The sequence below is a fragment of the Pelophylax lessonae genome (genome assembly GCF_965119305.1).
Source record: "Pelophylax lessonae genome assembly, chromosome: 1".
NCBI lineage: Eukaryota > Metazoa > Chordata > Amphibia > Anura > Ranidae > Pelophylax > Pelophylax lessonae.
Genome location: NC_138768.1, coordinates 594,583,314 through 594,705,209, shown reverse-complemented (window position 1 = coordinate 594,705,209; position 121,896 = coordinate 594,583,314). Strand labels below are relative to the sequence as shown.

The 121,896-nt window shown below is 45.0% G+C and overlaps 1 protein-coding gene across 3 annotated transcripts; it reads right to left on the bottom strand.

The window, feature by feature from the left end:
* Nucleotides 1–2,788: 2,788 nt before the first annotated feature.
* METAP1 (methionyl aminopeptidase 1) lies at nt 2,789–93,090 on the bottom strand. 3 transcript variants are annotated; one of them, XM_082243177.1, is made up of 11 exons: nt 92,942–93,090; nt 67,480–67,535; nt 58,748–58,857; nt 57,440–57,500; nt 47,602–47,693; nt 45,760–45,843; nt 44,203–44,341; nt 43,960–44,091; nt 34,642–34,785; nt 23,826–23,891; nt 2,789–3,752 (listed from the first exon to the last, which is right to left on the bottom strand). In XM_082243177.1, the coding sequence occupies exons 1-11, from the start codon at nt 92,962–92,964 to the stop codon at nt 3,592–3,594; spliced, it is 1,068 nt and encodes a 355-aa protein (XP_082099303.1). In that variant the 5' UTR covers nt 92,965–93,090; the 3' UTR covers nt 2,789–3,591. The 3 variants fall into 3 exon arrangements, with proteins under 3 accessions (XP_082099303.1, XP_082099301.1, XP_082099302.1); XM_082243175.1 differs by having other exon boundaries at nt 58,748–58,860; nt 67,484–67,535; XM_082243176.1 differs by having other exon boundaries at nt 67,484–67,535.
* Between the last annotated feature and the right edge of the window lie 28,806 nt (nt 93,091–121,896).

Sequence of the window (121,896 nt, the reverse complement as noted above, 5' to 3'; positions counted from 1 at the left end):
GCTCTAAAACTTCCACAAAATTGAGGACAGCCAACATCGTCATTCACTGTCTGTTGATACATAATGCCATTCTGTCCGCCAGCATACAGCTTTTTCATTGCCTTATATTTGGTTTTGGAGATCTTATCTGACCGCCAGCATCCTTTGTCCATCTCCTTTTGGATTTCTGCAAGGGAACTGAATTTTGAAAATCTGGGAAGCAGAGATGGATGTTGCTTTTATTTAACAAGCATAGAACATATTATGGTTATAAATGAGTAACTGGGCTTGGGGGTCTTATCCTACTTTAAGCCTGCTCTCAGACATCAATATTACAGTGTATGTTAAAAATACAAACTTCTGAAGAAGCAGAATAGATCCGCCAAACATGTCAAGTTGAAATGGATGGGCACGGACCATGTGTCTACACAGCTGCAAGTGAATCCGGTCTGGCAGCTTTTTTGAATCTTCTACCAGTCTGTAGCCTAATTTATACTGTTATTGGTGGTTGATGTGCATATACGCATGCAATAAATTTATTATGTACAATAACAGCTACCTTTTAAAATGTTGTTTTTTGTAATAAAATTCATGTTTTAAAGCTACTGGTTTAGTTTGCATTTCTCACAGTGGAGAGAAGATGTCTGCGCTATAATAGCAAAAAAACTGAGGCATGCTTGGGGTTGAGAGTTATTCTGGGATGTCCTTGTATCTTTCTACTCCACCCAATCTCTGAAAAGCAACAGCCTAACCCAATGTTCTGGAATACTCTTCCTGTAATGCAGAATTAACATATTTTATTTTCACAGATAAGTGCTTATTGGCTCAGGGTAAAGGTGCCCTTTAATTATATACCCACATTAAAAGGAAACCTGTACTAAGAAATAGGGAGGCTGCTAATGTGCTCCATAGAAGAAGTTACCTGGTTTCAATATTTTGATCTGGAACAAACATGCAGATGAGAAAAGTCAGAATGAATAAAGAGCTCCCAATCTGCATACTTGTTTCAGGTGTGGGACTTAAAAACTACTGAAGATGCTGGATAACCATGACAGCCTGAGAAGTAATGCTTTCAAAAATGAAAAGGTCTGCTATAGCAGCTTTCACACGCCTAAACGTTTTTGTTACATACACAATTCGAATGCAGATAGCATTAATTTACAGTTAAAAAAAAAAATCCAAAAAAAGGAAAAGCACAAAATTATCTGCAGCAATGGTGTTTCAGTACATTTTAATTTAACAAATATTTGGTTGAAAAGCATATCAAAACTTTGGAACAGGCAGACCTTAATGCAATATGTGATGAAAACAGGTGAATATTTACCTGATTTCTGAATATTTTAATGAATGAAATTCTAACAAGTTCTTCTGTAGATGTTCGCGTACATTTGATGCATTCCAAGAGAAACAAGGACCTTGCAAGGTATACAACAGGCCCCAGACACCCAGATAAAACAAAAATGGGTAAACACAACAAAAAGCCAAACATACACTGAAGAAAGGACATACATCATTTCAACAGACTCACTGAGCTGATAAATATCACTCACAGAAACATTCCTGTTGGATTAACGAGAACCTGGCAAACAGTTGTCAAAGATCTTGTATGTATAATTTTGAAATGATGTTGGTGTTGCACATCTTCCTACTTTTGCAGTAAAAAGCAATTAAACAAGGAAAAAAAAAAAAAAAAAAAAACTCCTTTTACAATTTTTAGAGGTTGGTACATACACATAGGTGCTGCAAGAAAAAAGGCATTAAACATGTGTGTGTGAAAATGTCCAAGGTGAAAAAAGTGCCATGTGTGCTCATACCTGCAAGCATCAGGCTAATCAAATACAACCCAGCACAGTCTCTACAAATTTCTAAAACGGTGCAGTGCACCAAAAAAAGCCAATATTTCAGGAGGCACACGTTATGTGAGCAGAGGGCTCCTTTTTATTTACTGTGCTTAAATGCCCTAAAAGTATATAGATTAAGCACAAATGTGTTAATAGCCCGGTCATACACTGTGCAAATTTCTTTCCTGCAAACATGGCTTGCAGGAAAGATGATTGCACGAGTCCCTCCCCCCTCATTAACACAGGCAGTGTTGCCTGGGGAATGAACATTTTTTCTCCCGGTGGGGGCAGAGGAGAGCATCCCCGCCGGGAGAAGGCAGTGTATCCCTAGCGGCTATAGCAGCCACTAGCGATAATCGAAAAAAAATTCCGACAAGCGGTTGTACCCAAGTTGATCGATCAACTTGCTTCATTCAGCCTGCCCATTGACGGTTCGAATCTCAGCCTGTTCCTGCTGAATCGGCCGAGATTCGAACTGTGTAGAGCCAGCCATACAGTGCAAAAGGCAATGATTTAGAAAATAAAAGCATCCAAAAAGATTAGTATCCAGCTGTTTAATGTAATCAGACTGACTGTTTGCAATTAGTTATACAGTGCTGTTTGCCAAATAAACAACCATGTTTCACTTGCCGCAAAGAATCGAAATTGAGTAGTCAAGATGATCACAAGTTTAAACTACAGTAGGTTAGCCAAGTTTCACTACAAAAGGCACCAATTTTACACAAAACATATTGAAACAGAACTCCAAAAAAAAAAAAAAAACCCAAGCTTGATACATAAACACATATATGCATTTTTTTTTTTAATGTTCAAGGGATCTGTAATTCTGTTTAGCCCATCTTGCAATTCACACCGTACCGCCAGGAAGACGGCATCACTGTTTCCTATTTTACATTTGAAGCTTTTGGCATATTCAGCATATTGTGATGCTTCCGATTTACTGCTTATTGAGCAAGCCAGATAATAGAAAGCTGCAAAACAGACAATAAATGTACCTGCCTAGCTATGAAATGTGAAAATAGTGTGTTAATCAAAAAGGTAAGCTGAACAGAGTTACAAATCCCTTGGCAGTTACACATTTCACATAGGTATTTCAACTTTTTGCAAGGAGTTCCACTTATCTGCATGACATACAGTTTTTCACGTATGTCTGTCTTATAGCAATGATGAGCTGTTTCAATTAATATTTTCTTCAGCACCATTATGAATGAAGCGGTAAACTACCAATATAGATATAAAATCAAGCAACGATCATGGGTGTGTTCCCAACTATGTGACTCTTGCAGCCTAATGACAGCTCGATTTAAAAATCAAGTCATTGTCTTAAATAGAAATGCATAGCTAGTTATATATAGTGAAGAAAAAAAATAGCAGCACCCCAAAAAAAAAAAAAGCCATTCTGTAGGATACAACCATTTTCAGTAGAGTCTGGTATGGAGGCATCATGTGTTTCCTGTCTGAATGAGACAAAAATAAGAAGGCAGTGTGGAGAAATTTGACACATCAAGGGGAAAATGGTAAAACCTAAATTAAATGGCATGTGCCGATATTTAAAAAAGGAGAGAAGAAAAGCCATCTTAAGTTTGGTTTCCTTCTGGTTTTCAAAACATCATTAAGTTCTTTAAACACATTTACTGTTTCAACCGGTACTGTGTTTTTGCTCTGTATTAACAGGCATAGACACCTTATGTGATAAAATCCCACATCTCCTTCAGGTACCTTTCATGTAAAAATGCCATTTACATCAACTAGCAAAGACATTAGGTGTATGCTAAGACAGAAAATAAGGACGTCCATTGTCTTCCAATCTCCTTGTAAGTATCTCACAACCGGTCTCTGTCACTAAAAGGGTGTGCTCGAACTGTGCTGACCGTTTTCCATCTCTTGTCACAGCAGTCCAACCATCAGGCCAGGTCTCATCTTGCCATCCACCTGTCAAATGCATTAAAACAAGCAATTTCAGAAAGGGTGCATGAAACTGTTTCTTGGTATTCGGCTCCATTCACACCTAATGGAACGGCAGCGACACCTGCTGCACCATGTTTTTTTTTTTTTTGCCTCTTTGTGTGACCCCTGTTTTGCCGCGAGTCTGCCTGCTATTCCAGTACTTTCAAGTGTGAATTGAGACTTATTTTCTGGCCTAACCTTTTTACCTGGTAATCCTGCAAAAAAACACTTCCCATTTAACTGTGGCTATACTTGCTGCTCTACTGTAAAGAATCTATAATTGTCACACAGGCTGGAGTTCAAACAAATCGTCACCATTATATCATGGATTGATGCAATTTGTAGATTACAATGAAAAGATATGTATATGGGGTTGTTCAGATACTGTGGTCTAGATGGGTATTGCCGGCATCTTTAATAACGTACATGCAATAAATTGAGGTTCCTCTGGAAGCGGAACTTTAAAGGCAATTAGCCATCATAAAAAAGTACACAAGTTTATAAACAGTATGAATTTATTCAAAACATAAATCATAACATAAGACAAAAATTGTGATAGAAATATAATTAAACACAACCAATTGTATAAATGCAGCTATGAAGTTGCAACACTGGAAGAGCAAGTGGAGGGCATGAAATATACCATACATTGACCTTGAGCTGACACATTTCTGACATAGCCTTTTTTTAAAGGTCAATATCAGTGTATCCCATTCCCTATGCTCAAGAGGATGCATATAGCCTCCTTTAAAAAGTTGTCGCACATCCAGAGATAAGGAAAGTGCCAAAATCGTTATAAAAACAATTGTCGGGATCAAGAGGGAAGGACTCCTCAAGACTGATGGAATTCTGTCGATGTTTGCATAGGATTCGTGTATGAAGTGACACAAATTCCTAATGGGGGTATGCGTCTCCCAGTGGTTCCCTCGAGGATCCCTGAAAGTCCCTGGGGGGGGAGAGATGGCGCCGTAGTCACAAATTCAGCAGTATTCTCAGTTAGAGGAGGTTGTCTTCTATAGGTATTTGAAAAGTATCTCTCAAGGATACCCGTTTGAGAGAGGTGTATCGTCTTCCACCAGAACAGCAGGCTCATAGCCGCATGTATACAATTGGGTTGTTTTTAATTATATATTTCTATCACAATTTTTGTCTTAGGTTACGATTATGTTTTGAATAAATTCATACTGTTTATAAACTTGTGTACTTTTTATGATGGGTAATTGCCTTTAAAGTCCCACTTCCAGGGGGACCTCAATTTTTTGCACAATGAAAAGATAAGGTCCTGTTTTTTTCAGCTCACAGTGACGTGGTCACCGCATTTTTGGTAGGATCAACTGGTTTTTGTCGTTGCTGAAAATGTTCTTAGCCTGAAAAGTGAAAACCAATGCAGCCACCACATCCAAGGACTAGTAAGCTGCAATGTGTTCTATTTTTGCTTTTTAGTTTAAAAAGGCTTTTAGATTGTTCTGTAAAATAAATTGTTGTACACTTTGCAAGGTAAAAATATGGCTTTTACATCTCTGTACTAAACATTTGCATTTTTACTAATAGTTATCCTCATAAAACCGTAAGGAATATGCAACTGTCTTTAAAAAAAACAAAGCTTTTTTTAACTTCTAAAAGCCAAGCATCTAAAGCAGCCTCTCAACCATGGTTCCGTAGGACCACAGAGCAGTGTTTCTTGATTCACAATCTTGATGAACCCCATTCTAAAATGTAAAAAGCTAAACAGTTTAACCGGTTGCCGACCGCCGCACGACTATATACTGCGGCGGTCAGCCCCGGCCAGGCAGTGACGTAGCGGTACGTCACTAGCCTTCGCCGCTCTGGCGCGCGCGCGCGCGCACCCGCGGTCCCGCCGATGACTCGATTGGGTTCAGAACCGATCAGTCATCAGGTCCAGGCCAATCATTTTTGGTCTGGACCTGTTGATCGGTCCTGCCCAATCAGATCTCCCTCTAAGCCTGTGAAATGTAAACACAGGCTTAGAGGAGATGTGCCCTCCCCTCCCAACGGTCTTTTTGGATCCAGCGTGAGAGGAGAGCACATCTAATTGTAAGTACAGCACCAAGCACGTACATACACAGTTAGATAGGCACATTTCACCCCCGATCGCCCCCCCAATTAACCCCTACAGCACCTGACACAACACACACTATATACAGCATATAGCATATACCTATATACCTGTATAAGTGTGATTTGTGAACAGGTGTAGCCCTTGCGACCCCCCCTTTTCCACTCAAATTACCCCCCACCCCCCCCTAATAAAGATTTAACCCACTGATCCCCCCTGAACCCCCCCTGATCACCGCCGTTAACCCCTACACCCTCTGTCACATCAGCACTAATACAAACGCAATATACGGTGTTATTGTATTTTTGTATTAGTGTCATTGTGATCAGAATTAGCGCAGGCGACTAAGTTTCTGTCCCAAGAAGGTTTAGGGTCCCCGCCACCCGCCCAATAAAGATTTAAGCCCCTGACCCCCCCCTGATCACCCCTACACCCCCTGCCATAACACACACCGTATACAGTATATAGCATTTTGCTATATACCCGTATAAGTGTGATTTGTGGTCAGGTCTAGCGCTTGCGACCCCCCTTTTTCCACTTGAATTACCCGCCACCCCCCCCTAATAAAGATTTAAGCCCCTGATCCCACCTGATCCCCCCCTGATCACCGCTAGTTAACCCCTACACCCTCTGTCACATCAGCACTAATACAAACGTAATATACTGTGTTTTTGTATTTTTGTATTAGTGTCATTGTGATCAGAATTAGCGCAGGCGACTAAGTTTGTGTCCCAAGCAGGTTTAGGGTCCCCCCCACCCGCCCAATAAAGATTTAATCCCCTGATCCCCTCCTGATCACCCCTACACCCCCTGCCACAACGCACACTGTATACAGTATATAGCATTTTCTATATACCCGTATAAGTGTGACTTGTGACCAGGTTTAGCGCTTGCCACCGTTCCTTTTATCCTTAGGATACCCGCCAGCCCCTTCCAATAAAGATTTAAACCCCTGATCCCCCCCTGATCACATCCCGTTAACCCCTACACCCTCTGTCACATTAGCACTAATACACACATAATATACTGTTTTTACTGTATTTTTGTATTGGTGTCATTGTGACTTGAGGTTGCTCTAGCTAGCTAGTTTCTTTCCCAAAGGAGGTTTAGGGTCCCCGCCACCCCCCCCCAGATCCCCGGCGCATAGTTTAGAAGTAACCCCTTGATCACCACACACGCACGCACGCACCTACACTTCCATTTCTAGTATAGTGTTTGAACAGATCAATATCTGATCTGATCAGAGCTATACTAGCGCCCCCATAGTTTAGGGTTCCCAAAACGCGGTGTTTGCACGATCAGCACTGATTCCGGCCAGCACCTGCGTTTAACCCTTTCACCCAGGTAAGTGTAGTAATCAATAGATTACTGTCACTTACAAAAAACACAAGACACAAAACCGCTGTGTTAGCAGAGTCAGGCCTGATCCCTGCTAGCATTAGCAGTTTTTTTGGTAGCGCTTGAAATAGTCTTCGACAACCAGGTGCTTTTATTACCTGTGAGTCGCATCACTGTACGGGTAAATTTAGTTACCAAAATGTCTAAACGTTCGTACAGTGATGAAGCTATTTACAGTATGATGACCATGTCAGGTGAGAGCGATGGGGAAGCCTCACCGGCAGAATCAGGGTCATTATACGAACCAGATGACGGCAGCGGCTCCCTGACAGACAGCTCCGACGACAGATGGGTCCCTGTTAGACCCAGGCGTACCCGACCCCATTCTGGTGTTGTTGAAATGCAGGAATCGCAGGGTGCTCGTATGGAGCAGAGTGTGGGTACTAGTGCCGCTCATCCTTCTGGCGACCTGGCAAGCGCCAGCGGCCTAGTACAACCTGGACCTAGTACAACCAGCACTGCAGTAAGACCTGGTGACGTGGCGAGTCCCCTAAGTGCAGTTGAAGCTGGTGCGGTGGCTAGCACAAGTAGTGGCCCGCAGCCACCGCGTATTCGAAGACAGGCCCGTAGAGCCCATAGTGCCCTCCCTGATGCGCTGGCATATCCCAATTGGCAACCCACTGATTCTACAGCGCCAGTACTTCCCCCATTCACCGCCCAACCTGGAATCCACGTGGAGACAGCTGGTTTTACGCCCCTGAACTTTTTTGAGCTGTTCTTCACGGAAGATCTTTTCAGATCTATTGTGGATCAATCAAATTTATATGCTCAACAATTTATCGCCGCCAACCCAAATTCGCACCTTGCCAGACGATTCGGCTGGAATCCTATAACGGTTTCCGAATTTAAGATCTTTCTGGGCCTTTCCCTCCACATGGGCATAACTAAACAAAGTGAATTGCGGCTATATTGGTCCACTAGCCCAGCTCACCATATGCGCATGTACTCTGCCTCCATGTCCAGGGGGAGATACGAGCAAATTCTGCGATTTATGCATTTCAGCGACAATGAAATCTGTCGTCCTCGGGGAGACCCTGCATACGATCGGCTCCACAAAATTCGGCCCCTCATAGACCACTTCAATCAGCGGTTTGCAGCCTTGTTTACCCCCGAACAAGTTGTCTGCATTGACGAGTCCCTGATTAAATTTACTGGCCGTCTTGCTATCAAACAGTACCTCCCCAGCAAGCGTGCCAGATACGGGGTCAAGTTGTATAAGCTCTGTGACAGGGCCACAGGCTATACAGTTAATTTCCGTGTCTATGAGGGAAAAGATAGCACTGTGGAGCCCCCGAACTGCCCAGACTACATAGGGAGCAGCGGTAAGATTGTTTGGGACTTGGTGTCACCCTTATCCGGAAAGGGGTACCATTTGTACGTGGACAATTTTTACACAAGCGTGCCACTATTTAGTCACCTGCTTGATTTACAAATTGGCGCATGTGGCACCGTGCGACCTAATCGCCGGGGCTTCCCCCAACGGCTTGTTAATTCCCGTCTTAGTCGGGGGGCGAGAGCCTGCTTGAAAACGGACAAATTACTTGCGGTGAAGTGGAAGGATACACGGGATGTTTATGTTCTGTCCTCCCTTCACGCAGACACGACAGTCCAAATCCCTACGGCAACTGGCGTTATGGAGAAACCCCTCTGTGTCCACGAATATAACCTTAACATGGGAGGGGTGGACCTTAACGACCAGCTTTTGGCGCCGTATTTAGTTGCCCGTAAAGCCAGACGCTGGTACAAAAAAGTGTCTGTTTACCTTTTCCAATTGGCTATGCTGAACGCCTTTGTCCTATACAAGGCGTCAGGACGAACTGGACCCTTCCGGGAATTCCAGGAAGCGGTCATCCTTGCCTACCTGTACCCAGGAGGCATGCCTGCCCAACTTCCCCTTCCAGATGCAGTGAGCCGGCTGCATGAGAGGCATTTTCCTTATGCCCTCCCGAGTACCCCTACCCAAATACGACCCCAAAGACGATGTCGTGTCTGTAGCAAGCGCGGATTTAGGCGTGACACCCGTTATTATTGTCCCAAATGTCCTGACCATCCTGGTCTCTGCATCGGGGAATGTTTTGAGCGCTACCATACACTAGTGGAGTATTAGTGTAGGGTACAGCACGACACAGTGTAGGGCACATAAACACAGGGTCTCGAAGGATGTTGGATGTCCATCGACATTTTGAGAGACCCAAGCTGGAAGAGAAGATCGCAGAAGATCGCACTCCCTCCCAAATCAAGAAATAAAGGAACAGTTAGAAAGTAAAATAAAAGGATCCAAAAACTGTTGTGGTGTCAGTAATTTTATATGTCCTTCTACTCCTTCCTACTATACTTTTTTCAATGTCCTTTGTTTGTTTTTTCATTCTTTTGTGACCTGTTTCTCTTGCAGGTAATTGTCGGCTACCACGCATTGATTTTATATATTCTGACACAAACAGCGTTTGCGCTCAGCATATATGGATACCTTTGCTGATAGCAGCTGTGGTGATTTTCTGATTTCAGCACTGCAGTTAAAATCTTATTTTGGTATACGTGGATAGCGCCGTGTATACCCATCATTAAATTCAGTGGGTGGTTGTTTGGGCGGTTAATGATGAGAATCCAAAAACTTTTGTTGTGTCAGTCATTTTATATGTCCTACTCTTCCTAATGTACTTTTTTTTAATGTACTTTGTTTGTTTTTTCATTCTTTTGTGACCTGTTTCTCTTGCAGGTAATTGTCGGCTACCACGCATTGATTTTATATATTCTGACACAAACAGCGTTTGCGCTCAGCATATATGGATACCTTTGCTGATAGCAGCTGTGGTGATTTTCTGATTTCAGCACTGCAGTTAAAATCTTATTTTGGTATACGTGGATAGCGCCGTGTATACCCATCATTAAATTCAGTGGGTGGTTGTTTGGGCGGTTAATGATGAGAATCCAAAAACTTTTGTTGTGTCAGTCATTTTATATGTCCTACTCTTCCTAATGTACTTTTTTTAATGTACTTTGTTTGTTTTTTCATTCTTTTGTGACCTGTTTCTCTTGCAGGTCCCTCGTCGGCTACCACGCATTGATTTTATATATTCTGACACAAACAGTGTTTGCGCTCAGCATATATGGATACCTTTGCTGATAGCAGCTGTGGTGATTTTCTGATTTCAGCACTGCAGTTAAAATCCTATTTTGGTATACGTGGATAGTGTCGTGTATACCCATCATTAAATTCAGTGGGTGGTTGTTTGGGCGGTTAATGATGAGTAATACTACGCATTATTCCTGTGCTGATTTCTGATAGGTTCTCTTTTTTTCCGTTCAGCCCACAGGCTGCATGAAAAAAAAAAAACCTATATGCCAAACAAGGACCAGCAATGTACTGGTACGTTGCTGGACTTTGAGTGGTTGTACCAGGATGATGCCTGCAGATTTAGGCATCATCTTGGTATCGTTTTTTACAGCCAGCGGTCGGCTAACATGTAAAAGCAATCCTAGCAGGTAATTGGCCGCTAGACTGCTTTTACATGCAGTGGGAGGGGTCTCCCCCCCCCCCACCGTCGCCTTCCGAAGCCTTCCGTGGTTTTTCTCGGGCTCTCCTGTCCCACCGGTTAACCCGAGAGTGCAGCCGGTGGTTCAGTTATCTAACCATAGAGCTAATTGAAGATTAGAATGGCTCCAATCATCTCTATGGCCTAAGATGCCGGAGGCTACGAGCATTTCATGACTTCTTTTTCGCCAGAAATAAACAGGGCCATTGGGAAATTGGGAAAGTATTTTATCACACCAATTTTGGCGTGGTCAGATACATTAAGGTCAGAGGAGAGATCTAGAGTATAAAAGACCCCAATTTTTTTAAAAAAGAGTACCTGTCACTACCGATTGCTATCATAGGGGATATCTAAATTCACTGTGATAACAATAAAAATGATTTAAAAAAAAAAAATTAAAGGAAAGGTGTCAAAATAACATAAAAAAGCAAAAAAAAAAAAAAAAAAAAAAAAAAAAAAATTGAGCCCCCCCCCTTTCCCCCCGTGCTTGCACGCAATGGCACACGCAAGCGTTGGTCTAGTGTCATATGTAAACCGCAATTTCAGCATGCATGTGAGGTATCGCCGCGATCGCCAGATCGAGTGCAGTAATTTTTGCAGTAGACCTCCTCTGTAAGTCTAAAGTGGTAACCTGTAGAGACTTTTAAAGTTTTTAAAAATGTACGTACGTTGTTGCCGCTGCGCAGGCGTGCGCAATTTTTAAAGCATGTCATGTCAGGTGTCTATGAACTCGGCATAAGATCATCTTTTAAATTTTACCAAAAAAATTGGAATTATATAGTGTATTTGTGAAATAAATTAAAAAAAAATGTATTTTTTTCGCAAAAATTGCGTTTGGAAAATCTGTGCGCAAATACCGTGTGACAAAAAAATTTGCAACATCCCCCATTTTATTCTATAGGGCCTCTGCTTTAAAGAAATATATAATGTTTGGGGGTTCAAAGTAATTTTCTAGTAAAAAAAAAATATTTTTTCATGTAAACAAAAAGGCACAGAAAAGGCTTGGTTTTCAAGTGGTTAGAAGAGTGGGTGATGTGTGGATAAGATTGAGCATAAAATGCCGGGACAGTTCAAACACCCCCCAAATGACCCCTTTTTGAAAAGTAGACACCCAAAGCTATTTGCTGAGAGGCATGGTGAGTCCATGGAATATTTTATATTTTGCTACAAGTGTCGGGAAAATTATTATTTCTTTTTTTTTTGTTGTTTTTTTACAGAAAGTTGTCACTAAATGATATATTGCTCACACATGCCATGTGTATATGTGAAATGACACCCCAAAATACATTCTGCTGCTTCTCCTGAGTACAGGGATACCCCATGTGTGAGACTTTTTGGCAGCGTAGCTGTGTACGCGCCCCCGAAAACCAATCCACATCTTCAGGTTTTCTAATGGCGTAAATTGCTGATTTTACCCCTGACTACCTGTCACAGTTTCAGAGGCCCTGAAATTTCAAGATAGCACAAAACCCCCCCAAATGACCCCATTTTGCAAAGTAGACACTCCAAGCTATTGGCTGAGAAGCATGGTGAGTCCATGGAATAGTTTATATTTTGCCACAAGTTTCGGGAAAATAATTTTTTTTTTTTTTTTAACACAAAGTTGTCAGTAAATGATATAATGCTCACGCATGCCATGGGTATATGTGAAATGACACCCCAAAATACATTCTGCTGCTTCTCCTGAGTACAGGGATACCCCATGTGTGAGACTTTTTTGCAGTCTAGCCGAGTACAGGACCCCGAAAACCAACCTCCACTTTCAGGCTTTCCAAGGGCGTAAATTGTTGATTTCACTCCTGACTACCTATCACAGTTTCGGAGGCCCTAAAATTCCAAGATAGCACAAAACCCCCCCAAATGACCCAATTTTGCAAAGTAGACACTCCAATCTATTTGCTGAGAGGCATGGTGAGTATTTTGCAGCTCTCATTTTTTTTGGAAAATGAAGAAAAAACAGGAAAATGCATTTTTTTTCCTCTTTTTTCAATTTCCAAAACTTTGTGACAAAAAGTGAGATCTGCAAAACACTCAACATGCCTCTCTGCAAATAGCTCAGGGTGTCTACTTTCCAAAATGGGGTCATTTGGGGGGGTTTTGTGCTATCTTGGAATTTTAGGGCCTCCGAAACTGTGATAGGTAGTCAGGAGTGAAATCAACAATTTACGCCCTTGGAAAGCCTGAAAGTGGAGGTTGGTTTTCGGGGTCCTGTACTCGGCTAGACTGCAAAAAAGTCTCACACATGGGGTATCCCTGTACTCAGGAGAAGCAGCAGAATGTATTTTGGGGTGTCATTTCACATATACCCATGGCATGTGTGAGCAATATATCATTTACTGACAGCTTTGTGTAAAAAAAAAAAAAAAATATATATATATATATATTTCCCGGAACTTGTGGCAAAATATAAAATATTCCATGGACTCACCATGCCTCTCAGCAAACAGCTTGGGGTATCTACTTTCCAAAATGGGGTCATTTGGGGGGGTTTTGTGCTATCTTGGAATTTTAGGGCCTCCGAAACTGTGATAGGTAGTCAGGAGTGAAATCAACAATTTACGCCTTTGGAAAGCCTGAAAGTGGAGGTTGGTTTTCGGGGTCCTGTACTCGGCTAGACTGCAAAAAAGTCTCACACATGGGGTATCCCTGTACTCAGGAGAAGCAGCAGAATGTATTTTGGGGTGTCATTTCACATATACCCATGGCATGTGTGAGCAATATATCATTTACTGACAGCTTTGTGTAAAAAAAAAAAAAAAATATATATATATATATATTTCCCGGAACTTGTGGCAAAATATAAAATATTCCATGGACTCACCATGCCTCTCAGCAAACAGCTTGGGGTGTCTACTTTCCAAAATGGGGTCATTTGGGGGGGTTTTGTGCTATCTTGGAATTTTAGGGCCTCCGAAACTGTGATAGGTAGTCAGGAGTGAAATCAACAATTTACGCCTTTGGAAAGCCTGAAAGTGGAGGTTGGTTTTCGGGGTCCTGTACTCGGCTAGACTGCAAAAAAGTCTCACACATGGGGTATCCCTGTACTCAGGAGAAGCAGCAGAATGTATTTTGGGGTGTCATTTCACATATACCCATGGCATGTGTGAGCAATATATCATTTACTGACAGCTTTGTGTAAAAAAAAAAAAAATATATATATATATATATATATATTTCCCGGAACTTGTGGCAAAATATAAAATATTCCATGGACTCACCATGCCTCTCAGCAAATAGCTTGGGGTGTCTACTTTCCAAAATGGGGTCATTTGGGGGGGTTTTGTGCTATCTTGGAATTTTAGGGCCTCCGAAACTGCGACAGGTAGTGCAGAGGTGACATGAACAATTTACGCCATTAGAAAACCTGAGAGTGTTGATTGGTTTTCGCGGTCCTGTACACAGCTAGGCTCCCAAAAAGTCTCACACATGGGGCATCCCCATACTCAGGAGAAGCGGCAGAATGTATTTTGGGGTGTCATTCCACATATATATCCATGTCATGTGTGAGAAATTTATCTTTTAGTGACAACGTTGTGTAAAAAAAAAAAATTAAAAAAAAAAATTGTAATTTTCCCGAAACTTGTGGCAAAATATAAAATATTCCATGGACTCACCATGCCTCTCAGCAAACAGCTTGGGGTGTCTACTTTCCAAAATGGGGTCATTTGGGGGGGTTTTGTGGCATCTTGACATTTCAGGGCCTCCTAAACCGTTATAGGTAGTGAGAAAATGCAATGAAAAATGTACGCCCTTTGAAATTCTGATGGTGGTGATTTGTTTTCCGGCTCCCGTACACAGCTACGCTCCCAAAAAGTCTCACATATGTGGTATCCCTGTACTCAGGAGAAGCAGCAGAATATATTTTGGGGTGTAATTACACATATACCCATGGCATGTGTGAGCAATATATCATTTCAATGACAACTTTGTGTAAAAAAAAAAAAAAAAATTTTTTTAGTCATTTTTCAAACACCTGTGACAAAAAAATAAAATATTCAATGAGCTCAACATGCCTCTCAGAACATTCCTTAGGATGTCTACTTTCCAAAAAGTGGTAGTTTGGGGGGGTTTTGTACTGCCCCGCCATTTTAGCACTTCATGAAATGAGATAGGCAGTCAGAAATTAAAGCTTCGTAAATTTCAGTATTTACACCATAGTTTGTAGACGCTATAACTTTTGCGCAAACCAATAAAAATACGCTCATTGATTTTTTTTTTGTCAAAGACATGTAGCTAAATATATTTTGGCCAAAAAAAATGACATAAATTGAGTATATTGGATATTTTTTAAAAGACAAAGTTGAAAATGTCATTTTTTTGCAAAATTTTCGCTCTTTTTTTATTAATATCGCAAAAAATAAAAAGCGCAGAGGTGATCAAATGCCACCAAAAGAAAGCTCTGTTTGTGGGAAAAAAAGGACGTAAATTTCGTTTAGGTACAGCATTGCATGACCGAGCAATTATCAGTTAAAGTCACGAAGTGCCAAGTTGAAAAAAGGGGTCTGGTCCTTTAGCAGCCAAATCCTCCGGGGCTTAAGTGGTTAAACACTGCAACATCCACACACGTAGGACCATCCAACATTGGAGGGGATTTATTCTGACAAATCAAATACACACTGGTATTAACTAGTAATTTTAACTCTTCCTCAGTTTCTCTTCCTCAGGCTAGGGTCACACTGCTGCAATCTAATTTTCAGTGCAATTATGTGATGCAATTTAGATGTGGTTTGCAATATTCTATGGGGTCAAATTTGTGCTGGAATCACACCAAAGTAGTACAGGAACCTTTTCCAAAATCGCTCTGTGCCAAGTCACATTGACATGAATGGGCACCACTGAAAACAATGTGATTTCCATTGGTGATTCAAGTCACATCTGAAATCTCACTACTGTGAATGGAACCTCACTCTGCTAAAGTAATTCCAGTGATAAGGAAAGGGGCAAACAAGGAAGCTGTGCAAACGTGATCTGACTTCATCAGTCCTTAGGACACTCGTGGCTGGCATGCATGGTGGTCAAGGTTGTAATGTTGCACAATAAAACCCTGTGGTTGTGTAGCAAAAAGTCAGGCTTGATCCACCCCCTAGCATATTCACAATTTTTGGACAACTTGGGGCATTTTTCTAGGCCAAAGGCACCCCTAAAGAGCTCAGAAGGCACCCCAGGACATGGGGGCACCCTGGTTGAAAGGCTGACCTAAAGGGTTGCTATGGGTTCCTTGAACAGTAGGCAATGAGGAATTAATCTTCTACATATGCTAACCACCAATGCAAGGGGGTACTTTCGTACTGATCAATTTTAGGGGGCACCACAACTTTTACTGTCTGTGTATCCTTTCTATAAATTAATTTCAAGATTAAAAAAAACTGGATTTTTGACTTACCGTAAAATCCTTTTCTCTTAAGCTCATTGACAGACGCAGACTTCTTGATTAATATCAGTAGGGTTATACTGACCCCTACAGGAGTAGGACACCAGGCAGGAAAAAAGTTCTGGCCACACCTTTGGGCAGTCCCAGGGGGTATATCCTCTCTCTACCTGCAATAGGATGTCAGTTATGTAACAAAGCAGTGACAGAGAATTAAACCCAACTCAAAATAGAGGGGCGGGTACTGCGTCTGTCAATGAGCTTAAGAGAAAAGGATTTTACAGTAAGTCAAAAATCCAGTTTTCTCTGACGCTCATTGACAGACGCAGACTTCTTGATTAATATCAGTAGGGACGTCCCAAAGCAGTGCCACAAATGAGGGGTGGGATAACAAATAAAAATCCAATCCAGAAGGCCCAACCGGAGCCAACCAGAAGCATCAAGGACTCATCGAACAAAAGGATGAGACCCAACTGAAAAAAAAAAAAAAAAAACAGAGGTAGACCAATGGTCCCCCTCAAACAGCGGCCTGCAAAACCTTGCGGCCAAAAGAGGCATGCGCCGATGCCAGCACTTTATAAAATTTTGTAAAGGTATGAACCGATGACCAGATAGCCGCCTTGCAAACCTGAAGCACCGACGCCTGATGGCGGAAGGCCCAGGAAGCACTAAGAGCCCGACTGGAGTGTGCCTTAACAGGGAACGGAGGAACCCGACCCTTAATAGAATAAGCCTGCACCACTGTCTGTCTGATCCATCTGGAGATAGTCGCGGCAGACGCAGGCAACCCCTTTCTAGGGCCATCCGTGATCACAAAAAGTGAATCAGCCTTACGAAAAGAGTCAGTAGTAGCCAAGTACACCCTGATCACCCGAACCACATCCAAGGAGTGTAACGCAAACTCCCGAGGATGACTTGGCTTAGGACACAGGGAATATACAATATAATCATTCAAATGAAACTCTGAAACCACCTTAAGAAGGAAGGATGGATTCGGACGAAGAACCACCTTATCCCTATGAACCACCAGATATGGGGAACGACAGGACAATGCGGCCAGTTCCGACACCCTGCGTGCAGAAGTGATAGCCACCAAAAAGGCCACCTTCTGTGATAAGGTAAGCAAGGGAATCTCCCTAATATTTTCAAAGGGAGGTTTCTGGAGAACCGACAACACCAAATTAAGATCCCATGGCGGCAAGGGCGCGCGCACCGGAGGAGCCAGGTGCCGCACCCCACTGGATGAAATTCCTCCCCAAAGAATGAGTAGCCAGTGGCCTCTGGAAGAAGATTGCCAATGCAGAGACCTGACCCTTGATAGTGCTCAAGGCCAGCTTCTGCTCAACCCCCCGTTGCAGAAAGGCCAATATCCGAGCCACCGAGTAAGAACGTGGAGGAAACCCAAGGGATTCACACCACGCGATATAAGACTTCCATGTGCGATGATAGACCTTTCTGGAAGTCGCTTTCCTTGCTTTAATCAGAGTAGGGATAACTGAAGCAGACAAGCCCCTGTTCTTCAGCACCTGGCTCTCAACAGCCAAGCCGTCAAAGCCAGTGATCGTAAAGCAGGATGGACGATCGGTCCCTGAGACAGCGGCTCTTCCCTGAGAGGAAGTCGCCAAGGAGCGTCTGCGACCAGCCTGACCAAGACGGCATATTAGGCCCGATGAGGTCAATCCGGAGTCACAAGGATGACTGGAATTCCCTCCGCCTCTATCCTGCGAAGAAGTTTCGGTGACAACTTGAGAGGAGGAAGGTCATACAGCAGCTGGTACTGCCCCCACAGAGTATTCAGTGCGTCTGCGGCGTCCGCCAGAGGATCACGGGCGACAACCCTCTGCACCTTTCTGTTGAGCCGAGATGCCAACAGATCCACGTCCGGGGTGCCCCAATGAAGGCACAACTGGTGAAACACCTCTGTCTGAAGAGGCCATTCCTCTTGATTCAAGGTCTGACAGCTGAGAAAGTCCGCTTGCCAATTTTCCACACCCAGAACGTGAACTGCAGACAGAGCCAGAACAAACTGTTCCGCCCAAAACATGCCGGCCACTTCCACGGCCGCTAGAACACTCTTGATGTCCCCTTGATGGTTGACATAGGCCACGGCCGTGGCATTGTCCGACTGAATCCGAACCGAGCAGCCCTGAAGATGCTCGGTCCGGTGAACCAGGCAAAACCTGATCGCTTTCAGTTCCAACACATTTATCGATAACCTGGATACTTTCGGAAAGGGCTTCCCCTGACTGAGCATCGGAGACCGAGGCCCCCAAACCAGAAACTACCTGGTCCGCTCGCTCAGGCGGATCCGATTGTCCAGGAAATCGGAATTCCAGTTCCATTTGAGAAGAATCTCCTTTTGGAGAGTCCGCGTATGACACTGATCCTGCGGAGACTCCGCACAGAAGAGGAGGTCATCCAGGTAGCCCAGGACCGATATGCCCCGCTGCCGTAACAACGCCAGGACTGGGGCCCAAACTTTTGTGAAGACCGGGAAAGCAGAGGCGAGACCAAAGGGTAACGCCACAAACTGATAATGGTCCGCTCCCACCACAAAGCGCAGATACCGCTGGTGTATTGCGTAAATGGGAACGTGAAGATAGGCACCCTCTATGGGCGCCATTTGCATCCAGTGCTGCACTGCCTCCAACAGAGCCATTAGGCGATTCGGGGACAGTCGCATATTGGAAGGGAAGAACCGCACCAGTAGAAGCAAATCGCAACTCGATCTTGTGTTCCGACCGTATGACCTCGTGAACCCATTTGTCTTGAATACTGTAGAGCCACGGGTCCGGGAACCGGCGAAGACAACCCCCCCACCCTTGATCTGGGTGGGGGCGCACCTTCAGTCTGAAGCGGTCTTATCCTCAGGTCTGGAAGGACTGGATTTTTGCTTACCAGACCAGGGTCTCCTAAAACCCCCCCGGGGGGGCTTTGGAGGACTTTGCCTTATCGCCCGCCCCGGAGGAGAGAAAAAACTTCTTGTGAGCTGTAAAGGAAGGTCCCCGTCTGCGACGAGGTTCCTTACCCTTATTAGCCTGTGGTAGAAAGGTGCTCTTGCCCCCAGTGAGATCCTTAATAATCTCATCCAAGGTAGCACCAAACAGGCGATCCCCCTGAAAAGGGAGATCAGTCAATGCTTTTTTGGAAGCCTGATCCGCCGACCAGCACTTTAACCATAGCATGTGCCGGAGGACCACCGCCGAGATCGACACACGCCCCAGCAATGGGGCAGCATCCAGTGCGGCGTCACAAACTTTAGCCCCTGCACTATTTGCTCCAGCAACTCCGGGACAGCAGGAGGGAGACTTCTCCCCGCCAGGTCATGGCGTAATAGCTTGGCCCATTCCGTCAATGTCTGTGAAACCAGAGCAATGGTAAACACTGGCCTTAAGGCCGACCCTGGCAGGGAGAATATGGAACGGGACACAGATTCCGCTCTACGGTCAACTGGATCCCGAAAGGACGGGGAATCCTCCACCGGGATAACCGTGGCCTTATTTAGTCTGGAAACCGGCGGATCCACCACAGGTGGCACCGTCCATTTTTTAAGGAGGGACTCTTCAAACGGGTAGCGCCTAGCAATCCGTTTAGGCATCCCAGGGGGTCGTTTTGGATGGGCCCACTCATCTTTAATAATATCAAAGCATTTGGGAAAGGGAAACACCTTTTCCACCTTGGAGGGCTTGCGAGTGCCAAAGGCAACTTCCGTCTGAACTGCCTCCACTGGTGCAAATTCCAGTTTTAGGGTCTCCCGGACTGACATAATCAGTGCGTCCACCAGTGCCTTGTCCTGTGCTATGGCAGAGGCAGGAAGATCATCCTCACTGTCAGAGGAGCGCGGGACATCAATCCTAAAGGAGGAACCCGCAGCAGCAGCGACCGGCTCAGGATCAGAGTCTGAGGCATCAGAAAAGACAGGGGTAGGCGGGGGTCGTTTTTTAGCCCCCCGTCCCTGACAGGCCACTTCCACCCGGGACACAAATGACTCCAGGACCGCCGAAAGCGCATCAATGGTGAGTGGAGAATCGGAGGGCCCTGCGGCCACCTCGAGGGGATCAGATGGGGACTCATGTGCAGCAGGGTCCATGGCAACGCCAGGGGAACCAGTCAGCCAAAAATGACAAAAATTGCAAAAAAGAAAAAAAAAAAAACTTTTTTTTTTTTTTAAAAGAATCCCCCAGCGCTCCTCAGTGGTCACGTGCTCGAGACCCCCGCAGAGAGAGAAGAGAGACCCCCAAAAGGCTCACCACCTGATGCACCAGAGTTCAAAACAGGACTGCTCTCAGCGCTGTCTGACAGGAAGTCTTTATGGAGTGATTTTCCCGGGTCTAGGGAGGGGCTCCGCCCCCTTACACGCCCTCAGTAACTCCTACAGCTGCTCAGCTCTCAAGCCTGACGAGCTGGGTGTACCAAGATGGCCGCCGCCTATGCAGAGGACATGAAGGCTACAACAAAATGGTGGCCCTGCGCGGCCCGCGGAAAAATGGCGGCCTCGTGCGGTCCGCAGTGCCAACAGGAGACCCCCGTGTGCCTACCCTACGGATCGATCGGTAGATGGGCCTGAAAGCACAGGTATTTAACCCCCCCCCGCACGATCGTTTTTAGGGCAACACCGGCGGCGCCCCCCCCCCGCCCCCATATGTGGCCTGTAACCCACTAGTGAGGGGGGCAGATAGGTGTGGGTGCGTAACAGGAGGGGAACCCGGAATCATGAGGGTCCGACCATCCCGGGGAGGGGCCCGCGTCCACCCCAAAACCCATCAGGGGGAGAGGGGGAACATTCTACTCACCATACCGGAACAGGCGGGCGCCAACTCCTGACAGAACTCCTCTCCACTGAGGTGGTGGGGCTGTCAGCCAACACGGACGTCGCGACTCAGGCTCAGACTGGTCGTAGGCGACCTGGCGAGACATTTAACTCGCGGGGCCAGTCCCCGTCTCCAACGCGGAGCTAGGGCCTGCACGCGCTCGTAGGCCAGCTGGGGTGACCACTGGATCTCAACATCCAGCCTGTCGCCCAGATCCAGCATAATTGCTTGAAGATCTCACAAGAACAACTGGAGAAAAAAAGCTAACTAAAAAAAAGATTTATCTAAAAAAGCTTGCCAGGACCAGAGATCCCAGCAAGGAACTTAGGTCCTTACTCCTGACTAGGCAGAAAAAAAACTGACATCCTATAGCAGGGAGAGAGAGGATATACCCCCTGGGACTGCCCAAAGGTGTGGCCAGAACTTTTTTCCTGCCTAGTGTCCTACTCCTGTAGGGGGCAGTATAACCCTACTGATATTAATCAAGAAGTCTGCGTCTGTCAATGAGCGACAGAGAAAAAAGTCTGCCCACAGTGCTAAATATACTAGGTATTCCAAATTATTTATTCAAGTGTTCCCCTGGAGCAAAAAGGTTGAGAAAGGCTGAGGTAGAGAGGAAAAAAAAAAAAAGGAGGAGGAGTACTCATTGCTCTGTGATGGCCTGTGCTGATTGGGCAATGCTTCAGCAGTTCCTTGTAGCGATTTTGTTTTCATTGGCCACAGGTGTCAGAACTATGCCCCATCATTATGCCCCACCAAAAAAAAAAGGCAATGAAATCTACTGCAAAAACATAAAAAACCTCCCAAAGCTAGTGGAGATAGATATAGATATATATATAGATATATATATATATATATATATATATATATATATATATATATATATATATATATATATATATATATACACATACATATATATATATATACACACACATACATATATATATATACACACACATACACACACATACATACATACATACATACATATATATAGGTAGATAGATAGATAGTCAAGAGTTTACATTGCAAAAACCTTGTGTATAGTTTTCAAGCAAGAAATATGTGGCTATGCTTCCTGTGCTGTACTGTTGCACATGAAATTATTGCGTTACTGCTCCCCATCTCACTGCAAGTCTTGCAGTGTGCTAAGGGTTACACAAAGCAATACACTCTGACCTTTATGTAATTTTTTCTATCAGCATTTGTTGAACAGGTATGAAATATGGGAAGTAAAAATAATGTCCATTTAAAAAAAAAAAAAAAAGACAAAGTGGCCCATTAATAGGAAGGACAGTAGCTGTTAAGGACAAGCCAAGCCACCGGACCTGCTGAGATCTTTCCAAATTTGGCTGAAATAATGCAAAACTGCACTGGTGAAACCTCCATACTTAAGGCCTCATGCACAATGGACGTTTTTCCAGCTGCGGTTTTTAGCATAAGACGTTTTTTCCTACAGCCAGTAAACTCCCCAGCATGTTATCCCACGTGTTCATGCACACAGGCTGTTATCAGCAGTTTTTGGCAGGGGCAGTTTCTGGCTGTTAAAAAAAAAAAAACTAGTGGGTTTTGAGTGGCGTTTTTCAGCTATAAAAACGCATTAACGTCAATAAACGCTGCTAACTGGTGTTTGACGTATTATTATTCCATTGCCGTTTTTAAGCCTGGGTTCTGTTTCAAGGTGTCGTTCATGGAACATAGCCTGGGTTTACACTGGTGCATGCTGAACACCGCATGTGATTTGCACCAAATACACACCACATTCGATGTCTGTGCGATATTTTTTATGGCTCAAATTGCATCACATTTGCACCAAAATGTTGTAGGACTCTTTTTCTCCACACCTAATCGTATTGCATGGGTGTGAACACTCATACAATGCGATTCTGGCAAGCGCACTGCATTTTGCAATCTGTTTCGGGGTATCATTCATGGAACATGAAGCCCTGTTAACATTGTGCCGATTTGGAATGCGATTTGTCATGTTGAATCTCATGACAAATGCCTACTGCCAGCAATGGCACCGATTCACACAGAGGGCGGGTTTGAAAATCGATCAGCTGAACGAACACGATTTCAAACTCGCATGTCAGTGCGACTTCAAGGACGGGTTCATGCACAGATGTCTATTGAAATAACCCTGTAGTCGCCAAAAGTAGTGCAGAAACTACTTTTGGAAATCAGTGCGGCACCACAAAGTCAGGGTTGCACCAATTCGGACAGTGACGCTGCTGGCAATAGGCTCTGATTTGGCATGCGATTTGACATGTCAAATCTGCCCGATGTGAACGGGGGCTTAATGTTACATGAACGGCACTCCAAAACATTTTGCAAAATGCAGTGAACTTAAAATTGCATCGCATGGGTGTTCACACCAATGCAATGCGATTTTGAGGCAGGGAAAAAAGTGTCTACAATTTCACCAAAATGTTGTAGGACCCTTTTTTCCCTGCATCTAAATCTTATCGCATGTGTGTTCACACCCACGCGATGCAACTCTGGCAAGCATTGCATTGTGGGAAAGTCTGAGTTACTAAAATAGAGGCGATTTGTAGCTAAAAACGCTAAAAAACGCCAATGCAAAAAAGCTAAAAAACGCTGAAATGCTAACTACAAAACTACTGGTGTTTTTATAATGTCCAGTGTTCAAGAGGCCTTATAGGGAACTATTCACTATAAGGAATCGCTCTTGTTCCTGTCCCTCTACATAACATGACACTACTTTCTTTACAATAGTTGTATACGGGTCACTCCAATGCTTGTAAATAAGGTCAGTACAGTTCCGGTTTGAGGCATTCATGACACCAAGCATATATCAGAGAAGAAGAGGAGAAATGTTAGACAATCTTGACAGGATTTCTGGCTTACCTTCACAGATCATTGGTTCAATTGTAAATACATGACCTGGTTTTATCACACCAACTGCTTTGTTTTCTACAAAAAAAGAAATAAGACATAACTTTGTTTCCAAACACTAAGCCACAAGACAGAATAGCGAATTACAAAAAAGGTATATTATTTTATATATATATATATATATATATATATATATATATATATATATATATATATATATATATATATATATATATATATATATATATATATATATATATATATATATATATATATATATATATATATAATATCTATCTATTTTTAACTGAATGAGACCATGTCCCTCCCAGATGAGGGGCTTTAACCACTTGACCTCCGTTTATGTGTTTATGTGTAACCATCTATTTGCTAGAAAACTTTAGAACCCCCCCCCCTTTTTTTAATTATATATATATATATATATATATATATATATATATATATATATATATATATATATATATATATATATATATAGCCAAGGCCCTAGAGAATTGGTGGGTTTTGCCATTTTTTTTGTCACAGTATTTGTACAGCGGTTGTTCAAACTAAATTTTTTGCCAAAAAAATGCAGATTAAATTTTAATGCAAAAAAAAAAAAAGTATATTGTATGTATGTATGTATATATATATATATATATATATATATATATATATATATATATATATATATATATATATATAATAAAAAGCCTACAGGTTACCACTTTAGATTTACACAGTCAGTGTGGTGCTATGTCTGATGATAAAACAGGACACTGGTGAGCTTTGCTCAGCCTTTGTCACTGTAGCTTTTTAACCATTTTCAATATAAAGAAAAATTGTGGTCTTTGCTAGGAGGCTGGGTAAATACCCCCTTAGGATTCCACAGGATTTACTGTAGTTCATACAATCTCCTTCTGAAAATATATAGTGGAAAAATTCTCTGGTAAAGGTTACATTTAGAACTTAATGTGCACTCCCTGAAAAGGCATTGTAGCCCACCAACTATATAAACACTTTAGAATTTGACAGATTCAGATTATGAACAGGACATATACAGTAGCTCACCAAAGTGAGTACACCCCTCACATTTTTGTAAATATTTTATAATATCTTTTCATTTGACAACACTAAAGAAAATACACTTTGCTACAATGTAAAGTAGTGAGGGTATAGTTTGTATAACAGTGTAAATTTGCTCAACACAGACAATGTCTAAACCGCTAGCAACAAAAATGAGTACATCCTCAAGTGAAAATGTCCAAATTGGGCCCAAAGTGTCAATATTTTGTGTGGCCGCCATTATTTTCCAGCACTGCCTCAACCCTCTTGGGCATGGAGTTCACCAGAGCTTCACAGGTTGCCACTGGAGTCCTCTTCCACTCCTCCATGATATCACGGAGCTGGTGGATGTTAGAGACCTTGCGCTCCTCCACCTTCTGTTTGAGGATGCCCCACAGATGCTCCATAGGGTATAGGTCTGGGGACATGCTTGACCTGTCCATCACCTTTACTCTCAAGCTTCTATAGCACAGCAGTCTTCTTGGAGGTGTGTTTGGAGTCGTTGTGTTGAAATACTGCCCTGCGGCCCAGTCTCCGAAGAGAGGGGATCATGCTCTGCTTCAGTATGTCACAGTACATGTCATTCATGGTTCCCTCAATGAACTGTAGCTCCCCAGTGCCGGGAGCACTCATGCAGCCCCAGACTATGACACTTCCACCACCATGCTTAACTGTAGGCAAGACACACTTGTCTTTGTGCTCCTCTCCTGGTTGCCGCCACACACGCTTGACACCATCTGAACCAAATACGTTTGTCTTGGTCTCAGACCGCAGGACATGGTTCCAGTAATTCATGTCCTTAGTCGGCTTGTCTTCAGTCAACTGTTTGCGGGCTCTCTTGTGCATCATTTTTAGAAGCTTCCTCCTGGAATGACAGCCATGCAGACCAATTTGATGCAGTGTGCTACGTATGGTCTGAGCACTGACAGGCTGAGCCCCCCCCCCCTAGCCTTTCAACCTCTGCAGCAATGCTGGCAGCACTCATACATCTATTCCCCAAAGACAACCTCTAGATAAGACACTGAGTACGTGCACTCCGCTTCTTTGGTCAACCATGGCGAGGCCTGTTCAGAGTGGAACCTGTCCTGTTAAACTGCTGTATGGTCTTGGCAACCATGCTGCAGCTCAGTGTCAAGGTTTTGGCAATCCTATTACAGCCTAGGCCATCTTTATGTAGAGCAATAATTCTTTTTTTCAGATCCTCAGTGAGTTCTTTGCCTTGAGGGGCCATGTTGAACTTCTAGTGACCAGTATGAGAGAGTGAGAGCAATAACACCAAATTTAACATACCTGCTCGCCATTCACACCTGAGACCTTGTAACACCGAGTCACATGACACTGGGAAGGGAAAATGGCTAATTGGGCCCAATTTGGACATTTTCACTTAGGGGTGTACTCCCTTTTGTTGCCAGGGGTTTAGACATTAATGTGTGGAGTTATTTTGAGGGGACAGAAAATTTACACTGTTATACTGTACACTCACTTTACATTGTAGCAAAGCGTGATTCCTTCAGTGAGGTGTGTACGCACTTGTGAGATACTGTAGGTCTGTCTTTTGTCCACATTTTCTGCTCAATTTTCCTTCACAACCCAGCTGTGCTTTGCTTAAAGAGAGCAGGGGATTTCCAATAAAAAAGTAAATAAATACCAGGCGAAACAAGGAGAACAGACTAACATTGAAGGTCCATGTCTAGAAGGTTTTTACCATTTGGTTTTAAGTGCTTGCTACAAATTTCTACAAATTTGTTGTTTTAGGTAGAACAAATACAGGAAAATGAAAATGCATCTCTAGCTAACCCCCCCCTACACACACACCCCAACATTTTGAAGTGTGTTTTGAGAGGTGGGCCGAATGGAAATTTTGGTGCCGAAACCGAAAATGCAGGATGCACTTGGCCGAAAACTACAGTTTTTAAAGAAATATTAAAATTTTTAAATATAGTATATTGACTTTTCAATTAATATGAATTTAAATTAAATTTGTCAGCCATTATTGGCACCTTTAGCGCAAGAAAAGCTAAAAAAAAAATGTATCCCTTTAAAAATTCTTTTGTAGGTCTTCACACTGGTCCGTTGTGCTTAGTTGTGTGGTTAAAAATCCTGCTTGCTGCATTTTTTGTCAGAGGGGAAAAAAAAAAAAAACACACCATTAAAAACGCAGCAAGAAAGCACCCGTAGTAGTTTTTGAGTCATGTGACCTACGAAATACAAACCATAAGCCTGGCAAAATCACATGCATTTTCGGTGCCATTATTGGCAAAATGCCAATAACCCCATTTTCGGGCCGATCTGTTTTGGTGGCCGAAATTTCGGTGCATATTTAACAGTGTTAACGGATTAAAACCCTTTCTTTCGCTTTATACTGCTGTCTGTGTCCCTTATGGGTACATTAACCCTCTATTTGTCTTGTGATCATCCTGTGCTTAAATAAGGGAATTTCAAGGTTTACAGCTGTCAATTGAACAGGTGAAATCCAGGTTCAGGTGAAATTTTACAATGGGAACACCTGTCTAAATAGGCAATTTCCCCAGTTCAGAAAGAATTAGTCTTTCCATTTTCACTCTCTGATTAAATCTGTTAAATCCCTCCCAACTGTACCAAAAACAGGGTAAAGGCTTGACAAGCATTCCAATCATTACCTTCTAGAAATATATACTGTATATTATAGGGGTTTTCCTACCTTCAGGCCCCTTTCACACATTCCGGTCCGTCGGCGGACTCCGTTTAGCTCAGCGCCGATCCCCCGCTGAGCAGGCAGATGGCAGCTTTGTCACCCCGCTGTGTGCGGAGACAGAGCTGTCAGGTCCTGCTGTTCTCTATGGGGGAATTGGATGGGAACGGACCGTCTGTCCGTTCTCATCTGATCCGATCCGCTGGACGGATGGAAAATAGGGTTTCTATCTGTCCAGATTTGACGGATCGGATGTCAGAGGACAGGTCTCCACTGACATCCAATGCCCTATAGAGATGCATGGAGCGTCCGTTCAGATCCGCCAAAAAAAAAAAAAAAAAAATGAACAGGCAGATCCGAACGGGCCTGTGTGAAAGGGGCCTTAGGCTACTTATACATTATACCGTTACTTTGTAAAACAATCCATTCAGTTTAAAATAGAAATGCAAGGCAAAACATTTGCAAATTTAATCCCCCAAATTCTAAAAAAATAAATAAATAAAATATTTAAAAAAAAAAAAAAAAAAAAAAAAAAAAACACACAAAGCTTTAGACACTGCATTCTGGTTTTATGTAGATTTTACAATGATTTACAAATCTGATAAACCCATATTTTATTCACAAATCGAAAACAGAAAACATAGCAAATGTTTAAACTGAGAAAATGTACCATTTTATGAACCAAAAAAAAGGTAATTTTGAAATAGATTGCAGCAACATGTCTCAAAAGTTGGGACAGGGCAAAAAAAAAAAAAGCAGGCAAAGTAAGTGGCACTAACAAGGAAGAACTGGAAGAACATTTTGCAACCAATTAGGTTAATTGGCAATAGGTCAGTAACATATTTGGGTTTAAAAACAGGCATCTTAGGGTCCTTTCACACGGGCTTTCTGCCCAATGGACCCAATTTTGCTCAGTGAGGAATTGATCTGCCGATCCCCAGTGAGCCGATAGATGACAGCTCCATCTCTGCTTACTTTGCAGAGACAGACCTGTCAGATCCACGCTCTCCTATATGGGAGATCGGATGAAAATGGACCGCCTGTCCGTTTTCATCCGATCCTCCAGACGGATGGAAAATAGGGTTTGGATTTCACGGACAGGTTCGGATCGAATAGCAGCAGGTGTCAGCAGAGATGTCACTGCTGACATCCGCTACTCCATAGGGCTGCATTGAGCATCCGATCAGGTCCGCCTGAAAAACTGACAAGCGGACCAGATCGGAAAGCCCGAGTGAAAGGGGCCTTAGAGAATCAGAGTGTCTCAGAAGTTAAGATGGGCAGAGGTTCACCAATCTGTGAAAAACTGCGCCTAAAAATTGTTGAAGTCTAGAATATTCCTCCATGTAAAATTGCAAAAGGACGTTAAAATGGTATAAACCCAAAAGAAAAACATTATATTGCAGCCTACCAACCATTAGCTGAGATGGCTGCATTAGTTTATTTTTAGGCTTAATTTTCCCTTCGTGATCTGGTCAGTACACCTGTTGATTTTCAACAGAACAAGCAAGCTCTCCTGCAAAATGTATCAGTTAAGTAAGAGTGTTGAGACAAAACATTTTCAGGGGTGCTTGCAATAATTAGCTTATATGTAAAACCTTTTTTTTTTTTCTCCTTTTGGAATAACAGTTGTAACAGATTATAAAATGTGAGCTGGAGTTCGGTTTCAATATGTTAAAGAGTATCTAAATCTGCTAGTACATCTAACACTTCCCTCCCCCCAGACTGACAATGCTTCTTCCTGCTGCGCCTCCTGTGCTTCTCCATCCAGAATTGGGGCACTGGTCTAATACAGTAGTCCATGGCCAGATTACTAATGGCGCTTTTGCACTGCATGGAACCGAACGGTACGGCTCGCTTTTTTGCTTTTCCACTGCTTGTACCGCATGGTACGGTGTAGGAACGGTTCGGTACGGTACGGCGGCGCTTTTCCACTGCATGGAACCGAACGGTACGGCACTGAAAAACAGTACCTACTCGATTGTGGTTTCAAGCGAACCATACCGGTACTAAATTCCACAACCCCTCCCATGCAGCCTGATTGGTCCTCACTACAAGGCAGTGATTGGTCAATAATCATCACTGTCATTGTTTATGCGGCAGTAGAGGCGGTGCAACCACAGAGTAATCCTGCCCACTACTTATCAGTACTATAAACAGTGGAAAAGCAAACCATACCGTACCGTACCGAACCGTTCCAAAACCGTACCATGCGGTACCAGCAGTGGAAAAGCAAACCGGGCCAAGCAGGGCCGAGTAGAGCCGAGCCGGTACTTGCAGTGGAAAAGTGCCATAGGTGAAAGAGGGGAAAAAAAAAAAAAAGTCTCCAAAGCAAACAAATGTAGCAACCACATCAAATGGTTGGTAAACTGGAATATATTACATTTTTGGTTTTGGGTTTAAGATCACTTTAAATCTTTTGATATGTACCGTAGATATATTTAGAGAATCTGGAGAAATCTCTGCACAAGGGACAAGGCTAAAATGCAATTTAATTTTTAATGCTGTGATCTGTGGGTACTCAGGTGGCACTGCAATAAAAAGCGACAGGATTCTGTAATGGACATGACTGCATGGGCTCAGGAATACTTAAAGCACTGAGAAGTTTGCCGTGCCATCCAAAAATGCAAGGTAAAGCTCGATCATGCAAAGAAGAAGCCATATTGGAACATGATGCAGAAATACCGCCATCTTTGGGCCAAAAAAAAAAAAAACTTATTTAAAAATGGTCTGTTGCAAAGTGGAAAACTGTTCTGTAGTCAGACAAAATTAAATTTTACATTTTTGGAAACCATAGGCACTGTCTTCCAGGATAAAGAGGAGAGGGACCTTCTGGCTTATCAGCATTCAGTTCAAAAGCCTGCATCTCTGATGGTATGGTGGTGCTTTACTGCGTAAGGAATGGACAGTTTGCACATCTGGAAAGGCGCCATCAATGTTGGAAGATATCAAGGTTTTAGAGCAGCATAAAGGAAAGGCCTTGCGTATTTCAGCAGGACAATGCTAAACCTCATACTGCAGCTATAACAGCATGCCTCTGTAGTGGAAGTATTTGGGTGTTTAAATGGCCTGCTTGCGGTCCAGACTCTTCCAAAACTGAAAATACTGGTCTCATCTTGAAACGAAAAAATTGACAAAAGACCACCCAGGGCTGTTAAGCAGTTTGAACACAAAGATCAGGCAAGAATGGGACAACTTCCCTTTCCAAAACACCAGCAACTGTTTTCCTCCGTTCCCAGGCATTTATAGAGTATTGTTAGAAGAGGGGATGCTACATTGTGGTAAACATGGCCCTGCCCCACCTTTTTTTTCCCCAGACATGTTGCCGATATCAAATACAAATTAGGTTATATTTTTTCTGAAAATGGTACATTTTCTCAGTTTAAACATTCGATAGGTTTTTATTGTGAATAAAATAGGAGTTTGAGATTTGCATATTGCAGTCTGTTTTTAACCACTTGCCGACCGCCGCATGACTATCTACGTCGGCGGTCAGCCCTTCACAGGCAAACTGACGTAGGTCTACGTCGCTTGCTTGTGAGGGTCTAGGGAGCGAGCGCGCGCCCCCGGAGGATTGTGAATCAAGAAGACTACGTCTGTCAATGAGCGACAGAGAAAACTGGAATTCCTTCCACCTCTATCCTGCGAAGAAGCTTCAGCAGTAACTTGAGAGGAGGGAAGACATACAGTAGCTGATACTGTCCCCACGGGGCGACCAGCGCGTCTGCTGTGTTCGTTCGCGGACCTCGGGAGCGGGTTACAAAACTCTGCGCCTTCCTGTTGAGCCGAGCTGCCAACAGATCCACCTCCAGGGTGCCCCAATGAAGGCACCACTGGTGAAATATCTCTGGATGAAAATCCAGAATCTAACGGCTGACCTAATCTGTCTGCCGATTTTCCACCCCCGGAGTGCATACTGCGGGGAGAGCCGGAACAAACCGTTCCGCCCAATGAAAAATGCCCTGAAGCTACTTGGTCCAGAGAATCAGACAAAGTCTGATCGCTCTCAGTTCCAATACATTTATCGGTAACCTGGATTCTGTCGGAAGAAATGACTTCCCCTGGCTGAGCATCGGAGACCGAAGCTACCAGACCAGAGACTTTCTGGTCCGCTCGCTCAATCGGATCCGATTGTCCAGAGAATCGGGATTCTGATTTCACCTGAAAAGAATCTCCTTTTGTGATCTTCTGCAAAAGTGAAGAAAACGTTCTGCTCAAGGAGTGGGAACTGCCGCTCCCTGTAGCATCAAGTCTATTATTGCTCCCCGCAAAGCTTTTAAGCGATCCGGGGATAGTCGAATGTTGGAAGGGAAGAATCGCACCAGTAGAAGTGATCGAAGCTTGATTTTGTATCTCGACCGCATGACCTCGCAAACCCCTTTGTCTGGGATTCTGGAAAGCCATGGATCCGGAAACCGGTGAAGACGTCCCCCCACCCCAGAGATGGGTGGGGGCGCACCTTCAGGCTGTCTTATCTTCAGGTTTGGCTGAGTCAGGCTTTTGTTTTCCCGACCAGCACCCTCTGAAACCCCCTGAAGGGGCTTTGGAGGACTTCCCCTTATCACCCGCCCCAGCAGAGCGAACAAACTTTTTATGAGCGGAAAAGGAAGGTCCTCGCCTGTTACGAGGTCCTTTACCTTTAGCTGTTTGTGGCACCTCCCAATTGCTCCTCGAGGTGTTTGGTCATCTCAAACATGGCCGCCCCCATACTGGAGACACGAGGCTACGCCAAAATGGCAGCCCCGCGCGACCTGCGGGAAAATGGCGGCGGCCTGTGGAGGATGGCAGCGATCTGTGCAAAATAGCAGCGGCCTGCGGGAGGTGTACGGCCTGTGGGAGGATGGCGGTAATCCAGGCACAGGCATCAGCCTGTATCTGCACCTTATGCATCAGGTAAGCCCTCTTACATGGCCATCCTAATAGTAATGCCAGCCATTGACTAATAGTCATGATCCCTTACAGTGCCCCTCATACAGTGACCAATTGTCAGCTCCCAAACCAAGCTTCTGGTTCCTATTCACTAAATCACCCTCAAGAGGGGGATATGTGACACCTGTTATAGGATAGAGGGGGGATCCAGGATTCCGGTCATCCCAGGGAGGGGCCCGTGTCCACCCACAAACCCGACAGGGGGGAGAGGGGGAACATTTTACTCACCATACCAGAACAGGCGGGCGCCAACACCTGACAGAACCCCTCTCCACCGAGGTGGGGGGGCTGTCGACTAATACGGACGCCGTGACTCAGTTTCCAACCGGTCGTCGGCGTTTAACTCGAGGGGTCAGTCCACGTCCAGTGGGACTATGTCGCGGCCGACCCAGCGCGGAGCTAGGGCCTTCACGCGCTCGTAGGCTGACTGGGGTGACCACTGGATCCTAAGATCCAGCCCGTCGCCCAGTCTCAGCATACTTGCTTGAAGATCTCACAGGAACAACTGGAGAAAAAAAGCTGCCTAAAAAAATTTTTCTAAAAAAAAAAAAAAAAATCTTGCCAGGACCAAGATCCCAGCAAGGAACTTAGGTCCTTACTCCTAACTAGACAGAAAAAAACTAACATCCTGTAGCAGGGAGAGAGAGGATATACCCTCTGGGACTGCCCCTAAGGTGTGGCCAGAACGTTTTCCTTCTGCCTAGTGTCCTACTCCTGTAGAGGGCAGTATAACCCGATTTGATATTAATCAAGAGGACTGCGTCTGTCAATGAGCGACAGAGAAAAGGACTTTTCCAAAACTGCCTTTTGTCTATTTTTTTTGTACACGTTTTTGGTGAATGGGTAGGTGGTACGATGTACCAGATATCCATACACATGGGGGGGCCTGGGATCTGGAGCCCCTCCTTGTTAAAGGGGGCTTCCAGATTCCAATAAGCCTCCCCCCGCAGACCCCCACAACCACAGCCCACGGTTGTCGGGAAGAGACCCCTGTCCCCAGCAACATGGGCAAGAGCCCCCCTTGCCCCAAAGCACCACCCCCCCCCCATCTTTAGGGCATGTGGCCTGGTGTGGTTCACTAGGGGGGGGGCACTCGCTCGCCCCCACCCCCATCCTGGCCAGCCAGGCTGTGTGCTCGGATAAGGGTCTGGTATGGATTTTAGGGGGAACCCCACGCTCTTTTTATTAAAAAAAAATTGGTGTGGGGTTCCCCTTTAAAATCCATACCAGACGTGAGGGGCTTGGCATGGAGGGGGGGGAACCCACGCCGTTTTTAAAAAAAAATTTTATCTGCATTGCCCGGAGCCAACAATACATTACAGCCGCAAGTTTAAATTCAAATTTTTCCTTTAGAAATGTCTGTATTGCTGCAGCAAGCTACATACAATGCGCAAATGCATCACTTTACAAGCACATTAAGGGGGCCCCCTAGGCACGATATTTAAATACAAATTTCATTTTTATTGTTTCACTTTAAGAAGTATTAAAATAACTGCTACAGTAAAAAAACTATTGTTTTGATTCCTGTCCATTAGGCAGTACCCAGGTCCCCATACACTTTTTTGGGCCAATAACTTGCATTTAAGACTTTAAAATTAGGACTTGATTTTTCCCGTTTGTGTCCCATAGACTTTAATGGAGTTTGCCTGTTCGCTAGACCATTTCCCCTGTTCGAGATGTTCTGGTGCGAACTGAACAGGGGGGGTGTTCAGCTCATCACTATTTAAATGTAGTAAGAAATCTAAATGTAGCAAATTGTGACAGATATGTGCAATTGCATAACAGAAAATATATCAATTACTTCCTTAGATAAACCTAGCATGGCAACAAACATTAGAGTAGTCTAACACAGGACAGCTACACATATATTTGTTAGAAAATAAATAAATAATACACTGGACACTTGACTGGGTTCTACAGGTAACAACCATACATTCCCTTTGGTTACTTGTATGGTAACAATAAAAAGGTCTTTTTTTTTTTTTTTTTTTTAACTACAAAGCTGAACTACCATTTTGGAAAATACCCTATGTGGTGTGTAAAATAAAAAACATTTCACACATAACATGGGCCATGCCGTCTAATGGAGAAGAGAAAGAAAGAGGAGGGGATTGCCAGTCTGGATGACCCCACTTTATCCAAGTTTGAGGTATGGTAGAAACTTACTAGCATAGTGTGGCACATTGGGTGCTGTATGAAATAGCTTGTGAATGCCATGTCCACAGTAGCTTCGAACAACCGAAAATCCATTGGCTTGAGCATGTTTCTGTATTATATTGCCCAATTCTCTGTACCGAACACCAGGTTTCACTGTGAAAAACAAAATCTAGGATTATTCATTGGCTTATCACCCATCTCATCTACATAAAAAAATCTCTCTGTTGAATTCTCCTAGTTTGTCAGGTTGGGGTAGCACATGAAAAGGATCTATTACAAGATACAAACCCATGGCACCAGCAGTTGCACTGCCCTGAACTGGTGCTCTATCCTCTGTGACATAGGGTGGGTGCTTGTGATGGTCATGTATCAGAGCCAGCCTGTCCAATCACAAACCAAAGTTGATGTTGCAAGCACCTGTTCCTTAGCAAATCAGATAGCACCAGATGAAGGCATTGAGTACACTGGGCCACTGCCAAAGGGTAAAGAACAATTTTCCACGGGAATAGTGGTTAATTGTCCCAGACCCAACCCAACACTGGTTTTAAACAGCCCAAGGTCTCAGTTTCTGCAGCCCTGCTGGCATTATTGATACAGCTGCCCATGATAGATGGGAGTCCAATGCCCAGAACCTGAACCAATCAGCTACTGGGATTCTGATCTTGTTACACAGCCCTCCACAGGAGCACCTGGTAGCAGATCACTGAATACAAGGCTTCCTACAGGCTTAATATAGTCTCCACTGACCAAATCCAGCCCCCCTTCCCCCCCCCCCACACACACACACACACTTATGAGGGGGGAAAACCAAAACAGAAAAAACACACAAACTGGATCTTTGTATTACAGTAAAATCCCTTTATTCAAGGTTCACTGACAGACACAGCTTCAAGTCTTCAGACCATTGGGCCTTATTGCTCTCTCTCAGAGTAGAACTAGACGGAAACTTTTGGATTATGCCCCTGAGGCAGTCCAAGAGGGTATACCATCACTTCCTGCTGTTTTTAACAAGCAGTGTCAGAAGAACATACTCAACCCAACAGAGGAGTGGGTGCTGTGTCCGTCAGTGAACCTTTTTGTCTTACCATAAAATCCTTTTCTCTGATGTTCATTGACAAACAACTCCATATCTTCTTGACCCGTGGGTTATTCTGCTCTTCCTAGGAGTAGGACACTAGGTGGAAAAAGGGTTAACAAAAGTGAACAAAGCTTAACTACGCCTATGGGGCAGTCCCAGGAGGTATACTCCCGCGTCCTGCTCTTGGATCTCAGTTTTGTAACAAGCAGTGTCAGAAGCATACATAACCCAACTGCAAAGGAGTGGGTGCGGTGTCTGTTGATGAACAGAGAAAAGGATTTTACGGTAAGACAAAAATCCAGTTCTCTTTCGTCCATTGACAGACATAGCTCCATATCTTCTTGACATGTGGGACGTCCCAAAACTGTGTCAACATGAGGGGTGGGAAGAATATCTCAAATATACTTCCCAAAGGCTAAACCTAGCCAACCAGGTATAACAGGAGCCCAACCAGGCACTGGAACTCACCTGACAAAAAGAAAGAAAAAAAAAAGGAGTACACCCTCAAAGAGGACTAACCCTCTCCAGCAGCGGCCTGCAACCCTTGCAGGCAAAAGGAGGAATCCGCAAGATGCCAACAGATCAACCTTATAAAAATTATGAAAAAGTGCGCCGACGACCAGGTGGCTGCCTTGCAAACCTGCACCACTGACGTCTGATGACGAAAGTCCCAAGAGGCACTAAGCGCCCATTTAAAATGTGCCATAATAGGAAAGGAGGATCCTAACCCTTAACCACTTGCCGACCAGTCACGTTGACTGCCGCAACCACTTGCCGACCAGTCACGTTGACTGTACTGCGGCAAAGTGGTTTGTTATCGTCTGGCGACGTAGACCTACGTCAGACGATCCCCTCTCTCGGAGGCTCGCGTGCGCGCCGCCGGAGGCTTGCCCCCGCTGTATTCAGTTACAGCGGGAGTCGGGCATGGGAAGGAGCGGCAGTGATCACTGCCGCTCTTCCCCGATCGTCGGGGATCTAGTGTGAAAATCCGCCCGCTTGTGTAAACAAAGCGGGCGGATCTCCTAAGTGACAGGCAGGGTCAGATTGCAGGGTTCAGCATAGATTTCTGTGAAAGGCTGAAAATACCAATGGTGAACATTCCTGAATGGTCAGAATTAGAGAAGGGAGAAATGGAGGAAGAAGAAGAAGAGAGCCAGTGGCAAGAAATGTCCAAGAAGAAAACCGCTAAAGAAAAGCCAAGGAACTAATGTTATGGGGTTGGATGCAGGGGGTGGGGGGTTTGAAAAAGTGAAATAATAATCCAGATGGGACCCCAGGGACTCAAGCCGCTCTGAGCCCGTTCTTCGGAGGAGACGGGTGTGCTAGGCGAGCAAAGTCAGAGCCCGACCTCGGGGATAAAAGTCGAATTTAGATGGGAGGAAGATATTCGACTAATGGGCCCCATTAGGTTAGGGAATTATATCAAAGGGGGTAATACCACGGGAGACTGAGGGGGAGGGAGGGTGGGGAAATGGGAACAAGCTTTATAGAAAAGTGGTTGCCCCTGTTTTGCAGTGTTCTTTTCTGTGTCCTGTTAGGTGTGCCCCATGAACAAGGAACATGTCCCGGTACAGTGTGTCAGACTTATAGTGGAGAAGTAGGAGGAAGAGGAGATGGGATTGAGAGAGAGGAGGAGAGAAATACAGAGGAAAGTATAACAAAGAGATGACAGCAGTAACTTTGTTACATATGTTAGGGGCATGAACTCTCCGGAAAAGAGACATAAAATCTTAAGGGAAATTAAATACCTGGCTGCAGATATAGTTTTTCTCCAGGAAACCGATATAACCCATTCGCCGAATATTAGGTTATATTCTCGACACCCTATATGGTATTACGCGGATTCTGGAAGAGAGGATGACGAACCCAGATGGAAGATTCCTCTTTTTGAAGGGGAAGCTATTTAATGGAGGATGGCCATTTAGAGAAGGTATTGGGGAAATTAATGGATTTTAGGAAAGGGGGGGGGGGGTGATTATGGCCGAGGACCTTAACTTTTGTTTAGACCCAGAAATGGACAGTACTTTGCGTGTCCAGAGGAGCAGAAATGCCCAGCTAAGGATGATTAAGAAAAGATTATTTAAATGTCAATTTTCAGATTGTCATTTGTCAGACATCTGGAGAATATTACACCCGAAAGAACGTGATTTTACATTCAGCTCAGCTGTACACGGAACATACTCAAGGATTGACCATATAATGACTGAGCATAGATGGATAGAAAGGGTGAGCGGAGCGAGGGTGGAGGCAAGAACCTGGTCAGCTTATGCCCCTATCACAATGAGGATGAAAATATCAAGAGATCAACCTAAAATGGGCTTCTGGAGAATGGACGAGGAATTAATAAGGGACAGAGTGTGGGGAAAGGAAATAAGAGAAAAAGCTGGAACTATATTTCCAAATTAATGAGACAGAAGAAGCTACAAAAGATATTCTGTTGGAGAAACAAAAAGCATATAGCCGGGGAATCTTAACTTCTAAAAGGGGTACAAAGGAAAAAGGAAAGAGCTAAAAATAAAGATAGATTAATAAGAGATCTTTAAATTAGAACTAAGTTATAAGAGAGCACAGGAAGCGTAAACATTCCATACATTAGAGGTAAAAAGAGAGGAATTAAAAGATTTGTTGGATCAGGAAACTAGACAGACGTTTCATAAAATAGTCAAAGAAAGATACCAGGAGAGTAAAAAAATTGGAAAAAAATCTGGCTCCAAGGATCCAAAAAAAAAAAGAAGATAGTCAACTTCATAAAACAGGATAAAGTAAGAGCGGGGAGATAGTGCATTCGACTACCAAGATAGCGAGGGAATTCCAGAACCATTACGGCAGTCTATATGCAGTAAGAGAAGAGGACAAACAGGCAAAGGAGGTAAATAGAAGCGAGAAAATTAAGGAATATTTAAGAGAAGCAAGGATGTTTAAAGTGGACGAGGAAAAACTAGCAAAATTGGAAGCCCCGATTACCGAGGAGGAGATAGGAAGAGCCGTAAAAAAAAAAAAAAAAACACCATCTCAGGAAAGAGCCCAGGGCCAGATGGGTTTACAATTATAAAAAGGTTTAGAGAACTACTGGTATCTAAATTAAAGGGTTATTTGAATGGTCTAGGGTCGCAGTTTGAGATGAGCAAAGAAGCTCTCTTGGAATCCATTATGGTTATTTTGAAAGAGGAGAAAGACCCCACACACTGTTCGAGCTATAGACCCGTTTCACTCCTAAATGTGGATACAAAACTTTTTACAAAAATATTAGCAACAAGGATGAAGTAGTTAATGACAGAATGGGTACATAGTGATCAGGTTGGATTCATCCCAGGGAGACAGAGAAGGGACAATGGAGTAAGAACTATCCTTCTAATGCAACAGATAAGAAAAGGGCACTGGGGATTGATACTGTCGATAGATGCTGAAAAAGCATTCGACCCTGTAGGAGAAAAAAAAGTTACTCTCTTCCCCCCCCCCCCATGAGACCTTTAATGTCATCCACGGTAGCTCCAAGCAGGCGATCCCCTTGCAAGGAAATAGCAACCAAGGCCTTTTTAGAAGTCTGGTCCGCAGACCAGCACTTGAGCCAAAAGACACGCTGAAGGACTACCGCTGAAAGAGAGCCCAGGCACTAAGGGAGCCGCATCCAAAAAGGCATCACAGATCAACGGCAGCGCCTGGCCCAGCTGGTCCGCTAGCTCAGCAAAGGCAGGGGGGAGCGGTTCTCCCTCCAGGTCACAGCGTAAAAGCCTAGAACACTCGGTCAGAGTTTGCGACACCAGGGCAATGGTGAATATCCGTGCCGAACCAGCCAGAGTCTACATATTGGACCATAGCCTCCGCATTCATGTCAGTCGGATCCTTAAAGGCCAGGGACTCTAACCGGAATCATGGTTGATTGTTTACTCTAGAAACCGGAGGGTCCACCACCGGTGGAACAGTCTACTTCTTAAGAAGGGGCTCCTGATAGGGGTAACGCCTAGAAAATTCGCTTATGGACCCCAACGAACACTTAGATCGGCCCCACTCTTTAGCGACAATTCTGTCAAAACAGGTGGGGAAAGGAAACAACTTTGTCGCACTGCATGGCTTGTACGTGCCAAAGGGAACCGCGCCTCTATTGCAGCTGAGTCTTCCATCTTCAAAGTCTCATGTACAGATACAATCAGTGCTTCCACCAGCGCCTTTTCATGCACGGTTGCAGACTTGGAGGAATCATCCTCACTATCAGAGGATTCAGGGCACGTGGTTGCAGATGGAGCAGGGTGACCCATATCTGCGGCAGCCGAAGCAGATTCAAGATCCAGTGAGGCAGATGAGGCATGGGGAAGGTGGGGGGCGCTTTTTGCTAGCCCCTCACCCAAAACACAAAGGACTCCAGGACCGCCATCAGTGCACCTTTAAAGTGCGGTACTCCCCCCTGTTACATTTAGATGGATGGTTTGGACCGCAGCCTCAGAGATGGGATCAGGTGGGGAGATGTGCTCCAAAGACTCCATGAGTCACCAGGGGGACCCAACAAAAAAAGTTCAACACTGCAAAAGGACCCCCACTGCACTGGCAGCAACAACCGGTCACCAGGCACACAGCACCAAGTGATCCTCAGCAGAGAGGGAGAGGACCCCACCAGACTCACTACCCAGCAGAAACGGGCACCTGCAGCCACCAGGATAATCTACACTCCACAAGCGGCGATCAGGAAGTGAAAGGATCCAGGAGTCAGCACTAGGGGATTGGGAGGGGCTCCCGCCGCCGAAATGGCCACCCACAGGGCTCCACTATCATGGTCGCCACCATCGCAAAATGGCCGCCATACTACACAAACATGGCCGCCGTGCATAGGAACACACAGGCTAAAGCAAAATGGCGGCACCATGAGGCCTAGGGACCAAGGAGGGATCCCTAGGCCTCAAGGACAGAAGCCCCTGGCAGGAGTCCCCCACCAGGTATGGGAGAGGGGGCAGCTACTCACCATACCGGGAACCAGCCGGGCACTGCTCCAGACAGAACCCCTCACCATTGAAATGCTGCCACTAAATGAGGAATGCTGCCACTAAAAGAAATTTGCCAGGACCAGAGATACCAGCAAGAAACTAGGTCTCCTGACTAGGCAGAAAAAAAAAAAAACTGGGTACCTATAGCAGAGTTCATTGACAAACACAGGACCCACCCCTCTGTGGAGTTGTAATTCTTCTGACACTGCTTGTAACAAAACTGAGTACCTATAGCAGATAGGAAGTATACCCCCTTGGACTGCCCATACTGGATTTTTTTCTGCCTAGTGTCCTACTGCTGTAGAGGGCAGTATAACCCAATGGTAATGAAGATCAGGAGCTGTGTCCATCAATGAACAAAAGAAATATAATTTTCAAAACAGACAGCAAAACACTCTGGGACTTGAGGGGATTTAGTGAAAAAGGCCCGGGACCTAAGTGGTTAAAATAGGAAAAGTCTAACAAATCCCAAATTTGCTTAAAGGTCGGTTCACACCAGAGAAACAAACCCATTCACAAAAAAAATGCCTGTGTGCTCCCCCACAGTGCAATTTGGCAGCCAATTCATCTGAACAGGCTGCAAATCCCACTGGAACACACAAAAATGAGTGCATGCACTACTATTGAAAAATGCGCGGTACCATGCGATCAGGTGTCTTCAAAAACTCCCCTTACAACCTGCATTTGAGGTGTGCTATTTTGCACCAGTAGCAGATTGCAACGGTAGTGTTTTGAATGCAGTGCAGGAAACATGCACATAAGCCACCTTTCTGGTACGGCATTCTGGTGTGAGCCGGCCCTAAACCCCACCAGGCAAAAATCTATACTGTCTCTACAATTTCCACACCCCTTTAATCAGCTGTTAAATATTCCTTACTTGGTGAAGTCCATTAAACCCACCTGAGACTCCACCCCCCCCCATTCAGGTCCAGCACTGATTTAGTTTCCGTCTATGCGTCTATGGGAACCACTGATCCAGCTCTGCACGGTAAAGCAGCACTAAAGTCCTAAAATAAAAAACTGCCAGTAGACAGGCTCTTTATTGCTGAAGAGAGATGCAATGTTTTATCTGCAATAAAGTAAAAACGTACCTGCCTCCCCACAGTCTTCATTAGCATGTACACTGAGCTGCACATGTGCAGCTCAGTTTACATTCTGTCACAGATCCAGTGTGCCAGGATGAGTGAACACGTGCTTGCACTTTAAGCCTCATCTGGTCCCTTTCACTTCTCTCAGACTGACATCAGATCTTTTCTTGTTCCCAACAGGACCTCTCTGCTCACTGGCCAATAGAAATTGTCCCTGTCATTCAGACAGTGATGTGGACACCTGGAAGAAGGATCCTAGCAGGGGGTAAACCGACAGAAGGATTTGGCGCGGGATGATTTTGGGACCACAGCTTCCGTTAATTTAAAAAAGGGGGAGGGGGTTACATTAATCTCAGAATTCGGCTTTAGGCCCCATACAGTTTCTCAGCACAAAGATACTGACTGCATGCATGCTAATGCACACACTGGAGATTTACTTACACTGGTGTGTGCAAAAATCTGGTGCAGCTCTGCATAGAAAGTAATCAGCTTCAAGATTTTATGGTCAACCTTAAAGCGGAGTTCCACCCATTTATTAAAGCAGGGTTCCACCCTGGAATTTTTTTTTTTTTAAAAATACCCCCGGGACAGTCAGGGCTAGTGCATTCCACAATGGCTAGTCTCTGATCTGTCCCGGTTTGCACTTACCTGTTAGGACAAATACTTACCTTGAAAAAGTCTTGTCCAGCGCTGCCATCTCAGGTGTGGGCAGCTTGAAGCCAGTGCGATCCTCTTCTGCGTCCTCTTCCTTCTTGCTCAGTCCCACGATGCCCTGCGCCGGCCCCGCCGTCACTTCCGGGCGCGCGCGTCATCCCTCCACAGCTTCTGGGCGCGCGCCCCGGAACTGACGTCAGGGCCGGTGCAGGCGCAATGATTCCTGGGAGCGATGACGTTCAGCTCCCAGGAATCATTGCAAAGCCAGGAAGTGACGACGGGCTGCGGCCGAGGAAGGAGGAAGAAGGAAGTAAGGTAAGGAAGTAAGGTAAGTATATTTTCTTCTCTACGAGGTAAGTTAAAAAAAAAAAAAAAAAAAAAATGCGATTATCCATTTGTTTTTCAGGTGATCCGGAGCGAGAAGATGGAGGCAAGTATAAAATTAGGGTGGAACTCCACTTTAAGTTGAGATGTACGTAATCCCCTTTAAAAATTCTTTTACCAACGCAAACTTTTTTTTTTTCTTTTTTGTAAGGAAATATTTTTCTTCGTTATTTATTCGCACTTCCGGGTCCTTCCGCCTATAGGCGATTACGTCACTAGACAATTTGCAAGGGCTCCTGGGATAGCAGCGTCATGTATCCCAGCAGCCCTTGCGAATCGCCTAGTGATGAAATCTCGCGTTATTTCCAGATCGCCATCAGCTGTTCTCTCAGGGATGTATTGCATTCAGTCTGCACTCCGCCCGGCCCCCTCTATGTGAGCACGGACTGAAAGCATTACATCCTGTAGTGCTCACTGAGAGGAGGCGGGGCGGAGCGCGGACTGAATGCAATACATCCCTGAGAACAGCTGATGGCGATCTGGAAATAACGCAAGATTTCGTTACTAGGCAATTCACAAGGGCTGCTGGGATACACGACTCCGCTATCCCATCCGCCCTTGCGAATCGCCTAGTGACGTAATCGCCTCTAGGCAGCAGGACCCAGAAGTGCGGATGAAGAAAAAGGGCATTTCTTTACAAAAAAGAAAAAATAGTTTACATTGGTAAAAGCATATTTAAAGGGGATTACGTACATCTCAACTTAATAAATGGGTGGAACTCCGCTTTAATTGAACAAGCTGAACTTAAAAGCCGATTGGCTACTGTGCACAGCTGCATCAGATTCTGAGTGCTCCAGTTTTAGTAAATCTACTCTACTGTGTGGCACTGCACAGCAGCTTCTGAGAAGCCAACCTGTAAAGTGCTATCTTCCTGTGCAAATCCTATATTTAATAAAGTGTCATGCCAGGGTAAAACAAGCTTGGTGGTGCATCAGGATATGTTTGACATTCACACAGTGAAATCACAGATACAGACTTTGAGCTGTATTAATTAGGAGTCATTCAAAAACTTATTTGTATGTCAATAGATTGCACTGAACCTTCAAGTCAGTAATGCTTTCTTTTTTTTTAGCAACAGAAAAACCTTACTACTGTTTGTAGAAGTTAAATGTTCTTCTAAGGTACAAGTTCACAAATGAGCACTCACCCTCATCAATAGCCTGCATTAGGCACTCATACGTTGTCTGGACAAGCTTTCTGGCTCCCTCCTCAACATCTCCAACATAAAATGTCTCATTGAGATCACCGTGATAACCATTGCGATAAACCGTAATGTCCACTGGAAAATACCACATATGAAGGTTAAATTGCATGCATTTAGGAGATACTCAAAAATACCCATGGTAATCTACATTCTTTATTTTCTGTATTACGTATTGCTTAGAAATACCGTTTACAATGTCTCCATCCTGCAAAGGCCTCCTGTCTGGAATACCATGGCAGATCACTTCATTTACTGATGTGCAGCATGACTTCGGAAAATTATAATAATTCAGTGGAGAAGGGTAACAATTTCTTGAAATGCATGCCTATAGTGAATATGCAAGAAGCACATTAAGAAAAAAACGATGTCTCAATTAAATATTCTGTGCAAACATACAATGTATACATATCAATTATGTAATCACAATCACTGTACAACCTCCCACCTCCCTTAATGCTTTTCTCCACTCCCAACTCTCTAATGCCAAATTAGTCTTGCTAGATCAAAGACCTGTTCTGCTAACACATACAGTGAAGAATTTGAGTTTTGCCGGCAAAGTATACACAGATACAAATTTTCAATCATCTGTGGCTGGATAAAGAAAACCTTCAGGGCAACTCTACTTTTGCAGGGAAAAAAAAAATACAGCAAATAAAAAATATAGCAAAAAACAACTGCTATACAATTCATATTGTATCCCATTATGAAAAATGATCTTTTTTCACACTGCAGCCACTGTAATTTTTCTGTTAAATGGCAAACTAGAGGTGTTCTGTGCACACTGTTGTTCTATTCAGGAAAAAGTCTGACTATTAGGCTGGATTCACATATATGCGAATTGGATATGTTTTTTAACCGCATCCAATTCACATAACATGCAAGTGTGGCCGGCTTTTACTGAAGTCGGTTTACACATGTCCAGGGCATCTGCGGTGTGGTTTTGAAAAGAATCCTGTGCTTTTTTGGGTCCGGATCAGGTGTGAATTCAGGGAAAGATTTGCACCGGAACCGATGAACAGAAACGTACAGGACACCGGACTGCAAACCGCAGTCACAAATATGTGAACCCAGCCTTACAAAACATGACTATACAATTAGTGAGACTTTCCAGGAGCTGCCATAATGTATTAGTCGGATTTCATTTTAGTTTTGTAAATCGAATTCAATGATGAAGCAACCAGGCAATGTCTTCTAAAAACAGTCTCTAAACAAGCCAAATAAGAACAGATTATAAAAAGACCTAAGAGAATAAAGGAAACCTGTACATACAAACAGGTCTAATAAAGCACAGATCTTTGTTTAAGCTCTATAAAACTACCAGCTTCCTCTTTTTTCAGCACCTGAAGTACAGTAAATAAATCTGTTTCCCCCCCCTCACTTAGACCAAGGTGGCTCATCCATTCTCATAATATGTGGAACACTTACTATATTACTGTAAATTGAAAGTCCACAGATGCGATACATAAGCCATAATATCAACCTGCTTGCGCGGGGCGCACGCAAATATGCAGCTTGGCATTAAGCACTAAGCGGCCTATCTTGGCACTAAGCGGCCTCATATTTGCGTGAAATGGTGGCATACAGCTGTGCCGAGAACCCCTGACAGCCAAACACGGTGATCACATGATCATAAACCCCCGAGTCCTAAACCCCTTAAAAGGGTCAGGAGGCGTTGGCTCCAAAGTGTTAAAAACCATTGCCAAGCACGCTGCTGTTTAATACACAAGTGAAACTAGGTCTCACCAAATGGACAGCATGGTCTATCTCCTCAGTAGTGACTCCAGATCTAACCATCATGGCTGCGACTCCAAGTACTTCTCTCGCCAGCTTAAAAAAAAAAAAAAAGAAGAAGATTAGATGAGATAGATATACGCACAATCTCACAAGAGGGAGAACACTTCTCACATTTTTGTAAATATTTTATCTTTCCATTTGACAACTCTGAAAAAATGACACTTTGCTACAATGTAAAGTAGTGAATGCACAGCTTGTATAACAGTGTAAATTTGCTGTCCCCTCAAAATAACTCGACACAGCCATCGTTGTCTAAACTGCTGGCAACGAGTACCCCCCCCCCCCCCCAAGTGAAAATGTTCAAACTGGGCCCAAAGTGTCAATATTTTGTGTGGCCACCATTCTCCAGCACTGCCTTAATCCTCTAGGGCATGGAGTTCACCAGAGCTTCACGGGTTGCCACTAGAGTCCTCTTCCAGTCCTCCATGACAACATCACAGAGCTGGTGGATGTTAGAGGCCTTGTGCTCCTCCACCTTCTGTTTGAGGATGCTCCACAGATGCTCAATAGGGTTTAGGTCTGGAGACATGCTTGGTCAGTCCATCACCTTTACCCTCAGCTTCTATAGCAAGGCAGTGGCTGTCTTGAAGGTGTGTTTGGGGTCGTTATGTTGGAATACTGCCTTGTGGCCCAGTCTCCAAAGGGAAGGGATCATGCTCTGCTTCAGTATGTCACAGTACATGTTGGCATTCACGGTTCCCTCAATGAATTGTAGCTCCCCAGTGCTGGCAGCACTCATGCAGCTCCAGACCATGACACTCCCACCACCAAGCATGACTGTAGGCAAGACACAATTGTCTTTGTACTCCTTAACTGGTTGCCGCTTGATACCATCTGAACCAAATAGGTTTATCTTGGTCTCATCAGACCACAGGACATGGTTCCAACAATCTATGTCCTTAGTCTGCTTGTTTTCAGCAAACTGTTTGCGGGCTTTCTCGTGCATCATCTTTAGAAGAAGAGGCTTCCTTCTGGGATGACAGCCATGCAGACCAATTTTAAGCAGTGTGCGGCGTATGGTTAGAGCACTGACCGGCTGACCCCCCACCAATTAAACTTCTGCAGCAATCATACATCTGTTTCCCAAAGACAACCTCTGGATATGACGCTGAGTACGTCCACTCAACTTTTTTGGTCAACCATGGCGAAGCCTGTTCTGAGTGGAACTTGTCCTGTTAAACCGTTGTATGGTCTTGGCTACTGTGCTGTAGATCAGTTTGTGTCTTGGCAATCTTCTTATAGCCTAGGCCATCTTTAAGTAGAGCAGCAATTCTTTTTTTCAGATCCTCAGAGAGTTCTTTGCCATGAGTTGCCATGTTGAGCTTCCAGTGACCAGTATGAGAGAGAGAGAGCGATAACACCAAATACACCTGCTCCCCATTCACACCTGAGACCTTGTAACACTAACGAGTCACATGACACCAGGGAAGGGAAAATGGCTAATGGGGTCCAATTTAGACATTTTCACTTAGGGGTGTACTCACTTTTGTTGCCAGGGTTTTAGACATTACATTGCTGTGTGTTGTTATTTTGAGGGGGCAGCAAATTTACACTGTATTTACAAGCTGTACACTCACTACTTTACACATTGTAGCAAAGTGTCATTTCTTCAGTGTTGGTCACATGAAAAGATGTAAAAAAAAAAATGTGAGGGGTGTACTCACTTTTGTGAGATACTGTGTGTGTGCGTGCATGCGCGTGTGTATAAGAAAAAAAAAAAAAAAAATGTAATGTTGAATTAGTAGTTAGAGAATCAAGACCACTAATATCCCAAGATACACGCACACCTACCTTACACACTACACGCATTCCTTCTATATCTTCTGCACAAAGAACTTTGATTTGAGAGGTTCCTTTTAAGGCTTGCTCAGACTCTGACATTCCTAGTGGAAAAAAAGAAAATAAATACATGAATCACCATTGAAATGTTAAGTCCAACCAAAACCAATACAACAGTTCTGGATAGATCTTAACTAGCAGATTTAACTGCAAACCAGTCTCTTGGGTCTATAAAAAAAAAAAAAAAAAAAAAGAAGAATGCACCATTAAACTATACATCTCTTTTTATAGGTCTTTGAGACAATTAAGCACTGTCCGTGATACTTTTTCTTTTAGCTTGCACAAACATACAATTTTTCAGGACAAGCTTTCAGGGTATGTCCCCTTCATCAAGGTCCAAGCAGTACTGATTCACAAAAGATTGTGAATCAAACCCCCCCCCCCCCCAAAAAAAAAACCACAAAACAAACAAACAAACAATCTCCAAGTCAAAGGGGAAAAAAAAAAAAAAAGACCAAACAAACATGTAAACTGGCAATGGTAAGGGCTCTTTCACACGGTCCGCCTCCGTAGGCGGATCCGTGCTGCTCAGCGGGGATCGATCCACGATCCCCGCTGAGCCGGCGGATGACAGCTCCGTCTCCGCTTGCAGTGCGCAGAGGGAGGTGTCACAGCCCCCGCTGCTCTCTATGGGGAATGAGATGAGAGCCGACCGCCTGTACGCTCTCATCCGATCCCCAGGACGGATGGAAAATAGGGTTTCCATCCGTCCGGATTTCACGGACAGGATCGGATGCGGATGTCAGCGGACATGTCACCGCTGACATCTGCTGCTCCATAGGGCTGAATGGGGCATCCGATCAGATCCGCCTAAAAAACTGACAGGCGGATCTGATCGGACCGCCCGTGTGAAAGAGCCCTAAAAAAGCTAGCATAGTTAATGAGATGAGAGGGAGAGCTATAGACTAGGGGGGGTCGTAAAACTGTAGAATAATAATAAGTAAGGAAACCCATATCTAAATTTAGGCCGTTATTTTTTGTGTACAAAAAGAAGTATCATTCTTGATTCAAAAGTTTCTTTCCTCCTTTCCTGGATAGTTCTGAAATTCCATTTAAGAACTAAAACATTGAGGTCTTCTATTGTGTGGTCTGGTTGTGAGAAATGATGTCCAACAGGTCTTCAGAAACTATCTTCTTTATATTCCTTGGTGGTATGTATGTCTGTGCAAATGCATCCTCGCAACTTCTGTCCTGTTTCGCCTACATAAGATCCCTTGCTACAGCCTTTGCATTGGATGAGGTACACAACATTACTGGAGGTGCAGTTGTATGATCATGTTATTTTAGGTCCCATTTGTGTGACACTTTTAGACAGATTGATCTGGTTGCCGCATTTAATTGTAGGGTTTGCTCCCATTATTTGTGACTTCATAATCAGAATGAAGTTTCCTGCTGATTCGTTTATGGCTGAGGTTGGATGGTTGTCTGAAATCCAGTACTGGAGGTTGTTGAAATAGTCCTTTCAGAGTTTCATATCTTTGGATTATCTTTTTTATCCCTTCTAGTGCTGGATTGTACGTGGGGACTAGAGGTACACGGGTTTTTGTTTTTTTTCTCTTTGTATTGGAGAGGATTTTCTCTGGGTTTTCAAGGCCGTGTTTATGCTGATGTTGATTGGTTTGGTCTTTGTAACCTTTCATACAGGAGTCTGCTAGTGTTCGGAGATGTTTATCTCGGTCTTCTGGGCGTGGCTGTGTGTGATGACCCATTTAGTGTGTTGGGGGTGAAAACTAAACTGTGGAAATAGCTGCATCGGTCAGTCGGTTTCCTGTATATCGAAGTATAAAGCTGGTTATCCCTGATGTATACTGTGATGTCTAGGAAGTGGACATGCCTGTTAGAATAATCCATTTTTACTTTTATAGATGGGTGAAAGGTGTTGATCAATGAAGAAAACTGTTTTAGATTATTTAGGTCTTTGACATGATGGAGATTTCTAATACAAAATAACCCACGCTTGGTTAATTACTAAAGACACAATGAGCAGCTGCTTGTCACCCAATACGTGAAAAGACCGAACAAAAAAAATTATATAAAAACAGCGCTTGCAAAAAAAAAAAAAAAAAGAAAAAAACCTAACAAATAAAATGGAGAGTTTCTATATGTACCTCTGTGGTGGATGGTCGTGCACATGAGACATGGGTTACAGTATTAGCGCATCCCACTACGTACAGCCTACAGAATTTGCAGTTCGTTAGCCAGTAGCCAAATATATATTTGGCACTGTCCCCTACTCCAAGATCTTGCCACAATCCTTAAAGTGTAACTAAAGGCAAAACCTGGATTTATGACTTACCGTAAAATCCTTCTCTCTGAAGTTCATTGACAGACACAGCACCATATTCTTCTTAACCATTGAGTTAGGCTGCTCCCTACAGGAGTAGGACACTTTACCACGTCTATGGTGCAGTCCCTGAAAGCAGTATTAGAGGAAAAAAAAACAACCTACTCAGAAACAGAGGGGCAGGTGCTGCATCTGTCAAAACTCAAAGAAAAGGATTTTACGGTAAGTCAAAAATCCAGTTTTTTCTATCGTTCCTTGACAGACACAGCTCCATATTCTTAACCATTGGGACATCCCAAAGCAGTATTTGCTTGAGGAGTGGGAAAACGCAGAGAAAGAACGTAATCCCTCAAAGGCTAAACTTAGCCAACCAGGTAACATGGAGCTCACCTAGAAACAATATACACCCTCAAAGAGATGCCAACACATTTACTTTGTAGAATTTAGTGAAAGTGTGGACAACTAAGGTGCCGCCTTGCAAACTTGTATTACTGGCGCCTGATGGCGAAAGGCCCAAGAGACACTCAGCGCCCTAGCAGAATGCGCCTTCACAGGGAACGGTGGAACCTGACCCTTAAGTGAATACGCATGTACCACCTGATCAATCTGGATATAGTCGCAGCAGACGCAGCCAATCCCTTGCGAGGTCCTTACGTGAGGACAAAATCTGATTTCCTAAAAGTCTCAGTAACCGCCATGCAAACCCTATTTGCCCGAACTACAGCCAAGGAATGCAAGGCAGTTTCCTTGGGATGCTTGAGTGAAGGCAGCACAAGGTCTTCATTTAGTGGAAATCCGAAACCACCTTAGGAAGAAACTACTGATTAGGTCAAAGTACCACTTAATCTTTGTGGACCACCAGAGAAGGAGAATGTCAGGACAGCACTGCCAATTCAGGCACTCTGTGGCAGAGGTAATATCCGCCAAAAAGGCTACCTTCTGTGACAGTGTTAAGTAGAGAAATCTCCCTAAATTTTCAAACGGAGGTTTTTGAAGAACAGTTAAGTTAAGATCCCACGGAGGTAACGGGGACCGTATCAGAGGAGCCAGATGACAAGCTCCCTGGATAAAAGTGTGAACCAAAGAATGCGTAGCTAAAGAGCCTTGAAAAAAAAAAACACAGCCAAAGCGGACACCTGGCCTTTAATAGTACTCAAGGCCAACCGCTGCAGAACCCCTCTTTGGAGGAAAGCCAAGATCCTAGCCACTGAATAGGAACGTGGATGCACCTTAATCAATTCACACCATGAGATGTACGATTTCCACGTACGATGATAAATCTTCCTGGAGGTAGATTTTCAAGCCTTCAACAGTGTAGGAATCACTGATTCAGAAACACCTCTATCCTTCAACACCTGCCTTTCAACAGCCACGCCGTTAAAGCTAGCGACCCTAAAGCCAGATGGAAGATCAGGCAGAAGTTTCAGCGGAGGAAATGCATAGAGATCAGCCGATACTGACCCCAAGGAGCCACCAGTGCATCTGTGGCGTTGGCCAGAGGATCCAGAGACCTGGCTACAAACTTCTGTACCTTCACGTTGAGCCGAGAAACTAACAGGTCTACATAGGTGTCCTCCACCGGACACACAACAGGTGAAAGACCTCCGGGTGCAGGGACCATTCCCCCTGATCCAACACCTAACGAATCAAGTAATCCGCCTGCCAGTTCTCCACTCCGGGTATACAGTGCCTTGTAAAAGTATTCCGTGCCACAAACCTCTGCACCTTTCTGTTGAGACGAGAGGCCAACAGGTCCACCTCGGGAGTACCTCACCGGAGGCACAACTGATGAAACCCCTCCAGATAAAATGACTATTCCCTCTGGTTCAACACCTGTCAACTGAGGTAATCTGCCTACCAATTTTCCACCCCCGGAATGTGTACAGCGGAGATGGCTGGAACAAAACGTTCTGCCCACCTAAGAATGCCGGCTACTTCCCAAGCTGCCAGGACACTTCTTGTGCCCCCTTGGTGATTGACATAGGCCACAGCCGTAGCAATGTTGACTGAATTTGCACCGGACACCCCTTAAAATGATCCATCCAATGATCCAGACAATCTGATCGCTCGGAGCTCCAGTACATTGATCGGCAAGTCTGGACTCTTCCAGTGTCCAGACCCACTGAGCAGAATCTTCTCTGAGGACGCCTAGTACAGGGGGAGAAAGGATATGCCCTGGCAAAATGCCGGAGAACGAACCCAACAGATGGGGGACCCTCTTGTACTCTTGCTCAGCTGGATCAGATTGTCTATAGACTGTAAATTCTTGTCCTATTTGACCAGAATCTCTTTGCAGAGATCTCGTGTGGAACTGTGCAAATGGAACCGCCTCGAAGGCAGACACCATCAGGCCCAGCAGCCGCATGCAAGTCCGAAGGGATATAACAAAAAGCTATCAGCGCAACCAAAAACGTGACTACTAAAAAGGTGCATAAATATATTGTACAATAAATCAAAAGTGCAACATATAAATGAAGAGACAGGCAGCACACACTCAATGTGCCTACACCTCACAATACAAACTCAATAAAATAATAGTGATGGGCCAGTCAAAAAATTATGCACAAATAAGTGATTCACAAACTTATAAATCAATTTCCATAAGCAATGCAATCATCCCGAGTGTTCATATATAATGAATAAATCAATAAGTAAATCAACTCCCACGTGTCCAAAAAAGTGATCCTGTGTAAACTTAAATATATACTTCTGTGAGCTGTGCAATCCCACCACCAGGTGAATTGGTCTCTCACCTCCACTGAAGACCCAGTCACGGGTCAGTAACAGCGTTGTTGTAAACACAGGGATCCCCGGACCACATAGGCTATAGAAAGCCTTTCACCTCCAGAGCGATTAAAAGGGAGCCTTAGATGCTGCTGGGTGAGGATTTCCCTGACATCGTAGAGTACTTGCGAATCAAGGAGCGGATTCAGGAGGGTCCAGTGTTGTTACCAGCATTCCTAGCCGTATATTGTTGGCCTGGAACACACACACAGAAGGAGTCGATAAGGAGGGGCTCCCACCGCTGAAATCACGGCCCATTTATGCTTCACAGTCATGGCTGCCACTAGCAATGAGAAACAACTAGAAAATGGCTGCCGAATCTACAGCATACAGATTAAAAGAAAATGGTGGCCCCGCACGGCTCCTGGGGGGCGCAGGAGGAGTCCCAAGAGCCCTGAAAAAACAGAAGGGGGTCCCTGGCAGGAGCCCCCACCAGGTAAAGCCCCCTCCCAAAAGCAGATCGTCTGTTCGTCAGTGGCGTCCCCCTCACCAGCTCCGCACCCCAGACCGACCTGAAAAGGTGGTATGGCCAAACCATGGGGGAAGGGGGGGGTAGGCAGATGAGGGGCGAAGTGTCCACAGGGACCCCAGCGGGAGAGAGAGAGAGAGAGAAGCTGCATGGGAAGGAGGAGAACCCGGTGGTCCAACCATCTAAGGGAGGGGTCCATGTCCAGCCCAAAACTCTAGGAGGAGGGGACATCTACTCCCCATACCAGGAACAGGGTGGGCACCATTTCAGACAGAATCTCCTCTCCATCGAAATGGGGGAGGGGGCTGTCAGCTAGGAGGAATGCTGCGACTTAGCGCGGAGCTGAGGTCTGCAAACTGGCCAGACTGGGTTGACCACTGGATTTGAAAAAATATCCAGCCCAGCAGTTGATTGTAGATTCTCACAGGAAAAATAGAAAAATCCATCAAAAAGGAAAAACTGCCAGGACCGAAAATCCCAGCCAGAAACTAGGTCCTTACTACTGACTAAGCAGAAAAAAAAAAAAAATTAGTTCCTATAGCAGAGAGTGGGAGTATACCCCTTGGGACTGCCCATAAGCGTAGTCAAGTTTTTCTTCTGCCTAGTGTCCTACTCCTGTAGGAGGGCAGTATAACCCAATGGTTAAGAAGATCAGGAGCTGTGTCCGTCAATGAAAGATGGAGAAAAATCGGATTTTTGTAAGATCTTACCGTAAAATCCTTTTCTCTTAGCTCATTGACAGACGTAGTCTTCTTGATTCACAAGAACTGGGTTATGTTGACTCCGCAGGATTAGGACTAGGCAGAAAGAAAAAACGTTCTGGCTCCACCTTAGGGGCAGTCCCAGAGGGTATATCCTCCCTCTCTCTGCTACAAGGAATCAGTTCTGTCACAAAGCAGCAACAGAGAATTTAACCCAACCCAACTCAATGATAGAGGGGCGGGTACTACGTCTGTCAATGAGCTAAGAGAAAAGGATTTTACGGTAAGATCTTACAAAAATCCGATTTTCTCTGTCGCTCATTGACAGACGTAGTCTTCTTGATTCACAAGAACTGGGACATCCAGAAGCAGTGCCACAAATGAGGGGTGGGATTGACAGAAATCAAAATCCAATCTAGAAGGCCCAACCGGTGCCAACTAGAAGTTTTAAAGGCTCATTATAAACAAAGAATGAGACTCAAATAAAAATTTCCAACGGAAAAAAACCCTCGAGGTAGACCACTGGTCTCCTCAAATGGCGGCCTGCAAAACCTTGCGGCCAAACGAGGCATCAGACGATGCCATTACATCAACTTTATAATGTTTTGTAAAGGTATGCACTGACGACCAGGTAGCCGCCTTGCACACCTGGACCACTGACGCCTGATGGCGAAAGGCCCTGTTAATGCGTTTAGAAATAGCAGAAGTGCGTTTTGGCAGACTCCATTCTTCTTTGATTGGATTGCCAAAACATTTGGGCAATGGAAAAACCTTCGCCACTTTGATGCGTTTAGTCCCAAAGGGGATTTCAGTTTCAGTTATTTCCGACGGAGTACCCTGTAATCTTAAGGTTTATTGAACAGATACAATGAGTGCGTTTACCAACGCTTCCTCTCGGGCTATGGCGGATGCCGAAACATCCTCCTCACTGTCTGAAGAGACAGTACCCGAAACACCAATCCCAGATGAGGTACCTGCAGAAATAGGCTCAGATTCTGAATCCGAAGTTTCAGATAATATGGGGTTAGGCGGGGGTCGCTTTCTTGCGCCCTGTCCCTGACAAGCCACTTCCACCCGGGACACAAAAGCTTCCATAATAGCTGACAATGATTCAATCGTCAATGGGGTGCTGGAGGATCCTGCAGACCCCTCGAGGGGATCCGGTGGAGATACATGAGTGGCAGGGTCCATGTTAACCCAGGACACTTTTGTCAGAAAAGAAATTTTTTTTTTTTTTTTTTTATGTGTATCCCCCTAGCGCCCCTCAGAGGAAAGAGAAAAAAAAAGAGAAAGAGAAAAAAAAAAAAAGAGAAAGAGAAAAAAAAAAAAAAGAGAAAGAGAAAAAAAAAAAAAAGAGAAAGAGAAAAAAAAAAAAAAAGAGAAAGAGAAAGAGAAAAAAAAAAAAAAAGAGAAAGAGAAAGAGAAAAAAAAAAAAAAGAGAAAGAGAAAAAAAAAAAAAAAGAGAAAGAGAAAAAAAAAAAAAAAGAGAAAGAGAAAAAAAAAAAAAGAGAAAGAGAAAAAAAAAAAAAAGAGAAAGAGAAAAAAAAAAAAAGAGAAAGAGAAAAAAAAAGAGAAAAGAGAAAAAGAAAAAGAAAGAGAAAGAGAAAGAGAGAAAGAGAGAAAGAGAGAAAGAGAGAAAGAGAGAAAGAGAGAAAGAGAGAAAGAGAGAAAGAGAGAAAGAGAGAAAGAAAGAGAGAGAGAGACCCTCAAGGCTCACCACGCGATGCAGAGAAGTTTCCAACCCACTGCAGTCAGCGTTTGTCTTTTACAGACTGGAAAGGGCTGTGTTCGTTTTCCCGGGTAGAAAGGAAGTGGCTCCGCCCCCTGTGTACGCCTTCCGGCGTTCCCAGCTCTCCACGAGGTTAGCTGGGCTCATCAAACATGGCCGCCCCCATACGGGAGACAATAGACTCCAAAAACATGGCGGCCGGCGTGACCTGAGGACATTCATGCACCTGGTGTACAGAAAAATGGCGGCGGATTGCCGAAATCGTTTTCCCAGCACATCCACCTGCATTCTGCTAAATGGCGGTTTATCGATCTGCAGGAGGTCCACTACAATTAAGGTAGGATTATACCTCCTATGTCTGCTGCAATACTGCAGTCTGCTGGGTAGAGTGTTAGCTCTCAAACCAAGTCCACTTCCCACCAAACACATGCTGTATTTACAAGGGGGGACTTTTAGTGTCAGACAGATACTGACCATGTATGGAGGGGCCCATATTCCAAAACTGCCTCATAACGAGGGAAAAAAGGAAACATTTACTCACCATACCGAACCGACAGGCACCCTCTCTTCACAATACCCTCTCCACCGGGGTGGGGGGTTGTGGACCACTCCGGACGCCTCGACTCTCTGGTTCCTGGCGTCCAAGCGAGACTTTTAACTCGCAAGGTCAGTCCCTCCAATGGGACTCCGTCGCGGCCGACCCAGCGCGGAGCTCTGGTCTGCACGCGCTCGTAGGCAGAAACCGGGGTGACCACTGGATCTCAACATCCAGCCCGTCGCCTGGCCCCGCATACTTACTTGAATGTGTCGCGGCCGACCAAGCGCGATGCAATGGTCTGCGCGCGCTCGTAGGCCAGCTGGGGTGACCACTAGTGTCGCCCAGTCCGGCGTATTTGCTTGAAGATCTCACAGGAAAAAAAACACTGGAGAAAACTACCTAAAAAATATTTTTTTCTAAAAAAAAAAAAAAATCTTGCCAGGACCAGAGATCCCAGCAAGGAACTTAGGTCCTTACTCCTGACTAGACAGAAAAAAACTGATTCCTTGTAGCAGAGAGAGGGAGGATATACCCTCAGGGACTGCCCCTAAGGTGGAGCCAGAACGTTTTTTCTTTCTGCCTAGTCCTACTCCTGCGGAGACAACATAACCCAGTTCTTGTGAATCAAGAAGACTACGTCTGTCAATGAGCGACAGAGAAAAAAACTTTTTTTTTTTCATTTTGGATAGCGTAAGGGAGGGTTATTACAACTTTTTTTTTTTTTCTTCATTATTTGTCCGATTGGGGAGATTTCCCTTCACTTGCTGTCCCATAGCCAAAACAGGAAGCTATAATAAATCCCTCCAAAGTAAGGAAACCCTGGTGTGTCACCAGAACTAGTGTTCCCACTGGACGATTTCCCATCCATCTATTAGGATTCTGATGTCAACCCAAAATTTGGAATTTCCTTTTAAATAATGGTAAACCGGACAAATAAGAGGGTGAATCTCCCTAATGGGGTCACAGACAGCAATAAAAACAGACAGATGTTCTGATCCCTCTCCACGCCATCTAAAAAAAAAAAAAAAAAAAAAAAACAAGTTTTGCCTTTAGCTATTAACCGTAGCCATATTACTTTTGTTTGGTTCCAGATTTCGCCCAGCTCTTTGTAGATATTCACTGGCAATCAATAGAGCCCAGGGGAAGTACAAGCGCAAAGAACAAAGCATACTGCCAAGGCAAACTCTTACTGTGCAAAAGAGGCGGAGTCATACACTGTGTGATATTTGGATCCCCTTTAGCGTCTACATAAAATAGATGTTAAAAATGTATATATAAAAATTACCTAATGGATGATCTGCATAATCTGGCCTCTGTATATAACTTGGGACAGGTCGCATGGGCGTCTGTAAATCAAATAAAGTGAAAAACAGAAGTGATAGTGCAGACTTATGGACAAGAAATCTGTGTTCCTTATAAAATCTGTACAGTAGTTCAGTTCTATTAGTGCAATAAAAACATTTTTTTCTTTTTTAAACTTACTGTATAAAACCCAGGGATGCAATTTCTGTAAACAGGGAGATTCTCCAATGACCAGGCACTTTTGAGGCGGCATCTCAGAAATGTCACTTTCTATTACTGTTCCCCACTTACTGAGACTACAACTTCCATGATACACAGATAATTTGTATACACAACAGGTGTGCATGTGAGTGGAACACTGAGCATTTTGGTGGCGGAGTCAGAAGTGTGCCACTAAATCGCAGCATACACTGTACGACATGGTCTTTTCAGCTACCTGTATTTTTCATAAAAAAAAAAGGCCTTATTTTGCAAATAAGGTGCTAAATGCTTACAGTAAACTGAGTAATGAGTGAAGTATAATAGGACGGCCTTTTAAAGCGAAACATAATACTCTTTTGCATAGCCTGTAAACTGCAGGTGTGGGTGGGTATAACCAGGCGTCTCCTGGCCTGTCGCTCAAATGAAGCAAGGTGAGCTGGTAGGTCATAATGGGAGTCCAAGAAAACTAGGTGCACCCACCACAGCAAACAGCATGAAATTACGTTGCCGTTCACGGTAATCCTACAGAGGATAAGTTACAAGACCAGAGGCCGCTGGAGGGACATAGCAGCTACCGTTCTTGTGCTAGGTACACAAGCCGAAAATCATCCGAAACTGTCCATTTGGCAGTTACTGGCCAACTTTCAGCCCATGTATATAGCTCTTTGACTGGCTTCTGTCAAATAAGCATGCTGGAAAACCAACAGTTGATCGGTATCCAATCAGCTCTCACAGCCAATCGCTGGGAGTGCTGACCGCTGTGTTCTGGCGGGGGGGGGGGGGGGGGGCTGTCCCCATCAGAACTCAAAAGCACATCAGGGAGATCCCTGTACCAACATTGAATCGTTAGTACAGCAATCTCCTTCGTTTTTGGAGTTGAACAAAAAAAAACTGCCTGTGTGTACCATGCTTTATGAAAAGAACAGTCTTTTTTTCTGAGCGGCTTCAGCATTGATCTGTGAAAGGGAAGACCACTGCAATAAAGGAAAGCATCCAGCTAGGAGAAACACACCCAAAAGTAATTTTCTTACTTTGCAACAGTATTTTCACACCTTTATGTAACAGTAGTGACCAAGAAATTTAAACCTACCAGTGGATAGTATGGTCTAAGTTTTCCAGTATATCTATAGCCTGGCCAAGGATCTGTGTTGGCTTCACCTTCCATTGTCCATGGTGAAACCTCACGCTTGCCTTTGTCATCTTCTATATAACAAAATAATTACAAAATAGACATTAGTACAAAGAAATGTTCATTTTATTTTATAATTAGTATTTACACTGATCGGCATTAACATTGGGACCACTGACAGCTAAAGTAAACATGGATGATCTCGTTGCATTCACATCTAAAAGTGGACTGGCTATATGAGGCAGCATGTAAACATGTCCCCGAAGTTGATATGTTGAAATCAGAAAAAATTGGAAGTAGAAGGGTTTGAGTGACTTTGACAAGGGCTAGACTGGGTCAAAGCAACTCCAAAACTGCAGCTCTTGTAAGATGTCCCTGGTGCAGTGGCCAGGACATCAAAAGTGGTCCAAGGAAGGAAAACCGGCAAACCAGCGAACGGGTTGTGGGCGACCAAGGCTCACTGATGCACATAGGGAGCAAAGGCTGACCCAAGTAGTCCAAACCAGGAGTAGAGCTACTGTAGCTCAAACTGCTGGAAATGTTAATGCTGGTTCTGATAGAAAGGCGTTAGCACACACACAGTGCATCTGTTTTGTACGGGGCTGCTAGCTACAGAAAGTGTCAGGTTGTCCATGCTGACCAATGTCCACAGCCAAAAGTGCCTACAATAGGCATGTGAGAATGAGAACTGGAGCAGTGGAAGAGGATGGCCTGGTCTGACAAGTCCCGTTTTCATCATGTGGATGGCCAGGTGTGTGTGTGTGTGTGTGTGTGTGTGTGTTGCTGACCTGGGAAAGAGATGGTACCAGGATACACTATGGGAAGGCAAGCCGGTGAAGGCAGTGATCTTCTACTGATGACTTGGTGCCAGATACCACACTATACCTTCAGAGGACTACTGGAATCCATGCCTAAATGGGTCAGGGCTGTTTTGGGAAAAAGGGGAACCTACTTAAAAGAAGAAGTTGTGTGTGGTCATATTATATGGCTGATCATTTGTATATTAATCTGCTGTAAAATTCTTCATACCTAGGACCAAAAAAAAAAAAAACACCAGTACTAGGAAAATTTTTCAAATCTAGCCCAAGTTTGTGCAGATTATAAAAGCTAAAAAAACGGAATTTTTGTAAAATCTTACCTGTAAAATTCCTTTCTCTGAGTGCTCCGACAGTCGCCGCCTCTTCATATTCGTCACATATGGGGTATTAGACTTTGCTCCGAAGGAGTAGCTAGGCAACAGAATATGTTAACATTAAAGCTTTTAACATATCCCACCCTCAAGGGGTGGTCCCCTCAGTCAATACCCTCCTACTTCCTGCAACCATATCTCAGTTTTAGTGGAATAGCAGTAGAGTATACAACCAAACCCCAAAAGAGGGGCGGGGGCGGCGACTGTCGGAGGACTCAGAGAAAGGAATTTTACAGGTAAGATTTTACAAAAATTCCGTTTTCTCTTACGTCCTCCGACAGTCGCCGCCTCTTCATATTCGTCACATATGGGGACGTCCCAAAGCAGTGCAAACATGAGGGGTGGGAAACGCATCCGCGCCGAAAGGCAACGCAGTCTCCGCATCAAAGAAAGGAACCTTACCAAAGGAAGGAAACCAGCTGGGCAACAGAAAAAAACAAGTGCTCAACAGGAGCAACAACCCAGGAAAAGACAAAAAACCAGGGGATACAAAACTTATCCCAACAGCCAGAGGTCCCCAACAAGGGACCCTAGGGAACTGCCGCACTAAGAACCTTGCGGCCAAAGGAAGCATCCGCCGATGCCTGAACATCTACTTTGTAGAATCTTGTGAACGTGTGTACGGTCGACCAGGTCGCCGCCTTACACACCTGGGCTACAGAAGCCCCATGACGACAGGCCCAAGACGTACTCAAAGATCTAGTAGAGTGCGCCTTCACAGGCACAGGGGGAACCTTCCCCTGCAAAACATAGGCCTGTTCAATGGTCTGCCTGATCCATTTTGCGATGGTAGAGGTCGAAGCCGCCATGCCCTTCCGAGGACCCTCTGGAAGAACAAACAAGGAGTCCGTCTTTCGAAAAGACTCAGTCGATTTAAGGTAAACCCTTATCGCCCGAACAACATCCAGAGAATGCAATCTCACCTCCTTTGGATGTTTAGGCTTCGCGCACAGCGAAGGTAAGACAATATCCTCATTAAGATGGAATTCCGAAACTCGTTTCGGAAGAAAAGAAGGATTAGGTCGCAAGACCACCTTATCCAAATGAACAACCAGGTACGGAGACTTGCAGGACAAAGCTGCCATCTACGACACTCTGCGAGCCGAAGTGATCGCCACCAAAAAGGCGACCTTTTTGGACAACATAGACAACGAGATCTCCCTGATCTGTTCAAAAGGAGCACGTTGCAACACAGACAGAACGAGATTCAAGTCCCAAGGGGGCAAAGGATCCCTCCTAGGAGGAACCAGATGCCGCACACCCTGAACAAAAGTGCCAACCAAGGAGTTGGAAGCCACGGGACGTTGAAACAGAACGGCCAGCGCAGACACCTGACCCTTTATCGTAGCCAGCGCCAAACGCTGATCAACACCCGTTTGAAGAAAAGACAGCACACGGGAAACCGAGTACGTGCGGGGTGAAAACCCCCTGGACTCACACCAGGCAAAATAGGCCTTCCAAGTACGGTAATAAACCTTCCCCGAGGAAGACTTCCTCGCGTTAATCAAAGTATGAACGACCTCTGGAGAGAGACCCCTCTCCTTCAGGACCTCGGTCTCAACAGCCAGGCCGTCAAAGCCAGCGACTGTAAAGCAGGATGGTATATCGGTCCTTGAGACAGTAGAACGTCTCGAAGAGGCAGACGCCACGGAGCGTCGACCGCCAGATTCACGAGGTCTGCGTACCAGGACCGGCGAGGCCAGTCCGGTGCCACAAGAATCACCGTGCTGCGTTCCGAGTGTAACCTGCGAAGGAACCTGGACAGCAACTGAATCGGTGGAAACGCGTACATCAGCCTGTACTGATGCCACGGGGCCACTAACGCGTCCGACGCGTCTGCCCGAGGGTCGCGTGTCCTTGCCACGAACCTTTTCACCTTGTTGTTGAGACGAGACGCGAACAGGTCCACATCTGGAAGATCCCACTTCGCGCACAACATCTGGAAGACAGCCGGGTGGAGAGACCATTCCCCCTGATCCAGGGTCTGGCGACTCAGATAGTCCGCCTGCCAGTTCTCCACCCCCGGAATGTGAACCGCCGTTATCGCCGGGACATGAGTCTCGGCCCAAGACAGAATGTCGGCCACTTCGAGCCGCTCGGGCACTCCTGGTGCCCCCTTGGTGATTGATGTAGGCCACCGCCGTGGCATTGTCCGTCTGCACCCGAACCGGGCAGCCCTGCAGCCGGTCCGTCCAGCGATGAAGACAGATTTATCGCACGCAATTCCAGAATGTTGATTCGGAAGGGAAGACTCCCCCTCCGACCAAGTTCCCTGGGCGGATAGAACGCCCAGAACACCACCCCAGCCCGACAGGCTGGCATCCGTGGTGATCACCGTCCACGAGACAGGACGAAACGACTTGCCCCCGGACACCATCGGGGACTGGAGCCACCACAGAAGGTTTCTTCTGGTGCGATGACTCAACCTGGGCAGCCACCACCGACCGCAGGGATTCCATGCGGAACTTGCGAACCCGCACAGAGTGGTTCAGAGCCTTCAAGTCCAGAATTGGACGAACCTTGCCCTCCTTTCTGGGCACGGTGAACAGATTGGAATAAAACCCCCGAAATCTGTCCCGATGAGGCACCGGAACCACCACTCCCTGAGCCCTCAGGTCCCGCACCGCCAGGTGCAGGTCCCGCAAACGCTCTGGAGACAGTTGAAGATTTGAGGGAAAAAATCTGCTCTCCGGCCGAGAGAGAAACTCGATCTTGTAACCAGATCGAACGATCTCCTGAACCCATCTGTCCCGCACACGGGCCAACCAGGGTTGAAGAAAACCGAGCAAGCGTCCCCCTCACCCCAAAACTGGGTGAGGGCGCCCCTTCAGGCCGAACTGTTATGGGCTGCAGATCCGGATTGGCCGGACTTCTGTTTCCCAGACCAGGGCTTCTTCTGAGAGCCTTGACCTTTGAACGGCTTGCCCTTGTAGTGCGGCCGAAAGGCACGAAAGGACCCCTGAGGGGGCCGAAAATTTGCATGCTTCTTCCCAGAAGCCCCCTTAGCCTTGGGGAAATGGGGCAAGAGAGTGCTCTTACCCCCGGTGATCCCCTTAATCAACACATCCAAGGACTCCCCAAAAAGGCGAGACCCATCATAAGGTAGATTGGCTAAGGTCTTACGCGAAGATTGGTCCACCGACCAACATTTTAACCAAACCAGGCGGCGAGATAACACCGCCACGCTGTGCACACGTGCAGCCAATGGAACCAGGTCCAGATCCGCATCACACAGATACATGACACCCTGGTGGATTTGATCCACCATATCCAGGGTCGCCGGCGAGGCCGAGTCGGCCACTAGGACGCGCCTAAGCATCTGCGTCCAACTTGCGATCGCCTGGGCCGCCATGAGAGAAGCAAACAGAGCTTTAAGCATAGAACCCGTAACAGAATAAGTATGACGGGCAAGAGACTCCAATCTCCTATCCGTGGCATCACGGAACACAGGGGAATCCTCTGCAGGAATCGCAGTGGCCTTGTTTAAAACCGCAATTGCGTGATCCACTGGGGGAGGCACACACCACCTTTCATCAGTGGAAGGTGAGAAAGGATAACGCAGCTTGAACCTACTTGGTACAGCAAAAGGTTTGCGCAGATTGCGCCATTGTTCCTTAACAGCGCGCTGAAAATCATCATTGCAGGGAAAAACCTGCGGTGTCCTGCGTTTTCTCTGCGTCCCATAGGCCGCCAAGGCAGCGGGGGGACACACTTCATCCTGCAAACGCAAGGTTTGCTTTATGGAAGCAATCAATTCATCCATGATTGCAAGCTCTTCAGGCGAGCCAGGGGGAGAATTATCAACCCCCTCAACTTCAGCCTCCACTTCGGACCCCACTAGATCTAGGGAGGAGCGGGACCCCGATAAGGAGGCCCCCGCCATAACAACCCCATCACCTTCACCCTCAGAATCAGAGGAAAGAGCAATTCTGGGTCTTTTAGTAGATTGAGCAGCCACCAGCATCTGCACCTGAGCAGCAAGGCCAGCCACAATAGTGGCTAAATCCCCCCCTGGGGGGGGAAACAGCGGTCCCCTGGCTTTCCACCAAGGCGGTAGGAAATTTGCCCTCCTGAGAATCCATTGCCCCTGTAATACCAGACAATAAAGGGTTAACTGCCCCTTTAAGCAAGCGCGGCAAGCGCAGCCCACCGCATCACACTCAAGCACAATGAGACCCCCACAGGGAATATGCAAACTGAACACAGGCAATGGATAGCAAGAACAGAAGGATAAAACCTGAGGAGACCCTCGCCGCTGCTGCTGCCTCGATCGGTTGTTCCTGGAAAGAGGAAGTGATGCTGCCAGGTCGCTCTATGCAAGCCTATGGAGGCTACAAGAAAATGGCCGCCATGCATGTAAAACATGCGGCCGGAGCGAGTGTAGGCAAAATGGCGCCGTTTGGCGCCGAAACCGCCGCTCCACAGTGCAGTAATGCACACATGTCATCCATGTATAAGAACACATGTCAGATCGCCGCAGCGATCGCTGTATATGCCCAAACATGCCAAAAAAACATGCCCCACAGCACACAGCTTTTCACACTGACCAGGCTGACACACACACAGTGTCACACAGCTCCCCCCCCTCCCCCCCTTGCAGCCCACAGCATGCAGCCGAGAGATAGGGAGACAAGCAGTGTGAATAGAGGCAGGTTACACAGTCCCAGACTGACACCCCCCCAGACAGACAGGTCCCCACATAGATACACTTACCTCACATGGCGTGGGGGACCCGCACAGGCGAACAAGCCGCTGCACATGAGGCAGGGAGAGTCGCAATTCAAGACGCACAAAATGGGGGTTAAGAAACCGCACGGCGTCCAGTGAGGTAGCCACCTCACCAATCATCCCTGCACCGAACAGGGATGGGTCGTTCACTGTGCCAGGAGCGTTACCTGGCTGAACGCTCGATGGCAGGCTGGGAAGCCACTGACCCACGACCTGCGACCAGGGGGATCAGCCCGAGACCCAGCCCGCATGATCCTCTTCATCAGAAGAACTAACGCTGACAAAAATAACAGCTAAGTAAAGGTAGAGAGAAAACTCAAACAAAATTTCAAAAAGAAGAAAGAGTCTGGGGCAGAAAGCCCCAGCACAGGAAAAGCCAGCCACTCCTGACAAGCTAGACATTAAAACTGAGATATGGTTGCAGGAAGTAGGAGGGTATTGACTGAGGGGACCACCCCTTGAGGGTGGGATATGTTAAAAGCTTTAATGTTAACATATTCTGTTGCCTAGCTACTCCTTCGGAGCAAAGTCTAATACCCCATATGTGACGAATATGAAGAGGCGGCGACTGTCGGAGGACGTAAGAGAAAATTAAGTGTGGTTTATAGTGCTAAAGTAAAACTGCCTTGTGGCGTGTAAGCTAGTAAACTGTGGTAGTCTTCAGCAGGGTTGCTGATAGAGGAGGACCACTTGTAGAGGCCCACACAGTGAGGGGGATTCATGATGGACATTTACAGAAATCTTCCTCCAGCAGCTGAAAGTGGATCTCTCCCCCTCTCTCTGCTGCCAGCTTTAATCTGCTGAGAAAGACAATTGTCTCACTAATCCCCCTCCCTGTGTGTGTGTTAGCGCTGCTCCTGAGTATCTCTAACTTTGTTTCTCTCCCTGGAGTTCCTTCTATACTCCTTGTCCCAGCCTGTATATATATTTTTATTCCATCTCTCCCCCCTTTGCTCCGTCTTCCTGACAGTCACAGCTGATCAGCTGCATTCCCATTGGGTGAAGAATTTACTGATACACAGGTTCCATAGCTGCCTCTTAGCTTGTCCCAGTGAAGTTTAGTGTGCTTTATGTAGCTGGACTTCACACTCCTCCCACCCAGACTGCTTCCTGATCTATGCAACTTTGCTTCTTCTCCCCTATACTGTCAGTTCCCTCTGCAAATCCATGTAGCAACTCATTCTATTTACTTCATTTACTCACTGATCTGGCATTAGTAAACTTACCTGTAGGTACAGTGAATACCTCCTAAACGTAGCAGCTGGTGTAGCACCAGCGCATGTGCACTGTGCTCTCAATGGATGACATACCATCCATTGAGAGAGCTGTGCTGTGACCATGACACCCACGCGCATTCGTGTGAGTTACATCATTGCAGTTTGGCCAAACGACTGGAGCCCAAGAAACCAGAGAGAAGACCAGAAGATAGAATCCCTCTTAGTAGTGACAGCACACCACTGGAGAGATGTGTTTTTTTAGGTTAGAAAAATATAATTAAGGGCTCATTCACACAGGTACTCTGGCTGTGTTAGGAGGGGTGTGGGCTGGAGCCGCCAGTCATTCTATGGGGATGACGCACCTGTAGGAACAGAGCCGCAGGCCCTACTTGGACAGGTGTGCAGGTGAGTGGCCCCAAATGCCCACTGTTTGGGCTGTACCCCTGCACCCCCACGCCTCAAGCCACATAAATGAACCACTGATCACACTGTGCAGACCACAGCACCCATGTGCATGAGCCCCAACACCTCCCCCACACAGATTTATCAACTTAATTTCATCTTTTAGTAATCCTGTGAGTTATGTTGTATTTGTGTCTGCTTAGGATTGTATTTTTATTGAAATATGGCTTTAATATTTTCTTGGGGGGGGGGGGGGTGTCAGGTAGTCTGTACGGGGCCCCGCAACTTCCATCAGCAGCCCTGGTCTTCAGACTGATGCCATGGATCTGGGGAGCACTTTAGATCCTAGGCCAAGGCTATACAGAGGGCCTCAAGTTTCGCTGCAAGTCTATTTTAAGCACTGCTAGCTCCTTCTGCTCCTCAGTCCCACCATTATTAATCAGCATTCAAAAGCCAGATCATCAGTGGACAGTGGAGGTGCTGGCATTTGACAGCTGAATGACAGATGGCAGGCTTAATGTCACAAGGGGCTGGGCTTAAGTTCAATTTGGAGTGCAGTCAATGTCCTGTACAGCCTGGGTCCAACATCCAAGTGGATCAAATACACAGGTTATCAGCTGGAATAGTAGTAGAGACGCTTGTACTTCAGCATTGTTTTTACATTAGGTTCTTTTAAGGTCAGGTCCATTTGATCATAATGTATTTTTACTGATTTTACATATGTTGCCAACTGCATTTTTTTTTTGTATGAATGACAAATGTCAACATAGTATTTTGTTCCCATATCATAGATAATATTTTCACTGTGGCTAGAGTCCATGCATTCCTTTGTACGGAAGATGACAGAGTGGGTGGGGGCCTGCCCTGTATTATCTGCTGTACTTGTCAAGCTGTTTCTCTTAGCATGCATCTTATTTCAGCTGACACTGCACTCATCCCTTGTCACCAGAGACCCTTACAAACTTTATTTTACATTGAACTTTGACAGTGACCATGCAAGAGAAAAAAAAAAAAAAATCAACTGAATTTCATTATTCATATCCAGTCATATCAGGTAATTCTGTTCAGAATTAGGACAATTTGTCTTGTGTGTAAGCTGCTATGTTTATATTCAGTCATATGAATTCAAAACCGAGTGTTATATTAAGCCAAATTACTTACTTGCTTTTTTGTGCAGTAATTTGTGTGTTGCCCAGCTTCCTCTGAAACACTCCTGCAAACGAAAATAAAAAGATAGAAAGCTATGTTCTCAAAAATACTTTTTTTTTTTATATATAAAAAGATACCAGGCATTTTAACTCCTTCCTGGCCAGGCTAACTTTCAGTACTGTCGCACTTTCAATGACAATTGCGCAGTCATGCAACACTGTACCCATGTAAAATGTTAAGGATTTTTTTTCCCACAGAAATAGAGCCTTTTGTTTGGTGGTATTTAATCATCACTGGGTTTATTTACACTGTTTAAACAAACAAAAAAACACGTGAAAATTTTGGGAAGTGTCATTTCGGTTAAAAAAAAAATAATAATTTTTAAATAAATCTCTTCATAAAATTATTTTTTTTTTTTTTTTTTTTTAAACACACTGACCAGAGAAACAGTGTTACCATAGTAACATTGTACTATTTTGGCCACAGCTAATCAGATGGGCTGTGATGGCCCTGCCTGTACCATGTGATCATTTTTAACAAAAATCACAGGTAGCAACAAAATTGTACATTGTTTACAATTGTCATGTGATCTGCTGTGATTGGTCACAGCGATCACAACGGCACCGGAAGCGGCCCAGTACAGTGATCTCACATCGGCTGTGTCCGCTGGCCACTGCCAGTGAAAGATCGCGCCACAGCACGAGGCGCATTTCTGGAGGTCATACGCTATCCACCTGGAACAAAGGTTCTGTCCAGCTGTCATTTGACTATAGACCGGACGGGAACTGGTTATTACCACCTGACCCTTAGCCCTCATTCACACAGGAGAGATTTTCTGCTCATTTCTCTAGAGATCTGACTACACAGAATACCATTCTAATTGTGCCTGTTCACACTTGTATGCCCGGTCGCCCTATGCATGTAAAGTACATGAGCTTTTTTTTAGCATATTCAGACGTTTTTGATCTCATAGACTTCAATAGGAACACTTGTAAATACGCACATTGTTGCATGCTTTTGAGCTTGCGTTTTTAAACCTAAGGAATTTCTCTTCTCCTATAGACCTCGGTTCCTCTGCCCAACCCCAAAAAAGCTCCTGTAGCTTGATGCACATGCTAAAACTGCTGAGGGAAAAAATAAAAAGCACTTCAGAAATCACTAGGTATATGCTGGACTCAGGTGCGAATGCAGGCTTATGCCCCGTACACACGTGCAGATTATCTGAAGACTTTTGTCTTCAGATTTACCTTTTCTATGTAGTGCAAGGGCCTGCCGGATTGCATACAAATTGAAAGGGTTTAGGTTTGACCTCATATTATATGGTTTTGGTAAGTCTGCAGACAAAAGTCTTCAGATAATCTGCACGTGTGTACGGGGCATTAGGGTGCTTTAACACTGAGGCAGTGCAGTTTTCCCATGCATGCAGGACTTTTGCTGCAGTCTTTAACAACACGTGCAGGAGTGTCAAAGCTGACTGAATAGAGCTCCTTAGACTTGGCAGCAGTGTTTAAGTGTGCAGACACTTTCTTTTTTTAAAGGTTTCAAAAGTGGGGGGGGGGGGAGCACATAGGTCAACACTAAGCCACACCCTAAAATGCTAGATGCATGGTTGTCAAGCTGTTCCAATGGCTTTAGTGCTTTAAGATGCTTATAAAAAAAAAAAAAAAAAAAAAAAAAAAAAAAAACACATGCATAGGCAATTTCACTTTGGTATAAACTTCTTGCTGGCTACTTTATAAAAGCTTAATGCACAGTGCTATCCTAATCATAAACATCAAATCCCTAATAGGGTAAGACAAGAATAACAGGTTTCTGGAACATGAGGATGCTATATAAAACAGCAATGTGTTGGGCTGAACATAATCCTTAGCAGTGGAAAGAAAGGACCCAAACTACTACTATGGTGATATGGACAATGTATTTAACCAAGTTTTTTTAAATGTATTTAAAGTTACAAGAACACATAAAATGAAGGAGGATGCCAAGGATGCATACAGCATTTTTTTCTTTTAATAGTCCCGCTGTTATTTTTAGCTGCCTGGTGAACTCGTCACCTGGTGTTGAATGTGAGCTCCTTGGATGACATTGCTTTTTCTGGTGTGCATGGGAATTCTTAAAATCTCACCAACAGAATTCACCCCAATATTAGATTGGTTTTCCAGAAGTATGAGGACAGCAAAGGCAAAATTTGATTTTTATGTTACCATAAAATCTTTTTCTCTGATGTTCATTGACGGACACAGCTCCAGAATCTTGACTATTGGGTTATGCTGCCCTCTATAGGAGTAGGACACTAGACAGGAAAAAGCTTTACCACGCCTATGGGGCAGTCCCAGGGGGTATACTCCCACTTCCTGCTATAGGCATTCAGGTTTAGTTGCAAGCAGTGTCAGAAGAAAAATAATCCTACTCATTAGAGGGGTGGGTGCTGTGTCAATGAACATCGGTGCTCTGGAAGACCGCAACATAGTTCCTAGCAAAATAAAAAGCACAAGGAGTAGAGGAATCTCCAAAATACTCTCAAAGGAGGTTTCTGGAGAACCGACAGCAGCAAATTAAAAAGGTCCCAAGGTGGCAACGGAGGTAGCACCGGAGGTGCCAAGAGTCACATCCCCTGGATAAAGCTACACACCAGAGAATGGGCGGCTAGTGGCCTTTGGAAGAAATTTGCCAAGTCCGAAACCTGAACCTTGATAGTACTCAAGGCTAACTTTTGATCAACTCCCCGTTGAAGGAAAGCCAAGATCCGAGCCACCAAGAGCAAGGGGGAACCCCAAGAGACTCACCCCATGCAATATACGACTCATGTACGATGATGGTTCTTCCTAAAGTCGCTTTCCTCAGCTTAAAGCAGAGTAGGAACCCCTGGAGCAGAAAACCCCTAAACTTCAGCCCTTGGCTTTCAACAGCCAAGCCGTCAAAGCCAGCGACTGTAAAGCAGGATGGAAGATTGGCCCTTGAGACAGTATATCCTCCCGAGAGGAAGTCTCCAAAGAGTGTCTGTTGCTAGCCTGACCAGGTCGGCGTACCAAGCACGACGAGGCAAGACCAGAGCCACAAAAATGACCGGAATCGCTTCTGCCTCGATCCTGCATAGAAGTCTTGGCAGCAACTTGAGAGGAGGAAAGGCATACATCAGCAGATACTGACCCCCCGGGGCCATCAGCAGGCATGTTGCATCTGCCAGAGTGTCCTGGGAGCGGGCCACAAAACTTTTCACTTTTCGGTTGATCTGAGATGCAAACAGATCTACATCTGGAGTGCCCCAACGAAGGCACAACTGCTGGAACACCTCCAGATGGAGAGACCATTCCCCTTTATCCCAGGTCTGTTGATGGACGAATTCCGCCTGCCAATATTACACTCCTGGAATGTGAACAGCGAAGAAAGCTGGAACAAAGCGTTCTGCCCATCGGGGGACGCCGGCCACTTCCAAAGGCCGCAAGGACACTTTTGGTGCCCCCTTGGTGATTGACATAAGCCACTGCCATGGCATTGTCCGATTGAATACGCACTGGACAACCCCAAAATGTACTCTGTCCACTGGACTAGGCAAAGCCTGGTCGCCCTCAGCTCCAGTACATTTAATCGGTAACCTGGATTCTTCTAGGGACCAGACTCCTTAAGCAGAAAGGGTCCACCATAGGTGGCACAGACCACTTCTTTACAAGGGACTCCTCAAAAGGGGTAGCGTCTAGCAATCCGCTTAGGCACCCCAGGGAACGCTTTGGGCGGTCCCAATATTTTTTGAGCATGTCAAAATACGCGGGGGAAAAAAAAAAAAAGGAAAAACCTTGGCCGCACTGGAAGGCTTGTGAGTGCCAAACATAACCTGCCTGCACCCTCCATATTTAGGGTCTCAAGCACAGATACAACCAATGCATCCACCAGCGCCTTTTCTTGCGCAGTGGCGGAGGGAAAGGTGTCAGCCTCACTATCAGGAGACAAGGCGTGAGGTAGTAGACCCAGCAGGAGACCCACGTCTGCGGTGGCTGAATCAGATTCAGAATATGACATATCAGATGAGGCAGGGGTAGGCGGAGGGCGTTTTTTTGGCACCTTGCCCTTTAAAGGCCACCTCCACCTGGGACACAAAGTACTCCAGGACCGCCGAAAGTGCATCTATGGATAGCTGGGATCCGGAGGGCCCTGCGGCCTCCTTGAAGGGGTCAGATGGGGACACTTCTTATGCATGGTCCATGTTGCACCAGGGGAACCCATCAGCAAATGTTGAGAACATTTTTTTTTTTTTTTTAAATAATGTCCCCCCGTGCTACAGCGCTCCACCGCACTACAGCGCCCCCAATAGGTGTCAGGCAGAGTGCACTGAAGGCCCCCAGCAGAGTGAGGGACCCCTCAAAAACAGAGAAAAAAAAAAAAAAACTTTTCCCAGGACCAGAGATCCCAGCAAGGAACTAGGTCCTCTCTCTTGACTAGGCAGATTAAAACCGACATCCTATAGCAGGGAAAGAGGGTATACCCCCCTGGGACTGCCCATAGGCACAGCCAGAACTTTTTTATGCCTAGTGTCCTACTCCTGTAGGTGGCAGTATAACCCTACTGATATGAAGATCAGAGACTGCGTCCGTCAATGAACGATAAGATAATATATATATATATATATATATATATATATATATATATATATATATATATATATATATATATATATATATATAAATTTAATTCAACCTTTATCTTTAAAGGTGTATTGTGCGATTTGAAATGTAAATGCTAGGCATTTAATGCTAATCCTAGCTTCAATAAAAGGCATCATAGACACAAAAGGCTAGGTGCAGACAAAAGCTATATCCACCCAACTTTACATGACTCAGGAAATTAACCTGTGTATAATGCAGAGGGTGGAGAGTAGAGGATACACAAAGAAGCAGATAAAACAGCTGTTTGTTCAAAAAGCAGTTAGGCAAGCGGGTGCATTATCTTTCGTCAGTCAGAATGTAACTTTTTTAGTTTTAGATGCAACCCCAAACCCCCCCCCCCTCCCCCCCGCGCAAATATAAACAAAAAAAAAAAAAAAAAAATACGCAAACCCACTTAAGTCCGATTGGCTGCTATAACCCAACTCAAACAATTTGGGACGCTGTATAAAATCTACATAAAAACGGAATGCAACCTCTGCGATTTTTAATTTTCTCTCTTTTTTTTTTTAACTTTTCGCTATACAACATTCCCAAAAAAAAAAAAAAAAAAAAAAAAAAAAAGAAAAAAAAAAATTGAATTTCTTCATTATATTTAGGCCAATTTATGTATTCTGCTACATATTTTCGGTAAGTAAAAACCCAATAAGTGTATATTGATTGGTTTGCGCAAAAGTTATCGCATCTACAAACTAGGGGAAAGATTTAGGTCATATTTATTTATTATTTTTATTAGTAATGGCGGCGATCAGCGATTTTTAGTGGGACTGGGACATTTGACACTTTTAGGGGGACCAGTGACATGACTACAATAATCAGTGTTAAAAATTAGCACCGTTACTGTACTAACGACAATGACAGGGAAGGGGTTAACACTAGGGGCGATCAAAGGGTTAAATGTGTCCCTAGAGGGTGCTTTCAAACTGCATGAGGGATGGGCTTGCTGAATGAACACAGAGACCTGTGTTCCTAATGCCCCATACACACGTGCAGATTATCTGCAGACTTTTGTCTGTAGACTTACCTTTTCTATGTAGTGCAAGGGCCTGCCGGATTGCATACAAATTGAAAGTGTTTAGGTTTGACCTCATATTATATGGTTTTGGTAAGTCTGCAGACAAAAGTCTGCAGATAATCTGCACGTGTGTATGGGGCATAAATAGGAGCAGCACAGGATCCCTATGTTCATCACTGACAGAACAGCGGTCTGCCGTGTTTACAATGGCAGACAGCCGTTCTGTCTCCAAGCCATTGGCTTTCCCTCGCGCGCACCCCCACTAGAACAGGTGCGTCGTTTCGTGGGACAGTGTTGACCTGCCGCAGTAAAACTACAGAGGCTGGTCGGCAAGCTGTTAACCTGAGAAAATGTACCATTTTAAAGACACAAAAAAAAAAAAAAAAAACACCATTAAAAAAAAAAAAAAAAAAAAAAAAAAAAAAAAAAGGTCCCAGCTTGCAACTTACAGGACTTAATGGATCTGCTAATGAGGCTTGGAGCCAGGTACAACAGCATACCTTTAGGCTACGTTCACATGTGGGCGTAGCGGATCGCGGGCAGAATCACCACGATTCTGCCTGCGATCCGGAAATCATTGAAAAATCGCAGGACGCCTGTGAGATGCCTGTAATTTGCAATGGCACCCCAAACACTGTGCAATGTTGCCGCGATTTCCGTCTGCCGAATCGCGGTAATAACGCGCAAACCGAATCGCGGGACACACAACGCTCAAAAAAGGCACAAGAGCTTCCTTCCGTCATGCATCCCGCGATTCTGTTGCGTGATGTTACCGCGTTTCGGCAGGCGGAAATCGCAGCAACATTGCACAGCGTTTGGGGTGCCATTGCAAATCACGGGCATCGCACAGGCGTCCCGCGATTTGCAATGATTTCCGGATCGCGGGCAGGATCGCGGTGAATCTGCCCGCGATCCGCTACACCCACATGTGAACGTAGCCTTAGAGGTCTCATGGCATCTATGCTTCCACAGTTCAAAGTTGTTTTGGCAGCAAACAAGGGCCTACTCAATATTAGACGGGTGGTCATTGGTGAAAATTCCCTGAGACATGCCAAACGTGAATAATTTTTCCTTTTTTGTAATACAGTTTGAATTGGAATCAAAGAAAACAGGTGGGAATCAATTCTAGAGGTTAATAGGTTAGTTGAAAATAAAGGAAGGTTGGAAACGTTGAGGTGTGGGGGCCAAGAAAATAAGGTCCACAGAGTATAGTGAGCATTATGGAGCAGGGGATGGAAGTAGAAAAAAAAAAAAAAAAATAATAATAAATATATATATATATATATATAACATTTTTTACTTATCGTAAATTCCATTCCTCATGTTCATTGACAGACACAGCTTCTAGTATTCTTAACCACTTCCCGACCACCCGCCGCCCATTTACTGCGGCAGGGTGGCTCTCCTGCGCAAACCGACATAGACCTACTTTGGTCGCTCACGGGAAGCTAGGAGACGAGCTTGCGCAGCCGCGCTTCAGCCCCCACTCTGCAGCGGGGGAAGCCGATGCACGGGTGAGGCGGCTCCAATTGCCGCCTGACACCCGCGATTGCTCCCCGCTGTGAGAAGGATGGTCGGCTGTTGTAAACATCGTTCTTCTCCCTGAAATGATCACAGAGCTCATGTGATCCCTCTATACAGGGATCACATGTCTCTATGGTCATTTCACAAGCCATGCCCCCCCCCCCACAGTTAGAATCACTCCCCTAGGCTCACATTTAACCCATCACCCATAGGGTTAACCCCTTCCCTGCCAGCGTCATTACAGTAACAGTGCATCTTTTTAGCACTGCTTACTGTAGTAGTGTCACTGGTACCCCCAAAAAAAAAAAAGTCAGTTAGGGGTCCGATCTGTCCGCGGGAAGGGGGAAGAGAAGGGGTAAAAAAAAAAAAAAATAATAAATCGCACAAGAGTAAAGCCCCACCTTATCCCTGTGAATCACCAGATAAGATTGACAGGATAACTCTGCCAGGTCCGACACCCTGCGCGCAGAGGTGATAGCCACCAAAAAAAGGCCACCGTCTGGGACAGCGTAAGCAGGGGAAAATCCCAAAGGTTCTCAAAAGGAGATTTCTGGAGAACCGAATGTACCAAACTGAGGTCCCAATGCAGCAAAGGAGACCACACCAGGAGGGACCAAGTGCTGAGAGGTACGGACCAGAGATGTAGCCAAGGGTCGTTGGAAGAGAAAAGAAAAAATGCCAAGGCCGACACCTGGCCCTTGCTAGTACTCAAGGCCAACTTCTGTTCAACCCCCCGTTGAAGGAAGGTCAAGATGCCAGCAACAGAAGAAGAGCGAGGAGGAACCCCAAGGGATTCACACCACGCAAAGTAAGTCTTCCACGTACGATGGTAGATCTTCCAAGAAGTAGATTTCCTGGCTTTTAACAGCGTAGGAATCACTGATTCAGACGGTTCCCTATTCTTCAGTATCTGGCTTTCAATAGACAAGCCGTCAAAACCAGCAACTGTAAACTGACCATGGTGTCAGGGCTCAGCAGCCATGGTATACCGTGGTCAAGTTTACAGAGGGGAGGACATAGCCAGGCAGGATCAGCCAGGTATTTTAGGTGATAGAAGGGGCCAAATTACACAGCAAAGCACTGTGCTGTAAAACATGCTTTAAGAAATATACTCAAAATAAGTATAATGACTAAGCCCCTCCCCTTCATGGCATTGTTGAAAAGGGGCGGAGCATGGGTGACCTTACAATTATGCCCCCACCTGAAAAAAGTTCTGCGGACGCCCATGACCAGCGCCGTCTGTGGCATCTGCCAGAGGATCCCATTACTGAGCCACAAACATATGTACCTTACTGTTAAACCGAGAATCCAACAGATCCACCTTCTGGATGCCCCACCGAAAACAAAACCGAGGAAATGCCTGGTCTAACACCTGCGGACTGAGGTAATCCTCCTGTCAATGTTCCCCTCCGGGAAAGTGAATGGCAGGAACTAAATGTTCTTTCCACCTGAGAAAGCCAGCTATCTTCAGATCTGTGAGGACGACACTTGTGCTCCCTTGGAGATCGCCACGGCCATGGCTTATGCCTTTGTCTAATTGAATACGCACTGGACAGTCTTGTAGATGATCCATCAAATGTTCCAGGCACAGCCTGATCGCACATAACTCAGGACTGAGCGGTAGCCTGGATTTTTCCAGGGTCCAGACCCCCTGAGCAGAACTTCTGCCGAGGATGCCTCCCCACCTGGACAGGCTGGCATTCGTGGTGACCACTGTCCAAAGAAGGGTAGGAAGGATCTCGCCCTGCCAGAGCGCTGGGAAACAAAGCCACCAAGTCAGGGAATCTCTCGTACCTCGGCTTAGCTGGATTTGGTTGTCCAGAGACTGCGGATTCTCGACTCATGTGATGAGACTGCCGTTGCAGGTATCCCGCATGGAACTGCGCAAACTGGCCTGCCTCGAAGGTTGACACCATCAGGCCCAGCAACAGAATACAAGTACGGAAGGACAACCAGCAGGAGACAAACTGCAACCTGCACTGTCTGAAGTTTGTCCGGAGGAAGAAATACTCTGGCTAAGGCCGAGTCCAGAGTCAGCCCCAGATAGTCTAGATAGTCTAGTTTTGTAGAAGGGACCAAGGCTGACTTCCGAAGATTCAGAATACAGTCAAACTCCTTCAGAGTTTGTATGGTGATCTCTACGTTTTGCACCAGCGCAGCAGAAGACTCTGCTTGCAGTAGGAGATCGTATAAATAACCCAGGACCGCGATCCCCCACTGGCATAACAATGCAAGTACTGGGTCCCCCCCCCCCCACCCCCACCCCAGATATAGGGAAGGGCGCACCTCGCTGAAGGAGCCTCCTTTGCGGTCCTGGAGAAGCCTGCTCTCGACTTGCCAGATCAAGTTAGCTTGGATCGAAAGGAAAAGGAGGGCCCACATCTGACGAGGGTCCTAGCCCTTAGTAGCTTGGGGAAGAAAGGTACTCCCCCCCCCCCCCCCCCTTGAAACCCTTAAGGTCATCCAGGGTAGCTCCAAAACAGGCGATATCCTTGAAAAACAAAGAATAGCCAGGGCTTTTTTGTTTTTTTTTAGGCTGGTCCGTAGACCAGCGTGTTAGCCAAGGATCACTGCCGAAAACAGAGCCGAGCCACTAGAGGAGCTGCATCCGAAGATGCAGCACAGATCAACTGCAGCCCCCGAACCAGCTGGTCCGCCAGCTCAGCAAAGGCAGAGGGAAGCTGCTCCCCCTCCAGGTCCCGGCGTAAAAGCTTGGCCCACTCGGTCAGAGTTTGCAACACCAGGGCAATAATAAAAACCGGCCTAAGTGCCGAACCAGCCAGTGTACATATGGCGCAAAAGCTTAGCCCACTCAGAGTTTGCAGGGCAATGGTGAACACCGGCCTTAATGCAGAGCCAGCCAGGGTGAACATACTGTGGGCCACAGCCTCCGCCTTTTTTGTCAGCCAGGTCCCTAAAGGCCAGAGACTCTTCAAATCGGAATCATGGTTGCCTTGTTAAACCTGGAAAACTGGAGGGTCCACCACTGGTGGAACATACCACTTTATGAAAAGGGACTCTTCATAAGCGGTTTGCTAGGCAAAACCCTTAGGGACCCCAAGGAGACACTTCGGTCATCCTCACTCTTTTGCGACAATTCTGTCAAAATAGACGAGGAAAGGGAAACACCTTTTGCCGCTCTGAGTGGTTTGTGAGTGCCAAGGGAACCTGCGCCCCTGTCGCAGCCCTCATTTTAAAGGAGGCTCACACAAAAATAGAATCAGTGCGCCCACCAGCACCTTTTTGTGCGCGGTTGCAGACGTGAGTATTTAGGGCACGTGGTTGCAGACCCATCAGGGTGACCTACATCCACGGCGGCCAAATCAAATTCAGGATCAGATGAGACTGGGAAGACGGGGGAGGGTCCCGTCACCCAACAGCCACCTCCATCCAGGAAAAAAAAAAAAAAAGAAGAGGGACTCTAGGACTGCTGTCAGTGCATGGATGGATAGCCAGGACCAAGAGGGCCCGAAACCTCAAAGAAGGGATCAGGTGGGGAGATGTGCTACAAAGACTCCATTGGCCACCAGGGGGACCCACAGAATAGGTGTAAAAACACTGCTAAAGGGACACCCCCCCCAGGCTGGCAGCACCACCCAGTCACCAGCTACACGCACCAATCGACCCTCAGCAGAGAGGGAAAGGACCCCACCAGAATCACTACCCGCAGATCCAGGCACTGCTAGTCACCAGGAGAATCTGCACTGCATGTATGCGATGAGGAAGTAAAAAACCTCCAGGGAGTTAGCACTACGGGATTAGGGGGGCTTCCACTGCCGAAAACGCCGCCCTCGGGCTCCACTGTCATGGCAGCCGCTGTTTTCAATGACAAACAACCGCAAAATGGCCGCCGTGCATTTTAGCCTATGGTCTACAAGAAAAAAGCGGCCCAATGAGGCTCTCAGGGACCCAGGAGTATCCCTAGCCACAGGATAGGCACAAGACCCCACCAGGTACAACCCCACCCCACACAGCCGATCATCCAGTCGCCGGTGGCCCCCCACCCAGCATTGCAACCGCCCCCCCCCAGTGGCCACCATTATTTTCCAGCACTGCCTTAACACTCTTTGGCCTTTACCTTTATGCATCTACTTTAACAACAATACTTTTATAACCATTATGATCCTTATTATTACCACTACTAAAAATAAAAATAATTATAAATGAATTAAAGTGTAGCAGGATGCAGTCGACTGTGTGATCCCCACATCGGGGGCTTCACAGGTTGCCACTGGAGTCCTCTTCCACGCCTCCATGACATCACCACAAAGCCAGTGGATGTTAGAGACCTTGCGCTACTCCACCTTCCATTTGAGGATGACCCACAAATGCTCAATAGTGTTTAGGTCTAGAGACATGCTTGGCCAGTCCATCACCTTTACCCTCAGCTTCTTTGGCAAGGCAGTGGTCGTCTTGGAGGTGTGTTTGGGGTTATGTTGGAATATTGCCTGCGGCATAGTCTCCGAAGGGAGGGGATCATGCTCTGCTTCAGTATGTCACAGTACACATTGACATTCATGGTTCCCTCAATGAACTGTAGCTCCCTAGTGCCGGCAGCACTCATGCAGCCCCAGACCATGACACTCCCACCACCATGCTTGACAGTAGGAAATATATGCTTGTCTTCGTACTCCTCACCTGGTTGTAGCCACACGCTTGCCACCATCTGAACCAAATAGGTTTATCTTGGTCTCATCTGACCACAGGACATGGTTCCAGTAATCCATGTCCTTAGTCTACTTGTCTTCAGCAAACTGTTTGCAGGCACTCTTATGCATCATCTTTAGAAGAGGCTTCCTTCTGGGACGAAAGCCATGCAGACCCAACTTGATGCAGTGTGCGGCGTATGGTCTGAGCACTGACAGGCTGACCCCCCACCCCTTCAACCTCTGCAGCAATGCTGGCAGCACTCATACATCCATTTCCCAAAGACAACCTCTGGATAGGACACTGAGCATGTGCACTCACCTTCTTTGGTCGACCATGGCGAGGCCTGTTTTAAGGGGAACCTGTCCTGTTAAACCACTGTATGGTCTTAGCCACCGTGCTGCAGCTCAGTTTTAGGGTCTTGGCAATCTTCTTATAGCCTTGGCTATCCTTATGTAGAGCAACAATTATTTTTTTCAGATCCTCAGAGAGTTCCTTGCCATAAGGTGCCATGTTGAACTTCCAGTGACCAGTAAGAGAGTGATAACACCAAATTTAACACACCTGCTTCCCATTCACACCTGAGATCTTGTAACACTAACAAGTCACATGACACCGGGGAGAGAAAACAGCTAATTGGGCCCAATTTGGACATTTTGACTTAGGGGTGTACTCACATTTACTGCCAGCGGTTTAGACATTAATGGCTGTGTGTATTTATATATATATATATATATATATATATATATATATATATATATATATATATATATATATATAGTTTGGGGGTTCCAAGTAATATTCAAGCAAAAAATACTGAAAAGGCTTTAGATCAGGCATGTCCAACCTGCGGCCCGGGGGCCACATGCGGCCCGGAACCCCAGGCAATGCGGCCCACTGCCCCCTGACAGTTTTTTATTTTGCTAGGGAGGAAGGAAGGAATTCAGGTCGGGGGCATGGCCACAGCGGCTTTCAACTAACGGTAGGCAGAGGCTGCCTCGGAGGGGGAGGCAGGGGGGGGGGGGGCCGAGCATGTGCAGTGTTTCTGACTCCTACCACCATGACCACTTCAAATCACTGAAGTGGTCATGGTGGTTAGAGTGTTCCTTTAATATCTCTCAGAAGAAGTAAACCTCTGTATACTGATTCCATTTCATTTGATCATCCTCTAGTTGTGTTAAATTAGTGCGGGGGTTCGGCGACGCGGGAAGGGCATGGCGGCATTTTATTACTTAAATACCTTAACTATAGTATATATTTTATATGCGGCCCAAGAAAATTTCTCTACACTCAATGTGGCCCAGAGAAGCCAAAAGGTTGGACACCCATAGATGGTTAAACTGACCTCATCTACAGACCCAAGTTGATAAAGGAAAAGGAATTGGCAGCACTCCAGGTTGAGTCAAAATCCAGATTTATTGACTGGACATCCAAATATGACAATCGTGACAAGGTAGACGCGTTTCACACACTGACTGTGTGCTTAATTATTAAGCACACAGTCAGTGTGTGAAACGCATCTACCTCGTCACGATTGTCATATTTGGATGTCCAGTCAATAAATCTGGATTTTGACTCAACCTGGAGTGCTGCCAATTCCTTTTCCTTTATCAAGTTTTCACGGAGGCGAGCCGGGGCATGCACCGGTGTGAGTCATCAGGCAATTACACCACCTTGAGCAGTGAGTTCTTGTCTCCAATTACAGACCTAAGTTCATCTCTTGGATCTAAAAGAACCAAACGATACAATGTTTCTCTTGATCACAACATTGCTTAGTGTTGAGAGATAAACTTTGCAGGCTGTTTTACCCCCCTTCAGTGGTAAGCACGGAACTGCAATTTTTTTAATGATAAATTGTGCAGCTCTAATCTGTAGTTGCCATGGTGCTGTGCTTGAGACTAGACCTTTGATGGCTTGACAGTTCAGTTTTCTGACCCCCAACCCAACTGCATCCTGCATTCTTTTCAGAATTTGGGGGTTCTGCCCTCTCCAGTTTCTACTATTTGAATTTGGCGCAACTCCACATGCACAGCATGTCATTCTTTCACAGGAATCTGGGAATGAAAAACTACATTCCTTCTGCAGCAGCAGGACATGTAGTTCTCCATGAGGCACAAATGCAGTGATGACACCGCATCTGTGATGTGTGCAATTACACTTTGTATTTGAGGCCTTGCACCCATACAGCTTTAAAAATGGAAGCAATGGCTTCGTACATGCACCCCATGCTGGCAAACACATAGATGTATTCTGTACTGGAGGAGGAGTCTCGAGGAGCAAGAACATTGCACCTGTGACCCACGGATTGAATCTTCAATTCTGTGCAAATTTAAAACGCACAAAACTATAAAATACACTGATTATATACACAAATATGGGGGCAATTTTTTTTTTTACAAAAAGGTAGAGTTAGTCTTTAAATGTTCCCATGCCCAGGTGAAGTTCCTCTAAGCATCTGCACAAAGCAAATAAAAAAAAATAAAATAAATAAAAAATTATAAAATATAGCCAAAGCTTTTTTTTTTTTTTTTTTTGCGGGTCACAGGAGGGAACTTTTTCACTGCTGTGACCCAGAGTCAGCTGACAGAGGGCAAAAACTGTCAACTGACATGACTGACGCTGGAAGGATCCCGCCCATGTTGTCAGGATCCACCCAGATAACTGATAGCTGGCTCCAGCTCTCACTGTATGACAGAGCAGAAAACAGCTGTGCCCCACCCCCTCTCCAGTCCGGTGCTCCAGTGAGCACTGGAGGGGCAGAGAAGAGAGTGGTAAACGACAGTCACTGCTCTCTGCTCCAAGAACTGAGCAATCGGTGGTCATATAATTTCTCAGTTCTCAGATTGGTGTGAGACTGCGGCAGCATGGAGGAGAGTATGTTTGTTTTTCAACCCAAGTGTGTTTTTTAAATTAAAAGTTTTTTTTTTTTTTTTTTTGGAGCCTGAAAAACCATTGCACCTGCGATAAGCAGATTGCAAGTGCCATGCAGGACTCCTGCATACTGTCAGTGTAAACTGTCTGCCTGTACATTGTATGAGAAGGCAATTACACACTGACAGGAAGTATCAATGAGCTACCCAAATCGCTCAACAGGGCCATGGTGGTTAATTGACAATTACAAGCTGACAGCTGTAACGGATGTCGGCACTTGTAGTTTCCCATTCACAGATCTCTGAATGACGTGGGTGGGCAGGCAGAGCCCAGCTGAATTTTTTGCTGTCACTAGATGCCGCGGATTGGGGAGCAGCTGCAGGAGTGGGAACATGTTACATGATCCACCCTAAAAACAGCTGTAACATGTTCCCAAAGGTGAACTTCTCCTTTAATCTGCACCACATGGACAGTTTTTTTTCCCCCATGGATTCCAATGACCCTAGTTCACTCCAGTCAGGGTTCATACACATTTTCACCAATGAAATTCCATGACTTTTCCATGACTTTTCCATGACTTCACGTAAATATTCATGACCTAATGTTTCATGAAATGTCTATGTATACGTGTTAAATAAGAAGAAAATCTATGTCACACCCAGCATGTGTCACACCCAGCACACCCAAAATGCAGCACAGTAATCTTTTAAGGCCCAAGCGACAGTCATGAGGTGCAGGCAGACTGGTATGGATGGCACAGATCTGATGGTGCACAAATGCGGCACTTACTTTTGGGAGAAAGAACAGTGGTGCTCCTGCTTGCCCAAATAAAGCTGTTCAGGTGGCAGTGAGTCATGAGCGCAAACCTTTAGACTGAGCGGGGGGGACGTCAATGCAGAGTGACCAGCGTGCCCCCAATCAATTGCAGAGTGCCACAGCAATGCCCCAATCAATTGCAGAGTGCCACAGCAATGCCCCCAATAAATTGCAGAGTGCCACAGCAATGCCCCCAATAAATTGCAGAGTGCCCACAGCAATGCCCCCAATAAATTGCAGAGTGCCCACAGCAATGCCCCCAATAAATTGCAGAGTGCCACAGCAATGCCCCCAATAAATTGCAGAGTGCCACAGCAATGCCCCCAATACATTGCAGAGTGCCACAGCAATGCCCCCAATAAATTGCAGAGTGCCCACAGCAATGCCCCCAATAAATTGCAGAGTGCCCACAGCACTGCCCCCAATAAATTGCAGAGTGCACAGCAATGCCCCCAATAAATTGCAGAGTGCACAGCAATGCCCCCAATAAATTGCAGAGTGCACAGCAATGCCCCCAATCAATTGCAGAGTGCACAGCAATGCCCCCAATCAATTGCAGAGTGCCACAGCAATGCCCCCAATCAATTGCAGAGTGGCACAGCAATGCCCCCAATCAATTGCAGAGTGGCACCGCAATGCCCCCAATAAATTGCAGAGTGCCCACAGCAATGCCCCCAATAAATTGCAGAGTGCCCACAGCAATGCCCCCAATAAATTGCAGAGTGCCCACAGCAATGCCCCCAATAAATTGCAGAGTGCCCACAGCAATGCCCCCAATCAATTGCAGAGTGCCCACAGCAATGCCCCCAATAAATTGCAGAGTGGCACAGCAATGCCCCCAATAAATTGCAGAGTGCCCACAGCATTGCACCCAAAAAATGCAGAGTGCCCACAGCAATGCCCCAAATAAATTGCAGAGTGCCACAGCAATGCCCCCAATAAATGCAGAGTGCCCACAGCATTGCCCCCAATAAATTGCAGAGTGCCCACAGCAATGCCCCCAATCAATGCAGAGATGCCAGCATCTCTCCTGCGTTAACATGCTGGTGGAGCAGGAAGTTGGCATTGCGGCCCGGGTAAGGGATGTGCTGCATTACGAGCAAGTGAACAGCTTCCGACCTCCTGAGTGGATCTTCTGGTGTTTGACCAGCCGTGACATGGCCCCCCCCCCCCCGCGACCCCGTGCACTTACCTCACGGAGAGTCACAGTCACTCTTCAGTCCCCGGCTTCCCGCGTCTCCGTCCTCCCGAGTCCCGGCGCCTCCTCCTCGGCCAATGGCATGAAGTTGGCCTTTCGGCCAATCAGGAAGCGGGAGGACCCGCTCCCTGATTGGCCAGGAGGAGGATCCGCATGACAATAGCGAATTTTCATTCGCTATTGTCACACAATGGGCGTGCTCTCGGGGTGCACGCTCTGCTCCCTTGCCGCCCCGTCTGCGCCGTCTAACTAGGTGCTTGCGCGGGACGTAAATTACACTGCGCGTTCACGCACGCGCGCACCTTAAAGGGAACACTGCCAATGACAGGCAGCAGGGAGGGCCGGGCCGCGGTTTGCCTGTATGTGACTGGCCAGCAGCAGCAAACCAATCACAGGCAGCGGCCCGCCCTCCAGTGACGCTTCCGCCGCCTGCGATTGGTTTGCTGCTGCTGGCCAGTCACATACAGGCAAACCGCGGCCCGGCCCTCCCCGCTGCCAGCGATTGGTGCTTGGTGTATGATCTACTCCTCGGCTGCTGCGGACCCGGAAATGTGCACAAGCATAAAATAAAATAATTATACATTAATTCGCAATAAAAAAAGTTTTAAGCATCCGCTCCCCCCGCCGCCCCCCCCCCCCCCCACTCCTCCCCAGATTTCCATGACTTTTCCAAAACATTTGTAAAATCGTACTTTTCTATGACCTTTCCAGGCCTGGAAAGTGTCATCTCAGAATTCCATAACTTTTCCAGGTTTTTAATGACCCTACGAACCCTGTCCAGTGCAGTCAAAAGTAGAAAGTGCTGCGTTTTTTTTTTTCTGTATGGAACATGGCAAAAATGCCCATGTCCTGAACTGAAAAAGAGGGGGGGGAAAAAAAAAAAAAAAAAAACACCGGAAATGCATCAAAAACACGCATGCAGAAACCTGGACCGTAGAAAAAGTGTTAACTGGATCTCACATAAAAATAATAAAAAAAAAAAAAACACTGCATTTACTTGTGCACAGTGCATACTTGTGTGTGCAACAGCACTATAGAAACCAACAAGCCCATACACACACCTGCGAAGATGTGCGCTGCATCCAGCTGCACAGAGCAAAAAAACATTTTTAAAAAGTGGAGGCTTCTGTGTCCAGGGCCACCCAAAAGGGCAAGGCCGATATGCACTTCCCCCGATAGATCCGTATCGGCCCCGAAACTGGCCAATGTTTTTGTGAAGTCATTCTGCCTTCTTAGGCTGCCTCCCTCGCCTTGGACAGCCTCATCTGGAGTCGGGACTAGTCTATAGATGTTATATTACTTTCGTACTCTGCCTATCCAGGTCCCTATTCATGCCATGCGACAGCTTCAATCAAAAAACTTAGTACATTTGGAGCCCCAAAGGTTCCAGAATAGCTCAGGCCACTATGTATGCTCCTAAAGATTCTGGTGGACTAGGCATACCCGACTTTTGGAAATATGTAGCGGCACAACTTGCTCAACTAAGCCAACTTCATAGCTGTCTTTACCATCCATATTAGGCTTCCATAGAAGCCCAAGCATATTCTCCAATAGCAATTGACTTAGTTCTTTTGATCCCACAGAGAACGCAGGGCTATCCTCTGTCCCACTGATTACAAGTATGGGTTATGAGCTGCAGTAGGTGGCCCTTACGTTCAGCACACACCCCAGCAGCTCCCTTTTTCGGTAATCCCCTGTTTCTGCAAGGAACACAACCTGAAAGATTTAGCTGGTGGTTAAAGTGATTATACTGCATAGGTGATCATCTTGATCACAGGGGCATACGCCCCCCCCCCCCCCCCCCACTCCCATCTTACTACACAGGTAGCCTGGAGATGCCTCCCACAGAAAGCTTCCACTTACAACAAATCTATAATTTTCTTAAGTCTTTGCAGAAGGAAAAACACAGATGTGACAGTCCGGAAGATGCTTTAAAATGAATGCAGGATGTTGCTCATCGAGGAGGTATCTCCATACTGTACAAACTACAGGTAAACTGACGCTAAATTATCCTACCAGGTGGCATGGGAGGGCGATCTGTCCATTGCCCCTGAGGTGGAGGATTGGCACAACTGGAGTGCAAGAATCCACAAAGGCATTCTCAACCTTGCCTTAATAGAGGCGGGGTATTAAGTTCAGGCTAGACGGTATTTAGTTCCAGAACGCCTGCCCACAATGTTTCCGGGCAACTCACCCTGCTGCTTTAGGGGGTGTGCAATGATAGGTACACCGTTACACATGTGGTGGACATGCCCCAAGGTTCGGATTCTAGATGCAGATCCATTCCTTCATTTTCACAGTCTAAGGTCAATGCCCCCCTGTTAAATAAGCCTTTCAAAAATATCCCGAGACATACCCAAATGTTAATCTACTTCTACTTTTTGTCAACCAGAATTGCCATTGAAACAGCATGGAAAAGCCCGGTCATTATGTGGATTATGTTGAATGTCATACGCGACAAAATACAGTCTCCCTGGCATGCCTACTTACAAGTTCCAGGAGAGTGAACCTAAACACACAAAACGTATTGAAGTACAGGACTCCCAGACAGACACACCCACCCCTTTCCCCCGCTTTCCTTACTTATTCCTTTCAACTATTCTTCTGATACATATCAGTCTGGTACTGAATTATTAAGGTCTTCCTTTCCTATCTCAAGGTACAAACGTTGCAAGTAAATAGGCACCTCTTCACCTACACGAGTGCGCCATAATGCTTGCTAATGTTTAATATTTGCTGAGAGCTGGTCGTGGCCTCCCACTTAGGGTGGTCTACGGCCGATAGGTGCGGTTAGAGTCTCGATCTTAGAGTCTGGGGCTTTTGAGCCCCATATATAGCCTTAAACAATGGTTATGTAGATACACAATGTTAATGAATAGATTACTTGTTACTCCATATTCATGTTCCATAAGTCGCATCCCTACTGGGCCTACTAATGGTTAGAATAGTAATAAAGCAGAATGGTACTTGAGGATTAGGTCAAGGTTCCCCCTAATAGCTAGAATGGTACTTGATGACTGGTTCTAGGTTTCCTCTAGCTGCCTGAATTGGTAATAAAGTAGAATGGTACTTAATGACTAGGTCTAGGTTTCCTCTAGCTGCCTGGGACGGTACTTGATGACTTAATCTATAATCTCCTAGCTGCCTGGAATAGTAATAAAGTAGAATGGTACTTGATGACTAAGTCTAAGTTTCCCCGAGCTGCATGGAATGGTAAAACAGAATGGTGTTTTAGGACTAGGTCTAGGTTTCCCGATGGCTAGGTATGGTAATAAAGTAGAATGGTACTTAATGACTAGGTCTAGGTTTCTCCTAATGGCTGGAATGGCAAGTAGAATGGTGCTCAAGGACTAAGTCTACCCTGATGGCTAGATATGGTAATAAAGTAGAATGGTAATAAAGTAGAATGGTGCTTATTGACTAGGTTTCTCCTAGCTGCCTTAAATGGTAATAAAGTAGAATGGTGCTTGATGACTAGGTCTAGGTATCCTCTAGCTGCCTGGAATGGTAATAAAAGTAGAATGGTTCTTAATGATTAGGTTCCCCTAATGGCTGGAATGATGCTCAAGGACTAGGTCTACCCTGGAAGCTAAGAAAGGTGTTAAAGTAGAATGGTGCTTTTTGACTAGGTTTCTGCTAGCTGCCTTGAATGGCAAGTAGAAGGGTGTTTGATGACTAGGTCTAGGTTTCTGCTAATGGCTGGAATGGTAATAAAGTACAATAGTTCTCAAGGACTAGGTACGGTAACAAAGTAGAATGGTGCTTATTGACTAGGTTTCTCCTAGCTGCCTTGAATGGTAAAGTAGAATGGTGCTTTATGACTAGGTCTAGGTTTCCCCTAGCTGCCTGGAATAGTAATAAAGTAGAATGGTGCTTGATGACTAGGTCTAGGTTTCCTCTAGCTGCCTGGAATAGTAATAAAGTAGAATGGTGCTTGATGACTGGGTCTAGGTTTCTCTTAGCTGCTTGGAATAGTAATAAAGTAGAATGGTGCTTTATGACTAGGTCTAGGTTTCCTCTAGCTGCCTGGAATAGTAATAAAGTAGAATGGTGCTTGATGACTAGGTCTAGGTTTCCTCTAGCTGCCTGGAATAGTAATAAAGTAGAATGGTGCTTGATGACTAGGTCTAGGTTTCCTCTAGCTGCCTGGAATAGTAATAAAGTAGAATGGTACTTGATGACTAGGTCTAGGTTTCTCTTAGCTGCTTGGAATAGTAATAAAGTAGAATGGTGCTTGATGACTAGGTCTAGGTTTCCTCTAGCTGCCTGGAATAGAAATTAAGTAGAATGGTGCTTTATGACTAGGTCTAGGTTTCTCCTAGCTGCCTGGAATAGTAATAAAGTAGAACGGTGCTTGATGACTAGGTCTAGGTCTCCTCTAGCTGCCTGGAATAGTAATAAAGTAGAAAGGTGCTTTATGACTAGGTCTAGGTTTCTCTTAGCTGCCTGGAATAGTAATAAAGTAGAATGGTGCTTGATGACTAGGTCTAGGTTTCTCCTAGCTGCCTGGAATAGTAATAAAGTAGAATGGTGCTTGATGACTAGGTCTAGGTCTCCTCTAGCTGCCTGGAATGGTAATAAAGTAGAATGGTGCTTGATGACTAGGTCTAGGTTTCCTCTATCTGCCTGGAATGGTAATAAAGTAGAATGGTGCTTTATGACTAGGTCTAGGTCTCCTCTAGCTGCCTGGAATGGTAATAAAGTAGAATGGTGCTTGATGACTAGGTCTAGGTTTCTCCTAGCTGCCTGGAATAGTAATAAAGTAGAATGGTACTTGATGACTAGGTCTAGGTTTCCTCTAGCTGCCTGGAATAGTAATAAAGTAGAATGGTGCTTGATGACTAGGTCTAGGTTTCCTCTAGCTGCCTGGAATAGTAATAAAGTAGAATGGTGCTTGATGACTGGGTCTAGGTTTCTCTTAGCTGCTTGGAATAGTAATAAAGTAGAATGGTGCTTGATGACTAGGTCTAGGTTTCCTCTAGCTGCCTGGAATAGTAATAAAGTAGAATGGTGCTTTATGACTAGGTCTAGGTTTCCTCTAGCTGCCTGGAATAGTAATAAAGTAGAATGGTGCTTGATGACTAGGTCTAGGTTTCCTCTAGCTGCCTGGAATAGTAATAAAGTTGAATGGTGCTTGATGACTAGGTCTAGGTTTCCTCTAGCTGCCTGGAATAGTAATAAAGTAGAATGGTGCTTTATGACTAGGTCTAGGTTTCCTCTAGCTGCCTGGAATAGTAATAAAGTAGAATGGTGCTTGATGACTAGGTCTAGGTTTCCTCTAGCTGCCTGGAATAGTAATAAAGTTGAATGGTGCTTGATGACTAGGTCTAGGTTTCCTCTAGCTGCCTGGAATAGTAATAAAGTAGAATGGTACTTGATGACTAGGTCTAGGTTTCTCTTAGCTGCTTGGAATAGTAATAAAGTAGAATGGTGCTTGATGACTAGGTCTAGGTTTCTCTTAGCTGCCTGGAATAGTAATAAAGTAGAATGGTGCTTGATGACTAGGTCTAGGTTTCTCCTAGCTGCCTGGAATAGTAATAAAGTAGAATGGTGCTTGATGACTAGGTCTAGGTCTCCTCTAGCTGCCTGGAATGGTAATAAAGTAGAATGGTGCTTGATGACTAGGTCTAGGTCTCCTCTAGCTGCCTGGAATGGTAATAAAGTAGAATGGTGCTTGATGACTAGGTCTAGGTTTCTCCTAGCTGCCTGGAATAGTAATAAAGTAGAATGGTGCTTGATGACTAGGTCTAGGTCTCCTCTAGCTGCCTGGAATGGTAATAAAGTAGAATGGTGCTTGATGACTAGGTCTAGGTCTCCTCTAGCTGCCTGGAATGGTAATAAAGTAGAATGGTGCTTGATGACTAGGTCTAGGTTTCTCTTAGCTGCCTGGAATAGTAATAAAGTAGAATGGTGCTTGATGACTAGGTCTAGGTTTCTCCTAGCTGCCTGGAATAGTAATAAAGTAGAATGGTGCTTGATGACTAGGTCTAGGTCTCCTCTAGCTGCCTGGAATGGTAATAAAGTAGAATGGTGCTTGATGACTAGGTCTAGGTCTCCTCTAGCTGCCTGGAATGGTAATAAAGTAGAATGGTGCTTGATGACTAGGTCTAGGTTTCTCCTAGCTGCCTGGAATAGTAATAAAGTAGAATGGTACTTGATGACTAGGTCTAGGTTTCCTCTAGCTGCCTGGAATAGTAATAAAGTAGAATGGTGCTTTATGACTAGGTCTAGGTTTCCTCTAGCTGCCTGGAATAGTAATAAAGTAGAATGGTGCTTGATGACTAGGTCTCCTCTAGCTGCCTGGAATAGTAATAAAGTAGAATGGTGCTTGATGACTAGGTCTAGGTTTCCTCTAGCTGCCTGGAATAGTAATAAAGTAGAATGGTGCTTGATGACTAGGTCTAGGTTTCTCTTAGCTGCTTGGAATAGTAATAAAGTAGAATGGTGCTTGATGACTAGGTCTAGGTTTCCTCTAGCTGCCTGGAATAGTAATAAAGTAGAAAGGTGCTTTATGACTAGGTCTAGTTTTCTCCTAGCTGCCTGGAATAGTAATAAAGTAGAATGGTGCTTGATGACTAGGTCTAGGTCTCCTCTAGCTGCCTGGAATGGTAATAAAGTAGAATGGTGCTTTATGACTAGGTCTAGGTTTCCTCTAGCTGCCTGGAATGGTAATAAAGTAGAATGGTGCTTGATGACTAGGTCTAGGTTTCTCCTAGCTGCCTGGAATAGTAATAAAGTAGAATGGTGCTTGATGACTAGGTCTAGGTTTCTCCTAGCTGCCTGGAATAGTAATAAAGTAGAACAGTGCTTTATGACTAGGTCTAGGTTTCCTCTAGCTGCCTGGAATAGTAATAAAGTAGAATGGTGCTTGATGACTAGGTCTCCTCTAGCTGCCTGGAATAGTAATAAAGTAGAATGGTGCTTGATGACTAGGTCTAGGTTTCCTCTAGCTGCCTGGAATAGTAATAAAGTAGAATGGTGCTTGATGACTAGGTCTAGGTTTCTCTTAGCTGCTTGGAATAGTAATAAAGTAGAATGGTGCTTGATGACTAGGTCTAGGTTTCCTCTAGCTGCCTGGAATAGTAATAAAGTAGAAAGGTGCTTTATGACTAGGTCTAGTTTTCTCCTAGCTGCCTGGAATAGTAATAAAGTAGAATGGTGCTTGATGACTAGGTCTAGGTCTCCTCTAGCTGCCTGGAATGGTAATAAAGTAGAATGGTGCTTTATGACTAGGTCTAGGTTTCCTCTAGCTGCCTGGAATGGTAATAAAGTAGAATGGTGCTTGATGACTAGGTCTAGGTTTCTCCTAGCTGCCTGGAATAGTAATAAAGTAGAATGGTGCTTGATGACTAGGTCTAGGTTTCTCCTAGCTGCCTGGAATAGTAATAAAGTAGAACAGTGCTTTATGACTAGGTCTAGGTTTCTCCTAGCTGCCTGGAATAGTAATAAAGTAGAATGGTGCTTGATGACTAGGTCTAGGTTTCCTCTAGCTGCCTGGAATAGTAATAAAGTAGAATGGTGCTTTATGACTAGGTCTAGGTTTCTCCTAGCTGCCTGGAATAGTAATAAAGTAGAATGGTGCTTTATGACTAGGTCTAGGTTTCCTCTAGCTGCCTGGAATAGTAATAAAGTAGAATGGTGCTTTATGACTAGGTCTAGGTTTCCTCTAGCTGCCTGGAATAGTAATAAAGTAGAATGGTGCTTTATGACTAGGTCTAGGTTTCCTCTAGCTGCCTGGAATGGTAATAAAGTAGAATGGTACTTGATGACACGGTCTAGGTTTCCTCTAGCTGCCTGGAATAGTAATAAAGTAGAATGGTGCTTTATGACTAGGTCTAGGTTTCTCTTAGCTGCTTGGAATAGTAATAAAGTAGAATGGTGCTTGATGACTGGGTCTAGGTTTCTCTTAGCTGCTTGGAATAGTAATAAAGTAGAATGGTGCTTGATGACTGGGTCTAGGTTTCTCCTAGCTGCCTAGAATAGTAATAAAGTAGAACGGTGCTTGATGACTAGGTCTAGGTTTCTCCTAGCTGCCTGGAATGGTAATAAAGTAGAATGGTGCTTGATGACTAGGTCTAGGTTTCCTCTAGCTGCCTGGAATAGTAATAAAGTAGAATGGTGCTTGATGACTAGGTCTAGGTTTCTCTTAGCTGCCTGGAATAGTAATAAAGTAGAATGGTGCTTGATGACTAGGTCTAGGTTTCTCTTAGCTGCCTGGAATAGTAATAAAGTAGAATGGTGCTTGATGACTAGGTCTAGGTTTCTCCTAGCTGCCTGGAATAGTAATAAAGTAGAATGGTGCTTGATGACTAGGTCTAGGTTTCTCCTAGCTGCCTGGAATAGTAATAAAGTAGAATGGTGCTTGATGACTAGGTCTAGGTCTCCTCTAGCTGCCTGGAATAGTAATAAAGTAGAACGGTGCTTGATGACTAGGATTCCCCTAGCACTGATGGCTGAGTATGGTGCACTGTCACTGCATGCACACAGGAAGTAGATGACATTGACAGTAGTTGTCAGCAGGAAGTAAAAGGAGGATGAGCTCCATTGCCTGTCATCTATGAGCACTGAGCCTGTGCCTCCCATGTGCTCCTTTCTCTATAAGGTCAGTCTGTGCTAAGCACAGAGCACATGGGGAGCTGTCTGTAATCCGCACACACAGAAGCTGTCTGCCCACATCCAATACACCAGGTGCTGCAGCCTAAGCAATACACAGCCCCCTACGCCTGCCATAGGACATGTACCTGCGAGCAGAAATACGAGCCATGGATGCCCAGCTTGATGCAGGTCGGACACTGCAGCTTGGCCTCGCTGGTGCAGTCCGCCGTCTCACACACTCTGCTCTCCACCGCCGCCATGCTTCACCCGGTAGCGCCCACAGGACGGCGGGGAGGAGACGCTGGGCGGAGCTGTGACCGGCCTGATAAATGGAGAGTGACGCGATGTGACAACAGGAACAAGTCACGCCGCCGTACAATGGGCTGGAGCGCGGAGAGCAGCAAGTCTCCGCCCATTGGTGGCGGCTTCGAGGGGGGGTGGGAGGAGCTGCCACTGCTGCCCATGTAGGGGACAGGCAAAGGGCGTGTGTACGGCCAGAGAGAGGGCGGGGCTGTTTGGTGTGCTATGTCTGCACTGGAGAGATTGCAATCAATGAAGTCAGTAATACATATCCTGCCTACTGCACGTTTGCTTCATGGGATATGTACAAGGTGGCTAAGACACAAAGCCTTGCAGCTGCACACCATGACAATCCAGGGCTATGACTTAACCTTTTTGCTGTCAGAGCCGTTTTTGCACATATATATATATAAATCCTTTTAGCCCTAAGAATGATGTAAAACCCCCAAAAATATGTTTTCTGAACGCAGAAACCCTAAAGAATAAAATGGTAGTAGTTTTACATTTTTATGTCACGCGGTATTACCACAAAGGTCCAGGAAACACAACATTTCAATAAAAAGCACACTAAAGTGAATTATACGGAAAGCATACGCAATAAATAAATTCTCTTAGATTGTAAGCTCTAACGAGCCGGGCCCTCTGATTCCTACTGTATTAAAGTGTATTGTATTTGTAGTGTCTACCCTCAAGTTTTAAAGCGCTGCGTAAACTGTCGGCGACTGTATAAATCCTATAAAATAATAATAAATTACCCATAAATTTTGGTAAAGTATTAACCACTTGCCTACTGGGCACTTTCACCCCCTTCCAGCCCACCCCAGGCTGTCACGCTTTGAATGACAATTGCGCGGTCATGCTACACTGCACCCATATGACATTTTTATCATTTTTTTTCACACAAATAGAGCTTTCTTTTGGTGGTATTTAATCACCTCTGGGTTTTTTATTTCTTACAAAAAAAAAAGAAAAAAGACAGAAAAAATTTTGAAAAAAAAAAAGTTTTTCTTATTTTCTGTGAGTAAATTTTGAAAATAAATACATTTTTCTCCTTCACTGATGTGTGCTGATGAGGCTGCACTGATGGGCACTGATAGGCTGCACTGATGGGCACTGATGAGGTGGCGCTTATGGGCACTGATGAGGTGGCACTGATGAGGAGGTACTAATTTGCCGCACTGATGAGCACTGATAGGTGGCACTGATAGGCGGCACTGATGAGCACTGATAGGCGGCACTGATGAGCACTGATAGGTGGCACTGCTGGGCACTGAGAGGTGGCACTGCTGGGCACTCAGAGGCAGCACTGATGGGCACTGAGAGGCAGCACTGATGGACACTGATGGGTGGCACTGATGGACACTGACGGGTGGCACTGATGAGCACTGATGGGCAGCACCGTCAGTGCCCACACTCAGTGCCCATAGTGCTGCTAGTCAGTGCCCATCAGTGCCTAGATGAGCAGGCACTGATGGGTACTGACTGGCAGCACTATGGGCACTGATGGGGGCACAGATGGCGGGCACTGTGGGCACTGATGGTGGGCAGTTATGGCATTTTATTTCCCTCTTGTGTAATCAGGGCACTGGTGATCAGTGCCCTGATTACATTTCACTGTGTCCCCTTACCGCTGATCGGCTCTCCTCTTCCTCACACGCAGTCTCTGTGTGAGGAAGGAGAGCTGGCAATGAGAGATGATCTCATATGTTTACATTTGAGATCATCTCTCATTGGATGTTCCGATCACGTGGTAAATGGCTGCTGTGATTGGCCATTCACCACGATCTGTGATTGGCTGTGTCCAAGGGACACGGCCGACACAGATTTTCCCCGATGCACGCGGGCGGGAGCGCGCGGGGAGCCTGTTACTGGGAGGCCGTTTAAAGATGGCCTCCCGGAAATTAGAGCCTGCGCTGTAGCCGTCTTTCGGCTATAGCGGGGGCGGGAGCTGGTTAAAGACAAGGTTGCGCCGTGAAATGGCGAAAAAATGAAGTACCCTATATTTTCTATAGGTGGCATTTCAAAAGCCATAGGTCATCAGTTTAGTGTTACGGAGGGCATCTGGTGCTAGAACTATTGCTCTCACTCCGGCCTGCTCGGCGATATGTAACATGTGTATCGCAATCAATGTTTTCACGTGTAAACGCCCCTGATACATGCGTTCACATTTGTCTGTGCGTCTATGTGGGGGTGGGTGGGTCTAAAAAATTTTGGGGGGGATTTTATGTGCTTGGCTGTAATCTAATATTTTTGCAACACAAAATATATATATATATTTTTTTTTTTTTTTTGTCACATAAGAGACAATATTACATAGGGGACCAAAAGTCCCCTATGTGATGTTTTTTAGGTGACAGGTTCTCTTTAAGGAGGCATGCAGGGTCTAATAACTCTGCATGTCTCCTCTGGGCTCCACTGAATGTATTGCAGTGCAGATCGCATTGCAAAACATTCCTTCCCGGTGTTCTAAAATTTCATCGGACCCATGAAAATTCTGGACCCTCGTCACTTCCAGTGACACTACGTCAGGCTTTGTGTTATAATTTCATCGGACCTTGAAAATGTCTTGTGTGCATGCGCACCGGGGCTCGCGCCAGCTGGGTCCTGACGTAGTGTCACTGGAAGTGACGAGGGTCCAGAATTTTCATGGGTCCGATGAAATTTTAGAACACCGGCTAAGCTAGTCTGGGACACAGAGAGGCTGACCCGGAAGTGACGTCATAGACATCGTTTTCCGAGTCACAGCAAGAAGGGGAGGAGAGCGAACGTGCGTCAGATCTTCTCCTTTCCTACCAGCCGCCCGCACCCACCATGTCGGCCTGCAGATGGGCAAGTGGAGCCCAAAAACATGGCGGGGGCGCACACACAGGGGGTGCCAGTACCGGGGTGTGTGTGAGCATTCGGCAGTCTGCCTGTCAGTTTCACACACAATCCCGGGGGCTGCAGCCACTTACTGGATTGTGTGTGAAACCCACCGCTGTCAGGTCTGTACCACGTATGGACCTGGCAGCAAAAAGGGTTTTAGTGATTGTAAAGGATCACCTTGTAAAACAAACCATTCGGTTTAAAATAGAGATGAAAGGCAAAACACGTTTGTCTAGATATAAAAAAAAAACATTATGCCAATCACATTGGCCACCATCTATTCCCTAAACCAGAAACAAATTCCTTTCTTCTGTCCCTACTTTCCACGTTCCAGTATGGAATATTGATCTTAGGGGGCTATTTTAATGTCCCCCTTAACCCTGTACTGGACTCTTCCACAGGATCTTCTTCTCTCCCATTCCGAGGACTAAGGCAGATACAGTCTCAACTGCATGACCTCCTGTTACATGATACATGGCGCACCCTCCACCCATAAGATAAAGACTACACTTTCTTTTCACAGTCACACAACAGATATTCCAGAATTGATTACTTTTTTTTAACACAACAAGACCTAACCCTCCTACACAAGGCTACAACTGAACCTATGTTTCTCACAGACCACCACTCAATCTCCATTCTTCTATCATTCCCGGAGTCTGTTGAGAAAACGAAAATCTGGCGCCTTGATGCCTCCTTTTGAAAGACAAATGTAACCTAGACCATATAAACTCACACCTCAAATCCTTTTTCCAAACTAATACCACACCCGGCGTACACCCCCTTAACTCAATGGGAAGCACATAAATGCACTATCAGAGGGAAACTTCTAGCTATGGCTTCCAAACAGAAACGACAGAAACAAAATACTATCTGAGATATGACTAACCGAATTAGGAGCCTGGAAAAGTCCCACAAAAATACTCACGTCCTACAAGTTTTACAAGATTTTACATGAGTTAGATCCCTACTACTGGATGAATTAAATCAAGCCACATGATGTAAATTTGCCTTGACACGTAAACTATTTTATGCACAGGGCAATAGTAGCGGTGCTCTAATTGCCAGAGCCTTACAGGCTAAATAGGCAGGCAATGTGATACGCTAAATTAAATGCATTGATGGCACATTTGCTATGAATAACAATGAAAAAGCATCATGTTTTGAACAATAATATCTAAATTTATATAACTTACCCCCTTCAAAGTCTCCTGACGATCCCTCAATATCCAGAGCTAAACTCATAAAAGACTTCCTTAGTCAATACACTCCATGAACACTACCTGAACTCACGATTCAATCTCTGGAACTTCCAATCTCTGCAGAAGAATTGTCACTAGCGATCAAACAGATAAGATCTGGGAAAAGCCCTGGCCCTGACGGCTTTTCCTCCGTATACTGCAAAACTTTCAAAGATATCCTCCATTTCTCTCTGTATTTAACTCCCTGGCAACCCCTACACACCCCCCACATTGCCTCTTAGAAGCCCACATAACTGTATTGCCCAAAGAAGGCATGGACCACACCTTATTATCTAACTACCGCCCAATTTCCCTTCTCAATGCAGACACTAAACTGTATGCAAAAGTCCTATCAAACCGCCTACTTCCTCTCCTTCCAACTCTAGTAAACACAGACCAAGAAGGTTTCATTCCTGGCCAAGAAGTGAGGGACAATACCAATAAGGCCATCAACCTCCACTCATGGCTGACCTCATCTAAGCAAAGTGGCTTTTTTTCTATCATTGGATGCGGAGAAGGCATTCGACAGAGTGGTCTGGGACTATATGATGGAAGTCCCCCGGGCCACAGGCTTAAAGGATAACATCAGAAAAAGGGGGGGGAGATTGGCGCGATCGGACTGAACAGGCTGCTAAAGTAGTCTAAGTGTGGGCAAAGGTAAATGAACAGGACAGAGGGATTGCTGGAACACTTGGATGGCTGCAGGCTGTGAAGGGTGAAGCAACCCTGTATGGATCCAAAGAGAGAGAGAGAAAAACCAAGTGCCGATCTAAGTGTAGCAATTTGCATTTCTTTAATATCACATAAAAGAGTGTTACTCACAAGAGTCCATTAAAAGCAGGCATCTCAAAGGCAGTGGGGCAGTCTGTGTGGTCACATCAAGGGTGTCCTCTTGGTTCTGCTGCAGAGCTGGTGCTGTGAGGGACGAGCGATGTTCTCCTGTTGCGAGGCAGGGGATTTGCAGGTCCACAGCGGCGATGGGGCTGCTTCGTCAAGCAGGTCGGAGGATTGTGACATCACTTCCTGGAGATGCAGTGGGGGTGAAACGGCGACGCGTTGCGGAGCTCCGCTCCTTCTTCAGGCCGTGCAGGGGCCATTTTGGTTGTGGGCATTTAAGCCAGTGGTTTGCTTGCACCACTGGTGCAAGGGGTCATTTTGGTTGTGGGCATTTATGCCAGTGGTTCACTTTCTGAACCACTGGCATAAATGGCCACAACCAAAATGGCCCCTGCACTGCCTGAAGAAGGAGCGGAGCTCCGCAACGTGTCACCGTTTCACCCCCACTGCACCTCCAGGAAGTGACGTCACAATCCTCCGACCTGCTTACCAAAGCTGCCCCATCGCCGCTGTGGACCTGCAAATCCCCTGCCTCGCAACAGGAGAACATCACTTGTCCCTCACAACACCAGCTCTGCAGCAGTACCAAGAGGACACCCTTGATGTGACCACACAGACTTCCCCACTGCCTTTGAGATGCCTGCTTTTAATGGACTCTTGTGAGTAACACTCTTTTATGTGATATTAAAGAAACGCAAATTGCTACACTTAGATCGGCGCTTGGTTTTTCTCTCTCTCTCTTTACAGGATAACATGACTAATATGATTCTGGCATTATACGCAAATCCCACTGCACAGGTCAGGGTCAATAGTCATCTGTCGAATGCTTTCTCTATCTGAAATGGAACTCGCCATAGTTACCCTTTCACCACTTTTGTATGTACTCACACTAGTGCCCTTCCTCAATAGACTCCAAGACAATTCAAGCATCAAAAGTCTCTCAGTATCTCAATGTGAATTTAAAATTGCAGCTTTTGCAGATGATATCTTACTATCTCTTTCAAACCCCCACATCATCCTTCCGAACTTACTGAGGGATTTTGCTTACTTCCAGAACATCTCTAATCTCAAAATAAACTTTGAAAAATAGTATGCCCTAAACATTTCTGTACCTGCAGAGGGATCTCATTGTCAGACCAACTTCCCATTCATTTGGAAGACTAGAGCAATCACATACTTAGGCACCCAACTCCTGGATCATCTTTCTGGCCTATATCCCCTAAATTACATACAAAAACTAACCTCTATACAACAAGATAACCAAAAATGGGATAACCCTTCCTTCTCCTGGTTTGGAACAGCCGCAATAATTCAAATGAACGTTCTTCCTAGGCTTCTCTATATCATGCTAGCCATCCCCATCCACCTACCCTCGGCATTCTTTTCTACCTACAAGGCCATGTGCACATAATTCATTTGGCATAACAAACATCCCCGTTACCGTATCAAATATGAACACCTTTTACTTCCCCAACTTAAAGGAGGCATAGGCCTCCCTGACATACGCAAATTCTACAGAGCATGCCTGCTAACCAGAATAGTGGACTGGGACGTACAAAACTCATTGCTCCCGCCAACTTACCCATTTTGAACTCCTTTACTCGGAACATACTCCACAGAGACATTTAATTTCAACAATATATTCACTCTTCTTCAATAAACTATCCACAAAAGACAGGATATGCCAATTCTGGGAGAAAGAACTTTCTCTGAATCTTACAGAAGAGAAATGGGTATGTATTCTTGAAAATGTCCAACTATTTTGTTAGACCCCTCACCTGCCCAAAGCCTTTTACACCATACCACTTTGCCTAGATGTATATTCTTCAAATCTCTCGCAATGCACATGATAAACTCTGCTAAACTCTCCATCCCATCTCTCTGGGGCAAAACACGAGCACCCTCACTCCAGGAGTGGTTCCAAAGAATCAACAGAATTGCTGAAATGGAAGAACTCATAGCTATCTCGCACTACAATATCTCTAAATATACATCCTGCTGGTCCTGCTGGACCCACTTTCAAACTACACCTGCATATACCCACACTATGTGCTCTACCACCCAACGATTAGGAGCAACTCTTTGACTTTTGATATTCCCACATAAGCATATTCCTATGACATCCACTTGATACCCAAGGGTGGACCAGGGTTAGGTTGGGTTGTTTCCCCCCTTATCACAGCCTGGCTCCCTTTGCCCCTTTACCACCCCCCCCCCCCAGCCCCCTTCTCCCTTTTTCTCTCTCCTCTCTCTTTTTCTCCTAATTCCTTTGTTACTCCTTTACCCCTCTACCACAATATTATTCTTTTCTCCACCTCCCTACATCTCACATCCATGCATGAACTCTAGACAAGACTGGCAGCTGAATTGCCAGTCTCCTAGAGGCTTATATCCACAAGTAATGGCATATTCCATTACGTTCACCATCAGAAAACAACAATCTCCTCTTTCTAAGACCTTAAAAATCTAATTTACCTATCCAGTCCTTTTTGTCTCAAGAGATCAGCTCTCCACACCTCCTTTAGTTGCAATATGGTTCCTATCCTACCGGATGACCCAGGGCTCCCTGACCTCAGAGATGTAACTTTTATTCTCCTTGTTCGTCTTCTAAAATAATGTTGACATCCCATTGAACCTCATCATCTCTATGCCGTTATACCTTAACTCTTTTTTTAGAAAGGTACAAGTGGATTAATCAAAATAAGTGGCCTACATCCCAAACAGATAGACGTATTGGAAAGAATAAAAAAAAACCTTGGACGGGACTTTAATGGCCAATCTATATGTGTATCAGGAAATTATAAATAATAATATGCATAATGTATAAAATCACATAATTTTATTAGACAATGAGTTTAAAAAGAGGGAAAATATAAATAGGGTCCATAGATTATGGCTAACGGAAAAGACTCAAAAAAGAAGGTTGCCAACATAATAAGAGCACATATACAATGATCTAAAAACATCGCCATGATAGCCAAACTGTGACCGTCATGGCAACAAGAACAAAAAAATACTAAATTTATTGTCTAATAAAACTATGTGATTTTACACATTATGCATATTATTATTTATAATTTCCTAAAACACATATAGATTGGCCATTAAAGTCCCGTCTAAGGCAGGTTTTTTCCTTTCCAATACTTATACCTTAACTCTACCACTAGCAAGAATATTCTGTTTTGTCATATTTGTTTATCTTTATGCCTCTGGGCTCATGTAACCCATACTTACTTAGTGCGCATTCACACTGGTCCAACTTGGACCGCGACTTGTCAGGCTGACCAGTCGCGGTCCGTCATGCTCCCATTGTGTAGTACAGGAGCCGTTCTAAAGGAGCGACACAAGTCGCTCCGACTTAGAAATAGGTTCCTGTACTACTTCGGGGCAATCTGGAGGCGACTTGCATAGACTTTCATTTTATGAAGTCCGTGCAAGTCGCGCCAAAGTCGCGCTGCACGCGACTTCACAGGTCGCCCCCTAAGTCGGAGCGACCTAGTGTGAACCAAGACTTAATCTTCCTAAAAAACTGTTCTATAAGTTTAATCAAAATAACAGGTGACGGGAATGTCGCAGACCGCTGATCGCCGCCATTACGTAGCAGAATACATATTAGCCTAAATTGATGATGAAATTAGATTTTTAAAATTTTTTCATTGGGAATGTTTTAGAGCAGAAAATAAACAAAAATGTATACATTATTTCAAAATGTTGGTTCTTTTTTTGCTTCTAGCGCAAAAAAATAAAAACCACAGAGGTGATCAAAAGAAAGCTCTATTTGGGGGGGGGGGAGACATCAATTTTATTTGGGTACAGCGCTGCACGACTGCGCAATTGTCAGTTAAAGCAATGCAGTGCCGTATCACAAAAAACGGCCTGGTCAGGAAGGGGGGTAAAACCTTCCGGAGCCGAAGTGGCAATGTCCTGAGTGGAGACTACCTGCATTCTGGACAATACATCTGCACTCGTGCTCCACTTACACAGGTGGTAGCGCATAGCTGCGTACAACTGCTGTCAACCATTTATGTCTATGGTGGCTGTGCACAGCGCCAGAGGCTCCTGGGCACTAAAATATGCCCGTTTTCTTACACTGCACGGGTGAATGCATCTGTGTGCATGAGCCATAAAAATCGAATTTCAACATTCTGCCTTTGTCTTATTTTTCAGTGTTCCTTTCACACACAACTGTGTAGCTCATCCTGCCATACACTGGCTCCAAGTTCCAGTTTCCTCTAAGTAGAGTGGTGATTTGCTGTCCTGGTGGGGGCCCCGTACTGTCATGTAGTTCTTCTGCCTCTGAGGTGATGGGACTGGATCTCTTCTCTTGAAGTGTTGCCATAGGAAGTGTCCACGTTACAGAGGAAGTGACATAGATCCCTGAAGAAGAACCTCACCGGATGAAAGGCAAGAAGTCCAGGACCCAAATGTCACGTGGTTGTGGCTTAGATAAGAGAAAAGGGAGATTAGAAGAGTGTTTTCGCACAATGCATCAAAACCAAAACTGTTCAAAGTCATACAACAGGAATTGCACATGACATGATTGCATTCCTGTGCGATTTGAGTGCAGTGCATTTTCATTTCAATGGGCTGAAATCGCACTGTATCACCCCAAATGTAGCACATGCACTACTTTTAAAAATGCACTGTAACCAGATTGCATGGTTTGCTGTCTGCGTTTGGGGTGCCGTTAACTTCACACTGACACCCACAGCAGATCAGGTATCCTTTGAACGCGGTGTGGGAAATGCACACAGAAGTCATTTTCCCACACCACAATCCAGTGTGAACTGGCACACACCATGAATAACACAGGAACGCACTGTGAGGTTTCTGTGCAATTCACATGCAACCCAGGTGCAGTGCAATTTCAGCTCATTCATTTGAACAGTCTGAAATAACGCTAAGACCGCACTAAAAGTAGTGCATGCGCTTCTTTGACCCTTTTACTGCCAGGTCCATACGGCGTATGGACTTACAGAACTGCTTGCAGCTGGCCAGGTCTGTATGTTGTGCAGACCTCATTTCTCCTCCTGCTATAAGCTCATGGTCACTTCAATGACCATAAACTTTTACCAGAATTGTTCAGCAGACTCTGCTAAACAATTCTATAACTCTGATCAGTGGATTACAATCTGCTGATCAGAGTTATTACCCTAAAATGTCACCCACCCCCCCCCCCCTTGATACCTAAAGACCCCCCCCCCCCCCAAAAAAAAAAACAAAAAAATGATATAAAAAAATATATTTTTTAAGAAAATGTAAAAAGCAAAATAAAATAAATAAATAAAATAAAATAAATAAATAAATGGAGCGGACTCTGTCAAGCAGATCCGCCAGCCGCCTACTTAACGGGGATCTGTCTGCTAATCCCTGCTGAGCAGGCGGATGATACATCTGCGTCAGAGCGGACACAGTCACAGCCCGCTGTTCTCTATGGGGTGGTCGGATGGAAATGGACCGCCTGTCCATTTCCATCCGATCCGATCTCATAGATGAATGGGGAATGGCATCCCCAGCCGTCTGTATTTAGTGGACCGGATTGGATCAGATGGAGGCGGGTGTAAACTGACACATGTCCATTTACATCAGCCTGTCCAAAGAAAACAATGGGTGGTCCGATTGGGCCTGCTTCAAAAAAGGACAGGCAGACTCAATCGGTCTGCTTGTGTGAAAGGGCCTTGTTCACACCGGGCACACACAGCGTACCTTTACAGGGATGCAAAGGTGTTCCATGCATCTCTATGCAAGCAGTCCCATTGATGTCATTTGGGATGTAGCAACTGCATGAACAGAGCTGTTGCTCCCAATTTGACATCCATGTAGATCCGTGTGCATGTCCCTGAGCTCACACTGTCTGCGTATGGGGTCGTGCACCCACACGGATATCAGATTGGGAACAGCAGCTATACCTGTGCAGCCGCTGTATCCCAAATGACATAAATAGGACTGCCTGTACAGGGATGCACGGAACACCTGTGCATCCCTGTGCAGGGAAACATGGCCCTCCATGGGCATACACTTTAGTATGTCACATGTGAACGATGCTTTAGTAGTAATTTAGCAGGAATTTTGCAAGTTATGTTGTGTTTATGTGCAGTATTAATGATTTTAGTGTATTTTCTAGTGAAAATGGCAATATGTTGAACATTTGCACAATTATTTTGGGGCCCAAAAAATCAGTAGCACTTTTTTATTCTACAGATCATGTGCTTTCAGAAAATGTATGGTTTGAGGGGTCTTTTCAAATTCTGAAAGCTGCAAGTGAAAAATGGTAACCTCAGGAGTAAATTGTTTATATTTACAGTTTTGCGTACCTTCAGTTTTCACAAAAAGGTGCAATTTAAAATGTACAAATATTTTAAATGTATTAACTCAACATAGGTTTAACTTTTATATCTAGTAGGAATTTAGCAGGAATTTTGTAAATTTTGCCATGTATGAATCCATCCAATTCATGATTTTAGTGTATTTTTAGCGATAATATTGGTTTGATAAACATTTGCGCAAATATCGCGGCGGTGCCAAAAAATCAGTAACACCTTCTTTTTATTCTAATGGCCATGAGCTTTCAGAAAATATATGGTTTGGGGGGGGGGGGGGGGTTTACAAACTGAAAGCTGTAAGTGAAAAAGGAATACCTCCAGATTCTTATGCCCCATACACACGTGCAGATTATCTGCAGACTTTTGTCTGCAGACTTACCAAAACCATATAATATGAGGTCAAACCTAAACACTTTCAATTTGTATGCAATCCGGCATGCCCTTGCACTACATAGAAAAGGTAAGTCTGCAGACAAAAGTCTGCAGATAATCTGCACGTGTGTATGGGGCATTAGAGAGATTTTGGCGTACGTCCCATTTTTACTATTTTTTAAAAAGGGGCAAATTAAAATTTACAAATATTTCTTATTTATTTACTCAATACAGGTTTAGCTTTTATATTTAGAAGGAACTTAGCAGGAATTTTGTAAAATTTGCTGTTTGCATCTGCTAATAGTGATTTTGGTACATTTCTAGCAACAATTTTGATTTGGTAAACATCTGAGCAAATGTTGTGGGGCCTTAAAAATCAGTAGCACCTTTTATTTATTCTACTGACTCTTTGATTCAGAAAATGTATAGTTTGGCGGGTCTTTTAAAAAACTCTGAAAGTTGAAAGTATAAAATTAAAACCTCCAGATTTTTAGAGAAATTTGGTTATTTATAGTTTTGTGCATGTTCAGTTTTCACCATTTCACAAAAAGGTGCAATTTAAAATTTACAAATCTTTGTTATATATTAACTAAATACACATCAAGCTTTTACATTTAGAAGGAATTTAGCAGGAATTTTGTAAAATTTGCTATGTTTGTATCTGCTAATTATGATTTTAGTGTATTTTTAGTGAAAATATTGCTTTGATAAACATTTTCGCAAAAAAAATCATTAGCACCTTCCTTTTATTCTACTGGTCCTACGCTTTCAGAAGATATATGGTTTGGGGGGGTCTATAACAAACTCTGAAAGCCGTAAGGGAACAATGAATACCTTTAGATTTTTAGAGAAATGTGGTTATCTACATTTTTGCGTACGTTCAATTTTCACTTTTGCAAAAAGTTGTAATTTTTGAAATTACAAATATTTGCCATTTATTAACTCAATACAGGTTAACCTTTTATATTTAGTAGAAATTTAGCAGGAATTTTGTAAAATGTGCTTTGTTTATATCTGCTAAAAATGATTTTAGAGAGTTTTTAGCAAATATATTGTTTTGATAAACATTTGCACAAATATCGCAGGGCGTTTAAATCAGTAGCACCTTCTTTTTATTCTACAGGTCATGTCCTTTCAGAAAATATACGGTTTGGGGGTCTTAAACAAACTCTGAAAGCTGTAAGGGAACAATGAATACCTCTACATGTTTAGAGAAATTTGGATATTTCCATTTTTGCGTATGTTTGATTTTCACCATTTTGCAAAAAGGCGCAATCTAAAATTTACAGATAGTGGTTATCTATTAACTCAATACAGGTTATCTTTTATATTTAGTAGGAATTTTGTAAAATGTGTTTTCATCTGCTAATAATGGTTTTAATGGTTTTTTAGCGAAAATATTGTTTTGATAAACAATTGTGCAAATATCATTGTGCCTCAGTAGCACCCTATTTGTATTCTACTGGTCATGTTCTTTCAGAAAATATATGGTTTGGGGGGGTCGTTAACAAACTCTGTAAGCTGTAAGGGAAAAATAAAAAAGCAATGGATAAATTGCAAAAGTGGCCTGGCCAGCTAAGTTTAAAAGTGGGGCACAGGGCCTGGCAGCAAAAGGGTTAAAAAACACATAGAGGATGATTTACTAAAACTGGTGAGTGCAAAATCTGGTGCAGCTTTGCACAGAAACCAATCAGATTCCAAGTTTAAGCCCACGATTGGTCCGAACTGACATGCAATTTGACATGTCAAATCGCATTTCAAATTGGAGGCAATTGCCGCCAATGGCACTGTCCGAATCAGTGCGATGCCATCTTTGCACCAATTCCCAAAAGTTGTTTCTGTACTACTTTTGGCGATTTGAGGGAGGGGGGGATATTTTCATAGACATCTGTGCAGAAACTTACACAGATGTCTGTGAAGTCGCGCCTGAAGTTGGACTGAAATGCTGGCTTGAAATCGCAGCTGAACTCGCACTATTTCAAAACGGCCTCCGTGTGAACCTGGGCTTATTGTCAAAGCTTGATTGAACAAGCTGAATTTAGAAGCTGATTGGCTCCTATTCACAGCTGCACCAGATTTTGCACTCCCCAGCTTTAGTAAATCAGCCCCAATGTAACCAGATTGGATGGTATTACTCTAACATGCGATCTAGTGCAGGCAAACAAACGGCATTTGCGACCTGGGATGTCGTTAACACTGACACCCGCTGCAGATCGCAAGTCCAGTGTGTTTTGAACGCAGTGTGGGAGACATGCACGGGATGCAGATTTCCCGCATTGGCCTTCAGATTGGTTTCTTTCAAAAACAGCTACAGCCTGAGTAGTAAAACCTGTCCCCTGCCTGCAGCTGTTGCTGTCTGAGGAGAAGCAGTGATCTCTTTAGTTTAGACATGTTAGAAATACTGTATATTGTTAAGAGAAAACAAGATGTTTCTTTCCGTGCTATCATTTTCTTTTGAAATGTTGCTTGCATAGTTATGTGAAGGAGATCTTAGTAGCATCATAAACTGTTAGCACTGCAAGCCAATGTGTTTTGTTTTGGCACTCTGTTCTAAAAAGCACAGAGGGCACAAACATTGGACACCACCCACTCTCTTTCAGCAGGAGTTCAAAGGTCAGTTTTGGACAGGCTACATCCCTAGATTCAAGAACTTACTAGAATGTTCAAAAGCACACCAGTACTGGCACCTTCTCCTTTCAAGATTCAACTCCCTTACGTCTCTCTAGTAACTTGAGTTTTGTTCATTTCTTCTTTCCTCCATTTGGTTTTCTTTTTTTTTTCCTCCTATTTATTTACCCAGTAATCTGGCCAGTAACACATTTCTGTCTTAAGGTGTATACAATCTGGATGAAGGAGCAATGGAGCCACCCATGGACAGCAGCATTGAAAGATTGAGGCTACGTTCACATGTTAGCATAGCGGATCATGGGCAGAACACCGCGATTCTGCCCGCGATCCGGAAATCATTGCAAATCGTGGGACGCCTGTGCGTTGCCGTTGATTTGCAATGGCACCCCAAACGCTGTGCAATGTTGCCGCGATTTCCGCCTGCCGAATCGCGGTAACATCGTGCAAACAGAATCGCAGGACGCATGATGCCCAAAAAAGGTACAAGAGCTTCTTTGGGGCGTCATGCGACCCGCGATTTTGTTTGCCCGATGTTACCGCAATTCGGCAGGCGGAAATTGCGGCAACATCGCACAGCGTTTGGGGTGCCATTGCAAATCAACGCCCCGCGATTTGCAATGATTTCCGGATCGCGGGCAGAATCGCGGTGTTCTGCCCGCGATCCGCTACGCTAAAAGGTGAACGTAGCCTAAGAGTTCTTTCACATGGGGTGGACCCTGGCTACAACCCGCTTGCTCAGCATGAGATCTGTCCGTTGATCCCTGCTGAGCAGGTGGGTGACAAGTCCGTCAGAGCGGACACAGCCGACAGCTCTCCCCTATGGGCAGTTGGATGTAAACGAACCGCCTGTCCGTTTACACCCAACTGCCAGCCGAACTGATCTGCCGCACAGAGGGATAACGGAGCCCCATCCGTCTGTTTTTAGCGTATCTGATTGGATGTTGGCAGGTGTAAATGGACACATATCCGTATACACTTGCTGCTCTATCGAGGAGAACGGAAGTCCGATCGGGTCCTCCTGAAAAACAAACAGGCGGACCCAATCAGAATGTTCGTTTAAAAGGACCCTAAAAAATTAAAGCTGGACTTCAGCTAAAAAACTTAAGCAGTTACAGCAATATTGTTTTTGTTCTTTTTAGATAAAGGTTTTACATAAATGAATAAAAAGATAACCATGGTAATCACCCCTGTCAGTGGTAAAACGGAAAATTGATATCAAATACTTACCGTAATTTTCCTTTCCTGATGGACTCCATGGCAGCATACGTTTGGGTAGGCCCCGCCTCCTCTCCTACCTCATAGGACCCCACTCCCATAAATCTTTGCTCCCTTTCAGCATCAGTGTTCTGTAACTAGCCTACTCAGGAATTGGGAGGGGACTCCTGCTGCCATGGAGTCCATCAGGAAAGGAAAATTACGGTAAGTATTTGATATCAATTTTCCGTTTTCCTGACAGACTCCATGGCAGCATACGTTTGGGAAATAACTCGCTATACACTCCCGGGTGGGAAGATGCTGAACAAAGAAACTTTAATTGGCACTGTCAACTGACAAGACTTGAACGCCAAAATTAACGGAAGATAAAGCAGCAGGTTCAAAACAATAATGGGAAAGAAAAGTATTAACAGATGACCAAGATGCTGCCTTGCAGATCACGTCAGGTGCGACGTGCTTGGAAGCTGCCCAAGACGTAGCGACGCTTCTTGTAGAGTGAGCTGTAATCGCCTCTGGAGGAGCCAAGCCCTTTGCTCTATACGCCCATTGGATAGCCAGAACGATCCACGCAGCCACTGCTCTGGAAGATGCACGCATTCCTTTCTTTTTGCCATGTAGCAGAACGAAAAGGAAATCCGATTGGCGGAAGGAGGATGTGGCCTCCAAATATTGACTTAGAGTGTTGCCCACGTCTAGAGGATGGATTGAAGAATTCTCATCAGTTCTGAAGGTGGGAAGAACTATCTCAGCATTTTCGTGGAAGACAGAGGTCACTTTTGGATTTGACCCTAGCATAGGGATAAGGACCACCCTGTCTTGAAAAAAGGTCAAAAAAGGTTCTTTGTGACCCAGATTGTGTATCTCGGAGACCCTCTTAGCAGAGGAAATGGCCACCAAAAATGCTGTCTTCAACGTAAGTTCCTTGACAGACATGGAAGAAACATCCTTTGAAGAAAAAAAGTCCAAAACTAAAGGAAGATCCCATTTTGGGAATCTTGGCCTTCTCTGAGGCCTAAGCCTGACTGCTCCCTTAAAAAATTGCTGAATCAGATGATGACTTGCCCACTGAATTCCGGTAAAGGCTGAAATGGCGGATACTTGCACCCGGAGAGAACTAACCGAGAGGGACAGATCCAGACCAGATTGCAAGAAACTTAAATCTGCTGAACAGTAGGTGTACCTACTGGACCTGACCCCTGGGCCTGATGACTCATGAACCTGGCCCATATCCTTTCATATACCCTGTTGGTGCTGGGCCTTCTTGAACTCATGAGAGTCGGAATCACCTCCTCTGGACATCCGAGAGCTTCCAACCTCCCCCTCTCAAAAACCAAGCCCTGAGGTGCAGCCGTGCAGGGCATGGGTGCAGAGTAATAACAAGTGAATAACTTGTGACAAATTCTCCGTCGTCCACTGTTGGAGAAACCCCTTCTGGAAGGGTCTCAGCTTCCACATAGCCCACTTCACCATAGGCGAGGTGGCTACAAGCGTCCCTACTACCTTTAGACACTGACGAGCAGTGAGACGAGAGGCAGCGAGAGCGTGAGACACCCTGCTCTGGACTACAGGAATTTTCTCTTCTGGCAGGGAAATGGTGCACTTCACCGTGTTGAACAGTGCCCCGAGAAACACCAGCGACTGCGTAGGCACCAGATGGCTCTTTTCTATATTCAGAATCCAACCGAATTCCTGAAGCGTAGATGTCACTTGCTCCAGATGTAAGAGTAACTGATGCTTGTCCTGGGACAGAAGGAGGAGATCGTCCAGATAATGATGCAATCTGATGCCTCTGGTCCTGATGAGAGCAACAACTGCCAGCAAGGTTTTCGAGAACGTGCAAGGCGAAGTTGAGAGCCCGAAGGGAAGACACGTAAATTGCATGTGAGCATGACCTACAGCAAACCGGAGGAACTGATGGTACTCTTTTGCCACAGGAACGTGTAAGTACGCGTCTTTTAGGTCGATCGATGCCAACCAATCTCCTGGGAGAATCGAATGTTGTATGGTGACTAGGGACTCCATTTTGAACCTTTCTTGATGGATCGACCTGTTGAGATAAGTGAGGTCTATTACCGGACGCCAGGTGCCGTTCTTCTTCTGGACGAGAAACAGAGGTGAATAGACTCCCAAACCTCGTTCTGCCTCGGGAACTGGCACAACAGCTCGCTGAACCAGTAAGGAGTCCACGTAGGCAAGAAGAATCTTCTTTTTCTCTGCCGAAGGAGGAAGTGAGGTTGCGACAAACCTGGGTTTGGGAGCGTTGTCGAACGCCCACGAATGTCCCTGGGACACGATGTTTAACACCCAGGGATCCTGAATCGAGGCCGCCCAGACATCCCGAAATTGGAGCAACCTGGCCCCTACCGGGAAGGCCTGGACGGGCCCAACCTCAAAAGGATTTGGTGGCCTCCCGGTCACCGGACGAAGAGCCTTTAGAGCCTTTCTGGAAGGTGGATTGCCTTGACTTCCAACCTCTTCCGAAGGACTTGCCTGGCTTGTAGCTGCGTGCTTCCCTGGCACGATTGGCAGTTTGTCTTCTCGGGAAAGAGCGCTTCTGAGCGCCTGGGCGTTTATCCTGAGGGAGGAAACCAGATTTTCCACCCGTGGCCCGAGTTATGGCTGCATCCAACTTGTTCCCAAAGAGGGAAGAACCCTCAAAGGGAATTCGGCACCATGCCTGTTTGGAAGCAGCATCAGCAACCCAAGGCCTAAGCCAAAGGGCGCGTTTAGCCGTAACCTAAGCCAGCATAACTCGAGCCAAAAGGCGAATGGTGTCTAGAGACGCCTCCCCCAGAAAACCCGCAGCCATCTTCAGCTCCTGGATTGGGGAGCTCTGGAGCACTTCCCCTGAAACTCCTCCAAGGGTGCCCTCGAGGGCATTAATCCAGACTTCCATGGCCTTTGAAATCGTAGCCAAAGCCAAAGCTGGCTTACAAGCCATGCCGGCCGAAAGATATGCTCGTTTAAGATCAGCGTCGATCCTCCTATCCAACGGATCCCTAAAAGAGGCTGTATCCTCCATTGGAAGGGTGACATGCTTGACCAAACGCATCACAGCTGCATCCACACTTGGGGAAGATTCCAGGTACTTCACCTTATCTTGTTTAAATGGATACAGCTTCGCCATTTTTGTGGTCAGAGAATTTTTCCTTTCCACTTTGCTCCACTCTTCTGTAATTATATCTCCCAGTTCCCCTAGAAATGGGAAGTCCAAGCGCTCTTTGCATAGCTGCTTGAAATATTTTCGCTGTTTTGGGGAGGAGACAGCTGGGTCCTCCCATTCAAGAGCTTCTCTCACCGCCTTCACAAGAGGGGAGACCTGGCTGAACTCAAATCCTGAACCGGAGTCATCTGAATCAGATTCGGACTCTGACGGAAGGATAGAAGGATGGCTGGGTTGAGAGGACTCAAAAGGATCCTGAACCAGAAGATCTCTTTCCGGAGAGCGGGATGGCCCTTCAGAAGTACTCGGCCTCTGTAACTCAGCTAGAGAGTCTTTGAGGACTCTGCGCACCACTTCCTCAATATGATGGTCCGACTTCTCCCTTTCACCCGTGGCTTGGGCATAACAGGGTTTACACAGAGAGGAACCATCCGTTACTATGGTACCACATCCCCAGCATTTCTTCCCGTGCGGGTGCTCAGAACGGCCATGATGTGTTGAACCAGAAGTTTTGCCATCACGTCCCCTATTATGGGGGGAGTTACGCCTGGACCTAGATGAGGAGTGTCGGTGATGCGACTTTGAACGTCTGTCATCGCTGCGTGCGCTAGGCTGCTGATCAGACCTAGAAGAGCTGGAGAGAGACATATGTAGCGATATATAAGAGAAAACAGAGAGACCTTCTCCCCCATCCCCTTAAATGCCCAGCACATACCTGGTATGAGCGGGCTGGCCACTAGGGGGGCGGAGAGGCGTCCATGATCAGTATAACAGAAGGCGAAAGAAAAACTCTTCCACAGCTAGATATAAAGGAACACACATTGTACCAAGTCTTTCAAAATGGAGCAAAAACCGCCAATAAATCCTTTAAAAATAAGGTTCTTACCTTTGTAAACGCCAGTCAGAGTCTGGGGGAGGCTGTATGTATGTGCCGACCTTCCCACCAGCTCTGACATACAACAGGCTTTAAATATGCCGCCTCGCGGCCACCGATCGCAACTGCGCATGCGCGAGTGACGTCACGCGTCATCCCCGCGCATGCGCACCGAATCCTGTGACCGGCGGCTACCGCGCATGCGCAGAGGCGCCACGCAACCTGGAAGCGGCGGCCGCAGACGCAGCCGCGGCGAGACCGGGAGTCGCCGGACACCAATAGCAGAGGAACAAAGCGGACTGCAAGAGATGTAAAACCCAGCTAAAAACGGCACTCAACAAGACACAGTGAGTAAACATACTAAAGAAACCCTGACACATAGGAATAAACAATAAAGGAAAAAATGAAGTAAAAAAGAGGTCCCATAACAGGGCTTACCACCCTGCCCAGAGCAGAGAAGGGTGCCAGAGGCGCACCACCGATCTGCATCTTCAGGCAAAATTAGGCCACCCGCGGCAGCAGGGCTCTCTCGGCCAGACCCCCAAGCTCCTGCAAGGGGTCTCTTCTATTGCCCCCTCCATACCCTGCTAATAGCCAGGGCTTAGCGGAGACTCCACGACCCCTCCTGCTTCAGAGTATAGGACTGAAATAGTAGGAACATAACACCGTATGTATGAGGAGGACGAAAAAAGAACACTGATGCTGAAAGGGAGCAAAGATTTATGGGAGTGGGGTCCTATGAGGTAGGAGAGGAGGCGGGGCCTACCCAAACGTATGCTGCCATGGAGTCTGTCAGGAAATATAGTTTGTTTCAACCCTCTAACTTAGGGTTAAGCTGGCCATATACTGTTAGGTTTTTGTTTTTTGTTTTTTTTAACTTAGCCAGCTGTCAGAATACACTGATCAGTGACTGCAGGTCCCTTTGACAAATAAATCAAATAGTGTGGCACTAAATAATACAACATGATAGAAAATATACCGTACGTAATGTGCATAAAACTCTAATATAAAATATTGATAAAAATCTCAATTTATAATGTGCAAAAATGTGAAATACATGCAAATTTATAATTCATAAAAAAAAAAAAATAACCAACATAATAAAATTAATGTGTTGAAAAACCAATATTCAAATCCTATAACCAAATTATAAGTCTCAATTCATGAATTAAAAAACAGTTGGGAGATCGCCTGCTCGGGAAACTGCTCTGTGCAGCTTTTAATTAGATTTTACTGTGGAAAATATGTGCACTTCTATTATTAACCACTTAAGGGCCAGGCCTATTTCTGTCATTTCTTGTTTTCAAGTTAAAATCAGTATTTTTTGCTAGAAATTTACTTAGAACCCCCAAACATTATATATTTTTTTTTATCAGAGACCCTAGTGAATAAAATGGAGAACATTGCAATACTTTATGTCACACCGTATTTGCGCAGCGGTCTTAGAGACTCAATTTTATTTGGATAAAATACACTTTTGTTTAAATAAATAATAATAACACAGTAAAGTTAGCCTAATTTTTTTCTACAACGTGAAAGATAATGTTACGCCGAGTAAACAGATACCCAACATGTCATGCTTGAAAATTGGGCACGCTCGTGGAATAGCGACAAACATTGGTACTTAAAAATCTCCATAGATGACATTTTAAACATTTCTACAGGTTACCAGTTTCAAGTTACAGAGGAGATCTAGGGCTAGAATTATTGCTCTCACTCTAAGGATTGTGGCGATACCTCACATGTGTAGTTTGAGCACTGTTTACATATGTGGGCGAGACTTGCATATGTGTTCCCCTTCTGCACGCGAGCTCGGAGGGACGGGGCGCTTTACTTTTTTTTTTGTTCTTTTTACCTTTTATTTTTGTTTTTACACTGTCTTTTTAAAAAAAGAATTTTTTTAACACTTTTATTCTTATTACAAGAAATGTAAACATCCCTTGTAATAGAAATAAGCAGGACAGGTCCTCTTTAATGTGAGATCTAGGGTCAAAAAGACCTCAGATCTACACTTAAAAGAAAAAAATGTTTTTTTTTTTTCAGCATGAAAACAAATGGGCCCTTTAGGGGCCGTTGGGAGGAAGCGACCTATGACGTCCCTCCGGTCCTCCAAGGCCATAGAGTCGAGAGGGGGTCATCTTGCCCTCACTCGACTTACTGCACAGCACCTGAGAGGACGGGATAGTTTTCCCCGCTACTGACGGTTCCGGTAAGGGGAAAACGACCGGGAAGCTGCGGGAGAGAAGCCACCACTTTTATGTGAAAGAAGACCACCCGTCCTGTAAGAAAATACTGGGGTTATGGCAGCTATCTGCTGCCATAACCCCGGTATTTAACCACTTTACTACCGGAGGATTTTGCTGTCTTACGTCCAGGCCACTTTTTGCGATTCAGTGCTGTGCAAATTTAACTGACAATTGCGCGGTCGTGCAACGCCGTACCCAAACGAAATTTACGTCCTTTTTTTTCCCACAAACAGAGCTTTCTTTTGGTGGTATTTGATCACCTGTGCGATTTTTACTTTTTGCGCTATAAACAAAAAAAGAGCGTTTGTTTTGAAAAAATAACAATATTTTAACATTTTTTATATGAAATCCCCCCCCCCAAAAAAATGTAAAAATATAAAAATTTTTACATTTTTGGCCAATTTGTTTTCTGCTACCTATGTTTGGTAAAAAAAAAAAATCACAATAAGCGTATTTTGATTGGTTTGCGCAAAAGTTATTGCGTTTACTATCTAAGGGAAAGATTTCTGTAATTTTTGGTGTTTTTTTTTAAACGTGTAATGGCGGCGATCTGCAATCTTTTTTGCGGGACTGCGACATTGCGGCGGACAGATCCGACCCTTGACTGACATTTTTGACACTTTTGGGGGTACCAGTGACATTTCTACAGTAATCAGTGCTATAAATATGCACTGTTACTGTAAAAATTACACTGGCAGGGAAGGGGTTCATTTTATTGGAGAGGGAGGGGTTAATGTATGCCTGGTGCTTACTAACGTGTGTGGGGGGAGGTGACTGAGTGACACAGGGACAGATCGCATGTTCAGCTATGCTGTACCCTGCAATCTGTCACTCCTTGTCACTTAGTAGATCCGCCCACTCTGTTTACACAAGCGGGCGGATCTCCAAACTCGATTCCCCGACGATCGGGGAAGAGCAGCGGCGATCGCCGCCACTCCTCCCCTGGCCCGACTCCCGCTGTGACTGAAACCTACAGGGGAGGAGTCCAGCGACGTAAGTCTACGTCGCTGGACGGAATCGAGCCACTTTGCCGCAGTACAGTCCCAGTGACTGGTCGGCAAGTGGTTAACGTCAAACTACCGACATATAAATGCGGCGGGCGGCTTGGAAGTGGTTAAAGATACGGATTTTATAAACATATTGCGCTATGAGATGTCGCTTGAATGATTTCTTGCTTTGCATTACATTGCTGGGAGAGTTCGAAGCAAGGGGATGAGGAGTGGCAGGAAGACATACTGGTTATTTTAAATGCGCTTTCAACCATTTAATATGGTCCACACTATCTGGTAAGGAATCAAACTTATCATATATCACGGTGATATCATTGTGGTGATCAGCATTGGATGGTACAACTATGTATTTATTGGATTGCTTGTATTTATTGGACAAGAGCGGCATTCACTTGCACTTGGATATGGGACTATACGCCTTATATGTTGGATGTTGCACATGAATTACCAATTTTTTAAGACTTTTTAATTCATGAATTAGGACTTATTATTTGTTTATAGGATTTGAATATTGATTTTTCAACACACTAATTTTATTATGTTGGTGATTTTTTGATGAAATGTAAATTTCATAAAATTTTCATCACAGTTTTGCACTTTATGAATTGAGATTTTTATCATTAATTTTTATTACAGTTTTATGCACATTGAGTATGGTAGATTTTCTATCATGTATTAATTTAGCGCCACACCATTTAATTAATTTATGCACCAATTTGGTATCACAGATTTTAGTGTAGGCTGCTTTGATGTATTAAAATATTTCTCATTTACTTTTTTTTAGGTCCCTTTGACAGCAGTTAATCAAAAAATTGACTGCTGTCCAGTACGAAAGGCCACACACTGATTGAAATTCGGGCAAGTCCTGCTGGACTTGTCAAACTTCATTCAGTGTATGGCCAGCTTTAGAGCCGGTTCACACTTCTGCGTGTGCCGGGTTCGCATGTCATGTCGGAGCGCACTGCTCCGACATGACATGCGATCAGCTGTGCGGTGCGAGTTTAGCCATACAGTTTGTATGGCTAAATTCGCACCGCACCCGCAGCAAAGACGCACAGGAGGCATTTTTGCTGCCGCATCAGGATCGGATCGCACAGCGGTTCACACTTGTGCGATCCGATCCTGTGCGAACTGCACGATCGCACTGCGATATGCGATCAAACTGGGGGTGTCGTTAAGATTACATTGACACCCCCAGCGGATCGCATATGGCAGTGTGAACTGCCGGGGGTGCGTGTGCGATGCGGGAACAGGCTGCGAATTCGCAGCCTTCCCGCATCGCAATAGTGTGAACCGAGCCTAAAGGTGGTTTCACTCTGGATGGGGGAGAAATGGAGCCACCCTTGGACTGCAACATTTTTAATCTGGGGAGATAGTGATGTTATGATGGACATACATGCTTTGATTATAATTTATACATGGAAAACTATCAAGCCTTTTGCTTTATTTGGCAGTACTGAGATACTTTGTTCATAAATATGGTTATATTTCGATCGGTCAGATTACTGTATGAGATTACATGGCGTAAATAGAGATACGATTGGTAACGTAAAATACGATCTGATCATATTATTGTTATTGTACAAGATTTATATAGCGCCAACAGTTTGCGCAGCACTTTACAATGTGAGGGAAGACAATACAGTTACAATAAAATTAAATACAGGAGGAATTAGGCTCCGTTCACATTAGGTCGCTCCGACTTAGGGGGCGACCTGTAAAGTCGCATGCAGCGTGACTTCGGCGCGACTTGCACGGACTTCACATAATGGAAGTCAATGCAAGTCGCCTCCAGGTCACCCCGAAGTAGTACAGGACCCTTTTTCTAAGTCGGAGCGACTTGTGTCGCTCCTATTTGAACGGCTCCTGTACTACACAGTGGAAGCGGGAGGACCGCGACTTGTCAGGCTGACAAGTCGCCTGACAAGTCGGATCAATGTGAATGGACACTTAGAGGGCCCTGCTTGTTAGGGAAGGGAGGATCAAGTGAAACAAAAGGCAGTAACTGTGGGTGATGAGCTGATGGAGAAAATGGAAGTACAGTTTTAGGTGTGGGTAGGATAAGCTTCTCTGAAGTGGAGGGTTTTCAGGGGTCGGTTCAAAGCTAATAGAGTAGGAGATAATCGGACAGATTGGGGTAAGGAGTTCCATAGGATTAAAGAGCCTCTGGAAAAGTCCTGGAGGCGAGTATGGGAGGAGGTGAGCAGGAGGTTTTGAGAGGAACGAAGAGAGCGATTAGGTTGATATTTTGAGACTAGTCTAGTGATGTATCATATCTATAAAAATCCACTTCCCTGTGTGTGGTACATCGATGGAATGGGTTGTCGACTGTAGATCGATGATACCGATCGGAAGAGATCGATTGGAAAATAAATCAACCATTTATTGAAGCCTACAGTGGGTACGGAAAGTATTCAGACCCCCTTAAATTTTTCACTCTTTGTTATATTGCAGCCATTTGCTAAAATCATTTAAGTTCATTCTTCTTCCTCCTGAATGTACACATAGCACCCCATACTGACAGAAAAACACAGAATTGTTGACATTGTTGCAGATTTATTAAAAAAGAAAAACTGAAATATCACATGGTCCTAAGTATTCAGACCCTTTGCTGTGACACTCATATATTTAACTCAGGTGCTTTCCATTTCTTCTGATCATCCTTGAGATGGTTCTATACCTTCATTTGAGTCCAGCTGTGTTTGATTATACTGATTGGACTTGATTAGGAAAGACACACACCTGTCTATATAAGACCTTCCAGATCACAATGCATGTCAGAGCAAATGAGAATCATGAGGTCAAAGGAACTGCCTGAAGAGCTCAGAGACAGAATTGTGGCAAGGCACAGATCTGGCCAAGGTTACAAAAAGATTTCTGCTGCACTTAAGGTTCCTAAGAGCACAGTGGCCTCCATAATCCTCAAATGGAAGACGTTTGGGACGACCAGAACCCTTCCTAGAGCTGGCCGTCGGGCCAAACTGAGCTATCGGGGGAGAAGAGCCTTGGTGAGAGAGGTAAAGAAGAACCCAAAGATCACTGTGGCTGAGTTCCAGAGATGCAGTCAGGAGATGGGAGAAAGTTGTAGAAAGTCAACCATCACTGCAGCCCTCCACCAGTCGGGGCTTTATGGCAGAGTGGCCCGACGGAAGCCTCTCCTCAGTGTAAGACACATGAAAGCCCGCATGGAGTTTGCTAAAAAACACCTGAAGGACTCCAAGATGGTGAGAAATAAGATTCTCTGGTCTGATGAGACCAAAATAGAACTTTTTGGCCTTAATTCTAAGCGGTATGTGTGGAGAAAACCAGGCACTGCTCATCACCTGTCCAATACAGTCCCAACAGTGAAGCATGGTGGTGGCAGCATCATGCTGTGGGGGTGTTTTTCAGCTGCAGGGACAGGACGACTGGTTGCAATCGAGGGAAAGATGAATGCGGCCAAGTACAGGGATATCCTGGACAAAAACCTTCTCCAGAGTGCTCTGGACCTCAGACTGGGCCGAAGGTTTACCTTCCAACAAGACAATGACCCTAAGCACACAGCTAAAATAACGAAGGAGTGGCTTCACAAGAACTCCGTGACTGTTCTTGAATGGCCCAGCCAGAGCCCTGACCTAAACCCAATTGAGCATCTCTGGAGAGACCTAAAAATGGCTGTCCACCAACGTTAACCATCCAACCTGACAGAACTGGAGAGGATCTGCAAGGAGGAATGGCAGAGGATCCCCAAATCCAGGTGTGAAAGACTTGTTGCATCTTTCCCAAAAAGACTCCTGGCTGTATTAGATCAAAAGGGGGCTTCTACTAAATACTGAGCAAAGGGTCTGAATACTTAGGACCATGTGATATTTCAGTTTTTATTTTTTAATAAATCTGCAACAATGTCAACAATTCTGTGTTTTTCTGTCAGTATGGGGTGCTATGTGTACATTCATGAGGAAGAAGAATGAACTTAAATGATTTTAGCAAATGGCTGCAATATAACAAAGAGTGAAAAATTTAAGGGGGTCTGAATACTTTCCGTACCCACTGTATATGGCCGGATCTATGGTCTGTTAAAGGAAGGATTTTTTTTATATATTTAAAGCAATATTACACTACATTAGGTTTTTGTTTTTTGGGTATTTTCCACATTTGGGTGAAGAAGAATACCCTTGGGAAGGATACATAACTGGGAGAACACAAAAGGAAGGAATCTAACATTTCATTCACACTGAAGGCTCACATATGAAGTTAGAGGATAAGAGTATAGAAAAAAGGGTTAACATGAGCGGATTAAAAGGATGTTTTATTACACATGTTAGCACATATAGTATTATTAGGAGGATTGGTTTTTGAGTAGAAAATACTGCACTATATACTTTTTTTTTTTTTTTTTTTTTTTTTGGGAATTCATTGCCTGGATAAAGCGAGATCAGCTTGCAAATTGAGACTTCACCATGTGAGCAAAATATTTAAAGGAAGCGAGAAACATTTTGAACTTACTGTATATATTGTTTATATGCACTGTATTGGACACAGGATTAAGGCTCGGTTTCCACTAGTGCGACTTGCGGTGCGACTTGACACATGTCAAGTCGCATGACAAGTCAAAACCCATTGTTTTCAATGTGGACCGTTTCCACTGCTGCGACTCAAGACGCAGCGTCTTCAAAATTGCTTCTTGCACTACTTTGGGCCGACTTTAGTGCGATATGTCCCTCATAGAAGGTAATGTAAGTCGCAACGAAGTCGCAGTACACGGTTTTGAACGCGACTTCGTCTCGACTTCGTTGCGATTTGCACGGAAGTTTACAGTAAATTTTTTTTATTGTTATGTTCCGCCCCAAATCACATGATCTCTGCACCTCCCAAGAACATCACTTCCCATAGTTAGCAGAGGAGAGGAGAGTGTTATATACAGCAAGCATGCCAAGATCCAGGAAGAATAAAAGAACTTCTCATGATAATGAGGAGATTATACGTCTGGTCAGAGCTCGCCCCTCAATATACGACACCCGAGACCCCTTATATAAGGACCATGTGAGGAAGGAGAGAGCATGGCTGGAGATTGCAAGGATCTATTTTGAAAATTGGGACTGTCTTACAAGTACAGAACGGACTGAAAAATGTAAGTGTTTCATATATGCAATTTATCACATTGCTGCTTGCCCCCATATGTACAGTACAGTACCGTTATTTTCTTTTTTTCAGTGCACTCCTTACAAACCAGATGGAGAAGCATAAAGGACTGCTATAACCGCTATCTCAGAAAATTACGAGAAGCAAGGAGTGGTTCTGGGTCCTCCAGGATTGTCCCCTATGCGCATGCCCAGGAGCTGGAATTTTTAAGGCCGGTGTTGGAGATGCGAGAGTAAGTTGTCAGCATTTTTTTAGATACTGTAGTTGACATATAAAATATATTAATATTCCTAAAATTTGAAATGTATTCATTATATTTCAGAACCCAAGCAAGCTGGCAAGATTTCTCACTTGGTTCTGACCAGCAGGAGGGGTCACAGGAGGCGGCAGCGGAGGAGGAGGAGGAGGAGGAGGGATGCCAAGACCCTGGTGACCCTGACCCTGATGGTGAGGAATCAGAGGGAGTAATATCAAGACCATTGTCCATTATTGATTCTCCTGCTGCGGTGGAGGCTGAACCAGGGCCTAGTGCAGAACAAAGGCCTTCACGAAGATCTTCCTCAAGGTCTTCATCAAGGGCGAATCCTAGGGGTGGTAAACCCATGGAGGAGGTTCTGAAGGTGGTGAAGGAAATGAACGCACACATGAAGGAAAGCATGTGTGATGACACTGCTTTCATGACCGTGTTGTTGGGTATGTGCAAGCAGGTCCCCCCTGAGAAAAAGTATGCACTAAGGATGGCTCTCATGTCAACCGCCCAATCTTTTGTGGTTGGGGAGGCAAGCTCTACAGCATGTATGGAAACCCCCCCCCCCCACCACACATATCCCCCCAATTACCAGTACCCACCACCACCACCACCACCACCAAGTTCACAGTATGGGCACCAAGTTAATCGCCCATACT

Excerpts from the sequence above, each read along its gene's own strand:
- METAP1 (XM_082243175.1), bottom strand. The coding sequence starts at position 93,055 with ATGGCGGCGGTGGAGAGCAGAGTGTGTGAGACGGCGGACTGCACCAGC. Across the intron at positions 57,501-58,747 it reads TTAGACCATACTATCCACTG|ACGCCCATGCGACCTGTCCC; the intron begins GTAGGTTTAAAT and ends TTTGATTTACAG. Across the intron at positions 3,753-23,825 it reads TGAACCAATGATCTGTGAAG|GTGGATGGCAAGATGAGACC; the intron begins GTAAGCCAGAAA and ends TGCATTTGACAG.